Source organism: Anomaloglossus baeobatrachus, chromosome 2 (assembly GCF_048569485.1).
Source record: "Anomaloglossus baeobatrachus isolate aAnoBae1 chromosome 2, aAnoBae1.hap1, whole genome shotgun sequence".
Lineage (NCBI taxonomy): Eukaryota > Metazoa > Chordata > Amphibia > Anura > Aromobatidae > Anomaloglossus > Anomaloglossus baeobatrachus.
In genome coordinates this window covers 27,020,078-27,164,256 of record NC_134354.1, presented here as the reverse complement: position 1 = coordinate 27,164,256, position 144,179 = coordinate 27,020,078, and the positions used below count along the sequence as shown (strand labels likewise).

The 144,179-nt window shown below is 47.5% G+C and overlaps 1 protein-coding gene across 1 annotated transcript; it reads left to right on the top strand.

Annotated features, from left to right (window-relative positions):
* The first annotated feature begins 53,844 nt into the window (after positions 1-53,844).
* On the top strand, positions 53,845-132,195 carry TMPRSS3 (transmembrane serine protease 3). The gene is made up of 10 exons (XM_075333290.1): positions 53,845-53,929; positions 58,196-58,312; positions 59,071-59,194; positions 62,025-62,153; positions 63,303-63,346; positions 67,862-68,033; positions 73,490-73,662; positions 76,948-77,043; positions 129,361-129,503; positions 132,034-132,195. The coding sequence occupies exons 1-10, from the start codon at positions 53,860-53,862 to the stop codon at positions 132,193-132,195; spliced, it is 1,230 nt and encodes a 409-aa protein (XP_075189405.1). The 5' UTR covers positions 53,845-53,859.
* Positions 132,196-144,179: the final 11,984 nt, after the last annotated feature.

Here is a 144,179-nt window from a genome sequence, read left to right as displayed (position 1 = left end):
AAAACCGGTCCCAAGCCTATGTGGTCCAAGGTCTGTGCAATTGACTGCCAGGAGACTCTATCGAAAGCCTTCTCAGCGTCCAAAGATAGCAACATCATCGGCAGTTGTTTAGTATGTGCGTGTTGAATTAAATCCAAGGTTTTTATGGTGTTGTCCCTTGCCTCTCTACCCGGGACAAACCCGACCTGGTCCAAATGGATCAGGTCAGGAAGCAAAGGACCAAGTCTATTTGCCAAAAGCTTGGCATAAATTTTTAAATCTACATTAAGAAGTGATATTGGTCTAAAACTACCACACACCGTGGGGTCCTTTCCAGCCTTACTGAGTAATGAGATGTGTGCTGTGGTGGAATGGGGTGGAAAGTGGACAGAGTCCGAAATCGAATTAAAGGAAAGGAGCATTAGGGGTGCTAACTGATCCGAAAAGGATTTATAAAATTTGGCGGGGAATCCGTCGGGGCCAGGGCTCTTGTTTCCAGGTGTGTCGCGAATCACTGCCAGCAAGTCCTCCAGTGTAAATGGACTTTCCAAGTTGTCAATTATAGAGCTATCGAGACGTCCAAAAGGTGAGGGCACTAGAGGGCTCTCATCACTCGACCTGGGGGTCTCAACCGGTAAATTATATAACTTGGAATAATAGTCGTGAAAAGTATTCGAGATTTCTGGGGTGGCATAGAGTATTTCGTCGCGTGGGTTCTTGATGCAAGGTATGAGGGTATGAGCTCTGTCTTCTCTCAGCGCGTTGGCCAACAATCTGCCGGGTTTATCCCCAAACTCGTAAAACCTCCCCCTTCCCACCTGTATTAGACGCTGGTATGAGGAATCGAGCAGTTTTTTAACCTGGAACCTAGCTTGTAAAAGGGCTTGTAGATTTGTGGCCGATAAGGCTCGCTTGTGGATGAGCTCCAGTTCAGAGACCTTCTGGAGAGCTTTTACTATGCTTTGGGCCTTTTCTTTCTTGATTCGGGACCCGTGTTTAATAAAAATACCTCGTAGGACACATTTCAGTGCTTCCCACTTATATGTGGGGGCTGTGTCATCTACTGAGTGGTCCTCCATGAACCTAGTAATAGAGGTCTGAATGTCAGTGACACAAAGCTCATCCAGTAGCAACGACTCATTCAGCCGCCACGACCCCCTAGGAGCCGAAAGAGAGGGGATCTCTATTGTGCAATACACCGGCGCGTGGTCTGACCACAATATATTATCCATTCCCGTATGTTGGATCCATGGGAGAGCGCTATGTTGAATTAATATGTAGTCAAGACGACTATAAGAGTCCTGAGTGTGTGAATAAAAACTATAGTCTCTGTCCGAGGGATGCTGTATTCTCCAAGCATCAAACAATTGAATGCGCAGTAGAGCTTTTTTGATACGTTTAATGGTGGTGTATGCAATACTAGATTTTCCTTTGGAATTATCTAATGTGGGGTCGAGGGTGACATTTAGGTCGCCACATAAAATCACCGTGCCCTGCAGCAAGGGGATCGCGACGTCAATCAGACGGGAAACAAAGCTGTCCTGTTTTTGATTTGGGGCGTAAGCATTAATTATTGTGAAAATGTGGGTTCCCACCCTCAGTGAGAGTATAATATATCTTCCAAGACTATCTGTCGTGCACTTTAAGATTTGATGTGGGAGGGATTTATGGATGGCTATTGCCACGCCTTTAGAACGGGAGTCCGGGTTGTCTGAGGAAACCCATGTCTGGTAATACTTATTTTTAAGAATAGGGGCATGTCCTTGTTTGAAGTGTGTCTCCTGGAGGCACGCTATTCTCACCTTCCGTTTATGAAGATGATACAGTATCTGTGTCCTTTTCTCCGGAACATTGAGGCCCCTCGCATTGAAAGAAGCAATGGTTAGATCCGCCATCTATAAAAGAGTAGTACATTAGAGATATATAAGAGAGGGTAACGAACCCTATCAGCCCGGCCGCTGAGAATAGAAAGAAGGGAAGACTGGAGGTAGGTAGGATATAGTGGGGAGAAGAGGAAAAGAGCAACGAAAACAGGGAGAACAGCAGGCAAAAAAAACCTTGCACAGTAAACTAAATCCGAACAATTGTTCCTAGGGAACATATCCGCCTGATCTAGGCAGGACAGAGGATCCCGGCCTATTTGGGGAAAAAGGATGTCAGACATAACCAAGCCGAGCTCCGTGCATGCAAGAAAAACATTAAAGATAACCACAGGAACCGGCAACAATATCAAATATTCATGTAGTACGGGCGATGAATAAACTTAAAGGCAGCATACATTCCGCCACTGAGCACATCTATATCGGTCACCGAGGACGACCCGTCCCCCGACCCCGCCTTTCTCTCGGGGGCAGCCCCCTGCCGGACACAGGAGGTGTAGACCGTCCAGAAGAGGCCTGCCGTCCCCTAGGTACCCACTGCTGGAGTAGGGTAATCGGCCAGGTTGCAATAGTGATTGTAGGTAAATCCAGGCTCTTAGTAAAGGCCGGGAGGTCTTCTGGGGATCGCAAGACCATCCATCGGGAGTCCTTCCGCACCGACAGGGAGAATGGAAATCCCCATCGAAACGGTAGACCCCTCTCCTTCAAGGCATCAAGGAGGGGCTTAAGGGTCGCACGTTGGGCCAGGGTGTGGCGTGAGAGATCCGGCATTATGCGTATGGTAGAGCCATTAAACGACAAGTGTTGTTTCCCCCTGGCTGCTTGTAGGATGGCCTCTTTGACAGCAAAAAAATGCACTCTGCACACGATATCCCTCGGGCGGGGGTCCTCTGGATCCGGGGGACGTAGGGCTCTATGGGCTCTATCGAGCTCGAGGGGGGCCCCTGGTGGCCTCTTTAGCAGATTGTTGAAGCTAGAACGGAGAGCAGTAGGTATATCAGGAGCGGCAATAGATTCCGGGATACCTCTAATACGTAAATTGTTCCTTCTATTTCTATTCTCTAAGTCGTCTACATGTTGTTGAAGGGCAAATAGTTGCTTGGATTGGTTTTCTACAGTCTCTTGAATAGATTGAATAGACGTCTGAGAATTTGATTGTTTCTCTGTCAGGGAATCGACTCTGTGAGTAAAGGTCCAGTCACACTAAGCAACTTACCAGCGATCCCAACAACGATAGGGATCGCTGGTAAGTTGCTAGGAGGTTGCTGGTGAGCTGTCACACTGCGACGCTCCAGCGATCCCACCAGCAACCTGACCTGGCAGGGATCGCTGGAGCGTGGCTACACGAGTTGCTGGTGAGCTCACCAGCAACCAGTGACCAGCCCCCAGTCTCCTAGTTACAGCACACATCAGGTTAATTAACCCGATGTGTGCTGCAGCTAAATGTGCACAGAGCAGGGAGCAGCGCACACTGAGCGCTGGCTCCTTGCTCTCCTAGTTACAGCACACATCGGGTTAATTGCCTGATGTGTGCTGCAGCTATCTGTGCACAGAGCAGGAGCCGGCAGCACAGGCAGTGAGAGCGGAGGAGGCTGGTATCAAAGGTAAATATCGGGTAACCAAGGACAGGGCTTCTTGGTTACCCGATGTTTACATTAGTTACCAGCCTCAGCAGAAGCTGGCTCCCTGCTCACTGCACATTAGTTGTTGCTGTCTCGCTGTCACACACAGCGATCTGTGCTTCACAGCAGGACAGCAACAACTAAAAAATGGCCCAGGACATTCAGCAACAACCAACGACCTCACAGCAGGGGCCAGGTTGTTGCTGGATGTCACACACAGCAACATCGCTAGCAACGTCACAAAAGTTGTTCGTTACCAGCGATGTTGCTAGCGATGTTGCTTAGTGTGACGGGGCCTTAAGTGAGGAGAGATCTTGCCGTAGTTGGATAAACTCTTGTTTACATTCCGCCACCACTTGATTAGCCAGTGCTGCAATGTCGTTCTTGGTGGGGATCGCTTGCAACAGTGACCGTAGGTCTGCCAGGGAGGCCGGGCGGTCCTCGCCCATCGAGGTGACAGCGTGAGACGTATTGGGGTATGAATAGAAAGAGTCCTGTATAGCTGGACCGTATATTAGTGTTTGCGTTTGCGTGCTTTGGGGGTTTTTCATATCGTCCCATATTAGTGGCATGGACATATGGCGCATTGGGGGTGTTCCCACTGCTCTTGGCCCTCCATCTCTGGGAATCAAGATGCCCTTTTCTCTGACCGAGACTGTCGGGCTCTCAGCCCATGAAGAGCCAGTGGACCATCGATCTGGAGAGGGAGGGGTTGCTTCCCTCTGAGGTGTCCCCCAGGATTTGTTGGCTGCTACCCAGGATTCAGATGGCTCCCCTGCATTTCCAGCTTCCCCTGCATGTCTTTTAACCCCTGGTGCATACGCCTGGCTGGTTACTTCACCTCCCTCTCTGGTTGGAGTCCCGCTCCCCAGGCCTTCCCGCGGTCCCCGTACCTGTGTCCTTTCTCCCAGCAGACCTTCTGGGCAAATCGCTGCTCCCTCCTTTCCTCTGGCTGCCGGGCCATTGTATGCAGACAGGGGCAGTAGTGCCTGCAGCGCGGCTTCCCCGTGCAGCGCCTGCTTCCCCCGTGCCCGGGCCTGCCGCGGTGATGCTTCTTCTGGGCCCAGGCACACGTGCACTCCGTGCACGCACGCCGCATTACTCTCCGCTCCCCTGATGCCGGCCGCCGGTGAGTCATCCGGATTACCCGGCTCCAGCAGAGGTGTCGCGGGACGTGAGGCAGGTAGGACGCCTGCTGCGGCCGACCCATCTTCCTTTCCCAGTCTGCTGGATGGCGTCTCCGTGGCGCGGCCGCCATCTTGGAATGGCGCCGCAGATGATGCCGCTTCCTCCACCGCAGGGGGTCCACTGATTCCCGCCGTCCCCGGGTGTTCTTTGGGGGGTCCGTCCTCGTCATGTGAGGGCCCTGCCGCCTCACCCCTTCTCTGGGTCTTCGGGCCCATCGCCCCAGCGGACACCGGTGCAGGGGCCCCTTCAGGCTGTAGTTCTCTCCCAGGCTGAGAGGCAGTCCCAGGCTCCCGGGAACGGGTGAGGTACACCCCAATCGTGCCCTGAGATGCAGAAAGTTGCCCTGATGTGTTGGGCTTGTTTTTCTTGGTGGATTTGCCCATTATATATATAGTAAACCGGCCCTTTGGAAGGATATTTAGAGGAGCTCTAACAAGCAGCTTCCTCACTCGGCCATGTCCAGCTCCGCCCCCCTAGGATTTTAGTTTTGACCTTGTGTGTACCTGCAGGGAATGTGGGGTGCGTGTGGTGTTGTGACCTGTGACCCCTGGCTTGCCCAGGGCGTCACATCTCTACCCGTCCGGACATTGGTAGAGGGTTGTGGAGGCTTAATTCCAGTCTCCTGGATGATGTTTATGTCCAGAGTCGTATCCACTCCCTTATGGAGCTTCATCTAGACAGGGCTGACTTCTATGACAACATGACCGACTGGTGGGAGGACGTCAAGGAGGATATCAGATCCCTCTTGCAGAGACTGTCAGTTAATAAAGGGAGGAATAAGTACAGCCAGTACCTAAGACTGCGTAAAGAATTGGAGTCATTGTATTCGGCGGGTGGGGATGACAGAGTAAGGATTAACCGGCTGAAATCTGAGATAAGGCAGTATCAGTACAGTAGGTATACCTCCCTGGTTCTTGAACGAGATTATGGGTCCTTAGGGGCCCCTGATCCGTTTGAGAATTGCAGGGAGAGGGTGGCCAAGAAAATGGTCACAGGTCTCACTGATTCCCAGGGTGTATTGCAGGATTCACGGGAGGGTATCCTGGGGGTGGTGAGATCTTACTATGCTGACTTGTTTCAGAGGAAGGTTTTGGATAGAGGTAAAATGGCTCAATTCTTGGAGGCAACTCCAGTGCCTGATACTTATGATCTGGACTTTTCTCCTTTGACAGTGGAATTGACGGTGGAGGAAGTTAAGGAGGCTATTGATAAATTATGTCTGAAGAAGGCACCAGGTCCAGATGGCATTACAGCAGAGTTTTATAAGAAATTTAGAGACCTCCTGGCTCCAATCCTTGTGGATGTGTATAGAAATTGTCTAGAAACTCACCTGATGCCTCCATCCATGAGAGTCTCCTCGTTAGTTCTGCTGTCTAAAGATAAAGAGCTGAGCGACATCAAGAACTGGAGGCCGATTGTCCTCTTGAATGTGGACAGGAAGATTCTGGCAAAGATCCTCTTTTCTAGATTAGTCTGTTTGTCTCCGGCACTGTTGGCAGGCTCTCAGTTTGGCACAGTAAAAGGGCGGAACATCTCTGGAGCAGTCATCTTGATACGGGAGATGTTCGAGAGATGTAAAGCTCAGCGGTGTGGGAGATATGTTGTGAGTCTGGACCAGGCTAAAGCCTTTGACAGGGTTGATCATGACTATCTGTGGGCGACTTTGTCAAAGTACGGTATTCCAGGAAAATTTGTGGATTGGCTGAAGACACTGTACAGAGAGGCGGTGAGCTTTCCTCTGATTAATGGTTGGCAGGGTGACACTTTTGGAGTTGAGGCAGGGGTGAGACAGGTCTGCCCATTGAGTCCACTCCTGTATGTTTTTGCCCTGGACCCGTTTCTGAGGTCACTGCAGGAGTGCGATTTTCAGGGGTGTCGGTCCCCCACTGCTTGCCTCTGAATGTTGTTGCCTATGCGGATGATGTGACGTTGGTGATCTCCAATCCTCGTGAGGTGCAGATGTTATCTGCGTCCATCAGAAGCTACTCAGAGGCCTCCGGGTCTCTGGTCAACCTTGAGAAGAGTCAAGCTCTGTGGACATTAGACACTGATCCCGGCTTTGATCTGCCGCAGTTTGCCAATGCCTCCACCCATATTAAGATCCTAGGGGTTAAATTCGGGAGGGATGATAATGCCAGGCTGAATTGGGAGGAGAAATTGGAAACCGGAAATGTGAAGGTTCAGCGATGGAAGAACTGGAGGCTGACCTACAGAGAAAGGGTCACTATGTTGAAGACTTACCTGGTCCCCGTGTTTTTGTATGTCTCTGTCATTTTCCCTTTGCCAGAGCCTTTCTCAGCGAGGCTCTTCAGCCTGTTCTTCCAGCTCTTGTGGGGGAATAGGCTGAACCTAGTAAAGAGGGGAGTAACGTACTTACAGCGGAGAGAGGGGGGGTTGGATATGTTGAATCCAAGGGTTTTCTTTGACTCCTTGTTTCTGAAGGTGAATTTTGGGAACATGGACTCAAACAGTAGCTCCCTGTGGGTGAATGGATATTGCCTTTTGCAGAGTCTTGGGTGCGAGGCGGCAGTCTCAAGAGGAGGAGATGGACAGGTGACCACCTCCCCCAGTATCTGGACTATGGTCTGAAGTGTGTCAGGAAGTGGGGACTGGAGAGGTCTTACATTGAGAGCAACACGAGAAGAGACCTGTATGCTCGGATATGTGGGACTTTCTTCCATTCTCCACTGGCCCTGAGGGACTGTGTCACGACCACCCTTCAGGACAGCCTCAGGTTCCTAAACGGGAGACGACTTCCTTCCAAACTATTCGATATTACTTGGCTTTCGCTCCATAGTCGGCTCTTTGTCAGGGGGAATCTGAAGTTTCTGAGCGTCTCTGATCGGACCTGTCCCCTTGGTTGTCGGCAGGAGGAGACTATGGATCACTTTATATGTGATTGCTGGGGAGGAAGGAAGATCCGGGGGGAAGTGTCCGATCGTCTCCACATCCCCAGACTGCGGACCCTAAAGTATCCTGACATAGTGTACGGTGTCCCCTCTAATGTCAGTAATATCGACAGAGAGACCATGTATATTATAATTAGTGTCATCAAATACTACCACTGGCACATGAGGACCCGGGTATCGCTGCACAATGAGCCATTTGATCACACCGCTGCAGCCGATCAGGTTATGTCGGAGCTCAGGTGGATAAAAGCCATAGAAATTGGAAGGAGTCAGAGGAACGCCACATTATGGAGGAATGTGAGATTTAGGAGAGATGATGTTTTTTGTTTTTTTTTTGTTTGTTTTCTCTCCCTCTCTCTCTGCTAACGGTGGACTTCATCATTTATTTATGCATGTAATGTGATTATTTAGTGCTTTTGTATATGTGACTGCAGAATGCAGTGATTTGTGTTTTCTTCGGGCAATTTTGTGTTTTTATAATTGTATTTGTTTGTTTTATAATAAAAATTGCCCCTATAAACAAGAATATAACTACAATAATACTGCCCTCTATGGACAAGAATATAACTACTATAATACTGCCCCCTATATACAAGAATATAACTATTATAATACTGTCCCCTATATACAAGAATATAACTACTATAATACTGCTCCCTATATACAAAAATATAACTACTATAATACTGCCCCTATGTACAAGAATATAACTACTATAATACTGCCCTCTATGGACAAGAATATAACTACTATAATACTGCCCCCTATATACAAGAATATAACTATTATAATACTGTCCCCTATATACAAGAATATAACTACTATAATACTGCCCCTATGTACAAGAATATAACTACTATAATACTGCCTCTATGTACAAGAATATAACTACTATAATACTGCCCCCTATATACAAGAATATAACTACTATAATACTGCCCCTATGTACAAGAATATAACTACTATAATACTGCCTCTATGTACAAGAATATAACTACTATAATACTGCCCCCTATATACAAGAATATAACTACTATAATACTGCTCCCTATATACAAAAATATAACTACTATAATACTGCCCCTATGTACAAGAATATAACTACTATAATACTGCCCCTATATACAAGAATATAACTACTATAATACTGCCCCTATATACAAGAATACAACTACTATAATACTGCCCCCTACGTACAAGAATATAACTACTATAATACTGCCCCCTATGTACAAGAATATAAGTACTATAATACTGCCCCTATGTACAAGAATATAACTACTATAATACTGCCTCTATGTACAAGAATATAACTACTATAATACTGCCCCCTATATACAAGAATATAAGTACTATAATACTGCTCCCTATGTACAAGAATATAACTACTATAATACTGCCCCCTATGTACAAGAATATAACTACTATAATACTGCCCCCTATGTACAAGAATATAACTACTATAATACTGCCTCTATGTACAAGAATATAACTACTATAAATACTGCCCCTATATACAAGAATATAACTACTATAATACTGCCCCTATATACATGAATACAACTACTATAATACTGCCCCCTATGTACAAGAATATAACTACTATAATACTGCCCCTATATACAAGAATATAACTACTATAATACTGTCCCTATGTACAAGAATATAACTACTATAATACTGGGCTCCCTATGTATAAGAATATAACTGCTATAATACTGCCCCTATGTACAAGAATATAATTACTATAATACTGCCCCTATGTACAAGAATATAACTACTATAATACTGCCCACTATGTACAAGAATATAACTACTATAATACTGCCCCTATGTACAAGAATATAACTACTATAATACTGCCCACTATGTACAAGACTGTAACTACTATAATACTGGGCTCCCTATGTACAAGAATATAACTACTATAATACTGCCCCTATATACAAGAATATAACTACTATAATACTGCCCCTATATACATGAATACAACTACTATAATACTGCCCCCTATGTACAAGAATATAACTACTATAATACTGCCCCTATATACAAGAATATAACTACTATAATACTGTCCCTATGTACAAGAATATAACTACTATAATACTGGGCTCCCTATGTATAAGAATATAACTGCTATAATACTGCCCCTATGTACAAGAATATAATTACTATAATACTGCCCCTATGTACAAGAATATAACTACTATAATACTGCCCACTATGTACAAGAATATAACTACTATAATACTGCCCCTATGTACAAGAATATAACTACTATAATACTGCCCCCTATGTACAAGACTGTAACTACTATAATACTGGGCTCCCTATGTACAAGAATATAACTACTATAATACTGCCCCTATGTACAAGAATATAACTACTATAATACTGCCGATATGTACAAGAATACAACTACTATAATACTGCCCCCTATGTACAAGAATATAACTACTATAATACTGCCCCCTATGTACAAGAATATAACTACTATAATACTGCCTCTGTACAAGAATATAACTACTATAAATACTGCCCCTATATACAAGAATATAACTACTATAATACTGTCCCTATATACAAGAATATAACTACTATAATACTGCCCCTATGTATAAGAATATAACTGCTATAATACTGCCTCCTATGTACAAGAATATAACTACTATAATACTGCTCCTATGTACAAGAATATAACTACTATAATACTGCCTATATGTACAAGAATATAACTACTATAATACTGCCTCTATGTACAAGAATATAACTACTATAATACTGCCTCTATGTACAAGAATATAACTACTATAATACTGCCCCTATGTACAAGAATATAACTACTATAATACTGCCCCTATGTACAAGAATATAACTACTATAGTACTGCCTCCTATGTACAAGAATATAACTACTATAATACTGCCCCCTATGTACAAGAATATAACTACTATAATACTGCCCCTATGTACAAGAATATAACTACTATAATACTGGGCTCCCTATGTACAAGAATATAACTACTATAATACTGCCCCTATGTACAAGAATATAACTACTATAATACTGCCGATATGTACAAGAATACAACTACTATAATACTGCCCCTATGTACAAGAATATAACTACTATAATACTGCCCCCTATGTACAAGAATATAACTACTATAATACTGCCCCCTATGTACAAGAATATAACTACTATAATACTGCCCCCTATGTACAAGAATATAACTACTATAATACTGCCTCTGTACAAGAATATAACTACTATAAATACTGCCCCTATATACAAGACTATAGCTACTATAATACTGTCCCTATATACAAGAATATAACTACTATAATACTGCCTATATGTACAAGAATATAACTACTATAATACTGCCTCTATGTACAAAAATATAACTACTATAATACTGCCCCTATGTACAAGAATATAACTACTATAGTACTGCCTCCTATGTACAAGAATATAACTACTATAATACTGCCCCCTATGTACAAGAATATAACTACTATAATACTGCCCCTATGTACAAGAATATAACTACTATAATACTGGGCTCCCTATGTACAAGAATATAACTACTATAATACTGCCCCTATGTACAAGAATATAACTACTATAATACTGCCGATATGTACAAGAATACAACTACTATAATACTGCCCCTATGTACAAGAATATAACTACTATAATACTGCCCCCTATGTACAAGAATATAACTACTATAATACTGCCCCCTATGTACAAGAATATAACTACTATAATACTGCCTCTGTACAAGAATATAACTACTATAAATACTGCCCCTATATACAAGACTATAGCTACTATAATACTGTCCCTATATACAAGAATATAACTACTATAATACTGCCTATATGTACAAGAATATAACTACTATAATACTGCCTCTATGTACAAAAATATAACTACTATAATACTGCCCCTATGTACAAGAATATAACTACTATAGTACTGCCTCCTATGTACAAGAATATAACTACTATAATACTGCCCCCTATGTACAAGAATATAACTACTATAATACTGCCCCCTATGTACAAGAATATAACTACTATAATACTGCCCCCTATGTACAAGAATATAACTACTATAATACTGCCCCTATGTACAAGAATATAACTACTATAGTACTGCCTCCTATGTACAAGAATATAACTACAAAAAAACTGTCCTCTATATACAAGAATATAACTACTATAATACTGCTCCCTATGTACAAGAATATAACTACTATAATACTGCCTCTATGTACAAAAATATAACTACTATAATACTGCCCCTATGTACAAGAATATAACTACTATAATACTGCCCCCTATGTACAAGAATATAACTACTATAATACTGCTCCTATGTACAAGAATATAACTACTATAATACTGCCCCTATGTACAAGAATATAACTACTATAATACTGCCCCCTATGTACAAGAATATAACTACTATAATACTGCCAAATAGGTATAACGTTGAACATTCTATATATGAAAGATATCAGTTTTTATTACAGAGAAGGAGATTGAGTTTATATCTTCCTTCTGTGTTTGGTTTTCCGCTCACACTTCAATAAGACACAATGATAGGGGGTTTAGATTGTGAGCTCTGGGGACAACAAATGACGCCAATATCTGTAATAACGGTGTTGTGTTAGGAGCATAATAAATAATACATTTCAAGGAAAAACACGCATCTCCATTGGTGGCATTACATCTGAGTTTGGCTGTAGCCACCATTCTTGATATCCACGTTCCTTCTTCAGGCCCTGGCACTGCGGCCAGCAGATGGCAGCAGAGCTGCATAAATGAAACCTTCACCTTCATTGTTATGTTACTGCTCGTAGAAAATATTTGTCTTCGTGTTACACATAACAGAAGCTGACATTACAGAACATCGATTCACTGGTTGAAAGATCACATTTGTCAAGATACAAAATGCCACCTAAGATATCAAAATTATATTATCTCCATTGCTGGGAGAAAGAAAAATAAAAGTTTTGATAAAGTTCTGATAAAGCAAAAGTTTGAAAATTGCTCGTTACTTCATTATATCCTTAGATATTACTTCAAGATTATGTAAGACTCCATGGTGAAAGAAACGACACAGGAACAGTGCAAAAGATGTGAGTGTGGCCATTGTGCTCCATCCACTGAAAAGATACCTTCTTTAAGACCACCCTTGAGGAGCAACAATAGAGGCAATAAGAGGCAGGTGAAGGATTGTGTCCTTTTTATGCAAGAAAAAGGAAAACAAATGCCACAAAAAAACATTATTGTCTTAAAATTAATAAGATAAGATACCTGGTGCCCTCAAAGTCTCTGGAGCAGGTTCCTCAGGGTTTGTAGTAAGTCATAAATCCTCCTGACCGGTTTAGTCCCATGTGGAGGGTTTCTAAGTTTGTGATAACTTTACCATAGTCACCACCATGGATCTGGAAACTTTAGTAGCCACATGAAGATGAACTAGCCGCCTGCCAGATGTATCTTGAAGCAAATGGGATTCCTCCTAAGTCTGTATTACAACTTACCAGATTTATCCTTCTGCATATTTCTTCTCTCATATATACAAATAGTGAAATAAGTATTGAACTCGTCATCGGTTCTCTAAGTAAATATATTTCTATAGGTGCTATTGACATGAATTTCTCACCAGATGTCGATAACAACCCATCCAATACACACAGGCAAAACTCAAACCATAGATGTTCATAAATTAACTTATATCTAGTAATTAGAAATGGCACAGAGAAAAGTATTGCACAAATAAAGAAAGACAGGTGCAAAAGCCCTGGAAAGTCAGGACACCAATGATTAGAAAGCAATCCTGCCACTTAGTGATATGAGCTGGTTCAACTGTTGCACTATAAAAAGGTGTCTCATTACCAAGGTGCCACACAAGAAACATCTTATGATGGGTAAAACTAGTGAGCTGTCTATAGACCTTTGCAACCTTATTGTTGCAAAACATATTAATGGGATTGGTTACAGAAGAGTTTATAAACTACTGAAGGTTCCAGTGAGTCCAGAGGAAAGAATATAATTTCACCATAAACTGGCTTCAACCAGGTGCTCCCTGCAAGATTTCAGACAAAGGAGTGAAAAGAATTATCAGAAGAGTTGTCCAAGAGCCAAGAACCTCCTGTGGACAGGAAGATCTGGAATCAACAAGTCCAACTGTTTCAAAGGAAACAATAAGTAATGCACTCTCCCTTCATGGCCTGTACGCACGCTCCTGTACTCACGCTCCTGTATGCACGCTCCTGTATGCATGCTCCTGTACGCACGCTCCTGTACGCACGCTCCTGTACGCACGCTCCTGTACGCACGCTCCTGTATGCACCCTCCTGTATGCACGCTCCTGTATGCACGCTCCTGTATGCACGCTCCTGTATGCACGCTCCTGTATGCACGCTCATGTACGCACGCTCCTGTACGCACGCTCCTGTACGCACGCTCCTGTACGCACGCTCCTGTATGCACCCTCCTGTATGCACGCTCCTGTATGCACGCTCCTGTATGCACGCTCCTGTATGCACGCTCCTGTATGCACGCTCCTGTACGCACGCTCCTGTACGCACGCTCCTGTACGCACGCTCCTGTACGCACGCTCCTGTACGCACCCTCCTGTATGCACCCTCCTGTATGCACGCTCCTGTATGCACGCTCCTATATGCACGCTCCTGTATGCACGCTCCTGTACGCACGCTCCTGTATGCACGCTCACCATGCAAGACTCCACTGCTGAACAAAAAGTGCATTTAAAGTTTGCTCAACAACATTTAGACAAGACATGAAATACTGGGAGAATATAGTCTGTACAGAGCGATGTAGCAGAGCTGACAGTGAGGGGATGATTGCACTTGCGTCTCGCATTGCATCACCCCGCACCTGACGCTCTCAGGACAGGAGCGCCTCAGCTACATGGAAATACATGGAACTGACCCGCTGCTGTCGGGAGATTGTGCGCTATGATGCGATGCAATACTTGCTCACACAGTGACAATGAGAGTTCAGTTACCAGGACCTTTCATGATATCATAGTCATGTGACCAGTCTTTAGCCAATGAGGTAATACAACACTCACACCTGACTGGTCACATAGCTATGACATCACGGAAGGTCCTTTTAGTCAGAGGTGCTTACCAGGGGGCACAGCAATGATCGGATGGACGCGGAAGCAGAAGCGGCCGGGAGACAGAGTCCGCAGGACGCGTCACGTAATGTTTTCTAATAAGGTGCTGGGTTTTTTTTACAGCCCCTGGACCCGATCTGTAACACAAGCTTCCCAGGAAAGCTCGTGATCGGGATCATGTACATGATCACTATGTGATCGGTACGATCCCCGATCTTTACAAATCGGGATTGCCCATCACTATGCAGTAATAACAGGAACTGTACTGCATGACTGCTGGGTAAAATCCTTGAGGGTTTCCTAACAGATTCCATCTTGGAGTATCTCAAGAAGAATAACCTCATGACCCAGTATCAACATGAGTTTATGAGGGATCGGTCCTGTCAAACTAATTTGACTAGCTTCTATGAAGAGGTATGCTCCAGACTGGAACTGTGAAATGCAGTGGATATTGTCTATATGGATTTTTCAAAGGCGTTTGATGCAGTGCCACGCAAAAGGTTAATACATAAAATAAGATTAACGGGAATATAGGAAAATATGTGTATCTGGGTATAAGAATTCGCTCAGTGGTTATTAATGGAATACACTCTGACTGGGTCACAGTTAACAGAGGGGTACCACAGGGGTCAGTATTGGGCCCTCTTCTTTTTAATATATTTAGTATTGACCTTTTAGGGGGCCTTGCTAGTACAATTTCAATATTCACAGATGATACTAAACTATGCAAGGTAATGAATACAGAGGAGGATAATTTTAGATTACAGAGGGATTTGTATAGTCTGGGGGCGTGGGCTGAGAAACGGCAATTGCAGTTTAATATGGATAAATATAAGTTCATGCACTTAGGCAGAGGAAATAAAATGCATAACTATGTACTCAATTGTGAAATACTGGGCAACACTGTCAATGAAACGACTTGGGTGTATGGATGGACGGCAAACTCAACTTATGAAATGTTTATAATTTTACTTCAGCATCCATAGAAACATCTGTTTTAAAGATTCAAAAACACTGTAGTAGCCAAATGTGAAAATGAAAATTTGCCCAAGAGAATTTCTGTACAAGTTTGTGTAAGGTCACATTGTCATGACGTGCAACATAAACTTATACCTACATGAGCTGAAGCTTCCTAGACCTCATCAGATCCGGAAGAAAAGAAGATGCGATGATGACCAAGGAAGATTGATCTTGTGCAACCTAGATAGGTCCACCAGGGTCTTCTCCTCTGTTATCTTAATAGTATCAAGCTATCCTCTTCACCTTGTTCCTTCTATTCTTCCGGCCGTGATTTCCTTCCCCAGTGATTTCTCTCTTTGTATGATGTGTCCAAAGTAGGCAAGTCATAGCTTGGTGATCCTTGCTTCGAGTGACATGTCTGGCTTGAATTGTTCCGATATGTTTATTCTTCTTGCCATCCATGGTATTGATAACATCCTTCTCCAGCACCACATTTTAAAGGCATTGATTCTTCTTCGGTCTTGTTTCTTCATCGTTTAGGTTTCACATCCATATGTTACTACAGAAAAGACCAAACTATGTAGGAGTCGTGTCTTTGTCACCAGTGAAATGTTCCTCGATTTGAGGACCTTGTCCAATGACTTCATTGTTGAGTTGCCCATAGCTATTCTCCTTTTGACTTCCGGTGTTGTCGCTGCATCTTGAGTGATCATTGATCGGAGTAGGTTTCCAGTTTGTCAGCGTCCATCTCAATTGTGTCACGGTCATACCTATCTTTGTCTTCTTCGTATTGAGTAGGTGTCCCATGTTTGACCTTTCGATCTTGACACTCCTTAATAAGTTCTTCATGACTAATTTTAGACTAAACTCCTTGTAAAAAGTTATTATGGTGTCCTCTTTTTGAGTAGACAATTTTTTTTTATAGTATTCTGTACTTTTCATGAAAAAATTGTCTATTAGAACTAATAAGGTTTTACCCTAACCATCGCACCGTATGGAATTAAATTGATGGTATGTCTCAAGTTTCGGATACTCGCTTCCAAAATGGACTGGTTTATGGAAGATAGTGTGGAGATCTTAATGCATGTAATGCCCTCCCCCCCAATTACACATCCAAAAATGATATCCTGACTGTTGGCACAGAGTTGGCTAATTTTAAGTTCAAGTCATTACTATTGATGTAATTAAGGAAGCCTGGTACGGCCGCCACATCTCCACATCAATGAAGCAGTCGTAACAGACCACCGGTTCCAAAAATGGGCTAGATTAAAAATATAGGTACAGTTTCCATCAATTCGATTTAAAAGCCAGCCAATGAAAGGGAGATGTCACGCAGTGACTACCGGGGTTCCACCAGATACACAGGAACCCCCAGCACCGCAACACACAGGGTACATGATACAACAGTGGGCCCTGGCACTAGGGAAAGGGGAGCAGGGTCACCTCCTAATCTCACCTGAGGCTGAATTCTGCACTCCCTAATGACCTTATTCGGGTTCTTTCACCCCATCGCTGATCATGTGCCTGTCCCTGTCTTTCCCTGGACTCAGCCCTGTATAGTGAGCAGGGCAGCGGGAATGCTAGTCCTGCTTTAGGTTACACACAGAGAGGACTATACAGACAAGGGTAAAATAAACAGCAATCATACAAATCACTCCCAGCAATTAGAGATAATAATGAGGCACGGACCAGAGAGGAAAAACAAAAAGGACCAAGGAAGGGAAAACTCAGCACAGCTTTTACACAGCAAATGTTCTCTGAATGCCTCCCTGGTCCACAGGACAAAACAATCACTGATCTCAGGGAGACCAGCCAGAGAAAACACTGCCGGCAGCCAACAAAGGCGCTCAAAACAGTGAAATCCTAGGTGCATTGCCCCCTGGGAATTATGCAAATCAAAAAAGGTCTACTAGGCATTGCTCACACCTAGCCAGAATCCTACTCCACACTGATGAGGGGCAAGACCCCGAAACAGATGCCTGTGAATGGATTCCTGGCCTTGGTAATTCCCTTGTCATATCTTTAAACTCGTCAAAGAGTTGGATATTGACTAAAAGGGCCACTTAATATGGTGGTTATGGTGGTTTCCTAAAAAGAGCCACTCCTTGGCTAGGTCCTTCCTGGAGGGATATCTGGCTATTCTCTGTGTCGATACTCCTAACAGAGGCTCCACAGACCTTTTTTGATTTTCATACTTCCCAGGAGGCAATGCACCTAGGATTTCACTGTGTTGAGCGCCCTCGCTGGCTGCTGGCAGTGTTTTCTCTGGCTGGTCTCCCCGAGATCAGTGATTGTTTTGTCTTGTTAGTCTATTAGGCATTGCTCCCACCTGGCCAGAATCCTACTCCACCCTGAAACAGCTGTCTGTGGATTGATACCTGGCCTTGGTATTTCCCTTGTCATATCTTTAAGCTTGTCAAAGATATGTCCTTCCCAGAGGGATATCTGGCTATTTTCTGTGTTGAAACTCCTAACAGAGGCTTCACAGACCTTTTTTGATTTCCCTGGTCCACAGGTTCGTTCAAGCAAAGCAGAAACTATCACTGGTAATTACCTCGGCTTTGAGAGAAGTCTTCATAGGAGAGCTAATTAGTAATGGAGAACAGCTGGCTATATCTTTTATTCAGAGTTCAGGAGACCAGAGGATCTACTTAACCCTAGCAGCACTGGATAAAGGAGAATCTGCACAGCCAGCAGTATTAACCTGAGCAAGTGTGTATGACGCCTTGTGTTGTTATGTGACACCTGAAATAGGAGGGACCATTCTCTGTCGTGGTAGCCTTGTGATAGGAGAATTGAGACCCAATGCGAGTACACCTTGTTTTGTAAACAAATAAAAGTCATGAAACATTAAAAGAATGAATTCTTTAATTACTGGCGTTCTAACTTATAAGTGCTATATATGGCAAGGTGGTGCTCAACCGTCTTAAGTGCCAGATGACATGAGATGCCTGAAAACAAATTGATAACATCATATGAGAAAATGCTGTATTCTTTGTCCAGGAAAATGTATCAAAGGCAGAATATGTGAACAGTCCCTAAGACAATCCAGGACTCTACGGGGTGGAGGTCGTAAATTACCAACCGCCTGAGCCCTGAGCCTCGTCTCACTCTTCACTTCTTCTACCAAAGAGGATTTCTTTAAATTTTAAAATGTATCTGATTTCTTTTTGTCTTTTACTTCTACCTACATAGGAAAGGTTTTGTGCCTTGAAAGTAAGAGCTTTACCCTCCTGCGCCACATTAATGAAAAAAACATTTAATGAAGTTCACTTCCCGGTACTGCAGAGTTCATTGTGTCTGATAACAGATCATATTCCCCATGATTCACACTGTGCACCATGTTGGAATCGTCTCCCGACTATAAACTCTATTAATATTTTAACAGGATCTTCATCTGTGATCCTGCAACTTTATTTCTCAATGACATTTACTCTACAGAGAAGATCATTATCTTCACTCTCATTCCTGACCGGACGTCTAATGATACAGTGCGCAGCGAGGAGTGTAAATGTGACTGCAAGAATATAACTACTATAATACTGCCCTCTATATACAAGAATATAACTACTATAATACTGCCCTCTATATACAAGAATATAACTACTATAATACTGCCCTCTATATACAAGAATATAACTACTATAATACTGCCCCTATGTACAAGAATATAACTACTATAATACTGCCCTCTATATACAAGAATATAACTACTATAATACTGCCCCTATGTACAAGAATATAACTACTATAATACTGCCTCTATGTACAAGAATATAACTACTATAATACTGTCTCCTATGTACAAGAAAATACCTACTATAATACTGCCCCTATGTACAAGAATATAACTACTATAATACTGCCCCTATGTACAAGAATATCACTACTATAATACTGATCCTATATACAAGAATAAAACTACTATAATACTGCCCCCTATGTACAAGAATATAACTACTATAATACTGTCTCCTATGTATAAGAATATAACTACTATAATACTGCCCCCTATGTACAAGAATATAACTGCTATAATACTGCTCCTATGTACAAGAATATAACTACTATAATACTGCCCCCTATATACAAGAATATAACTACTATAATACTGCTCCTATGTACAAGAATATAATACTGCCCCTATGTACAAGAATATAACTACTATAATACTGCCCCTATGTACAAGAATATAACAACTATAATACTGCTCCCTATGTACAAAAATATAACTACTATAATACTGCTCCTATGTACAAGAATATAACTACTATAATACTGCCCTCTATATACAAGAATATAACTACTATAATACTGCCCTCTATATACAAGAATATAACTACTATAATACTGCCCCTATGTACAAGAATATAACTACTATAATACTGCCTCTATGTACAAGAATATAACTACTATAATACTGTCTCCTATGTACAAGAAAATACCTACTATAATACTGCCCCTATGTACAAGAATATAACTACTATAATACTGCCCCTATGTACAAGAATATCACTACTATAATACTGATCCTATATACAAGAATAAAACTACTATAATACTGCCCCCTATGTACAAGAATATAACTACTATAATACTGTCTCCTATGTATAAGAATATAACTACTATAATACTGCCCCCTATGTACAAGAATATAACTGCTATAATACTGCTCCTATGTACAAGAATATAACTACTATAATACTGCCCCCTATATACAAGAATATAACTACTATAATACTGCTCCTATGTACAAGAATATAATACTGCCCCTATGTACAAGAATATAACTACTATAATACTGCCCCTATGTACAAGAATATAACAACTATAATACTGCTCCCTATGTACAAAAATATAACTACTATAATACTGCTCCTATGTACAAGAATATAACTACTATAATACTACTCCCTATGTATAAGAATATAACTACTATAATACTGCCCCTATGTACAAGACTATAACTACTATAATACTGTCCCTATGTACAAGAATATAACTACTATAATACTGCCTCTATGTACAAGAATATAACTACTATAATACTGCCCCTATGTACAAGAATATAACTACTATAATACTGCTCCTACCTATATACAAGAATATAACTACTATAATACTGCTCCTATGTACAAGAATATAACTACTATAATACTGCCCCCTATGTACAAGAATATAACTACTATAATACTGCCCCCATGTAGAAGAATATAACTACTATAATACTGCTCCTATGTACAAGAATATAACTACTATAATACTGCCCCCTATGTACAAGAATATAACTACTATAATACTGCTCCTATGTACAAGAATATAACTACTATAATACTGCCCCCTATGTACAAGAATATAACTACTATAATACTGCCCCCTATGTACAAGAATATAACTACTATAATACTGCTCCTATGTACAAGAATATAACTACTATAATACTGCCCCTATGTACAAGAATATAACTACTATAATACTGCCCCCTATGTACAAGAATATAACTACTATAATACTGCCCCCTATGTAGAAGAATATAACTACTGTCACGCTCCCCGGGACCCCTGCCTCGCTCCCCGGCTCCCCTGCCACGCTCTCCGGCTCCCCTGCCACGCTCCCCGGCTTCCCTGCCTCGCTCCCCGGCTCCTCTGTCAGGCGTCCCCCGCTCCACAGCCTCCAGGCCCCATCACCTGCGGTCCCCTGGCGGCCCGGTCCCCGCTCCCGGCGCCCGTCGGCAGCTTTGCTCCAGCCCGGATCTCCTGCCTCCTGTTCACCGCTCCCTGCCCTGGCTTCTGGCACCCGGGCCTCGCGCATGCGCATTAGGGCGCGCGCGCGGTCATTGACCCTTTCTTAAAGGGCCAGTGTCCTCCAACAGGATATTGAAGGATCAGGTACTGGGTATATAGGGGGATCCTTTCCAAGTGGGCGGGGCCTGTTCTTCGTGTTTTCTAAGCTAGGAGTCAGGTCTCCTTGTGTCTTGTGATATACTCACCTATCTCTCACGTAGAGCCGCTCCTGCCTCGCCAACCGGTCCTGACGATAACCGAACCCCGAACGGTGACGGCCTGCCATCCCGTCAGTTCCTACCATCTCCGATCCCTGTGGTGACCCGCCTTCTCGCTCCATTAGTTCCGGACTCTGCCTGACGTCATCTCGGCCTCCGAACCTGAGCTCCGTCACCCGGACTACCATCAGAGACCCCGTGGTCCCAGGGACTTCTTCACTCCACTCCTCTGAACGGACTGTCCTGCTAGTGCTCCGGCTACCGGGCACCTTGCCCTCGGTGAGGTGTTAAGCCCAGTGGATCCACCTCCTGGGTCTGCCCGTCCACCTGGCCCTAACAGTAAGAACAGGCCATGGATCCCGCCGAAGCACTAGCGGCCCAGCTGGGCACCCTGCAGCAGGAACTCGTACGACAGCGCGAGACCCAGACCCGCATGCTGGCCTTCATGTCCTCTGTGGATACCCGCCTGCACACGCTGCAAGCATCTGCCACGTCCCTGGCATCTCAGGTTGCTACTGCACAGTCCACGGCCACGGTTCCTGTGGCGGCTACCTCGGAAGTTTCTAAACTCCGCTTGGCCTCTCCACCCCGATATGCCGGAGATCCCAAGACCTGCAGAGGATTCTTAAACCAGTGCTCCCTCCATTTCAAGCTGCTTCCGCACTTGTTTGCCTCCGACCAAGCCAAGGTGGCGTTTGTGATGTCCCATCTAGAGGGCGAGGCACTGGCCTGGATGAACCCCTTGTGGGAAAAGGAGGACCCTGTGACCACTAACATCCAGGACTTCCTGCAGGCATTTAGAAACACCTTTGACGAACCCGGACGTGCCGCTGCATCCGCCTCATCACTCCTCAGGCTACGTCAGGGGACCATGACGGTAGGGCAGTATGCCATCCGCTTCCGCACTTTGGCCTCAGAATTGGGATGGAACAATGAAGCCCTCACCGCCGCCTTCTGGGAAGTACTCTCCAGCCGTATTAAGGACGAGCTGGCAGGCCGCGATGTTCCTTCCACCCTGGATGCCCTGATCGCACTAGCCACCCGCGTGGACCTCAGATTCCAGGAACGATCCAAAGAAGTGTCCTGTGAGAGACGTCCGATACGGCATTCCTCTCCTCCGCAGAAGCCCGCCGTACTTCAGTCAGCGTCGTCTGGTGTCTCTGTCCACGAGCCCATGCAGATCGACCGTTTGCGGCAGTCCGAACAACGCCGAGCAGAACGGCTCGCCAAGGGCCTCTGCTTCTACTGCGGAGAGGGCACACACCTTCTACGCTCCTGTCCAGAGAGGCCAGGAAACTCCAAAGCCTAGGGTTGGTAGGAGAGGCCACCCTAGGTGCTGGGACTCTCTCAGACCCGGTTACGTGGACTGTTCAAGTGACAACAGGAGAGACGCGGTTCACGGCCGAGGCGTACCTCGATTCCGGGGCAGCAGGCAATTTCATCCAGCAGGCCACAGTGGACAAGTACCAGGTGCCTGTTACTCCACTCGACAAACCCCTCGTGATTGCCTCTGTAGATGGGAGACCCCTCTCTGACACCATCTCGTGGATCACCAAGCCGGTGGAACTACGTATCGGTGCCCTGCACACCGAGAACATCACTCTCTACGTCCTCCCACACATGTCCCATCAAATCCTGCTGGGACTCACCTGGTTACGGACACACGAACCGTCAGTCAGCTGGTGTACTGGTGAAATCACCCGATGGGGCTCCTCTTGCCACGAGAACTGTCTGAAGACTATACAGCCCATCCGACGACCTCCGGTTCCGGAGTCCCTACCGGGACTGCCCTCGGCCTATTGGTCCTTCGCGGACGTCTTTGATAAAAAGGAGTCAGAGGTACTTCCGCCACATCGTCCTTATGACTGTGCCATCGACCTACTCCCGGGAACTACACCACCTCGAGGACGGATATATCCGCTGTCTCCTGCTGAAACAAGGGCCATGTCTGCCTACATCACGGAGAACCTGGCAAGGGGATTCATTCGGAGATCCTCCTCTCCTGCGGGAGCAGGCTTCTTCTTCGTTAAGAAGAAAGAGGGCGACCTACGCCCATGCATTGACTACCGGGGATTGAACGAGATCACCGTGAAAATAAATACCCCCTGCCGCTCATCCCCGAATTGTTTGATCGGCTTAGAGGAGCTCGTGTGTTTACCAAGTTGGATCTTCGGGGTGCCTATAATCTGGTCCGCATCCGCTCTGGGGACGAATGGAAGACCGCATTCAATACTCGCGATGGGCACTATGAATACTGTGTGATACCCTTCGGCCTCTGTAACGCACCAGCAGTGTTCCAGGAATTGGTGAACGACGTGTTCCGGGACCTTCTCTACGTCTGTGTGGTGGTGTATCTGGATGATATCCTGGTCTTCTCTCCGGACCTCCAGACCCACAGAGAGAACGTGCAGCTGGTACTACAAAGACTGAGAGAGAATCGTCTGTACGCCAAGTACGAGAAGTGTGTCTTCGAGCAGTCTTCTCTTCCCTTCCTGGGTTACGTAATCTCCGATACCGGTCTGCAGATGGACCCGGAGAAGGTCTCTTCCATTCTCCACTGGCCCCCTCCTTCCGGATTGAAGGCAATCCAACTCTTTCTGGGATTCGCAAACTATTACCGTCAGTTCATCCCTCACTTCTCTGCTCTGACTGCACCTCTCTCCGCCTTGACCAAGAAGGGGGCTAATTCAAAGGACTGGTCACCTGCGGCCGACGTCGCGTTTGGCTCCCTGAAACAGGCATTTGCTTCTTCCCCTGTGCTCCACTGTCCTGAGTTAAACCGACAGTTCACCTTGGAGGTGGATGCCTCCTCCTCGGGAGCCGGAGCAGTGCTCATGATGAAGTCCTCCTCCGGGAAGATGGTTACTTGCGGTTTCTTCTCCAAGAGCTTCTCAGCGCCTGAACGCAACTACACCATCGGTGACCGAGAGCTATTGGCAGTCAAACTGGCTCTGGAGGAATGGCGCTACCTTCTGGAGGGAGCAGTGTACCCCGTGATCATTTACACGGACCACAAGAACCTGGAATACCTGCGGTCCGCTCAGCGACTGAACCCACGGCAAGCCAGGTGGTCCTTGTTCTTTGCCAGGTTCAATTTTCAGCTCCATTTTCGACCCGCGGACAAGAATGTACGAGCAGATGCCTTGTCCAGGTCATTCATGCCCATGGAGCAGGAGGAGGAGACATCCCAGCCCATCATCTGCCCTAGTAAGATCATTCCGGTGGCTCCTGTCACCCTGGCCCAGATACCGCCCGGGAAGACCTACGTCTCTGAGACTGACAGGCAAAAATTGTTGCACTGGGGCCATGCCTCGAAAATAGCCGGCCATGCTGGTCAGAAGAAAACATGGGGCACAATTGTACGTCACTACTGGTGGCCATCCCTTCGCACGGACGTCGCTTCTTTTGTCTCAGCCTGCTCCTCTTGTGCCAGGAACAAGACGCCCAAACACCTGCCATATGGTCGTCTTCTGCCTCTGCCTATACCCTCCGTTCCGTGGCAATGTCGCGGGCGGGGAGGAGGGTGTCAGCACACCGCGCTCACCCCCTCTGCTCGGGTCCGGCAGCTGCCCGGTGGTGGCTCGAGCTGTGGGCCGGATCCCAGGGTTTCTCGAGCGACACCCCTCGCCCGTGAGTGAAAGGGGATAGTGGTTGGGTGTGGGGGAATTGTTATAGTTCGTGACGCCACCCACGGTTGTGGTGATTTCACCACCGCTGCTCAATTCGAGGGTCCCGGGGATGGTGATGCGGAGCAGCCAGGTGTTGTGTTGCCCCTCCGTGGGTAGGGGTTGGTGATCCCGGGGCCCGGTGGTGGAGAAGGAGGTGCGGGGCCTGGTGGGCGCAGGGACGCGGGGGCAGCGCTGTGCCTTGCGGCACTGTGGTACTCACTCAGCCTGAGACTCGGACACAGTTTGTACGGTAAACCAAACGGCTGGTAGGACGGTCCCACAGACGGCTGCACCTGCACTCCCGGTAGGTGACGGTGATGTCCCTCCGGTTACCCGCTCCCCGACTACAATCTGGGCCGGAGGAGCTCTACACTTTGCCCGCAGGCGCTGGCCCTGAGAAACTGGTGCCTTGGCGGTGGCGGTGTCTCTCTGCTTCAGGTTGGGCTGTTGCCGTCAATCGGGACTTGGTTGTTGGGGGATCTACGTCCCCTTCACTGACGGATTCGGCAAATTTGGCGACTCCTAGCCTTGCCGGGGTCCGAGAGGCCCCTGCCCTGGTGCTGACTGTCCTTCGGAACACTGCTCCAGACCACCGGGCACACAGCCAACGGGGTCCTTCCAGGAACTTCCAAACGGTCCCCCTCCAGACAGTCACCGCCGTTGCTGACCTTGCTGTTCTGGCCCTACACAAAGCTGGACCTTTCAGGCTTTCCTTCCTTCTTGTCACCTCACTTGCTTTCCTCCTTTTCCACTTTTCTACTTTCACTGCTTGTTTACTCCTTTCTAGCCCTCAGCTAGACTTCACTCTTGCCCTGCCTGGGCTTAACTCTCCACTCATCTGCCTGGTACTTCCTGCCTCCAGAGCTGTGATCTCCTTGGTGGGCGGAGCCAACCGCCTGGCCCACCCCCTGGTGTGAATCATCAGCCTCTGGAGGAAGGCAACAAGGATTTGTAGTTTAGCTGTGATGTGCCTACCTGGAGTGTGGGGTGTGGTGGTGTTGTGACCTGTGTCCCCTGGCTTGCCCAGGGCGACACATTCCCCCTTAGCAAAATGCAGACCGTCCGCGGGCTGCCGTCCTACACCGGTTTTATTTTTCTGAAAAAGGGGTAACAAGGTTAAGCAAACATGAATAACATTTTTAATAACTTCTTCCCAAGACGGGAGGCACATTTACTTTTAACGTTGCAACGGTTTACGGTTACGGTTTCCGCTCTCTCCCACCCAAGCAACCTGGCCCTGATGCTGCCCCTAAAACCCAGGCAGCACCCCTTGACCCACAGTCCAGCACACGGTACCCGAGCGGGATCTGTCCTGCCCTCCAGAGGGTAGCCACCGGTTCCTTTGGTGGCTGGGCCCCAGCCTGCTCTGCTGAGGGCCCTCCCTCCAACCTGCCTCTCCGGAGGCGGCATTGCGGAAAACGGTAACGGTAACCAACATATTTACAAGCCACTAACGTCTGTGGTTGCCCTGCAAGTTCACGGGCTTGTCCATGGATAGTTCCCATGCATTTTTAAACGGTCCCCACGGGGACAACGGTGCCGGCTCCGGCCGGTTCAATCACAACAGACAATCAGGTAAACTTCGGTTAATTTTCATTTTCCTTATCATTCTTTCCAAAACTTTTAAACAACAAACTAACAACCACGCCTTCACTTTTGCGGACCCCTTTTACTCATAGAACGGTCTCCCTGTACCTAAGCGGGGGTCTACCTAGGTTGGAACGGGTGGACCTTCAGGGCCCAGTGTCAGTGTTGCTAGACAGTGGGGTAGAGGGAACAATCGGTTCCTCCTCCCTGCTATAGTGTGGGGCAGGCGGAGGTGTAGGGGGACTGGGTACAGGTTCGTCCCTGGGCACTGGCACTGGTTCTGGTTCACGGTTAACCGCTTCCACTACTTCTTCATCCACGGGTTGTGGGAACAGTATCACTGGAAGGATCACCGCGCCGTTCTGTGTAGGCCAGTCTGCTGGGAAGTCACCCATTACAGTGTGGATTACCTCTGCTGCCTTTTCCACTGGTGGAGGAACCGGTACTTCAGCTTCTGCCTTCAACGCTGGGGGGCATTTTTTTAGATGGTCCCGAGAAACGGTGGCCAGGGTACCTCCTTGGTCACGACTGATCTGGTAGGTCTTCCCATCGTCCCACTCTGTGGGTTGTATGACGTAAGGGACTTGCTCCCACTGATCATCCAGTTTGTGGACTTTCCTCTTCCGTTTCAGCACCACATCTCCTGGCTGGAAAGGACCTGCGGGTGCCTTCTGATTGAACCGGTACTCTTGCTGTTCCCGACTCCGACTGAGGTTTTTCTCCACATACTCCTGGATTTGCCGGTACTGGGCCCTCCTCCGACTTTCCCACTTTGCCGTTGAAGGGAGTGCTTCCGGGGCCTCCAAACCCATCTCCAGATCCACCGGCAGGCGGCCAGGACGAGCCCTCATCACATACTCTGGGGTGCACTTCGTCGAGCTGGACGGGATATTATTGTACATGTCGACCAAGTCGGGTAACTTTTCTGGCCACATGTTCCGTTCTTCCAGCGGTAGCGTCTTGAGGAGCCCCAGGACCAAATGGTTCATTTTCTCGCACATGCCGTTGGTCTGGGCGTGGTACGGAGTGGTCCGGATCTTCTTGCAGCCGTACAACTGGCAGAATTCGTGAAACACTTCTGCTTCAAAAGCCGGGCCTTGGTCAGTCAGCACCTTCTCGGGGTACCCATGGGGTCGGCAAAAATAGGCCTGGAACGCTCGCGCAGCGGTTCGACCAGTCAAGTCCTTAACGGGGACTACCACCATAAATCTTGAGTAGTGGTCTACCATGGTCAAGGCGTAGGTGTATCCACTTCGGCTAGGGGTGAGTTTGACATGGTCTAGGGCGACCAGCTCCAGCGGCTGATGGGTGACTATGGGATGTAACGGTGCCCTCTGGCTAGTCTCGTCCTTTCTTCTCAGCGTACAAAGACCGCACTCTCGGCACCAGGCTTCCACCGATTCACGCATCCCACTCCAATAGAACCGTTCCCTCAACAGCATCTCCAGCTTCTTCCACCCAAAGTGGCCAGCCCCATCATGGTATGCCTGTAGGACAGTGGCGACATCAGCTTGAGGAACGATTAACTGGCATATTTTCTCATGGGTCTTCGGGTTGATCAGCTCACGGTACAGCCTCCCTTGGTGTAGGTAAAGCCGTTTCCGTTCTCTCCACAAGCGTTGGGCTTCGGCTGGAGCGGCAGGGTCTATTCCCATAGCACCTTGTTCCACCAGGGTCTTGACAAGGCGGACAGCCGGCGCTTGGTCCTGGGCATCCTGCCACTCTTGACTGGGCCACGGGTCCAGATCCACCCTTTGCTGACATACTTGTACCCTCTCAGTAGGCGGCTGGTGAAACGCAGGCAACTCAATCTCCTCGAGGTCGTCATCCTCGCACCCCTCTTCTGACAAATGGGGCATCCGGGAGAGTGCATCTGCATTGATGTTGACACGACCAGCTCGGTACTTTATGGTGAAATCATAGTTGGCTAACCGGGCTACCCACCGCTGCTCCAGCGCGCCCAACTTGGCCGTGTTCAGGTGAGTCAGCGGATTGTTGTCCGTGAATGCGGTGAATTTTGCTGCCGCCAAATAGTGACGGAACCGCTCCGTGATAGCCCACACCAACGCCAGTAGCTCGAGCTTGAAGGAGCTATAGTTCTCAGGGTTCCTTTCGGTCGGCCGGAGTTTTCGGCTGGCGTAGGCGATCACCTTCTCCTTTCCATCCTGGACCTGGGATAGGACCGCTCCTAGCCCCACGTTACTGGCGTCCGTGTGGAGGATGAATGGGCGCCCATAGTCAGGGTACGCCAGGACCTCTTCTCCAGTCAGGGCCGCCTTCAACTGGCAAAAGGACTCCTCATGCTTGTCCTCCCACGACAGTGGGGCTCCGATGGGTTTACCACCTTTGGTCTGTCCCACGAGGAGATCTTGCATGGGGGCAGCCATCTTCGTGTACCCCTTTATAAAGCGCCGATAGTACCCCACCAGACCCAGAAACTGCCTTACCTCCCTCACGGTAGTTGGTCTCGGCCAGCTTTGGATGGCAGTGATCTTCTCAGGGTCGGGGGCGACACCATCCGCACTCACCACATGCCCTAGATACTGCACCCGGGGTTTCAGCAGGTGGCATTTTGAGGGCTTCAACTTCATCCCGTACTTGGCAAGGGACGCGAACACCTCGGCCAGGTGCTCCAGATGGGCTTCATACGTCTGGGAATAAACAATCACGTCATCCAAATACAGCAGGACGGTCTCGAAGTTTAAATGTCCCAGACAGCACTCCATCAACCGTTGGAAGGTCCCAGGGGCATTGCACAGCCCAAACGGCATGCTATTGAATTCGCAGAGCCCCATCGGGGTGGTGAAGGCGGTCTTCTCCCGGTCCTCTGGAGCCACGGCCACTTGCCAGTACCCGCTGGTGAGGTCAAGGGTCGAGAAGTAGTTTGCAGTCCTCAGTGCGGCCAAAGACTCTTCAATACGCGGTAATGGATAGGCATCTTTATGGGTTATCTGGTTGATCTTCCGGTAGTCCACACACATCCGCATGGTACCGTCCTTCTTCTTAACCAGTACCAACGGAGCGGCCCAGGGACTACAGCTGTCCCGAATAACCCCCGCCTCCTTCATATTCCTCAACATATCCTTGGCACACTGGTAATGTGCAGGGGGAATAGGTCTGTACCTCTCTTTGACAGGGGGATGCTCACCTGTGGGAATGTGGTGTTGGACCCCCTTGATCTGCCCGAAGTCTAGGGGGTGCTTACTGAAAACCTGTTCGTACTCCTGCACCACCCTGTGTACCCCTGCCCTGTGATGTGTAGGGGTATCATCAGTGCCTACATGTAGCTGTTGGTGCCACTCTTTTGTGTCCCCCTGGGGTGGGGGAGTGTTGGTGGCAGGTTGGAGTGTGGATGGACTGGCTTACTGGATAGTGTGAGGGTCCAGGGTAAGCAGCTTGGCAATGGTGGCATACCGGGGAAGCCTGACTTCTTCCTCCCCACAGTTCAACACTCTCACAGGCACTCTCCCTTTCTTCACATCCACCACCCCTCGGGCGGCCATTACAGTGGGCCAGTGCTCGGAAGGCATGGGCTCCATCATTGCGGGGTAGTCACGCCCCTGAGGCCCTACTGCTGCCCTACACCAGATCATCATCTCACTCCTAGGGGGCACAGTCAATGGAGCAACATCCATCACTCTCACTCCACCAATCTCCCCTCCTGTTGAGCTTACATGCTGGCGGTACATCAGGGCACGGATTTCACGCTGCACAGCCCTCTGCCGGCTCCCCGCCGCGGTGGCGGCTAGCTGTTGCAATAGGGTCAACACATCAGCCATGCAGTGTTCCATCACATTGGTTCCCAGCACTATCTTCGGGTTATGATCACTGGGTTCATTCATGATCACAATCATACCCTGGTGTTGTAGTTCAGCTTGCCCCACTGTCATAGCCACTTGTTTATACCCCACCTGGGTCAATGGAAGTCCATTAGCGGCTATCAACGTTATGCTATTGTCTAGGGGCGCCAGCTCGTCTACGGCCCAATACCGCTGGTACAACTTGTACGGTATAGTAGTTACCTGTGATCCAGTGTCCAAGAGGGCCATCACTGGTATGCCGTCCACAGCCACGGGGATGATAGGGCGGGCCCCGATATATCGGTCTCGCCAGTCCGGGGGGCCACGATGTTCTACTCCTGAGGATTGGCCCAGGGCCCCAGGGGTTGCTCGTTTAACGGGCACTGTCGATAGTAATGGCCCGGCTTACGGCACTTGTAGCAGATTGGAGGTCTGCTCCGCAGGTTGTTAGCACTTCTCTGCTGCATCCAGGGGACATCCTCAGGACTGTCAGCAAGCTGTATCTGCGCTGGAGGCTGAGATCTGGTCAATGGTTGCAGTGCAGCAAGGATTTTGGCAAGGTCTCCGTCCATGCGACGGACCTGGGCTGCCAACTGTTCGACTGTGCTGCTTGGGGCTGCAGGCATTACAGAAGTTGGTTTGGCTGAGGCCGCCACAACAGGAGCTGTCTCGACGGGCCACGGGACGGGTTCCAGAACTTCGGCAGCTGGGGGCTGGAGTGGTTTGATAGCCCGCTCTTTTAACACAGCAAAGTCCACATCAGGGTGTTCCAGAGCCCACAGCCGGAGTTGTTTACGATCCTCAGGGGACCTCATCCCCTGCGCAAATTGCTCCACCAGCATCTTGTTGCTATCCGCCTCATTAATAGAGTTCACCCGCTTCAGCGTGCGGAGGGCGGTCTGCAGACGTAGAGCATAGTCCCGAATGCTATCCCCGGCTCGTTGCCGGCACTGGTAAAACTGCATCCTCAGTTCAGCTTCAGTCCGGGTCTCGAAGGCAGTCTGTAGCTTCTCAAAGATGGTGGCTACAGAGAGCCGGTCCCCCTCGGCCCAGGTCTCCGCTTCCTGCTCCGCCGCACCGGTTAGCTGGCCTAGCACTATCGCCGCTCGTTGCTTATCAGTCAGGGGGTACAGCTCCAGCAACGGGTTAAGCTTTTTCCGGAAGGCCTGTAGGGCATCCGGTTTCCCATCATACTGCGGTAGCCAGACAGCTCCGGGCGCATAGGGCAAGGAAAACGGCATGACCTGAGCGAGCGCGGGGGCCGCGGCACCTCCCGCCGGTACAACCGGGACTTGGGCAGGCCCATTCCCATCCGCGGGTGCCGCTGCGGCTGCGACCACCGCTCCTCCAGCGGCTCCGTCGGGCGCAGACATCTTGTTTTCGTCCCCCTTAGCTCTTTCCGGCCCCTCCTCTCTCGGGGCGGGGTTTTGGCCTTCGCGCCTCTACTGCTCGAGAAGACGCTCGAGCGGGAACTCTTCGCGCCAAAGATGGCGGCTTCTGAAATTTTTCTGCCGGATACCTCCGGCGGTAACAAGGCGCACCTCTACCAGACGGCAGAGCGGTAAGATCCTGTTCGTGACGCCAAGTTGTCGCGGGCGGGGAGGAGGGTGTCAGCACACCGCGCTCACCCCCTCTGCTCGGGTCCGGCAGCTGCCCGGTGGTGGCTCGAGCTGTGGGCCGGATCCCAGGGTTTCTCGAGCGACACCCCTCGCCCGTGAGTGAAAGGGGATAGTGGTTGGGTGTGGGGGAATTGTTATAGTTCGTGACACCACCCACGGTTGTGGTGATTTCACCACCGCTGCTCAATTCGAGGGTCCCGGGGATGGTGATGCGGAGCAGCCAGGTGTTGTGTTGCCCCTCCGTGGGTAGGGGTTGGTGATCCCGGGGCCCGGTGGTGGAGAAGGAGGTGCGGGGCCTGGTGGGCGCAGGGACGCGGGGGCAGCGCTGTGCCTTGCGGCACTGTGGTACTCACTCAGCCTGAGACTCGGACACAGTTTGTACGGTAAACCAAACGGCTGGTAGGACGGTCCCACAGACGGCTGCACCTGCACTCCCGGTAGGTGACGGTGATGTCCCTCCGGTTACCCGCTCCCCGACTACAATCTGGGCCGGAGGAGCTCTACACTTTGCCCGCAGGCGCTGGCCCTGAGAAACTGGTGCCTTGGCGGTGGCGGTGTCTCTCTGCTTCAGGTTGGGCTGTTGCCGTCAATCGGGACTTGGTTGTTGGGGGATCTACGTCCCCTTCACTGACGGATTCGGCAAATTTGGCGACTCCTAGCCTTGCCGGGGTCCGAGAGGCCCCTGCCCTGGTGCTGACTGTCCTTCGGAACACTGCTCCAGACCACCGGGCACACAGCCAACGGGGTCCTTCCAGGAACTTCCAAACGGTCCCCCTCCAGACAGTCACCGCCGTTGCTGACCTTGCTGTTCTGGCCCTACACAAAGCTGGACCTTTCAGGCTTTCCTTCCTTCTTGTCACCTCACTTGCTTTCCTCCTTTTCCACTTTTCTACTTTCACTGCTTGTTTACTCCTTTCTAGCCCTCAGCTAGACTTCACTCTTGCCCTGCCTGGGCTTAACTCTCCACTCATCTGCCTGGTACTTCCTGCCTCCAGAGCTGTGATCTCCTTGGTGGGCGGAGCCAACCGCCTGGCCCACCCCCTGGTGTGAATTATCAGCCTCTGGAGGAAGGCAACAAGGATTTGTAGTTTAGCTGTGATGTGCCTACCTGGAGTGTGGGGTGTGGTGGTGTTGTGACCTGTGTCCCCTGGCTTGCCCAGGGCGACACAGCAACACATTGCAATGGACTTTATTACGGACTTGCCCCTGTCCTCCGGACACACAGTCATATGGGTCGTGGTGGATCGGTTCTCCAAAATGGCTCATTTCGTCCCTATGGCTGGACTGCCCTCTGCCCAGGAACTCGCTGACGATTACATACAGCACATCTTCCGGTTGCATGGCTTTCCATCTCACATTGTGTCCGACAGAGGAACTCAGTTTACCTCCCGCTTCTGGAGGGCCCTCTGCAAACATCTGGGAGTGACTCTGGACTTTTCTTCAGCCTACCATCCTCAGTCGAATGGCCAAGTGGAACGAGTCAATCAGATCTTGACCTCCTTCTTACGTCACTACGTCAACGCCCATCACGACGACTGGTCCACGCTTCTTCCTTGGGCTGAATTCTCCCATAACCACCACGTCAGTGAGTCCTCCTCCAGCTCTCCCTTCCATGTCATTTACGGACTTCAACCTTCCGTCCCATTACCTGTATCCTCTTCCTCGGATGTCCCTGCTGCTGATGCTGTAGTCCGTGACTTTTCTACAATTTGGGACTCTGTCAAGGCGTCCCTTGGACGTGCTTCCCTGCGGATGAAGAGACACGCAGACAAAAGGCGTCTGGATCCTCCGTGTTTCTCCCCAGGAGATCTGGTCTGGCTTGCTTCCAAGTACGTCCGATTGAAGCTACCATCATACAAGCTGGGTCCTCGCTACATCGGGCCGTTTAAAGTCCTCAGCAAAATAAATGAGGTCTCCTACAAGCTGCAGCTCCCGGCCACGATGAGGATACCCAACTCCTTCCACGTCTCCCTGCTCAAGCCAGTTGTCCTTGGTCCCTTCTCCGCTGCTGCCAGTTCTGCTCCTCCTCCTATTGCTGATGATGACATCTATGCGGTAAGGGATATCGTGGCCATGAAAACAGCGCGGGGCCGACAGTTCTTCCTGGTGGACTGGGCAGGGTATGGTCCTGAGGATAGGTCCTGGGAACCCCGGGAGAATGTGGGTACTCCTCTGATACGTGCCTTCCTGTCCCGGTTGCGGGGAGGGGGGCGTGGGGGAGGGGGTACTGTCACGCTCCCCGGGTCCCCTGCCTCTCTCCCCGGCTCCCCTGCCACGCTCTCCGGCTCCCCTGCCACGCTCCCCGGCTTCCCTGCCTCGCTCCCCGGCTCCTCTGTCAGGCGTCCCCCGCTCCACAGCCTCCAGGCCCCATCACCTGCGGTCCCCAGGCGGCCCGGTCCACGCTCCCGGCGCCCGTCGGCAGCTTTGCTCCAGCCCGGCTCTCCTGCCTCCTGTTCACCGCTCCCTGCCCTGGCTTCTGCCACCCGGGCCTTGCGCATGCGCATTAGGGCGCGCGCGCGGTCATTGACCCTTTCTTAAAGGGCCAGTGTCCTCCAACAGGATATTGAAGGATCAGGTACTGGGTATATAGGGGGATCCTTTCCAAGTGGGCGGGGCCTGTTCTTCGTGTTTTCTAAGCTAGGAGTCAGGTCTCCTTGTGTCTTGTGATATACTCACCTATCTCTCTCGTAGAGCCGCTCCTGCCTCGCCAACCGGTCCTGACGATACCCGAACCCCGAACGGTGACGGCCTGCCATCCCGTCAGTTCCTACCATCTCCGATCCCTGTGGTGACCCGCCTTCTCGCTCCATTGGTTCCGGACTCTGCCTGACGTCATCTCGGCCTCCGAACCTGAGCTCCGTCACCCGGACTACCATCAGAGACCCCGTGGTCCCAGGGACTTCTTCACTCCACTCCTCTGAACGGACTGTCCTGCTAGTGCTCCGGCTACCGGGCACCTTGCCCTCGGTGAGGTGTTCAGCCCAGTGGATCCACCTCCTGGGTCTGCCCGTCCACCTGGCCCTAACAACTACTATAATACTGCTCCTATGTACAAGAATATAACTACTATAATACTGCCCCCTATGTACAAGAATATGACTACTATAATACTGCTCCTATGTACAAGAATATAACTACTATATCATCCATATGTTGAGGCATCAGGAGTGGATGATGCTTATCTTACTTCAGTACTGTAATCTGATGGATGTAACTTGTGATTTTGGGCTTCTTGGTCTCTATAGTGACTCCCCGGACTATCAGGTGTCAGTGCCGGGGCTCGGTTACACGGTATCGCTTGCACTGTCGTCCATGGAAAGCCACTTCCAATACTTTGCAGTGTGGAGGAGGCAGAACGGCTGCCATATGTTATAATGAGAGGAGAAAGTAGAAACAGCCGCCATGAGCACTGAGAAGGTAAGTGTCTGCTATGGGGATGAATTGATGTAGCAGAGCCGAATAGGTCATATCGCTTTCTGGATCCACATAGTCTCTGTATCTGAGCGGAGATAATATGTGATGCCTCCCTGAGCTCTGCTACATCCATACACCGGACTCTGAGCCACAATGACAGAGCATTGTAGCATCAAAATCCATCGACATAAAATAAAGCTTGATGGAGGCGAAACAAACTCTGACACTTCCATCAATCCCCATCAAAGAGCTGATATTGTTTGGGAGCAGAAATTGTCATTTTTCATCTTGGATCTATAAAAATGCAACATTTCTGTGTTTTTCTTTTTACAATTCTGTTGCTCTTTTTTAATTTCAATCTTTCGGGATTGTTTTTTGGCCTTAACTCCCAAAGTGAAATTCTACCTCCAGTGTAACATGTATGTGTAGAATTTGTTTTTTGTTTTCTGTGTATGTAATACAATTTATTTTTTTGTACTTTTTGTTGTGAAGGCTTATTTTTTATTGCTTTTTTTTAACATTTTTTTACATTTTTTGCTGATGGTTTTGCTTTACACTTACCTTACTCTCTCTGTATACCGTGTGCAGAATTATTAGGCAAATGAGTATTTTGATTCCATGATACTTTTTATACATGTCGTCCTACTCCAAGCTGTATAGGCTGAGAGCCAACTACCAAGTAAGTAACTCAGGTGATGTGCCTCTCTGTAATGAGGAGGGGTGCGTTGTAATGACATCAACACCCTATATAAGGGATGCGATATTATTAGGCAACTTCCTTTCCTTTGGCAAAATGGGTCAGAAGAGAGATTTGACGGGCTCTGAAAAGTCCAGAATTGTGAGATGTCTTGCAGAGGGATGCAGCAGACTTGAAATTGCCACACTTTTGAAGCGTGATCACCGTACAATCAAGCGTTTCATGACAAATAGCCAACAGGGTCACAAGAAGCGCGTTGGGCAAAAAATCGCAGAATAACTGCCCATGAATTGAGGAAAATGAAGCGTGAAGCTGCCAAGATGCCATTTGCCACCAGTTTGTCCATATTTCAGAGCTGCAACATTACTGGAGTATCAAAAAGCACAAGGTGTGCCATACTCAGGGACATGGCCAAGGTAAGGAAGGCTGAAAAACCACCACCTCTGACCAAGAAACATAAGATAAAACGTCAAGACTGGGCCAAGAAATATCTTAAGACTGATTTTTCAAAGGTTTTATGGACTGATGAAATGAGAGTGACTCTTGATGGGCCAGATGGATGGGCCAGAGGCTGGATCAGTAAAGGGCAGAGAGCTCCACTCCGACTCAGACGCCAGCAAGGTGGAGGTGGGGTACTGGTATGGGCTGGTATCATCAAAGATCAACTTGTGGGGCCTTTTCGGGTTGAGTATGGAGTGAAGCTCAACTCCCAGACCTACTGCAAGTCTCTGGAAGACAACTTCTTCAAGCAGTGGTACAGGAAGAAATCGGTATTGTTCAAGAAAAACATGATTTTCATGCAGGACAATGCTCCATCACATGCATCCAACTACTCCACAGCGTGGCTGGCCAGTAAAGGTCTAAAAGATGACAAAATAATGACATGACTCCCTTGTTCACCTGATCTGAACCCCATAGAGAACCTGTGTTCCCTCATAAAATGTGAGATCTACAGGGAGGGAAAAGAGTGCACCTCTCGGAGCAGTGTCTGGAGGCTGTGGTGGCTGCTGCACGCAATGTTGATCGTAAACAGATCAAGCAATGACAGAATCTATGGATGGTCGGCTGCTGAGTGTCATCAGAAAGAAAGGTGGCTATATTGGGCACTCATTTTTTGGGGTTTTGGTTTTGCATGTCAGAAATGTTTATTTCTAAATTTTGTGCAGTTATATTGGTTTACCTGGTGACAATAAACAAGTGAGATGGGAATATATTTGGTTTTTATTAAGTTGCCTAATAATACTGCACAGTAATAGTTACCCGCACAAACAGATATCCTCCTAAGATAGCCAAATCTAAAAAAAAACCCTCCAACTGCCAAAAATATTAAGCTGTGATATTTATGAGTCTTTTGGGTTGATTGAGAACATAGTTGTTGATCAATAATAAAAAAAATCCTCAAAAATACAACTTGCCTAATAATTCTGCACATGGTGTATATATACAGTGTCTTGAAAAAGTATTCATACCCCGTGAACATTATTTTCGCATTACACCCAGAAACTTAAATGTATTTTATTGGGACTTTATGTGATACTAACAGTAAATACAAGGATTTGTGAACTGTTAGGAAAATGGTACCTGATTTTCTAAATGTTTTAAAAATATAACGGTGAAAATTGTGACATATATCGGTTTTCTGCCCCCTGTGGTCTCATACCCCTTAAATAATATCTTGAGTGACCAATCGCCTCCAGACATAACATAATTAGTACATTGAGTCCGGTGTCTAATTTTTTCTCTGTATAACTACAGCTGTTCTGTGACGGCCTCAGAGGTTTGTGTGAGATTATTAATGATCAAACAGCATCATGAAAACCAAGGAACACACCGGACAGGTCAGGGATAGTGATGGGGGGACCCGGACTGTAATAGTCCGGATCCACGCAGTTTCAAAGGTACCCGAGTACCGGGCACGGGCTCGGGTGTTTGTTCTGGACCCAGCACTCGGGAAATTAAAAAAAAAATAAAGGAAAAATAAAGAAAATAAGATTGAAGCTAACGCTAGCGCTTCATACTTACCGAGGCTCCATCGCGGCTGTACACTGCTCCTGCGTGGCTGTCACACTGTTCCCTTGTGGCTGTCACAATGCTCCAGCGGCCTCTCCTTCACTATCTGGGCAGGTCATCATTGCTCATTCGTATGCACTGCTTTCCCTGCCCACCAGCCACTCTGGGTTCTTTAATTGGTTGCAGTCAGATGCGCCCCCAGCCTGTGTGACACTATCTGACTGCTTGCAATCACAGGTGCTGTCTGCAGGTCACTATTCTATTATAAAAATAAATAAATGAAATATGTGATGAAGGGTCCCCACGTATTATGATTCCCAGCACAGATAAAGCATACAGCTAAAGGCTGCAGCCGCCAGCCATGCAGTTATTTTGGGTGTGCATCAAAATAAGAGCTGCATGTGGCTTCTTTTTTAATTATTTCAAAAAATAATTTAAAAAACAGCATCCTCCCCAATTTTGATACCCAGCAGCTGGGGGCTGCAATTCTCAGGCTGGGGAGGCCCATGCTTATTGGGCTACCCCCAGCCTAAAAATAGCAGCCTGCAGCCACCCAGGAATGGCACATCCATTAGATGCAACAATCCTGGTGCTTTACCTGGCTCTAACTGATTGCCCTGGTGTAGTGGTAATCGGGGTAGTAACGGATTAAAAACAGCCCAGAGCTGCCACTAAGCCTTAGATTAGTACTGGGACACATCAATATCATTTTTAATCCCCGGATTCTGGTCCCTATACATTTATATGAGGACTGGCATCTGGCCCAGTACCAGCTTTTTTTTAAACTGGCGTAACCCCCCGATCCCTGTTATCTGCGAGTCCACCCATCATTGGTCATGGATGAAGTTGTGCAGAAGAGTAAAGCAGGGTTAGGTTATAAAAAATGGTCCAAGCTCTGAATATTTCACAGAGCACTGTCCAATCTATCATACAAACATGGAAGGAGAATGGCACAACTGCAAAACTCCCAAGACATGGCCGTCCACCAAAACTGACATCCCAAGAAGGAGAGCACTAATTAGAGAAGCAGCCGAGAGGCCCATGGTCACTGGAGGAGCAGCAGAGATCACAGCTCAGGAGGGAGAATCTGTCTACAAACAACTATTAGCCATATATTCCACCAATCCAGTATTTATGGAAGTGTAGCAAGAAGAAAAACATTTTTAAGACGTCCCGCTTGAAGTTTGCAAAAAGCCATGCAGGAGACATAGTGAGCAGTGGAAGAAGTTGCTCTGGTCACATGAAACCCACTATTTGTGCTAAATATAAAATGCTATGTGTGGAAAAAAATCTAATGCTGCACAGCTCCCTGAAAACACCATCCCTACAGTCACACATGGTGGAGGCCACATCCTGCTGTGGGGAGACTTCTCTTCAGCAGGGGCAGGGAAGCTGGTCAGAGGTGATGGGAAGATGGATGGAGCTAAATACAGAACAATCCTGGAGGAAAACCTGTGAGAGGCTGCAGAAGACTTGAGAGTGGATTGTAGGTTCACCTTCCAGGAGGACAACAACGCTTAAAAATCCAGCCAGAGCTACAATGGAGGGATTAGATCAGAGCATATTCATGTGTGTGACCGGTCGAGTCACAGCCCAGGACGAAATCCAACGACAATACGGGAAAATTGCTGGTCACAGACATCGCCATCCAATCTCACTGAGAGAGTGTGGAAAAAAGGGGAAAACGTCACCTCTAGTTGAGCAAAGCTGGAGAGACCGACCCCAAAAGACTGCCGCAGTAATTGCAGGCAAAGGTGGTCCTACAAAGTATTGACTCAGAGGGGCTTAACAGAAATGCACATCACAAGTTTCAGATTTATTTGCTCAAAATATTTGGAAAGCCAGGTATCATTTCCCTTACACTTCACACATACTTGACACTTTGTGTTGGTATCACATAAAATCCCAATTGGTTCTTTCTTCCTTAAATTTTGTCTTTTGAACTGCAGCTTGATGGGGCTGAGATCTGGTGATGACTCGGCCATTGCAGAACTTTCCACTTCTTCGCTTTCGCAGTAGATGTGGGCCATTGTCCATCCTTGTTGTATTTGGTTGAATTTGGGTCTCGCCCCGTGCACTTCAGAATTCATCTGGCTGCTTCTGTCTTCAGTCACATCATCAATAAACACTAGTGACCCAGGGGCACTGTTAGTGTAACACCCTGAGGTCGAGGGGTTTTCACCCGACATGTCACCAAGACGGGGGGTGGGGAAGCAGATCCTCTGCGGTGTCATGGGCTGGCATGACCCAGTTTTGTGACCCCGTGACGTACAGGAGGGAGGGAAGGCGGTGGACGGGAGGAAGGACAGAAGACGGGGGTGGTAGTGACTGTGAGGAAAGTCTTTTTAGATCGTGATGCCACCTGTGGTCCGCGGCCAGGGATGGGCCACCGCTGCTGCTCTCTGGGGTTGATGGTGAAGGTCACAACCAGGATGGTGTCGCTCCCCACAGGAGGAGCGGGGTTATCCCGAGGAGGTTGACTGAGGACGGATGGGGGTGGTGGTAGTCCCCGTTGGCGCCGCAGCGCTGGGTGACGGCGTCGGTAAAGGAGAGGCAGAGGCAGGGACTGCGGTTCCAGGTCTTGTACTCACTGGTAGTTTAGGCACTGCCCCGGAGTACTGATCTCTGCCATGATGGGCTCCAGCCAATCCCGGATAGTCGGCGGTCACCGACTGTGCCCGTGAAAGTCTTTCTAGTGAAGTGTCCCTCGGTTACTATCCGGAACCCAAGCTGAGCCTCCAGCTCCAAGCCATGGGCCCCATGAAGAAAGAGAAACACTTGACTCCTGTCGTCAGTGCGAGATGTTATCCCAAGCTGTGCCCAGGAAGGTCTGCTCTAGTGGGTTGGTTGCGCCTACCTCTACCCCAAGTGGTGCCACCCGCCAGTGGTTGTTATAGCGACTGGGGAAGTCCCATGCTTTGTGATGGCTAACCACCCTGTCTGCCCTAGTCCACCCCCCTGTGGGAAAGCACCTTATTGTTTTATGTATGTGGTTTTGTGAAGGCACCGGCAGTTAACCCCCTCCTTACCCGGGATAGATATTACCCCTTAAAAGTGGTGTAATACCCTGCTTATGCATAATGGCCACATAGTACTTTCGATCCTTGTGCTGTTTATGTGCATTATGGATGACACGTGGACCAACTGAAGCCAAAGTGCTAGTGCCCAGGAGCAATTTTCTGACTGGACCAGTGGCCTGTAGGCTCTATAATATCCTGTTTTATGGCCCAGAGTAATAGGTTTTCCCACACAATATCTTTACAGCATTGTGGAATACATAGCCGCTATATAAAAATATAAAATATATAATTTTTTTTTGGGGGGGGGAACAAATTTAGTTAAGATTTTTAACCCTGTGTCCCAACTTCTCCGCTTTCTTCTAGGCTCCGGAGGAAGCGCCGGCTTCCGGTAGTCTAGAGATCGTGTCTGTTTCAGAAGAAGAATTGCCGGTTGTGGATATCGCCTTCTCTTACTTTAGATTTTTCTTAACAAAAACAAAAGTGGATCCTGGAGAAAACAAATCGGGTAAGACATGGTCCTGACCTCGTCAGAATAAAACTAATAAACGTAGTGCCTTGGGTACAGAAAATGGCTGGAACAGCAGGTAACAATAGCCATTGCGTGTCAGGAGTCCATGGAACCAACAGTTCATCATCAAGGATAGAAAAAAAGGAGTAAAAAGGGACCGAGTCATCAGCTTGTGCCATGACATTACAGATTAAATACCTGGTATGAAACATAAAGGAAGGTCAGAGGAGACCATCCAGGCATGTGGGGTTTACACCGAAAAGTGGACATGTGAATTGGTACCTTACTAGTGATGAGCAAACTTGTTCAACAGTCCTCCATACTCGATCAAGCATCGGGCTACTCGAGCGCCATACTTTAATTCCCACCCCGCATATTTAGCGGCTGATAGGCAGCCAATCAACATGCAAGGATTGCCTGCCATACACGGCAATGCTGTAGCCATGTTGGCTACTGGCACCACTGTGATTGGCCAGCCACATCACATCATTGGGTCTATATAAGACCCGGGGCATGATGCTCGGCACACTGTAGTTTAGAGAGAGTTGATGTAAGAAGGAGAGCTTAGGTTATTTTTTAGGGTTTGTACACTTGCACCATATAGTGCCTTTTATGTGGCACTAAGGGGTGTTTACCATGGTTTAACCTAATAAAAAAATAATTTAAAAAGTTGATGTGCGGTCCCACTAGTTCTAATATCCAGCCAAGATAAAGAAGACAGCTGGGGGCTGGTATTATCAGGCTGGGGAGGTCCACGGTTATTTTCCCCCTTCCCAGCCTAAAAATATTTGTCCGCAGCTGCCTCAGAAGTGGCACTCACATTAGATACCCCAATTCTGATGCTTTGCCCAGCTCTTCCCAATATCTCTGGTGAGGTGGCAATCGTTGTAATATTTTTTGGGGTTGATGTCAGCTGTGTAATGACAGCTGGCATCAAGCCCTGGTGTTAGTAATGGAGAGACGTCTATCAGACACCCCCATTACTAACCTAGTAAGCATAGAGATAATAAAACACGCACAAAAATATTATTTTTTAAAAAACACTCACAGATACTTGCCCTGGTTCACCAATTTATTAAAAAATAAAAAAAAAGCCATGGACATCCTAAATAGTCCACAAATATGACCCTGAAAAGTATAAAAAGAGAGTAAAGAAGTAAAAATAAGATACTGTCCTTCGGTCACCAATTTATTATTTTAAAAAAAATCCCCGCAAGTCTGACATAGTTCATGTCGTTCACACAACATCCACCGATTCAGTAGCCCAATCTTGGAGCCTCGTTCTGAGAATGACCCCTCATAGGTCACTCCCAGTTAGGCTGTACGTATCACAGTCTCCGGTATTGCAGAACTCAGCCTGACTGGGAGTGACATATGAAGCCCTGTTCTCAGAACAAGGCTCGAGAGGTTGTGCTACAGAATCGGTGGACATAATTTGAACACAATTGACTCAACAAGTCAGAGCTTCGAGGATTTTTTTTAATAATAAATTGTTGAACGAGGGGAAGAGTCAGGGACTGTTTTTTAAAATACAATATTTTTGTGTTTGTTTTATTATCTTTATTCGTACTGGGTTAGTAAAGGGGGTGAGTGATAGACGCCACTCTATTACTAACCCCAGGTCTTGATGCCAGCTGACATTACACATCTGCCATCAACCCTAAAAATATTACTCCGATTGCCACTGATCTAGGGCAATTAGGAAGAACCAAGGCGTAGCACCAGAATTGGATCATCTAAGGCTAAGGACACACATCCGGCTTTTCTCCCATTTGTCGGATCCGGCGAGCTCCCGTACAGTGTATACAGTACAGTGGCTGCGCTGCAACTTCCTGGTCACATGCTCCGGTCACATGACAGCACGTGACCAGAGCTTGTCGCGCAGCCACTGTACTGTATACACTGTACGGGAGCGCGCCGGATCCGACAAATGGGAGAAGAGCCGGATGTGTGTCCTTAGCCTAATGGTTGCATGTCTGGGGTGGCTGTAGGCTGCTATTTTTAGGCTGGGAAGGGCCCAATAACCATGGATCTTCCCAGTCTGATAATACCATCCCACAGCTGTCTGTTTTACCTTGGATGGCTATAAAAAAATAAGGGGGATCCAATGCCATTTTTTTTTATTAATTATTTATTTATTTAGTTCCATTAGTGACCTGCGAGTCATAGATGCATCCAAGCATCTTCCCCATGCTGTTCCCATTCTATTTGAACGCTGTTTACATCCGTTTCAGCGATTTTCCTGCCCCGCCAGCCATCCTGTTCCCTTTTGGAAAAATGTTTATTATCCCATTGACTTTCATTATATTTGTCACTTGAATCGAACCCGTTCAACCATCTGACCTTCTTGATTCGAGTATCGAGCACTCGAGCATTTTAGTTCTGACTCCTCCCTATACTTTACCAATTATTTGTACCAATATTTTTTCTGATTATGTTTTGTTGCTTATTACAATCAAAACTTAGAAATACATAAAGAAATCTCAGGAGCTCAGTCCTGCACCTCCTCCTGCACCTCCTGCAGCAGGTGCCTCCCCCCTCTCTCCTGTGTGCAGTTAACCTAAAGATTTCTAGGCACCGACCCTCTTAACTGAGGGATTGTGGCTTCAGTAGACCACCAGGTAAAGATGGACCTGATCAGAAGGAGGTCAAATCCTTTAGAATCTTGTTTTATTTAAACATTGGTTTATTGGTTCTGTGCTTCTTTGAGTGGATCGCCCTGTCTTTGGATGACAGCTCTCTTTCTTTGTGGGTTCAATAGACAGCTCTAGGAATTTTCCAGAGCCCCATTTTTAGGTCAAGAATGTCGTAAAAATACAGTGAGATTTGCAAACGCAATCAACAAAGGTCATCTCTGTGAAAAATGTAAAACTTTTGTAACATTATAGATGGAAGAAACTGGGTTTGGGGTCTCAGAACACTATAACTTAGGTTGAAAAGACATAGAAAAGCACTAATAACCGGAATACTATACCAAATTATGTCCCGTAGGCAATGTGATGCCCTGGACTAGCCAGGTAGTCACAGGTAGGCCCCTGCATAACACCCGTCCCCCTAATAAGGTAACAACAGCCAACCACACAAAACCTAGTCACCCCCTTCAGACCTTGATGGTCACACCAGGGGGCGGAGCCAGGTGGTTGGCCACGCCCACCGAGGAGTCCAGAGGGCCTGAGGCAGGAAAACAGTGTTCAGTTCCCCATGGGGAGCATAGAGTTGAGTGTCAGTGACAGGAGTAGAGTGCAGCAGACCTGTGCCCAGGTCTGCAGCGGAAAACTGACAGGTGCCAGGGTCGTAGCCCTGGTACATAGGCTAGGAGGCAGGCAGTGGCCTGGCCTGCAGGAGCCGGGAAGACGGCCAGGTGGAACCGTAAGGGACCGGGACAGGGTAGTGGCCCGCCGGTACCGAACCGGGGAACCGACTGGAAACCGGAGCCCCAAGGGAGTACTCAGACCCAGAACAAGGCCCAGAAGCCACTGGACCATGTCGAATTCACTGATTGAGGTCTGGACCTTAAGTCCTTTCCCGTCCTAAGACCTGAAAGACGGCAACAGCCCACCGAGGGGGATAGAAAGCTACCGCACAGGCAGAGAGATCCCACGGGCCAGCGCCTGCGGGCAAACGGACTCCTCCGGCACAAATATAGTCGGGGAGTGGACTCCCATTGCTGAGGCATAGGCAGTCAACACAACATAAAGAGGTGCAGGAGAAAGACCAGGACCACCAACCCGGGTGGGGGACAAGACGCAGCCGGCTGCGGGCACCAACCACCACCAATTTGGTTTACCAAAGACTTGTGTGTATCAATAATTGTGAGTACAACAGTGCCATCCGGCCGCGCACTGCCCTGCACTGCCCAGCCACTACACACTTCCCAAAGGGTCCCAGGGCCACCATCCCTACCCACGGAGGGGTTAACATCTTGCTGCATGACCATCTCCCCCGGGTGCCCCGTAACTGCAGCGGTGGTGTCTACACCTTCATCACATCCCGTGGGTGGCGTCACGAACTCAAAACACAGCTCCGGCCATACACCTACCTACCAACCCCATCGAGATCGCCAGCAATCCCTTGCAGAGCCACGTGACCCCCGGGTCCGGAGGCGCTCGAGCCACCCACCAAACGAGCCCGGATCCGAGCGGCTCGGCTGTGGCCGAGCGCGGGGCGGTACAGCAACACCTTCAGTGGGAGGGACTTAAAACAAGTCTGTAGCATGAGAGGCAGTCCCTTCTACAGCAGATATAATTTTCTGGTACAAGTAGCTTGGCATAATTAAAGTGGATTTCCCATGAAGACATTTTTAATCAACACATCTTGGAATAATAATAATTTCCACAATTGGATGTGTTTAAGAAAAATGTTCCTGTGCTGAGATAATCTTATATATGTGCCCCTGCTGTGTACTGTGTAATGGCTGTGTCTGACCATACAGGACATGGTCTGATCATACCACATCTTCTGGCTATATTAAGCCAAAACCACAAAAAAGGTTATTGACTAGTGTAGCAGACTATGCTATGCAATACAGTGGTAGTCGATAAACAAATAAATGCTACGTGGTATATATTAGTTGACAGTGGGACCCTATCAGTGACGGATCCCATGCATGGCATCTGTTTGAGGGCTCCATTTACATATACCATGATCGTAATAAGAGCATACAATTGGTGTAGAAAGGAAAAAGTTTTCAGCTCACCTGGCACCCGGAGCCGCAAAAAAATCCTTGGGATGCACGTGGTCCGCTGGCAAGTCCAAGCCAGCCGGCAGACAACACTCGGAGAAGGGAAAATGGACCCAGCACCGATTCCAAATATGTTAAAAATAAAAGTTTTTCTTTATTAATGCATAGTTAAAAATTTATGAAGACCATGATGAAAAAAAAGTAATACATAGCACTTAACGCGTTTCGGACTCCATAAAATTAAAAGCAAGAAAACTAGTCCTTAATCATAAGTCGTATGATTAAGGACTAGCTTTTTTGCTTTTAATTTTTGTATACAGGGAGCTCCCCCTAGTGGTGACTGCAGACAGGATCTTATCATGTATCTCTGTATATAGGGAGCTCCCCCTAGTGGTGGCTGCAGACAGGATCTTATCATGTATCTCTGTATACAGGGAGCTCCCCCTAGTGGTGACTGCAGACAGGATCTTATCGTGTATCTCTGTATCCAGGGGGCTCCCCCTAGTGGTGACTGCAGACAGGATCTTATCATGTATCTCTGTATACAGGGAGCTCCCCCTAGTGGTGACTGCAGACAGGATCTTATCATGTATCTCTGTATACAGGGGGCTCCCCCTAGTGGTGACTGCAGACAGGATCTTATCATGTGTCTCTGTATACAGGGAGCTCCCCCTAGTGGTGACTGCAGACAGGATCTTATCATGTATCTCTTTATACAGGGAGCTCCCCCTAGTGGTGACTGCAGACAGGATCTTATCATGTATCTCTGTATACAGGGAGCTCCCCCTAGTGGTGACTGCAGACAGGATCTTATCATGTATCTCTGTATACAGGGAGCTCCCCCTAGTGGTGACTGCAGACAGGATCTTATCATGTATCTCTGTATACAAGGAGCTGAACCTAGTGGTGGCTGCAGACAGGATCTTATCATGTATCTCTGTATACAGGGAGCTCCCCCTAGTGGTGGCTGCAGACAGGATCTTATCATGTATCTCTATATACAGGGAGCTCCCCCTAGTGGTGACTGCAGACAGGATCTTATCATGTATCTCTTTATACAGGGAGCTCCCCCTAGTGGTGGCTGCAGACAGGATATTATCATATATCTCTGTATACAGGGAGCTCCCCCTAGTGGTGGCTGCAGACAGGATCTTATCATGTATCTCTGTATACAGGGAGCTCCCCCTAGTGGTGGCTGCAGACTGGATCTTATCATGTATCTCTGTATACAGGGAGCTCCCCCTAGTGGTGACTGCAGACAGGATCTTATCATGTCTCTCTGTATACAGGGAGCTCCCCCTAGTGGTGGCTGCAGACAGGATCTTATCATGTATCTCTGTATACAGGGAGCTCCCCCTAGTGGTGACTGCAGACAGGATCTTATCATGTATCTCTGTATACAGGGAGCTCCCCCTAGTGGTGGCTGCAGACAGGATCTTATCATGTATCTCTGTATACAGGGAGCTCCCCCTAGTGGTGGCTGCAGACAGGATCTTATCATGTATCTCTGTATACAGGGAGCTCCCCCTAGTGGTGGCTGTAGACAGGATCTTATCATGTTTCTCTGTATACAGGGAGCTCCCCCTAGTGGTGGCTGCAGACAGGATCTTATCATGTATCTCTGTATACAGGGAGCTCCCCCTAGTGGTGGCTGCAGACAGGATCTTATCATGTATCTCTGTTTAAAGGGAGCTCCCCCTAGTGGTGGCTGCAGACAGGATCTTATCATGTATCTCTGTATACAGGGAGCTCCCCCTAGTGGTGGCTGCAGACAGGATCTTATCATGTATCTCTGTATACAGGGAGCTCCCCCTAGTGGTGGCTGTGGGCAGGATCTTATTTTATATCTCTGTATACAGGGAGCTCCCCCTAGTGGTGGCTGTAGACAGAATCTTATTTTATATCTCTGTATACAGGGAGCACCCCCTAGTGGTGGCTGTAGACAGAATCTTATCATGTATCTCTGCATACAGGGAGCTCCCCCTAGTGGTGGCCACAGACAGAATCTTATCATGTATCTCTGTATACAGGGAGCTGCCCCTAGTGGTGGCTGCAGACAGAATCTTATCATGTATCTCTGTATACAGGAAGTTCCCCCTAGTGGTGGCTGCAGACAGAATCTTATATTATATCTCTGTATACAGGGAGCTCCCCCTAGTGGTGGCTGCAGACAGGATCTTATCATGTATCTCTGTATACAGGGAGCTCCCCCTAGTGGTGGCTGCAGACAGAATCTTATATTATATCTCTGTATACAGGGAGCTCCCCCTAGTGGTGGCTGCAGACAGGATCTTATCATGTCTCTCTGTATACAGGGAGCTCCCCCTAGTGGTGGCTGCAGACAGGATCTTATCATGTCTCTCTGTATACAGGGAGCTCCCCCTAGTGGTGGCTGCAGACAGGATCTTATCATGTATCTCTGTATACAGGGAGCTCCCCCCAGTGGTGGCTGCAGACAGAACCTTATCATGTATCTCTGTATACAGGGAGCTCCCCGTAGTGGTGACTGCAGATAGGATCTTATCATGTATCTCTGTATACAGGGAGCTCCCCCTAGTGGTGGCTGCACACAGGATCTTATCATGTATCTCTGTATACAGGGAGCTACCCCTAGTGGTGACTGCAGACAGGATCTTATCATGTATCTCTGTATACAGGAAGCTCCCCCTAGTGGTGGCTGCAGACAGAATCTTATATTATATCTCTGTATACAGGGAGCTCCCCCTAGTGGTGGCTGCAGACAGAATCTTATATTATATCTCTGTATACAGGGAGCTCCCCCTAGTGGTGGCTGCAGACAGGATCTTATCATGTCTCTCTGTATACAGGGAGCTCCCCCTAGTGGTGGCTGCAGACAGGATCTTATCATGTCTCTCTGTATACAGGGAGCTCCCCCTAGTGGTGGCTGCAGACAGGATCTTATCATGTATCTCTGTATACAGGGAGCTCCCCCCAGTGGTGGCTGCAGACAGAACCTTATCATGTATCTCTGTATACAGGGAGCTCCCCGTAGTGGTGACTGCAGATAGGATCTTATCATGTATCTCTGTATACAGGGAGCTCCCCCTAGTGGTGGCTGCACACAGGATCTTATCATGTATCTCTGTATACAGGGAGCTACCCCTAGTGGTGACTGCAGACAGGATCTTATCATGTATCTCTGTATACAGGAAGCTCCCCCTAGTGGTGGCTGCAGACAGAATCTTATATTATATCTCTGTATACAGGGAGCTCCCCCTAGTGGTGGCTGCAGACAGAATCTTATATTATATCTCTGTATGCAGGGAGTGACTAATGTTGCAGAGGTGTTTTTTGGGCATGGGGTTTTCCTCTATGTTTGCCCTCAATTATCTGCCATAGTTGTATTTCTTCCATATAGGAATCTGCAGTTTACACCTGGTTGGAATCTACAACTTTTTATGACTTTCAGCAAAAACAGCTGAGTTGAAGAAGTTCTCCTTCCCCTTTTCCTGTGAGATAACCTGACGGCTATAAATACAGATTTTGTTTTTATTTAGGTTCGGGGAATTGTGCGCTCTGGTTAAATCGCTTCCCATTAATTTTCCAGCTGCTGCGTTTTATTGTCCTGTAATCTGGAGGGTTTGAATATGCAGATGTTCATTTGCTTAAACTTGTAATTTTGCCAGAGGGAAAGAAAAAAGCTGACTTCTTTATCCCTGCCCATCTGTCCTGCCAGCGATCCTTCCTAATTATTGGAGAAAAATGCGCCCGGAAACATAGTTACCGCTTAGCATAGCCCTCAGTCACTGACGATACAGAGGATTCTGCACGATCCAAGGCAAAATAACCATAGACAACATGTAATCACTATATACTCACACATCCATGATGTAAACTACAGGGTAACAGATTTATTATTTATTATTTATTTATTATTTTATTATTTATTATTAAGTGAACTGAAAAAATAATCACACCCCATGGAAAAAGTGGAGGACGTAATTATAAATTAAATCAGAATAAACCTTTCCCGTTTTAGGTCAATTAGGAACCAAACTTATTTATATTTGCCAAATGCCAGAATAATGAGAGAGAGAATGTCTTCAGGCATTTTTATTACTTTTTTTCAAAGTCAGAGGTTTCCTCCATGTCATTAGTATTTGGTGGCATTGCCCTTATACTGTGTGACTTGGGGGAAACGTTTTGGATCTGCTTCCACAAGCTTCTCACAATAGTTGGTGGAAGTTGGGCCGATTCCTCCTGACAGAACTGGTGTAACTGAGCCATGTTTGGAGGTCGCTGCTTGCACCAACGTTTTCAGCTTTGCCCATAAATTTCAATAGGATTGAGATCAGGGCTTTGTGATGGCCACTCCAAAACATTGACTTTGTTATTCTTAAGCCACTGTGTAACCAGTTTGGCATTAGCTTTGGGTCATTGTCCACTTGGAAGACCCATTTCTACCCAAGCTTTAAGATCCTGGCTGATGTCTTGACATGTTCTTCAGTATTGCCACATAATCTTCTCTCCTCATGATGCCATCTATTTTTTAAAGTGCACCAGTCCCTCCTGCAGGAAAACAACCCCACAACATGATGCTGCCATCCCTTGTTTCACAGTTGAGATGATGTTCTTAGACTTCATAGCTTCTCCCTTTTTCTTCCAAACGTAACAATGGTCATTATGGCCAAACAGTTCAATTTTTGTTTCGTCAGACCACAGGGCATGTCTTAAAAAATTATGGTCTATGTTCCTGTGTGCATTTGAGAACATTACTCTGGCTTTTTTATGTTTCTTCTGGAGTAATGTCTTCTTCCTGGCAGAGAGGCCTTTCAGCCCATGTTGATACAGTGCTCATTTCACTGTGGATAATGGCACAATCTTACCAGCTTCCGCCAGCATCTTCACAATGTCTTTTGCTTTTGTCCTTGGGTTGATCTGCACATGTCTGACCAAAGCACGTTCATCTCTGGTACACAGAACCGTCTCCTTCCTGAGCGGTATGATGGCTGGACATTCCCATCTTGTTTGTACTTGTGTATAATTGTTTGTACAGATGAACGAGGCATCTTCAGGTGTCAGGAAATTGCACCCGAGGATGAACCAGACTTGTGCAAGTCCACAATCCTCTTCCTGAGATCTTGGCTGATTTATTTTGACTTTCCCATGATGCTGCACAAAGAAGCAGTGTGTTTCAGGTGTGCATTATAAAACATCCACAGGTGTGTCTCTAATTAACTCAGATGTTGCCAATAAACCTATCAGAAGCTTCCAAAGGCATGACATCACATAGGCTGTCCCATATTGTTTAAAGGCATAGTTCTCTTAGTAAACTTTTGATGTTGCAGAAAGTAATAAAAATGGCTTAAAACATTCTCTCTCATTATTCTGGCATTTGGCACATATAAATAATTTTGGTTCCTAATTGACCTAAAACGGGAAATGTTTGTTCTGATTTCATGTCAGATAGTGAGAAAAATCTGCAGATGTGTCTTTATAGAGAGTGGGAGGGAAAAACCTGCAGATGTGTCTTTATAGAGAGTGGAGGGAAAAATCTGCAGATGTGTCTTTATAGAGAGCGGAGGGAAAAACCTGCGGATGTGTCTTTATAGACAGCGGAGGGAAAAACCTGCAGATGTGTCTTTATAGAGAGTGGAGGGAAAAACCCGCAGATGTGTCTTTATAGAGAGTGGAGGGAAAAATCTGCAGATGTGTCTTTATAGAGAGTGGAGGGAAACTTCTGGTTTTAATTGTATATCAGAAAGGACTCCAATGTGACTACATACATTGCTCAGGAGGCGCAGACTCCTCTATCACACCATGCGGCCTCAGCCACATTCCTTTTTCTGGTGTAGGAACTCAATCAAAACTTAAGTATCAGTGACACCTACAATCCACAGTTATCACTACAACACATGAGCGGTAAAACACCATAAGAGACCGGCTAGTTTGCCTCTTTTCTATACCCTGTTAACTACTTTGGCAGCCAAGACCTGGGCATGCAACTGAAAAAGTTTGAGCCCTTGCCTTTGGCTATGCTTAACTTTGTACTATAACTCATTTCTGCTATGACAATCCAACCAAGAGGGTTTGGACCCTTGCCTTTCTCTGGTTTGCCCATTGTTCTATAGCCTATTTCTGCAGGACACCTGACACGAAGCAGTGACTATTGTAACACTAGCAGTGGCATTTCTGCACTGCTCCACTTCCTCCACTGCTCTCACCTTCCCAGCTATGCTGTTTCCACTACATCTCCTGTCCCTACCACTGCCTTCTGCTTCTGGGACCTGCGCACAGGTCTACTGAAAGCAACCGTACCTCCTACCTCTTAAAGGTCAGGACTCCAGCCTATTGCTTGGAGATATTAGGTATTTAGGGCACCCTCCTCCTTGGGGAAGTGCCTTTTTAATAAGGTTCCTGACCCTGTAATACTTTGTGTGTAACCTATCTTTGTATCCTATCCTGTACCCTTGACCTGCATCCTGCATCTGTGTCCAGTATCCTGTGCTGATGCCCAGTATCGGTTTCCAGTATCCTGTGTTCATTTCCCATGGCTGTATCTCATGCCAGGCTGTTCAACTAGTGCCTGCACCTGTACCAAACCCAGCTTTTTCCATGACCCGGAACCAGAACCTGACTAGCCTGCACTGGTACCAGCATCCAGATCAACTCTGGCCGGTGGACCAGCTCTGTCCATCTCCCAAATCCATACCAGTGCCCCTAACCCTTTGGGGTCAGCTGATACAGTACCAAGAGGTCCCCTGGAGTGGCACTTGGCAGCTACAAGAAGGATCACCTATCCTCACCATGAGAGGCTCTAGTGAAGAACCTGGTAGTCACTTACTTATGACCCTCCAGGGTGAGCCTTGTCCATGGCGCAGGGGGTCTACACCCATGTGTGGGACAACTATTTTGAGAGTCATAAACTGGAGATCCAACTGGGAAAGTCTGAACCTGCTTGAGTGGTCTAAGGATGAAGAATGGGACTTTTGTGGTCTACTCAGTGCCAATTCAGTTGAGGTTCTACTAGCGAAATGCAAAAATTTGGGTTTTGGCATGGTGGTGTCCTTGTCGATGCCTTTATATGATGCAGAAACCTCTGAATTATTTGTGTACACTTTTCTGATTTCTTTTTTTTTAACAGAGAACCGAGAAAATGATGGATCCTCCAAGTGCCTTCCCATCATCTCTATGAAATATCTCATTATCATCCTTCTGGTTGTCCTGGCTATTGTCCTGGTGATTGCTACTGGCCTGATTGGTGAGTGCTATTCATTATTCAGTGGCATCTCCATTAAATTGTCAAGGATTAAATGTTTTACAAGCCACTTGAAAGAAAGAATAGAGACGGTTAGCGGCTTTTTTTTCATTAAGCAAAGCAAGTTGACCTTTCTCACCTTCATTGTCTGACGGTGCGATGAATGGCCGATGACTTGATAGCTTGTTTATCAGTGTATTAATGGCTTAATTGGACAGTAGACATTCATTATGTTGGATGAGTTTCATGCACTCTTCTACTTAGCGAAAATTCACTGTCTAACTGTGTCTAATGTCTGGTCCCTGTGCAATTGTAGAACGCATTAATCTTCTGCGGGTCTCCTCTGAAGTCTGCTCGGTTCACTCCAAAACAACAGCGGCCTGTCGAGTGGGCATTTCGGAAAATAGACTGTATATCGATCAGGATTTTACATGGGACGTGATGAACCTGTGTTAGATTTAGGTCTATGAAGTTCCTTTATCTAAAGAAACCTTAAAACACATAATTCCTAACGTAGAACTTCACTTCAAGCCCTCTTCCTGCCCGTAGGATACTTATTGAAGCAACATGGATTACATCTCCTGAGCTGTACCTCTCATAGAATCATAGAATGGTAGAGTTGGAAGGGACCTCAAGGGCCATCGGGTCCAACCCTCTACGAGTGCAGGCTTTCCTAAATCATCCCAGCTATATGTTTATCCAGTTTCCACTTGAAGATTTCCATTGATGGAGAGCTCACCACCTCCTGTTGTCGCCTGTTCGACTCCCTGATTGCCCTCACCACCTTCCGTGGTCGCCTGTTCCACTCCCTGACTGCCCTCACTTTCAGAAAGGTTTTCATAATGTCTAATCTGAATCTCCTTCCTTTACGTTTCATCCCATTGCTTCTTGTACTTCCTTGTGCTAATGAGAATAGGGTAGTTCCCTCTGCACTGTGACTACCTTTCAGATATTTGTAGACCGCTATTAAGTCTCCTCTCAGCATTCTCTTTTTCAAACTAAACTTCCCTAGTTCTTTTAGCCGGTCTTCACAGGACATGGTTTGCAGACCTTCTATCATCTTGGTTGCTCTTCTCTGGACTTGCTCTAATATATCAATGTCTTTCTTGAATTTGGTCACCCAAAACTGTACACAGTATTCCAGGGGGGTCTGACCCCTAGTTGCATCCATCTCTGTGCAGGCGCTGAGTGCATTCAGCGCATGCGCAGATACAGATTGCAAATTCTCCTGCATCTGTGCTCACTTGTAGTTCATTTTGTGCTTGCTGTTATGTTGATGTTAAATAAGGCAGATAGACAACTTGTTGAGTGACCCTCAGTTGCATCCATGATTCAACAGAGGCTGTATGTGTTTGGCGCATGCGCAGATACATCTCATGCATTTGTGCTTGCTTGTAGTTCATTTTGTTCTTGCTGTTATGTTGATGTTAAATAAGGCAGATAGACAACTTGTTGAGTGAACTTCAGTTGCATCCATGATTCAACAGAGGCTGTATGTGTTTGGCGCATGCGCAGATACATCTCCCGCATCACTACTTACTTGTAGTTCATTTTGTTCTTGATGTTATGTTGATGTTAAATAAGGCAGATAGACAACTTGTCGAGTGAACGCCAGCTGCATCCATAATTACACAGAGGCTGTATGTGTTCGGCGCATGCGCAGATACAAAATCTCCTATATCAGTGCTGCTTGTAGTTCCTTTTGTTCTTACTATCATGTTGATGATAAATAAGGCAGACAGCCACTTTTAATGTGAATCCAAGTTGCATTCATGACTTCAATGACTATTTAGATGCTCTGTGCATTTGGCGCATGCGCAGATACAAAAACTCCTATATTAGTACTTACTTGTAGTTCATTCTTGCTGTGATGTTGATATTAAATAAGGCAGATGGATGACTTCTAATGTGAAGCCAGGCTGTATTCATGACTTCCATGACTGCACAGATGCTGTGTGTATTCAGCGCATGCACAAATATAAAATCGTCTTCTTCTTTGCAGGCTTATAGTGCATTGTTAATATTAAATTAAGGAAGACAGACCACTTGTTCAGTAAACTCCAGCTGCACCCATGACTATGTAGACACTGTGTGCATTCGCTGCATGCGCAGATACAAAACAAGTGCTTACTTGTACTTAAGTTTATTTTTGGTGTTATTAAGACATTAAGTAAGGAAGACAGACAACTTTTCGCGTGAACCACAGCTGCATCAATGAGTACCCAGTGGTTGTGTGAATTCAGCGCATGCGCAGATACAAAATCTCCTGTATCTGTACTTGCTTGTAGTTTATTTTATTCTTGATGTTATGTTGTTAAATAACTGTCATGTTGATGTTAAATAAGGCAAAAGGACCACTTCTCCTGTGAATCCAGGTTGCATTCATGACTTCCTTGACTGCACAGATGCTGTGTGTATTTATCGCATGCACAGGTATAACATCTTCTGCTTCTGTTCCTGCTTATACTTTGTTAATTTGATGTTAAACTAAGGAAGACAGACCACTTCTTGAATAAACCCTGGCTGCATCCTTGGCTATGTAGATGCTGTGTGCATTTGGCGCATGCTCAGAAACAAAATCTTTTGTATCTGTGCTTGCTTGTAGTTAATTTTCTTCATGGTGTTATCGCTTTGTTAAATATGACAGGAAGACTGTAAGGTCGGCATCCCTGCAGGATTACCGGCTTATTCACTGTCACCGCCGGGTGCATTCTCCACTGCAGCTCCACGGCTTCCCACATACTTGTCTGCCTCCCTCTCCCAAGCACGCTGCATAGGCTTCTTGGTAATGAGTGTAGAGTGTGCATGCACACACCGGCCCTCCTCTTAGATGGACAGAGTTCCATGTCCTGGAGATGCCTCTTAGGCTATGGATGAGAAGCTCTATGTATTTAAGGCACCCTCCCATTAGGTAAAGTGCCTGTACAATGTCCTTAGTTAGTTTGGCTACCAGTCTTCTAGCTAGTTGTTAGATCCTGAGCTCCTGTCCAGTTATCCATGTGTCTGTTTTCTGTACCTGCCTTCCCATATCTATCTGTCCCTGTCATGCCTACCATACTTGTCCGTATCTGTCTGCTTGTCTGCCTTGATAATCCCACCTGTACCTGTCTGCATCTGTGTCTGTACCCAAGTCTGTCTTCTGTCCTGGGGTTCAGCTGCCACAATCTCGGTCACTGTCCTGGGAGTGTTACCTTCTGTCCGCCTCACAGTAGGAGTTTAGTTAAGCCCATTCCAGGTCCCCCCTGTGATTCAGTGGGTCCACTAATTCTGCTCACTGCCCCTACCGGCAGCGAGTGATACACAGGCCACTTTCATGTGAATCCAGGACTACGCATGCACATTCAGCGCATGCACAGATATGAAATCTCCTTCTTCTGTGCCTGTTTGTAGTTCAGTATGTTGATGCTCAATTATGGAAGACAGTCACAGACCATTTCTTCTGTGAACCCTAGCTGCATCAGTAATTTAACATGAACTGTGCGACTTCAGCGCATGCGCAGATACAAATTCTCCGGTATCTGTGCTTACTTGTAGTTCATTTTATTCTTGCTGATATGTTGATGTAGGAAACGTTCTGTGCTTGTTGAGGTCTTATGCTTTTACACAGCAGCCATTTTGAACAAAAAGACCCTCATCATAAGATTTTAGGGCAGAGTACAGCAGCTTATGGCCACACAGCAATAGATAAAATGATAGATGACAAGACCATTGTCATGGGGTTTTTTTCCGATATCACACAATCAACAGAGCGAGAGATGGGTGACAATCCAAAGAACATTTATCCCATGCCATCCAGAAGGTTCAAAAAAATAATCCACTACACAGAAAGTAAAATAGTCCAGGAACATGGATACAGTCCAGTAGGGAATAAATGCCCAGGTCTATCTGGGAAGCCTCAGCTTCTCCCACAGAGGATAAATCAGTCAGAATCCTCCAGAAGTCATTTTCCAGGGAAATCGGGGTATCTCAACAGCTCTCTGGATTGCTGCCTGTAGCTGCAAGAGGATGAATCTTCCTGTTTCTCTTGTAGTTCCCACCAAGGCTGACTAATCTCCAGGTAAAACAGAGAGTTTAGGTGGATTCCAGGTCCCCTTCCCCAGACTTAGTGACAAAAGCCCAGCAGGGGGTGATTAAACCTGCAAACAGAACAATGTACACACAAGGAATACAGAATAGACAGAGCACCATGCCCAAAATACGAACCCACACAAAACCACACACAACCCCCCCATATTCCACCATCACAACCGTATTTTATTTCTCTTCAAGTTCACTACACGTGTCCCGGGAAGATTCGCTGCCAATCCTCTTCGAAATGTATCCTAAAGTCTAAACGTTGCGATGGAGTCTACGACTGTCCAGATGGAGACGATGAACTCAGATGTGGTAATGTCAGTCTGATCTTCTCATGATTTTTCACATGAGGGTTTTTAGTATTTTTCTTATGCTGTAATTTTACACACTATTAAATATTGTACAATTAGGTTGATCTAATATTTTTTTACACGTGCTTTACTCTTAACTATTACAAGTATGAATAAACATTCTGAATACCAACATCCTTAGTATACGTAGTAGTTACAAGAGTTGCAGTGGCTACAAAAAGTTTCCGGCTATACCATTGACTGCTTCTCAGTAAAGCACAGACTTATTTAGGTTTCTCCCACTGCAGCTGACGATAACACAGTAAATCATAAATAAAAGCAAGCAAAACAAAAGAAGTTAGACAGTCAAAAAGGGTTTTAAGTTATGCGCTGAGGCTCACTGCCTACTGATGTATTGTTTCCCCGCGTAGTTTCTCCTACACCAAATGTTGGGGAAAAAGACCTCATTACTTCAGACAGTTCATAGTTCTAATAATTAATTTTGATTAAATCTTTTATTAAGTGCAAAGTGCAAGAGAGACAGAAACACTAATAGTGAGCCACAGGCTGCACTGTTGGCTATGAGATGTTTTTCTTTGAAAAAATTTGCAATAAATATTACAAAATAGCATATATCATCGTAGACATAATTAAAATGCTGCAACCATACTACAAAACAGTAAGCATATATTTTTTTTGTGGTGATTAGTAAATAAGGTAGATAAAAATGGGCACAATTGCGCTATGAGCTGATAACAGCATTTATATCATATGTTGCAGTGCGGCTGAGCGGACGGAATGGCGCTCTTCAGGCCTACGCCGCCGGATCCTGGAGAACCGTCTGTTCTGATGGGTGGAAAAGCTTGTATGGGAATTTGACATGTAAGCAATTAGGGTTTTCAAGGTAATGAGGATTCGAGTTATGTATGCCCTTGTTTCTCTTACAAAATTTTTGAGACTATCTTAAAAGTGCGTGACACTTACTAATCCGCGCCTTCCTTTCTGAGCTTTTCTCCATGTTCTCACTGGAAATATACTTGCTCTGGTGTTACCATGACATTAGAAGGGGTTGTCCACAAAATTAAAAAAAGTCTAACAGCTGGGAATATGAAATAAATAAACAATAATTACCTGTTTATTTACAGTATGTAACGTACATCAACAAGCTGTACCTCATCATAGATCACTTGTTTCCCTCTGATATTTCTCCTGAAAAATGTATAACTAAGGCTACTTTCACACTTGCGTTGGACGGCTTCCGTTGCTATCCGCAGCCTTGAGGAATTATGGTAATCGTTGCAGGAAACCGTTATATTCCTCATAGACTTCTATTAGCTACGGATAGCAACGGATGGTCTTGCATTGCATCCGCCCCGCGGCGCATCAGTTGTTTTGACGCTGACCGTCAGTGACCGTCGGGGGATGGAACGCTGCATGTAGCGTTTTTCTGCACTTGGCGGAGTGTCAAAAAAACGCAACCTGCAGGATTCCGTCGGCGTCCGTTGTTTTTATAATGGACGCCTACGGTGGCGGATTCCGTTAGAATCTGTCATTTTGACGGATTCCGTTAGCGCATCCATCTTTACACAACTGCGCATGCCCAGATGTGTAAAGTCAAGGAAAAAAAACCTATAATGGATTGCGTTATTTTGTACGATCCGTAGCATCCGTTGTGCCACTATATGCAACGCATCCGTTGCATGCGTCACACAACGCAATGCTACGGATCACGTCCAACGCAAGTGTGAAACTAGCCTAAGCTGACAACTTGGTGTCATCATTTCTCTTGTGAGAGAGCTGGGTCTCTATGCAGTTCGGTCTGTCAGCTCTGATTGGACAAAGTGCTAGGGACACACCTCTTGTAGGTAAAACCCAGTTGTCAATTTATTCAGAAATTATTAGGAATAATAACAGAAGAGCAACAAGTATATTGCACTATATATATATATATATATATATATATATATATATATATATATATATAAAAATATATATATATATATATATATATATATATATATATATATATAAAAAAAAAAATATATATATATATATATATATATATAAAAAATATATATATATATAAATATATATATATATAAATAAATATATATATATATATATATATATATATATATAAATAAATATATATATATATATATATATATATATATAAAAATAAGATAGAACTTAGTTGTCAATTTAGTCAGAATTTTAGAATTTTTTAAGAGTAATAACAGAAGAGCAGCAAATTAGAAAAAAACCCAGCTAAAACCCTGTTGTCAATTTACTTAGAATTATATAGGAGTAATAACAGAAGAGCAACAAGTTATATGAAGAAAAGATAAGACCCAGTTGTTAATTCATCCAGAGATTTTTAGAAGTAATAACAGAAGAGCAACAAGTTATAAGAAGAAAAGAATAGCTAAATCCCAGTTGTCCATTTCTTCAGAAATTTTTAGGAATAATAACAGAAAAGCAACAAGTTATAAGAAAAAAAAGAATAGCTAAAAGCCAGTGGTTAATTTATTCAGAAATATCTAGGAGTAATAACAGAAAAAGAACAAGTCATAAGAAAAAAAAGACATAAAACCCAGTTGTCACTTAATTCAGAAATTTTTAGGAGTAATAACAGAAGAGCAAAAAGTATAAGAAAAAAAGATAAAACCTAGTTCTCAATTTATTCATTCAGAAATACAGAAGAATATAAGAAGAAAAGAATAGCTAAATCCCAGTTGTCCATTTATTCAGAAATTTTTAGGAGTAATAACAGAGGAGCAACAAGTTATAAGAAAAAAAAAGGATAAAACCCAGTTGTCAATTCATTAAAAAAAAAATGTAGGAGTAATAACAGACGAACAACAAGTTATAAAAAAAATCAGCTAAAACTCAGTTGTCAATTTATTCAGAATATTCTAGGATTAATAACAGAAGAGCAACAAGTTATAAGATAAGAAAAGTAAAATCCAGTTGTCAATACATTTTGAAAATTTTAGGAGCAATACCAGAAGGGCAAAAAGTATCAGAGAAAGAAAGATTTAACCTAGTTGTCAATTTAGTCAGAAATTTCTAGACGCACTAACAAAAGAACAAAAAGTTCTAAAAAAAATAAATAAAACCTAGTTGTTAAATTTATTCAGAAATAATATTTAGGAGTAATAACAGAAGTGCAACAAGTTATAAAAAAAAATACAGTTGTCAATCTAGTCAAAAAAATTTAGGAGTAATAACAGAAGAATAAGTTATAAGAAAAAAAGAAAAAAACCCAGTTATCAATTTATTCAGTATGTTTTAGGAGTAATAAGACCACCAAGTTATAAGAAAAAAAAATATAAAACCCATTCAGCAATTTATTCAGAAAATTTTAGGAGTAATAACAGAAAAGCAATAAGTATAAGAAAAAGAGAGATTAAACCTAGTTGTCAATTAATTGAAAAAATTCTTGATGTACTAACAAAAGAACAAAAAGTTTTGAAAAAAAGATAAAACCCAGTTATCAATTTATTCAGTATGTTTTAGGAGTAATAACAGAAGAGCAACAAGTATAAGAAAAAGAGCAGCTAAAACCCAGTTGTCAGTTTATTCAGGAATGTTGAGGAGACTTACCAGACATATTACATTTTGGCTAGAAATTCGGGCAATTTTGTTTTTTTTGGGTTTTTTTTTTACTGTTTTAGCATTGTATTTTTTTTTTTTTGCAGAATTTTCATATGAGTTCAACCTTTACTTTGCAGTTTCGTGAGCACCGGTTCGGTGCCAGTGACCGCTGTGGAAGAACAATTTAGACGAGAATTTGTGTCTATAACTAAATCTTCAAATCCTGACATGCGGGAAACTCTGATCCAGCAGATAATACAGGGACAGTAAGTACTGGTGGCCATCCCACAGCGCGAGGTACCACGAATATTGGTGGTAACACCACGGCGGAGGGAGGAAAGAATGTCTGTTATATAGAGCATCTCTGCCTCTGGAAGAGCAGTCCTGTCCCTCATATACAGGCAGTCATTGATGTGAATGGACATTGTGTAATACTTTATTTCTCCTGTGGGGGAGCTGCAGAGTAATTTAACGCTTTCTCACAGGTTTGTCCACAAATTACAACCGATTTTCCAATTTTCAAAAACCTTCCTAATAACTAAGAATTGTCCAGTGTGGAAAAATACAATTGCAGACATTTACTATTGTATTTGAACGCAATTTTGGTAGTTTTTTTTGTAAATATCAATGTTTTATATCATTTAATACACCAGCCACCATTCACCAAGCAATTTTTTAAAGTGAACAACGTCACAAAATGTGACAAATTTCATAAAAGCCTTGGAATAATGAAAAAATGGGCAAAATTTTCCATTTTTGCTCCTAGCTTACACAAAGTTGAACAAAGTGGTAGTGGAGCACCAGTAGGAAGGAGGGACCAATAACTTTAAAGAGTAACTAAACTTTTGTCCGGCATAGAAAACCCCGGCTTTTCCCCAGTCTATTTGCCTTCAGCTGCATTGATATCAGAATTGGAGTACAGATGATGGCAGTGATCGATCAGATCAGCAGCTGTGTCTCACTAACTCTGGGGAGAAACTGCTGCACGATATTGTTGTAATGAGCACAAGACTCAGAAGAGGAAACAGACGCTGACCCATCACTCCATCACTGCCATCATCTGTACTCCAAATGAGTACGTTCCAATATCAATGCAGCTGAAGGACGGGAAATAAACTGTGGAATAGCAGAAGCGTGGAATACACTTACGAGCCATTTTTTTTTACAGGAATGAAAACCACCTCCCTAAAAAGACAGAAAATGTTGCAAATTTTTTAAACAAACGGGAACTAGAACACGTAGATTTCACTTTCTGACTTTAAGACCAACCAAAACTTATTTATTGGGCACTTTCAATAAATTTGGCCCGAGGTACTAAATTTTTCGTAAATGTGGACCAAAATAGTTTATAAATTAAAATACATCAACATTCACCCCCTTTCCCCTCTTTTTCCCTTTTTTTTTTTCCTTTTTAGAGAATTCTGCTCCTCGGGAAACGTCACCACAATAAAGTGTGTGGGTGAGTATTACGTATTGGCGCGAGGGGCGTAGGAGATATTTTGAAATGCAGATGAGCTGCTTGATAATTACGTCACTGATTAAAAACAATCTGTTTACCAATGCAGGCAGAGATGGTGAGAGGCATGCTGTGATTTTTGTCAGGATTTGTACTTTGTCAATAAAGTTTCAATTAGCTTTATTGACACTGTCATATTTTTTCATCACATACTGATTAATAATCAGATTTTTGTAAAGAAAAAAATAGTTTGGTGGCTTTAATGAAAATGATTTTTTTTTAAAATCTATTTTGGAGGTTTAAATAGGTATTTAATATATTACTTATTATTGTAAAATTAGAGATTTAACCCTTATCTCTTTTTCTTTGTTTTTACCTGGGCCCATAATAGTAAATTGTATGGGGACTGAATGGAAATGAATGATTGAATCCGTCGAAGTTCAAATTTGGCAAAGAAATTTGATTGAAAGTTCCTTATTATGCTTTGGGATCTCTCCGGACTCCAGAATGTAATATTGATAGGATGAAAAAAATATTACTTAGGCCGGTGTCCCACTTGCGATTGCCTCGCGTGTATCTTGCGTGAGTCTCGCGTGAGTCTCGCGTGAGTCTCGCGTGTATCTCGCGTGTATCTCGCGTGAGTCTCGCGTGTATCTCGCGTGTATCTCGCGTGAGTCTCGCGTTGCATCACCTGGCACGGCCTCACACACACTGTCCTCACAGGAGCGGGTCTTTTGCATGTATCTCTATGGAACCGACCCGCTCCTGTTAGGAGAGTTAGTCAGTGTTGGGTGATGCAACGCGAAACCCGCGAGAGATACACACGAGGCGTTCGCCAGTGGGACCCCGTCTTACCATGAGGCTCATCGGTCACGTCATTGACTCCCTCAGTAAAGTCCTGCTCATTCGTTAGGTGATTGCCGACATGTTTACACCTACGAGCGCTTGTCAACGCTGCCAGTATTTGTAAATGTGGATGCAACACATCATATAACACACAGTGTATGTTACATATACAGTATATCAGTATATAAAGTATATACACATACATACACATGTGTACAGATCACAGGTGACAGACATATACATATATACACAGCACATACATACACACATCCATGTATTCATAGAGCAAGTATATACACAGAGCACACATATGCACTGAGCATGTACATACACATAGATGTATACACACAGCACATATGTTCACACATATACACAGATCACTTACATACACACATACCAGATACACATGTATATACGGGGCAACTATATAAACAGAGCCCACATGTGTATGCACAGAGCAGTGTGACGTCCTGGCCTATCAGGTCGTCACAGGTTATTGTGCAATCTGCCCTTCTGCACGGTATCCAAATCCTCCTTGGTTACGGATCCCTGGCCTTCGGTGTTGCTAAGAGCAGAGCCAGTCAAAACCCTAGGAACACTTTGCACCACACCCACCAGACACACCATTGGGGGGCCTGAAGGGAATAGGGCCACCCACTTGGGGGATTGGTAGGGGAGAGTCAGAGGTGTTAGGAGCAGGAGAGTGAGTGGTGACTTGAGAGAGGTCAGGAGCTGGGCTCCCTGTAAATACTAGGTGCAGACTTTGGTCTGGGCCTGGTAGGAGCTGGAACCCCGGTTGCAGGGGATCGTTTCAAGGGGCATGGATCAGCCAAGGAGGGCAGCCGGCGGTCTTGAGCCATCTCTGGGCAGGGGCCAGGGCACGACGGGGTACGTGGACCCTAGGCCGGGAAGTAGCTTCACGCATCCTGGTAATTTACCTGACAAGGGTGAAGTCTTCAAGATTCATCCTCCACCCGCTCTAAAATTGGGGTACTAGCGCAACGAGGGTATAGGACTTTCCCAATACATAGTCCAGAAAATCCCAAGCGTGAACCCTGAGAGCAAGCTCACCCTGTTAGCCATACGGGTGAGCAGGACCCGACTAGTTCCACATTACAGGGTCCAAATAGTGAAGAAGGTGCCATGGAAAAGGTCACAGGCCAACAAGCAACACCAAGGAGAACGGATCCACGCGTGCTCCCTCCTTGCTGCAGCGGTGCTCAGAATTCTGGTTTACAAGTTGTCGGTGTCAGTATTCTTGGACTGAGTGAGTACGCAGAAAAACCTTTCCTCCCCAATGGCACCCCTTTACTACCATCACCGGGCCCCGGGGCAAACCCTCTACCCACGGAGGGGTTAGACACCTTGCTGCCATACCACCGCCACCAGGCGCTCCCAACAGCAGCAGTGGTACTCCAGCTTACCACGCACCGTGGGTGGCGTCACTAACTTCTAACCCCACTGTACATATCCTGCCTTTTAAATTCGAGTGTCCACATACATACACACGCACACATACCACATACACATATGTATAAAAAGAGCAAATACACACATATGTACAGAGAGCACATACACATAAGTACAGTCAAATGAAAAAGTTTGGGCACCCCTATTAATGTTAACCTTTTTTCTTTATAACAATTTGGGTTTTTGCTATTTCCGTTTCATATATATAATAACTGATGGACTGAGTAATATTTCTGGATTGAAATGAGGTTTATTGTACTAACAGAAAATGTGCAATCCGCATTTAAGCAAAATTTGACCGGTGCAAAAGTATGGGCACCTTTATCAATTTCTTGATTTGAACACTCCTAACTACTTTTTACTGACTTACTGAAGCACTAAATTGGTTTTGTAACCTCATTGAGCTTTGCACTTCATAGGCAGGTGTATCCAATCATGAGAAAAGGTATTTAAGGTGGCCACTTGCAAGTTGCTCTCCTATTTGAATCTCCTATGAAGAGTGGCATCATGGGCTCCTCAAAACAACTCTCAAATGATCTGAAAACAAAGATTATTCAACATAGTTGTTCAGGGGAAGGTACAAAAAATTGTCTCAGAGATTTAAACTGTCAGTTTCCACTGTGAGGAACATAGTAAGGAAATGGAAGAACACAGGTACAGTTCTTGTTAAGCCCAGAAGTGGCAGGCCAAGAAAAATATCAGAAAGGAAGAGAAGAAGAATGGTGAGAACAGTCAAGGGCAATCCACAGACCACCTCCAAAGACCTGCAGCATCATCTTGCTGCAGATGGTGTCAATGTGCATCGGTCAACAATACAGCGCACGTTGCACAAGGAGAAGCTGTATGGGAGAGTGATGTGAAAGAAGCCGTTTCTGCAAGCACGCCACAAACAGAGTCGCCTGAGGTATGCAAAAGCACATTTGGACAAGTCAGTTACATTTTGGAAGAAGGTCCTGTGGACTGATGAAACAAAGATTGAGTTGTTTGGTCATACAAAAAGGCGTTATGCATGGAGGCAAAAAAACATGACATTCCAAGAAAAGCACTTGCTACCCACAGTAAAATTTGGTGGAGGTTCCATCATGCTTTGGGGCTGTGTGGCCAATGCCGGCACCGGGAATCTTGTTAAAGTTGAGGGTCGCATGGATTCAACTCAGCATCAGCAGATTCTTGACAATAATGTGCAAGAATCAGTGACGAAGTTGAAGTTACGCAGGGGATGGATATTTCAGCAAGACAATGATCCAAAACACTGCTCCAAATCTACTCAGGCATTCATGCAGAGCAACAATTACAATGTTCTGGAATGGCCATCCCAGTCCCCAGACCTGAATATCATTGAACATCTGTGGGATAATTTGAAGCGGCTGTCCATGCTCGGCGACCATCAAACTTAACTGAACTGGAATTGTTTTGTAAACAGGAATGGTCAAATCTACCTTCATCCAGGATCCAGGAACTCATTAAAAGCTACAGGAAGCGACTAGAGGCTGTGATTTCTGCAAAAGGAGGATCTACAAAATATTAATGTCACTTTTATGTTGAGGTGCCCATACTATTGCACCGGTCAAATTTTGTTTAAATGCGGATTGCACATTTTCTGTTAGTACAATAAACCTCATTTCAATCCAGAAATATTACTCAGTCCATCAGTTATTAGATATATGAAACTGAAATAGTTGCAAAAACCCAAATTGTTATAAAGAAAAAAGGTTAACATTAATAGGGGTGCACAAACTTTTTCATATGACTGTATATGCCGAGCACACACACACACACACACTACAAAGGGATTACCAGCCTGCCCACTGCTGTTCAGCATTTCTAGACTCCCGCAGAGTACAGGACCTTTGGTCATATCATGATCACATTATCATGATGTCACCAAAGGTCCTTCGACGCTTTTAAAAACAGAAGTTTCACTGATAGCACCGGTACTGTATTATCAGTGGAGTTTGTAAATGATAGTGGCCCTTAAAGGGATGGGGGCACTGGGAAATTGCCCAGCATGCTCCACCCCCCCAACGCTGACCCTGCAGAACAATTAATTCTATATAGTTTTCATCATCTCATGTAAAAGGTCCTTTCAGTTTGCGCAGTATATAGTGTCAGAGGATGGGAGGATCATCTCTACCTGCCCGGTTGCATGCATGCTTCGCACTACCGTCTCATCATGTCACTAATCCCTCTATTTACTTGCAGTTTGTGGAAATCGGCCCAGTTATTCCTCATCCACCCGCATTGTGGGAGGGAACATTTCTGCAGAGGGACAGTGGCCGTGGCAAGCCAGTCTGACCTTCCAGGGCATTCACCTGTGCGGTGGCTCCCTCATCAGTCCCAAATGGATCGTTACAGCTGCGCACTGCGTCTACGAGTAAGTGCTATACAGAGTCTAGTCACCTACGTCACTGACCCAGTGATTTAAAGGGGTAGTCTAATAACAAAAGATGGCGCCCCCTAGTGTTACATATTTGTGATGACTCCCCGTGAAGTTACCTTTTTGTTATGATGTTCCCTGATATTACACATTTATTTTGGCGCCCCCCTGGAGTTTCATACTGGTTATAGTGTCCCCCTGGTGTTCCATATTTATTATGGCGCTCCCTGGAGCTACATAATTGTTATGGCACCCCCTGGTGTTACATACTTGTTATGGCACCCCCTAGTGTTACATACTTGTTATGGCACCCCCTGGTGTTACACACTTGTTATGGCGCCCCCTGGTGTTACATACTTGTTATGGCACCCCCTGATGTTACATACTTGTTATGGCGCCCCCTGGTGTTACATACTTGTTATGGCACCCCCTGGTGTTACATACTTGTTATGGGACCCCCTGGTGTTACATACTTGTTATGGCGCCCCCTGGTGTTACACACTTGTTATGGCGCCCCCTGGTGTTACACACTTGTTATGGAGCCCCCTGGTGTTACATACTTGTTATGGCGCCCCCTGGTGTTACATACTTGTTATGGCACCACCTGGTGTTACATACTTGTTATGGCGCCCCCTGGTATTATATACTTGTTATGGTGCCCCCTGGTGTTACATACTTGTTATAGAGCCCCCTGGTGTTACATACTTGTTATGGAGCCCCCTGGTGTTACATACTTGTTATGGCACCCCCTGGTGTTACATACTTGTTATAGTGCCCCCTGGTGTTATATACTTGTTATGGCGCCCCCTGGTGTTACATACTTGTTATGGCACCCCCTGGTGTTACATATTTGTTATGGCGCCCCCTGGTGTTACATACTTGTTATAGAGCCCCCTGGTGTTACATATTTGTAATGGCACCCCCTGGTGTTACATACTTGTAATGGCACCCCCTGGTGTTACATACTTGTTATGGCGCCCCGTGGTGTTACATCCTTGTTATGGTGCCCCCTGGTGTTACATACTTGTTATAGAGCCCCCTGGTGTTACATACTTGTTATGGCACCCCCTGGTGTTACATACTTGTTATAGTGCCCCCTGGTGTTACATACTTGTTATGGCGCCCCCTGGTGTTACATACTTGTTATGGCGTCCCCTGGTGTTACATACTTGTTATGGCGCCCCCTGGTGTTACATACTTGTTATGGCGCCCCCTGGTGTTACATACTTGTTATGGCGCCCCCTGGTGTTACATACTTGTTATGGCACCCCCTGGTGTTACATACTTGTAATGGCACCCCCTGGTGTTACATACTTGTAATGGCACCCCCTGGTGTTACATACTTGTTATGGCATCCCCTGGTGTTACATACCTGTTATGGCGCCCCCTGGTGTTACATAATTGTTATGGCGCCGCCTGGTGTTACATTCTTGTTATGGCGCCCCCTGGTGTTATATACTTGTTATAGTGCCCCCTGGTGTTACATACTTGTTATGGCACCCCCTGGTGTTACATACTTGCAATGGCACCCCCTGGTGTTACATACTTGTTATGGCATCCCCTGGTGTTACATACCTGTTATGGCTCCGCCTGGTGTTACATTCTTGTTATGGCGCCCCCTGGTGTTACATACTTGTTATGGCGCCCCCTGGTGTTATATACTTGTTATGGTGCCCCCTGGTGTTACATACTTGTTATAGAGCCCCCTGGTGTTACATACTTGTAATGGCACCCCCTGGTGTTACATACTTGTTATGGTGCCCCCTGGTGTTACATACTTGTTATAGCGCCCCCTGGTGTTACATACTTGTTATGGCACCCCCTGGTGTTACATACTTGTTATAGTGCCCCCTGGTGTTATATACTTGTTATGGCGCCCCCTGGTGTTACATACTTGTTATAGTGCCCCCTGGTGTTACATACTTGTTATGGCGCCCCCTGGTGTTATATACTTGTTATGGTGCCCCCTGGTGTTACATACTTGTTATGGCGCCCCCTGGTGTTATATTCTTGTTATGGTGCCCCCTGGTGTTACATACTTGTTATGGCGCCCCCTAGTATCACAGTGGATATCAACAGAACATCAGAGAGCAGAATAACTATCATGTGACACCCGGCACTTTATAATCAGAGGTTTTCATTCCAAATATTCTTTAATATCAGTAATCCAGTTATTTATGACCTTTTCTCTGCTTTCTGTGAGGTATAAAGCTTTCTGCAATGTTTTAGATGTATCTCCTTTTTAGAAGGGACAAAGGCAGATGTTGAAAATGGTGCAGACATGAACCACTGAGACTATTTAGTCTTCCCCTTGTAAATTGGAGATGCGTCACCTCCTATACGACAAGGGGAATGGCAATACCCAGTGACACTTCCAGGAAGCATCATGTAGGGATTTACAGGAGGATTAACAGAGGTGCAATGCAGAAGAGAAGCCTAAGAAAAGATGCTCCAGTTATTTTAATGGAGAAGCAAGTATTTACCAGAACCGTCATCTCCAGAGAAGGAGAATGTGTAACACCTAATCTCGCCCCCGTCACCAGTTCCCCTCCCCCCGCTCCTCTCCCAAAGCTCCGGATATACAGATTATAGCTAGAAAACTTTAATAAGAATCCTTTGCTTTAATTGAAATGTCATCGGAGGCTTATCTGAGACGACCGAGACGACTGCGCGGAGGACTCTCATGTCTCTCGGTATCTTACACTTCCAGCCGCCGCTCATTGAAAGCTCCTTGTTCTATAAAGGGCAGAATTAATATTTATGTCACCGTTGTTGTAATGCGCTGCGAGTTTACTGACGATCACTGGATCCACCGTGATGGAGGACGCCCCCCAAACGCAAAGCATCTACTAATGCATGCAGTAATAGATCTAAGAAAATGGGGGAAATAAGCCTCTTATTGCAGACAAGTCATTCTGATTGAAGTACATCATCGTAAAGCTAAAACCGCCAGCACGAAGGCTGCAAGATCCTGTCTTGTACACACAGGGTTAATTTCTGCCTGATTCATTCCATTCATATCTGACAGGTGAAATATAGTCTAAGGGTAGAGTTTAGTATTTCCGGTCTCCAATTACATATAGAGCAGTTGAAAAGGGTAACTGCTGCAGCTGGTTGCCTTACCGCCAGACTGAAAGAAGCAAAGGGGTTAATGATATCAATAATGTTTCGTAATTACTACATTTTCAACAAATCTGAGTAGAGAATTTTTATAAAATTGTCATGAACCAAATCTTAAAATTGATAGATCGGAAGATGAGGGCCAAAACCACCCATGTATGACGTAATCCACAAGAGGTCCCATGACGATTCAAGCTGTTATGTCTGAAGGCAAAGCCATAGACTAACCACCCTCTGTGAGCTTCAGGCAGAGACTGAGCTGCGCGATGAGCGGTGACGTCATACAGGTTACGTGTGGTCACAGCTGGAGGTTCCCACGGTGCTTCACCTGTGATCGCAGGTAACCTCATTGAACTCAGTGACCTCACCTGAGGTGAGGTCACTGAGTTTATAGACCTGCATCTCCTAACAGAAAACTACTTACATTTTTACTCCATATTCCTGCACCCAGTCTACACCTCCTGGCAAAAAAAATTGCATCACTACTGCATCATACCGGATCGGAGAACTTCGGGCTTGGGTTCGGCACCAGGATACTTTTGAAACTGCGTGGATCCGAACTTTTACAGTCCAGATCCGGCCATCACTAATTGTAATTATAAGTTTGGCACTGTATAAAGCATGCTCTAAAACTGATTGATCAGTGGAGGAGAACTACTGCTGCAGTCAGTTGCCTTACAGCCAGGCTAAAGTTAGCAAAAAAGTGAGCTGGTTAATTTTCTGGACACATATAGGAGAAATAAACAAATGTCATGCCTTTTTCATTAATATGTTGTAATTACAAATTCAACACTGGTACATTTGTTTATGGAATATAATTTAAAATCATTATCAACCACATTTTAAAACTAATAGATCAGATGAGGTGGAATACTGCTGCAGCCAGTTGCCTTACAGCCAGAAAAAGTAGGCAAAAAAGTGTTACATACATAAATCATGATTTTTTTTCCCCTATGTATAGAACTGTATCAATAATAGTTTGTAATTACATAATTGGCAATGCTAAATCTGACACATATTATCACAGTAGTGTAAACCATATTTAAAATCTGCTGCAGCTAGTTGCCTTAGAGCCAGAATAAAGTTAGCAAAAAAGTGAGCTAGTTAATTATCTGGACACATATAGGAGGAATAAACATATATGTCACACCTTTTTGATTAATATGTTGTAATTCCAAATTTAGCATTGATACATTAGGGTATGGAATATTATAATAATCATCAGAAACCACATTTTAAAAAATACTAAAACTGCAGCTAGTTGCCTTACAGCCAGACAGTATTCCAAAAAAGTGTTAATTTTCTGGGATACATAAAGAAAAAAAAGTAGTTACACACAGAAATCATGATTGTTTTTCTTTGTATGGAATTATATGAATAATATTTTATAATTTCATAATTCGCACTGCTAAATGTTACAAAAATCTTAACAATAGCGTAAACGATATTCTAAATCTGCTGCAGCCAGTTGCCTAACAGCCAGACTAAAGTTATCAAAAAAAGTAAGCTGGTTAATTATCTGAACACATATAGGAGAAAAATGCATGTATGTCATGCCTTTTTGATTAATATGTTGTAATTACAAGTTCAGCATTGATACATTTGTTTATGGAATATTATTAAAATCATTATCAACCACATTTTAAGACTAATACATCAGAGGAGGTAGAATACTGCTGCAGACAGTTGTCTTACAGCCAGACAAATTTTGCAAAAAACTGTTGGTTAATTTTATGGGATACATAAAGAAAAAGAAGTTCTTACATAAATCATGATTATCTTTCTCTATTCATAGAATTTTAGAAATAATATTTTGCAATTTCAAAATTGGCTAAATCTGACACATTAGTACAATAGTGTAAACCATATTCTAAATCTCCTAGTGGATAGGGCTACTGCTGCAGCCAGTTTCCCAACAGCAAGAATTAAGGTTTTTTTTTTCTGGGACACATATAGAACAGAAAATATGATTTTTTTTTCTATATCTTAGCACTTTATCAATATTTGGCAGAGCTAGGTATGGAATATTGTAAAAATCATTACCACATTGTACAATGAATAGATCAGAGGAGGAGGAGGGTTACTTCTTCAGCTAGTTGCCTTACAGCCAGACAAGATTTGCAGGAAAGTGTGTTGGTTACTTATCTGGAACACATATATAAAATCTGCATATATAGATCATTACTTTATCTATATGTAATAGTACAACAATAATATTCTTTAAACAGAAAGTACTGCTACATCTATATAGGGAATATTATATATAAAAAAGCAATAAAACACAACATTATTATCACATTGCTTTATTGAGCCTTCTTTCCCTTGATTTGCAGCTTATATTTTCCAGACTCATGGAGCGTGCAGGTCGGGCTGGTGAATCAACCTCTGGAGCTTCCGACTAATTCAGTTCTGGTGGAAAAGATCATTTATCACAGCAAATACAAATCAAGCTCCATGTCCAATGATATCGCCCTCCTTAAACTGGCTACACCCTACACTTTTAATGGTAAGTGGGGTACCTGGTGCTTCTTGCGGAGATCCAATTGCTATAGGAAGCAATGCTCCGTGGGGGTTGGACATTGACTTGCCAATAGGTGGCAGCAAAGAGGTAGTTTTCTTCCCTCAGGAGCAGAGCTAATTTGCATAATAGTATTATGGCATTCTCTGCTGGATGGAATGGTTGGATGGCAGAAAGATAAAAAAAAACACTTAATGCATAGGAGACTGTGCGGCTCACAGAGTCAGTTTCCACTATTCCTCAGTATTTAAAAAAAAAAAAAAAAAATAATAATAATATTTTTTATATATATTTTTTAAATAGTAAGTTTAGATCCCTTTCCCCTAAATGTACATAGCGAAATGTATAAAAAAAAAAAATAAAAAAAATGTATATATATATATATATATATATTTAATAAACTTATAAATATGTAAAAATATTTATTCATATGGTGAACTTCAAAATTTAAAAAAATATGTTTTCGGACTGCAATCTTTCCCAAAAAAATGCAAAAAAAAAACCCCAATCAAAGTCATATGTAATCCAAGGTATCAATAAAAACAGCTTGCCAAAAAAACAAGCCCATCAAAGGAAAAATGAAAAAGTTCCGAGTCTCAAGCAATGGCGACACAACAATTTTATTAACCTATAAAATATAAAAAAATATACATGTTTGGTCTCGCTGTAATGGTACCGACCTGGAGAATCATACTGCCGGGTCATTTTTACTGCACAATTGAAACCATAAAAAAACAAAAAAAAAAACAACAAAAAAAACCCTGTGAAATTGTTTTTTTTTTTTCTTCACCAATTCCCAGCAATTAGAATACGATAAAATTATTCTTTTAAATTTGTTATATTATATTATGCGATAAAATAAAAGGTGTCCTTCAAAAGTACAACTTGTTCTGCTAAAACAAACCTTCATACATCTATTTTGTGGCTAAAAACAAGTTGTACATCTTGGAAAAAGGGAAAGAAAAAAAGAATGAAAGCGAAAAAATGAACAAAGGGGGTATAGTGCATCCTCAGGAAAACAGATCATGTCCACTTTTTTTTTTAATTCCAGAAGACTTGATATATCCATGCTTTAGGCAAAAGAGAGAAATTCTTAAAAAAAAAAGGAAAAAAAACCCAAACTCATAAACTGTGTAATGCTTAGCTTGTCCTGTGGGGGCGCTGTAGAAAAATTGAACACCTGGTGCCAAAAGCTTACCTATAGATTATGGCTGATCTCCTGGGGTGCTGGAGACATTATAATTAGATTAGATTATATTATCATGTTGATCTTTCTAAGAAAAAAATAATAATCCTACAAATAATAATAACACTGAAAATAATCCTGGAAAAAATAATCCTGCTAATAATAATAATAATAATAATTAATAATAATAATGATCCTGCAAATAATAATAATAATGCCACAAATAATAGCGCAAATAATACTACAAATAAGAATATTAATATTGGTGATAATTCTAATAATAATGCTGTGAATAATAATAATGGAAATAATAATAATAATACAATAATAATAACAACAAAATAATAATACTGCAAAATAATATTACTAGTAAAAATGCTAGAAACAAATAATAATAATGTGAAAAGTAATCCTGAAAAATAATAATAATCCTGCAAATAATAATAATGCACATAATAACGCGAATAATGGAAACACTACTACTACTACTACTACTACTACTACTAGTATTACTACTACTAACAATGATAATTCTAATAATTCTGCAAATAGCAATAATAATAATAATAATAATAATAAATGATAATACAAAAAGCAAATACTATTATTAATAATAAGATAATATTATTAATAATACTGAAAATAATTCTGTAAATAATAATAATCCTGCAAAGAATATTAATAATGGAAAAAACACTACAGCTAATAATGATAATAAATAATACTGATAATAATAATAATAACAACAACAATAAATAATGTGAAAGGTAATTTTGAAAAATAATAATAATCCTGCAAATAATAATAATGCAAATAACGCAAATAATGGAAATACTACTGCTACTACTACTACTAACAATGATAATTTTAATAATGCTGCAAATAATAATAATAATAATATTGATAATAACAAAAAAATAACAATTATTAATAATAATAATACAAATAGCAAATATTATTATTATTAATATAAGCAAATAGTGTTATTAATAATAATACTGAAAATAATTCTATAAATAATAATAATCCTGCAAAGAATATTAATAATGGAAATAACACTACAGCTAATAATGCTAATAAATAATACTGATAATATTATTATTATTATTTTTATTAACAGCAGCTATTATCATTGTTATCATTCTTCATAAATAATAATAATAATGATAAATATTAATAATGGAAATAATACTACAACTAATAATGGTAATAAGTAATACTACTAATAAGAATAGCAGATAATATTATCATTATAATAATAATAATAATAGTGAATAAAATCCTGCAAATAATAATAATAATAATAATAATAATAATAATGCAAATACAAATGGAAATAATAATTAATAATAATAATTAATAATAATGATAATACAAACAATAATAATGCAAATAATAAAATACAAATGATAATATTGAAAATAACATTAATAAAAATGCAAGTAACAATTATAATACTGCAGATAAATTGAAAATAACAATAATATTAACACCACTACTACTAACAATAATAACACTAATAATTAATAATATCAATATGTGACTGATCTTGGTGTGTAGTTTTAGTGTCAGATGTCTTATAACACGAATCCTCCGTTAGGAGCCATGACCGCTGCATCTCTTAATGGTAGAAAGCTCAGTGTAACTTGGGGTTAACAAACTAATTAAAGGGGTTGTCCAGAATTAGAATAGATGTGCGCTTTCTGTCTACAGGTTGTGTGTGGTTATATGGCTCAGTCCCATTCACTTCATAGGTTAATTTTTTCTGCTATTTTTTAACATTTATTCTTCAGTTTTCCTATAGATACAATTGAACAAAAAAATTAAAGTAATAGGCAGTGGGTATAATAGCGGCAGATCTTCATGGATACACAGCGCCAATGATATACACAGCTCTGATAATGATCCAATAAAACTGTAAATCTTAACATGGCAGAGATAGATCTCGAGAATCGCAGGCAACATCCACATAGTGCAGATAAATAACACCGTACACTGAAGACTCCTGTCATTCTGTCACACATCGCCATCTAGTGGCCTCTACATATAATTACAGCTTCTCACATAACTTGTGTTCCTCTTATCAGGCCTTATACAACCAATCTGCCTTCCAAATTATGGAGAGGATTTTCCAGAGGGTAAGATCTGCTGGATATCAGGATGGGGAGCCACGGAGGAAGGAGGTACGTGACCATATAAGCATGGTAAAACATACCGCTAATCAGTGTCTCATTTAAAGAGGTTGTAAGGAATGAAAAAAAACAAAAAACAAAAAAAAACATGACTCTGACAAAACAGCGCCACAGACGTCCACAGGTCGTGTGCGGTATTGCAGTGTAGCCTCATTGATTTTTTTTCTTAGAGCTGAGCTGCAACACCAGAAACAAATTATAGACAGGAATTATTTATTTAGTAGTCATGTCATAGTGTGGCGGCATTATTTGGGCTTGTATAGTAGAATTATTTTTAATATTACTGTTCATAAACTAATATTTTCACTAACACCATAGTTATATTATATAGGCACTATCCAGGGTTATTGGTATAATGCTCATGATGTGGCGGTATTATTTGCGTCTTGTGGAGTGGTATCATTATTAATATTGGTCTTTGTGAGGTGGTTTTTATTCAGTAACAGTATGGCTGTATTATTGCCTCACTCTCGTGGTAATGTAATACTCAGAGTATAGCGGTATTATTTGCGACTTGTATAATTAAAATCACTGTTAATATTGGTGGTTGTATAGTGATTTATTCAGTGATAATATGGACACATGATTGCGTCACTACAGTGGTAATGATAGTTGTCATGGTGTGGCGGCATTATTTGGGCTTTATACAGTGGTATTATTTGTATGAATTTTTTTATGGGTGACTTGGAGTCCATCTGTGCAGTAAAATCCAGCTCCATGGCCCCTCGTTCTTAGAATCGGGGAGGGCTCAGACCCCACAGATCACATAGTAATGGCATAACTTAGTGATAAACTATAATTTTCTGTAATAAACCTTTAAAGAATCGCTGCTGAGAACACGGAGAATTAGGTGCATTACCCGAAGTACAAGTAGAAATATACTATGTGGATAAATACAGCTAAGAATTCATATCCCAATAATTACTGTGCATTCCCTCCTACATAAAATGCTGCCACTATGTATATATGGGATATTAGTAATCCAGTAGTGATCCTGAGTTACCTCCTGTATTATACTCCAGAGCTGCACTCACTATTCTGCTCGTGCAGTTGTCGCGGGCAGAGGGGCCGCGCTCGCTACGCTCAGGTCCGGGGCTGCTGCTACTGCTGCTCGGTGGCTCGAGCGGTGGGCCGGACCCGGGGACTCGAGCAGCGCTCCTCGCCCACGAGTGAAAAGGGGTGGTTTGTTTTGGGAGATAGTTCGTGACGCCACCCACGGGTCGTGGTGATAATGGGCACCACCGCAGCTGGTGACGGGGATCCCGGGAGCGATGGTAGGGAGCAGCTAGATGTTGTCCCCTCCGTGTGCAGGGGTTGGTGATCCCGGGGCCCGGTGGCAGTACGGGGAGGCAGGATGGCCGGGGTGCAGGGTTCCAGGGGCAGCGCGGCGCGATGCCGGATGGCACTGTTGTACTCACTCGGACACAGATGCACAGAGTCTCTGGTAAACCAAACGGCCGGATGGACGGGTCCCGCAGCTGGCTGCAGTGTTGTGCTCTCCCCGGACAGGTTGATGGTGGCTGTCTTTCCCTGCACCTTGTTAGAATGTTCTGACTCCTGTGGTTACCCACCGGTAGTCCGCTCCCCGGCGTACATGTACCGAAGGAGCCCGTTTTGCCCGCAGGCACTGGCCCTTGGATCTCTAGCCTAAGGCGGTGGCTGTCTATCCTCACGGTGTGGGCGGTTGCCTTCTGTCGGGCCTTGGATGTTAGGAAACCCCTGGGGTTCCGGTCACTCTAGGATTTGACCGTTGTCGGCGGCTCCTAGCCTAGTCGGGTCCGATGGCCCTGCCTTGTTGTGCTTGGTACAACTCTGCTCCCCGGCTCGGTACCGGCAGGCCAACGCCCGACCCCGGTCCTACGCGGTTTTGCTAACTTGTACCACCTCCTGCAGACGGCCACCACCGTCTGCCGACCTTGCTGTTTGTGTCTGGGCCCCTACCCAGACACCGACAGTTTTCTCCTCCTCACACTTCCACTGTCTACTCAAATCTGTACTGAACTCAAAACTCACTGCTTTCTCCCGCCTCCAGGCCTGTGAACTCCTCGGTGGGTGGGGCCAACCGCCTGGCTCCACCCCACCTGGTGTGGACATCAGACCCTGGAGGGAGGCAACAAGGGTTTTGTTTGACTGGTGTTACTATCCAGGGAAGGGGGTGTGTGTGGTGTTATGTCTGTGACTACCTGGCTAGTCCAGGGCTTCACATTCCCCCTTGGTGAAATGCAGACCGTCCGCGGGCTGCCCGTCCATCACCGGTTTTATTTTTCTGTAAAAGATAAATAACAAAGAACAGTATGCATTTTCAAATCTTCCCTTACGGGAGGCATGTCACTTAAACGTTGCAAACATTAGTATAAACACTTTTAATAATAACGGACGGGTTCATGTTCCTCCGCTTCCCCACCCAAGCAACCTAAACCTTGATGCTGCCCCTAAGAAATGGGCAGCACCCCTCTTCCCCAGTCCGGAAGCAGGAACTCGGTTCCAGGTCACCCAAGCGGGAATTTGTACGGTGTCTCGCACCCGGCTGTCACTTCAGGGGGCCCCATGTCCAGGGTGACCCCTGCCTCCCGGAGGATGGTTACCGGTCCTGGTGGTGACCGGACCCCAGCCTGCTCTGCTGCGGGTCCTTCCTCCAATCTGCCTCTCCGGAGGCGGCAACGGAACACAGCCCACAAATTATTTACAAGACCACAAGTTCGTGGTTGGCCTGCAAGTTCTCGGCCTTGTCTCTGAAAGGGCTAGTGGAAACACATAAAGTCCCTACGGGGACAACTTATTTGCAACTGATGGTAAAATCAACTTGTTGAAAATCAGGTTACAAACTCGGATGATTAATATTCATTCATTCAGAAACTTGAAAACAGGAACAAAGTACTGAGGGTCCCAACGGGGACAACTGGATTGAAACGGAGGACCGCTGCCATTATTTGAGGTCGCCCTCCTCATACGCCTCCTCCAACTCGACATCCGGACGGCACGGTAGGGGAGGGGACCGGGACCGCATCTGGACACCGCGGCCTTCCCTCTGCTTCACGTCTAGGTCAAACCAGCCCCTCTCCCCGCAATGTCGGGTGTAGGTCACGACCAGGGTGGCACGTTGGCAAATGGGAGTCCACATTCCGGCGAGCCACAAATATCTCGGCCTCCAGGCCAGGTTCATAGACGAAGCCATATCTCTGCTGAGGGTCAAACCGCCTGACCTGGCCCTCGTGGATCGGGCCCCGCACCCGGAAAGTGGCATTGCGCAGATTGTCCTTTTCTCTTATGGTGCGAGCCAGCACTTCGGACCTCTGCTGCTCTCGGGCGGCAATCTCGCGGCCCAGCGGGTTCGGCTGCCTGTCCCAGTAGGGGGCGTTTGCGTGCCCCTGCGCACGGGTCAGGCCCCGCTGGACCTCTCCCACGCCGGCCACGACCGGTACTCTCTTTGCGGGGTCCTGCGGTGACGCGGCCTGGGGTGCTGCTTTGCAGCGGTGACCCGGCGCAGCCTCAGCCGAGGTGTGGGGTTTGGGGACAGCAGGCCTCACCCGCTGGGCCTTCTTGCTCACAGCTTCCACCTCTTCCGTAGCCGGACGGACTGCCGTAGCTGGGACTGTCTTGGGTGCGGCCACTTCCGGGGCCGAAGGCTTCTTTTCGCGGATGGGCACCTCCCGCGGGATCTTCCATGGCAGCGGGAGCGGTGCGGGTGTCGCGGGCGGGGAGGAGGGTGTCAGCACACCGCGCTCACCCCTTCTGCTCGGGTCCGGCAGTTGCTCCTGGTGGCTCAAGCCGTGGGCCGGATCCCGGGGTGTCTCGAGCGACACTCCTCGCCCGTGAGTGAAAGGGGGTGTTTGTTGGGTGTGGGGATTGCTATAGTTCGTGACGCCACCCACGGTTGTGGTGATTGCACCACCGCTGCTCAGTGTGGGGGTCCCGGGGATGGTGATGCGGAGCAGCCAGGTGTTGTGTTGCCCCTCCGTGTGTAGGGGTTGGTGATCCCGGGGCCCGGTGATGAGATGTGAAGTGTAGGGCCTGGAGGGCGCAGGGACGCGGGGGCAGCGCTGTGCCTTGCGGCACTATGGTACTCACTCAGCCTGACACACGGACACAGTTTGTACGGTAAACCAACGGCTGGTAGGACGGTCCCACAGACGGCTGCACCTGCACTCCCGGTAGGTAACGGTGACGTTGTCTGATGGTAGCGGTGGATTCCCTCCGGTTACCCGCTCCCCGACTGCAATCTGGGCCGGAGGAGCTCTACACTTTGCCCGCAGGCGCTGGCCCTGGGGAAACTTGTGCCTTGGCGGTGGCGGTGTCTCCCCGGTAATGGTCGGGCTGTTGCCGTCAATCGGGACTTGGTTGCTGGGGGATCTGCGTCCCCGTCACTGACGGATTTGGCAAATCTGGCGGCTCCTAGCCTTGCCGGGGTCCGAGAGGCCCCTGCCCTGGTGCTGACTGTCCTTCGGAACACTGCTCCAGACCACCGGGCACACAGCCAACGGGGTCCTTCCAGGAACTTCCAAACTGTCCCCCTCCAAACAGTCACCGCCGTCGCTGACCTTGCTGTTCTGGCCCTACACAAAGCGGGGCTCTCAGGCTTTCTTTCCTTCTGTCACTTTGCTTACTCTTCTCCTTTGCTACTTTCCTTACTTTCACCACTTTCACTTCTCTGTTTACTCTAGCCCCTGCCTGGGCTATTCCTCACTCCTTCCACTTCCTCCTCCCTCACTCGACTCTCCCTGGACTCTAACTGCCTGGTTACTTCCTGCCTCCAGAGTTGTGAGCTCCTTGGTGGGCGGAGCCAACCGCCTGGCCCACCCCCTGGTGTGCATCAACCGACTCCTGGAGCAAGGCAACAAGGATTTCTGGTTAGCAGGTGTGCCTACCTGGAGTGTGGGGTGTGGTGGTGTTGTGACCTGTGTCCCCTGGCTTGCCCAGGGCGACACATTCCCCCTTAGCAAAATGCAGACCGTCCGCGGGCTGCCGTCCTACACCGGTTTTATTTTTCTGTAAAAGGGGATAACAAGGGTTAATCAAACATCAATAACATTTTTAATCATAAACTCTTCCCAAGACGGGAGGCACATTTACTTAAACGTTGCAACGGTATACGGTCACGGTTTCCGCTCTCTCCCACCCAAGCAACCTGGCCCTGATGCTGCCCCTAAAACCCAGGCAGCACCCCTTGACCCACAGTCCAGCACAAGTCACCCGAGCGGGATCTGTCCTTCCCCTCCAGAGGGTGGCCACCGGTTCCTTTGGTGGCTGGGCCCTGGCCTGCTCTGCTCAGGGCCCTCCCTCCAACCTGCCTCTCCGGAGGCGGTATTGCGGAAACGGTAACGGTACCCAACATATTTACAAGCCACTTAACGTTTGTGGTGCCCTGCTAGTTCACGGGCTTGTCCATGGATAGTTCCCATGCCTTTTTAAACGGTCTCCACGGGGACAACGGTGCCGGCTCCGGCCGGTTCAATCACAGAGCAAATCAGGTAAATCTTCGGTTATTTTCATTTTCTTATCATTTTCAACTTTTCAAACTTTTAAACACACTGACTTCTGGTCCCAACGGGGACAACTTTTAGGCGGAGGGCCGCCGGCTTAGCAGTCCATCCTCAATCGTGGGGCTCTAGTGCCACCTTCACATGGTGCACCGCTCTGGACCCCAATGGTAGCTCGCTGCAGGCGATCTTCTTCCATATTCATGCGGGCATGCACATCCGCTCTACACCCCTCTCGGGCGTCGATCTCCCTGCGCAGCTGCTGTTGCCGTCGCTCCCAGCCGGGAGCACTCTCTGTTTGCTCCGGTTCAGCGTGTGCGGGGGACGGGCCCAGCCAGAGTCCCTCCGTGTCGGCTACGACCAGCACCTTCAGTAATAAGGGACCCCGCTGTGACATGGCCTGCTCTGCCTCCTGGCAGCTGCATCCCCGCCGTGCCTCCGGTGCATCTTTGCTGACGGCCTCAGCCTCCGGCTCCTTCCATTGAAGCGGATCAGGGTGGTCACGATCTTCTGCTGCAGGTCTGTCCGCCTGGGCGGATTGGCAGGGTACCGCTACCGGTGGTGGTGGTAGCGGGCCTAGTGGCGGGGCAGCAGCAGCCAACACGGGTAGCGGGGGAGGTAGCAGGGCGAGCGGGTATGGACCGGGTCCCTCAGCCGCGATGACCGACCCACTAGGGGCACAGGGGCGTGGGTCACTTACCCTCCCTTCCAAGACTCCCTCCGTCTCGCGTCTCCGTATGGCCGCCACCACTTCCACCATGTCGGCCTCCCACTCCTCCATGAGGAGCTGCATGCGGACCTGCAGACGGCTGCTTAGCTGGACGGTCCGGACTTCCACCCGCGCTGCAATGCCAGGCGCGGGGACCACGGTGTTGCTGGTCGGACTCAGCATCTTTAGCAGCGGCCTCTTCCAGGAACCAGTCAATGGCCGCAGGGTCCTGGCGTCCCTGCTTCCATAGCCGCGCTTACATGCGGCCAGCCGCCATCGCGTCCCCCTTAGCTCTTTCCGGCCCCTCCTCTCTCGGGGCGGGGTTTTGGCCTTCGCGCCTCTACTGCTCGAGAAGACGCTCGAGCGGGAACTTTTCGCGCCAAAGATGGCGGCTTCTGAAATTTTTCTGCCGGATACCTCCGGGGGTAACAAGGCGCACCTCTACCAGACGGCAGAGCGGTAAGATCCTGTTCGTGACGCCAAGTTGTCGCGGGCGGGGAGGAGGGTGTCAGCACACCGCGCTCACCCCTTCTGCTCGGGTCCGGCAGTTGCTCCTGGTGGCTCGAGCCGTGGGCCGGATCCCGGGGTGTCTCGAGCGACACTCCTCGCCCGTGAGTGAAAGGGGGTGTTTGTTGGGTGTGGGGATTGCTATAGTTCGTGACGCCACCCACGGTTGTGGTGATTGCACCACCGCTGCTCAGTGTGGGGGTCCCGGGGATGGTGATGCGGAGCAGCCAGGTGTTGTGTTGCCCCTCCGTGGGTAGGGGTTGGTGATCCCGGGGCCCGGTGATGAGATGTGAAGTGTAGGGCCTGGAGGGCGCAGGGACGCGGGGGCAGCGCTGTGCCTTGCGGCACTATGGTACTCACTCAGCCTGACACACGGACACAGTTTGTACGGTAAACCAACGGCTGGTAGGACGGTCCCACAGACGGCTGCACCTGCACTCCCGGTAGGTAACGGTGACGTTTCTCTTCCTTGCACCTATGTTGTCTGATGGTAGCGGTGGATTCCCTCCGGTTACCCGCTCCCCGACTGCAATCTGGGCCGGAGGAGCTCTACACTTTGCCCGCAGGCGCTGGCCCTGGGGAAACTTGTGCCTTGGCGGTGGCAGTATCTCCCCGGTAATGGTCGGGCTGTTGCCGTCAATCGGGACTTGGTTGCTGGGGGATCTGCGTCCCCGTCACTGACGGATTTGGCAAATCTGGCGGCTCCTAGCCTTGCCGGGGTCCGAGAGGCCCCTGCCCTGGTGCTGACTGTCCTTCGGAACACTGCTCCAGACCACCGGGCACACAGCCAACGGGGTCCTTCCAGGAACTTCCAAACTGTCCCCCTCCAAACAGTCACCGCCGTCGCTGACCTTGCTGTTCTGGCCCTACACAAAGCGGGGCTCTCAGGCTTTCTTTCCTTCTGTCACTTTGCTTACTCTTCTCCTTTGCTACTTTCCTTACTTTCACCACTTTCACTTCTCTGTTTACTCTAGCCCCTGCCTGGGCTATTCCTCACTCCTTCCACTTCCTCCTCCCTCACTCGACTCTCCCTGGACTCTAACTGCCTGGTTACTTCCTGCCTCCAGAGTTGTGAGCTCCTTGGTGGGCGGAGCCAACCGCCTGGCCCACCCCCTGGTGTGCATCAACCGACTCCTGGAGCAAGGCAACAAGGATTTCTGGTTAGCAGGTGTGCCTACCTGGAGTGTGGGGTGTGGTGGTGTTGTGACCTGTGTCCCCTGGCTTGCCCAGGGCGACACACGGGTCGTTCACGGACAACGCCAACAGGCTGGTCCTCCAGGGCGGACGGGCTGAACTCCGCTACCGATGTTGGGGGCAGCGGGCCTAGTGGCGGGGCAGCAATAACCGGTGCAGATGGCGGGGGAGGCAGCAGGGTTAACGGACGCAGACTGGGTGCCTCGGCTGCAGCAACCGGTCCTTCAAGGACACAGGGGCGTGGGTCTCTTACCCGCTCCTCCAGCACTGTCTCCACCTCGCGTCTCCGCACGGCTGCCGCTACTTCCTCCATTTCAGCCACCCATCTCTCCATTAGGAATCGGACTTGAGCCTGCAGGCGGCAGCACATTTGCGCGGTCCGGGCCTCCACCCACACCGCTGTTCCTGGCGTGGGCTCCGGGATTTCAGCCTTGCCGGACGGGACGCACATACTGGCGCTTGTGCTTCCAGGAACCAGATATGTAGCAGAGTCCTAGTGTCCCTGCTCTTTATACCTTCGGTTACATCAGGTACACCTGCACTCGCCCCCCCTTGGTTCTTTCCAGCACTTCCTTCTGCTGGGGGCGGGGCTTCACTTTCGCGCCTTCCCTGCTCGGGGAAGACGCTCAGCGGGAAATCTTCGCGCCAAAGATGGCGGAACTTCAAATTTTTTGGCCGGACGCTGCCGGCGGGGACTGCAAGGCGCACTTCTACCGGTAGGTAGATCGGTTCTATCCTGTTCACAGCGCCAAGTTGTCGCGGGCGGAGGGGCCGCGCCCGCTACGCTCGGGTCCGGGGCTGCTGCTGCTGCTGCTCGGTGGCTCGAGCGGTGGGCCGGACCCGGGGACTCGAGCAGCGCTCCTCGCCCACGAGTGAAAAGGGGGTGGTTTGTTTTGGGAGATAGTTTGTGACGCCACCCACGGGTCATGGTGATTATGGGGCACCACCGCTGCTGGTGACGGGGATCCCGGGAGCGATGGTAGGGAGCAGCTAGGATGTTGTCCCCTCTATCGGCAGGGGTTGGTGATCCCGGGGCCCGGTGGCGGTACGGGGAGGCAGGATGGCCGGGGTGCAGGGTTGCAGGGGCAGCGCGGCGTGATGCCAGATGGCACTGTTGTACTCACTCAGACACAGATGCATAGAGTCTCTGGTAAACTAAACGGCCGGATGGACGGGTCCCGCAGCCGGCTGCAGTGTCTTTGCTCTCCCCGGACAGGTTGATGGTGGCTGTCTTTCCCTGCACCTTGTTAGAATGTTCTGACTCCTGCACCAGTAGTCCGCTCCCCGGCGTACATGTACCGAAGGAGCCCGTTTTGCCTGCAGGCGCTGGCCCTTGGATCTCTAGCCTGTGGCGGTGGCTGTCTATCCTCACGGTGTGGGCGGTTGCCTTCTGTCGGGTCTTGGTTGTTAGGAAACCCCTGGAGTTCCGGTCACTCTCGGATTTGACCGTTGTCGGCTGCTCCTAGCCTAGTCGGATCCGATGGCCCTGCCTTGTTGTGCTTGGTACAACTCTGCTCCCCGGCTCGGTACCGGCGGGCCAACGCCTAACCCCGGTCCTACGGTTTTGCTGACTTGTACCACCTCCTGCAGACGGCCACCAACGTCTGCCGACCTTGCTGTTTGTGTCTGGGCTCCGACCCAGACACCAACAGTTTTCTCCTCTTCACACTTCCACTGTCTACTCAAATCTGTACTGAACTCAAAACTGACTTTCTCCCGCCTCCAGACCTGTGAACTCCTCGGTGGGTGGGGTCAACTGCCTGGCTCCGCCCCACCTGGTGTGGACATCAGACCCTGGAGGGAGGCAACAAAGGTTTTGTTTGACTTGTGTTACTATCCAGGGAAGGGGGTGTGTATGGTGTTATGTCTGTGACTACCTGGCTAGTCCAGGGCGTCACACAGTCACTGTGTACATACATTACATTACTGATCCTGAGTTACCTCCTGTATTATACTCCAGAGCTGTACTCACTATTCTGCTGGTGCAGTCACTGTGTACATACATTACATTACTGATCCTGTTCTGATCCTGAGTTATATCCTCTATTATACTCCAGAGCTGCACTCACTATTCTGCTGGTGTAGTCACTTTGTACATACATTACTTATCTTGTACTGCTCCTGAGTTACCTCCTGTATTATACTCCAGAGCTGCACTCACTATTCTGCTGGCGCAGTCACTGTGTACATATACATTACTGATCCTGAGTTACCTCCTGTATTATACTTCAGAGCTGCACTCACTATACTGCTGGTGGACTTGTCGCCCGTGAGTGAAAGGGGTTTGGTTGTTGGGATAGTTTATTGTCCGTGACGCCACCCACGGTTGTGGTGATTGAGTGTACACCACCGCTGCTCTGGCTGGGGAACCCGGGAGTGATGGTATGGAGCAGCCAGTTGTTGTTTTGCCCCTCCGTAGGTAGGGGTTAGTGATCCCGGGGCCCAGTGATGTGGTGTTGGATGGTGGACAGGCGGGTATGGGGCCTGTGGAGGTGCAGGGGCGCAGTGGCAGCGCGGTGCCGCACGGCACGGAGGTACCCACCCAGCCAGTAAACACGACACAGTTCTCGGTAAACAAACGGCTGGTTGGACGGGTCCCTCGGACGGTTACGGTGCTGATTTCCCCTGCAGTTGACGGTGACGGTCTCTTCCCTGCACCTATGTGTAGTTGTTTGGTAGCGATGCGTTCCCACCGGTAACCTGCTCCCCAGCTTGGATATGAACCGGAGGAGCTCCACTCTTGCCCGCAGGCGCTGGCCCTGGGAAACTGGTGCCTTGGCGGTGGCGGTGTCTCCCCTTAATGGTTGGACTGTTGCCTTCAAACGGGACTTGGTTGTTGGGAGACAGTCGTCCCCTTCACTGACGGATTTGGCAAATTATGGCGACTCCTAGCCTTGTCGGGATCCGAAAGGCCCCTGCCCTGGTGCTGACTAATCTTCGTATACCGCTCCGGTACCGCCGGGTCACCACCCGTCCACGGTCCTTTCGGCAACCTCCAATCAGTCTCGCCTGCAGACGGTCACCGCCGTCTGCCAACCTTGCTGTCTCAGTCCGGGGCACACACCCGGACTAACTTCAGGCTTCTTTCTGTCACTTTCAACTCTCCTCTTACTCTCACTGTTTACTCCTTCACCTCCTAAACTGAACTGCCTGGTTTTCCCGCCTCCAGAGCTGTGAACTCCTCGGTGGGCGGAGCCAACCGCCTGGCCCACCCCCTGGTGTGGACATCAGCTCCTGGAGGAAGGCAACAAGGATTTTAGTTTTGACCTTGTGTGTACCTGCAGGGAATGTGGGGTGCGTGTGGTGTTATGACCTGTGACCCCTGGCTTGCCCAGGGCGTCACATTCCCCCTTAGCAAAACGCAGACTGTCCTCGGGCTGCCCGTCCAACACCGGTTTTATTTTCCTTTTGTTTTTCTGAAAAATATGTAAAAAGGTAAACATAATACAACTTATGACATCATCTCACATCGGGAGGTTCGGTACTTAAACGTTGCAAACATTTTAACAGTTGCGGCTCCGCTCTCTCCCACCCAAGTAACCTGGCCCTGATGATGCCCCTAAAACCCAGGCAGCACCCCTTGACCCCAGTCCAGCACAAGTTACCCGAGCGGGATCTGTCCTTCCCCTCCAGAGGGTAGCCACCGGTTCCTGTGGTGGCTGGGCCCCAGCCTGCTCTACTGCGGGCCCTCCCTCCAACCTGACTCTCCGGAGGCGGTAACGGTAGCTGCAACAACAGATTTTTATTTACAACCCACTTAACGTTTGTGGTTGCCCTGCAAGTTCACGGGCTTGTCCATAAGGAGTCCCTTATGCAACTTTTTAAACGGTCCCCACGGGGACAACGGTGCCGGCAACGGCCGGTTTTCCCAATCACGGTGCAAATCAGGTGACTGTCGGTTCTATTTACTTATCATCATTTTTCAAACAAACACAGTGGTGGTCCCAACGGGGACTGGACAACGGTGCTCCGCTGCCCTACTCCAAGTCGTCGGCTTCATCTGAGGGAGGGGGTGCAGAACTCACACGGCTCTCCTGGCTGCCCCTCAGCTTCGCATCTAGGGCGAACCACCCCCTCTCTCCACAGTGCCGGGTATACTTCACGATGTCACCCGGCATCAGGTTACGGCCAGGGTGCTCCTCGGGCAGGTGGGCATTCACGTCCCGCCGGGCTATAAACACTTCGGCCTCCAGGCCCGGTTCATAGATAAACCCATAGCCCCGGTGGACATCAAACCGCCTCACCTGTCCTTCATACAACGGGCCCCGGACACGGAACGTCGCCTTGCGGAGGTTCTCCTTCTCCCGGATTGCACGGGCCACCAATTCCGCTTTCTTATTTTCCCTCTCACCGATCTCCGGGCCCAGCGGTACCGGCTCCCTGTCACAATACGGTGCTGCTGCGAGCTCCGGCGCACGGGTCGGGCCCCGCGGGACATTCTGGACGCTGCCCACTGTCAGGGATCTGGGCGGCAGGTCCCGCGGCGTCTTGGCCTTGGGCGCCGCCTTGCAGCGACAACCCAGCGCAACCTCAGCCGAGGTGTGGGGGATGGGCACAGGGGCTTTCCGCGGCTGGGCCTTCGGCTCGGAATGGGTCATCAGCTCCGGCTCGGGGGACTTCTCAGGGGCTGCCTCCGGTGCAGATTTCGGGGCCTTCCATGGCAGCACCTCCGACTTGTTACGGGCTCCGGCTACAGGTCGGCCCGCCGGGGCGGGCATGCTGGGTATCGCTACCGGTTGCGGTGGCAGCGGGCCTAGTGGTGGGGTCACAGCTTCCGAGACGGGTGGCGAGGGAGGTAACAGGGCGAGAGGGTTTGGACCGGGTCCCGCAGCCGCGATGACCGGCCCTTCAAGGGCATCGGGGCGTGGGTCACTCACCCTCCCTTCCTCAGCTTCCTCCTCGCGTCTCCGCACGGTCGCTATCACGTCCGCCATGTCGGCCTCCCACTCCTCCATGAGGAGCTGCATTTTGACCTGCAGCCTTTGATAGAGCTGCGCGGTCCGGATTTCCACCCACGCCGTGGTTCCCGGCGTGGGGGCTACGGTGCTTCGGGACGGCATCCACATTCTGCTGGCAACTCCTTCCAGGAACAGGGTGACTGCAGAGTCCTGGCGTCCCTGCTTTTATAGCTGCGTTCACATGCAGCCAGCCGCCATCGCGTCCCCCTTAGCTTCTTTCCGGCCCCTCCTCTATCGGGGCGGGGTTTTGGCCTTCGCGCCTCTGCTACTCGAGAAGACGCTCGAGCGGGAACTCTTCGCGCCAAAGATGGCGGCTTCTGAAATTTTTCGGCCGGACACCTCCGGCGGTCACAAGGCGCACCTCTACCAGACGGCAGAGCGGTAAGATCCTGTTCGTGACGCCAAGTTGTCGCGGGCAGAGGAGGGGACGCCGCGCTCTCCCACTGCTCGGGTCCGGCTGCCGCTGCTGCCGCGGCCTGCTGCTGCTCGGTGGCTCGAGCGATGGGCAGGATCCCGGGGACTCTAGCAGCGCTCCTCGCCCGTGAGTGAAAGGGGTTTGGTTGTTGGGATAGTTTATTGTCCGTGACGCCACCCACGGTTGTGGTGATTGAGTGTACACCACCGCTGCTCTGGCTGGGGAACCCGGGAGTGATGGTATGGAGCAGCCAGTTGTTGTTTTGCCCCTCCGTGTGTAGGGGTTGGTGATCCCGGGGCCCAGTGATGTGGTGTTGGATGGTGGACAGGCGGGTATGGGGCCTGTGGAGGTGCAGGGGCGCAGTGGCAGCGCTGTGCCGCACGGCACGGAGGTACCCACCCAGCCAGTAAACACGACACAGTTCTCGGTAAACAAACGGCTGGTTGGACGGGTCCCTCGGACGGTTACGGTGCTGATTTCCCCTGCAGTTGACGGTGACGGTCTCTTCCCTGCACCTATGTGTAGTTGTTTGGTAGCGATGCGTTCCCACCGGTAACCCGCTCCCCAGCTTGGATATGAGCCGGAGGAGCTCCACTCTTGTCCGCAGGCGCTGGCCCTGGGAAACTGGTGCCTTGGCGGTGGCGGTGTCTCCCCTTAATGGTTGGACTGTTGCCTTCAAACGGGACTTGGTTGTTGGGAGACAGTCGTCCCCTTCACTGACGGATTTGGCAAATTATGGCGACTCCTAGCCTTGCCGGGATCCGAAAGGCCCCTGCCCTGGTGCTGACTAATCTTCGTATACCGCTCCGGTACCGCCGGGTCACCACCCGTCCACGGTCCTTTCGGCAACCTCCAATCAGTCTCGCCTGCAGACGGTCACCGCCGTCTGCCAACCTTGCTGTCTCAGTCCGGGGCACACACCCGGACTAACTTCAGGCTTCTTTCTGTCACTTTCAACTCTCCTCTTACTCTCACTGTTTACTCCTTCACCTCCTAAACTGAACTGCCTGGTTTTCCCGCCTCCAGAGCTGTAAACTCCTCGGTGGGCGGAGCCAACCGCCTGGCCCACCCCCTGGTGTGGACACCAGCTCCTGGAGGAAGGCAACAAGGATTTTAGTTTTGACCTTGTGTGTACCTGCAGGGAATGTGGGGTGCGTGTGGTGTTATGACCTGTGACCCCTGGCTTGCCCAGGGCGTCACAGACTCACTGTGTACATACATTACATTACTGATCCTGAGTTACCTCCTGTATTATACTTCAGAGCTGCACTCACTATTCTGCTGATGCAGTCACTGTGTACACATACATTACATTACTGATCCTGAGTTACCTCCTGTATTATACTCCAGAGCTGCACTCACTATTCTGCTGGTGCAGTCACTGTGTACATACATTACATTACTGATCCTGAGTTACATCCTGTATTATACTCCAGAGCTGCACTCACTATTCTGCTTTTGGAGTCAAGCAGAATCGGAATAAGAGCAGAACAATTATACATATAGTGTTTCCCCAAAGATAACACTGCAGTCAGACTCTTTTCTAGCACGCTCATTAAACCACATGAATATTCACTGTTCCCCTCGCCTGCCTTCTGTGCCAGCATCTGTGATTGGTTGAAGACTGCCAAACACGCCCCCCTCTGTGTCGGTGTCTGTGATTGGTTGCAGACCAGTTTGCTGTATTGTATTCTAAAAAGAAAGAAGGAAATCATTTTAAAGAATGTTATGGGCTTCCACTCTATTTGTGATAACCTGCGAGTGTAAAACAGCTACGGGCTGCACCCCCCTTCAAGCTGTCAGCTTTCCTTTGGGTGGTTATCAAATATAGAAGGGATCCTATTCCGTTTTTTTTTTATTTTAACTAATTAAATAATTAAAAAATAATTTAATAAAACTGTGTGGTGTTCCTCCTATTTTTTATAACCATACAAAGTAAAGTTGACAGCTGAGGACTGGCATTGTCAGGGTGGGAAGAACCATGGTTATTGGCCCTTCCTAGTCTAAAAGTATTAGTCCTCAGCTGTGCCAGAATTAGCGCATCTATTAAATGCGGCAATTCTGGTGCTTTACCTGGTTCATCCCGATTGCCCTGGTACAGTGGCAATCAGGGTAATATATGGGTTGAGGATAGCTGTAATTCGTCAAAAATCACAGGTACCATCAAGCCCTAGGTTAGTAATGGGAAGGGTTCTATGAGACACCACCATTACTAACTTTGTAAGTCAAAAGAAATAAAACGAGGGCGTGTCCAGGATGCTGAGCTGAGTGGACGTGGGGAAGAGGAGCTCCTGTTGACCCTCAGCTAAATCAGCACTTATCATAAGCACAAACCTACTCACCGGCTCTCAGGATTGGACCACGGAGGATTAAACCATCGCAGCAGGCATCGGTGGCCCCCCCGCTGCACACCACGGCGCTGGATACTTTCTTGGGCCTGGAACAGGGTCCAGGGGAGGCCCGGACGCCATCTTTCCAGGAGCATGGAGGGGAAATGGAGGCACTGGCCCGGCCTGCTAAGCAGCAAGAGAAGGAGGAGTGGGTGAGCGGGGACACAGGGGAAAGTGGAGGAGTCTCTGCAGCAGATCCAACAGGGGATGCCTTGGCTCAGCAGCCCTGCACTGCATCGGATCCTCAGGCACAGCAGCAGCAGGCCCAGGAGCACATAGTGGCTGTGGGAGATAAGGTGGAGGTCGGGGGGCAGCCCTCCCCACTGCCGGGAGAAGGGACTGCAGCCACAGCTGGTAATATCAGGGAACAGAGCAGCCTGCTTCCCCCCTCTGGGCCTCGGTGTGGAGATCAACCTCCCCAGCTTCCCCAGCACCAGACTAAAACTCCAGCGTCTATTACTGCAGGTGCTCACCTTAAAGGGCCAGACACCTTCTATAAGGACATGCATGATTTCATAAGTAAACTTCCTTCTAAAGAGGACTTTCAATGCCTCATACGTGAGGTTAAAGCAACTTGCAGGTCAGAAATAGCTGAAGTGAGGAGAGATTTGCAGCAATTGTCTAGCAGAATTGAATCCCTGGAGGAAGAGCATGACATCACCAGATCCCATGTATCAGAATTACACAAACTGGCAACATCGCAACAAAAAATAATGGAGGATATGCAGTCTCACATAGAGGATCTCGACAACAGAGGACGCCGTTGCAATGTCCGTGTGAGGGGGGTCCCAGAGTCAGATGGGCCCGAGGACACAAACTCCATACTACAATCCATCTTTAATGAAGTGTTGGACGCTCCCCCTTCTAACATCATCAAGCTGGACAGGGCACACAGGGCTTTACAGCCGAAGAATTTATCCACCCAACCCCGGGACATCATTTGTTGCATTCACGACTTCTCCACCAAAGAACTGATCATGGCTAAGGCTAGAATGAGGCGCACGGCACCTGTGTTCAATGGCAAGGAAATCCAGCTTTTCCCGGATCTTTCTCGCATCACACTCCAGAAAAGGCGGCACCTCAAACCCCTCCTCACGAGCCTGAAGGAGCACCAGGTTCCATACCGCTGGGGTTACCCGTTTGCACTAACAGCGCGCAGAGGGGGTAAATCGGCGACCCTTCGCACTCCAGCAGATACCACTCTGTTCTGTGAAGCACTGGACATTCCAGCGGTCTGTATCCCAGATTGGGACTTGCAAAGGTTGGAAGGGCCGCCCCCTCCCGTGTGGTCCAAGGTGAGGGGTGGAGGGCGTGGGGCTTTGGGGGGGAGAGGAGGTAGGGGCCGCGGGTCGCCCCCCTCCCCGGCTCACCGTTGAGGACACTTCTTAACCTGGTTGGTGCCTATTTCTTATACCCTCTGAGTTCCAGTGGCTGAGCATGCTTTGTGATACTGTGACTCTCTCTACAGCAAGCCTCTGACTGTCCATTGTGTCATCTGCGGCCCTCTGGGTCTGTTGAGCTGCATAAGGGGGGGAAATGTAGCCACAATGATGCCGTGGGTGGTAGGGGGGTTGGCGGGAGCCCGGTCCCCTTACTTGGAGTTAGTGGTTGAGGTTTTTTGTTTTGTTTTTTTTCCCCTTGTTTCCTTTTGGCACGGGCCCGTGCCCACTGGACTGACCCCCGTGGGAGGGCTACTGGGGAGTGAGGTGGGTGGCTCTCTTAGCTCAGACGGGTTGGGGAACCTCCCTCTAGGTCTCTCCCTTCCGGGTTGACCCCCCGGGAATCTATGCCTAAGGTTTATGCATTTTGGTTAATGTTCTTAATTCATGTTCATTTCTATGTTTGTCCTTGTCTTCCCCCCTCCCCGATGTTTTTTCCTTATGTGTCCTTTCAGGTACCACCCCTTCTAGAGTCCCTGGGAGCTGCGGCCCTTTGTCGTATGGACCATCTCCTCTGGCCGGCTTCACAGGGGAAGTCATGCCCCCGACGGTATAGGTGTGCCATTAGCTTTTTCTTACTTCTAAGTTTTAGATATGACCCGCATTATCTCTCTTAACGTAAAAGGTCTGAATTCACCCCGTAAGAGGAAATTGCTGCTACAGGAACTGAAAACATCAGGTGCAGACATAGCCTTTATCCAAGAAACACATTTTGTGGAATCAAACACTTTCAAATTTGCGTCCCACCGCTTTCCCATCCATTACTCGGCTTACTCGGGCTCCAAGAGGGGGGGAGTTGCTATTTTAATATCCTCCAGTTGTCCTCTACAAATTACGGGTTCTCACTGCGATCCAGAGGGTAGATATGTGATTCTGGAGGGCCAACTGGGGGGATCCCCGCACATAATGGCCAACATTTATGCACCTAATGAAGGGCAGATACGCTTTCTTAAGAAAATACTCGATCTGATAGGCGGACTGGCACCGGCCTCTACGGTGTTGGGGGGAGACTTTAACATCCCTTTTTCGGAGGTGGCCGACAGACTCTCTGTGGGTGGACACCCTCCATCGGGTGCTTTGAAAAATTTGTCCCGGGACTTTCGTAGGCTCATTAGATCAGGGGCTTTATACGACGCTTGGAGGGTGGACCACCCGGGAGAGAAGGCCTTTTCCTTCTACTCGCATCCGCATCAGACGCACACCAGAATAGACTATTTTTTCATTGACTCACAGCTGCTGGGGCGTCTTGAGAGGGTGGAAATGGGATCCATTACGTGGTCAGACCATTCCCCACTCATAATGGACTTCAAGAAAGATGGTCCTCGACCTAGGCCTCAGCATTGGCGCCTTAATGAATCTCTGATCAAAAATCCCGACACTAGGGCCTTTTTAAATAAGCAACTGGTCGAATTCTTTCAGTTGAACACGGGCACGGTCACGTCGCCGGCAACACTCTGGGAAGCTCACAAGGCAGTGATGAGGGGACTATGCATTAGAGAGGGCGCCAGGGATAAAAAGAATGCCACAAGCCAGCGGGACTCTATAACGGCCCATCTTAAGCTACAGGAGGGGAGACTGGCGGCTGCCCCATCACTGACTATTCTTAGGAGAGTCATCAGCCTTAGGGAAAAGTTGAGAGACTTGGCAATTGGCAGAGCAGAAAAATTGCTAACCTTTTCCAAACAAAGATACTATGAAAGGAGTAATAAGGCTCATACCTTACTCGCCAGGCAGCTTAAGGAGCGCGCTACATCCTCATGCCCTCAGGCTCTGCGCGACGAAAAGGGCACTATCCACTATCACCCCGCTTCAATAGCTGACATTTTTTTCAATTACTACAACAAGCTTTATAACCTTCCGGTTCCCCCGGGCATGGCTTCGCGCGGGGCTGGGGCACTTGGGGACTATTTTTCGGCCCTTGAGCTCCCTTCACTGCCTTGCGGAGCAGCCGCGGCTTTGAATGAAGAGATTACTACAGAGGAACTGGAGCAAGTTCTGGAAGCCCTGCCTGGCGGGAAGTCACCGGGCCCGGACGGCTTTACTTATTTTTATTACAAGGTGTTTGCGGCGGAGCTCCTCCCACACATGGCCGCCTTGTTTAACTCTTTCCTTCAGGGTGACCCTATCCCTCCATCCATGCTACACTCCCATTTAATCCTCCTGCCCAAGCCACCCAGGGACCCATTGGACTGTGCTAATTATAGACCAATAGCCCTTTTGAACTCCGATTTGAAGATGTTCACCAAGCTCTTGGCGGCCAGGCTTAATCGATGGTTGCCCCAACTCGTGTATAAAGACCAGGTGGGTTTTGTCCCTTGCCGTCAGGGGGGGGACAACACCAGGAAGGTCATAGACCTGGTGGATGTGGCAAATCGGACGAAGCAACAGGCGTTGGTGTTGAGTCTAGATGCAGAGAAGGCTTTTGACCGCCTTGCGTGGCCTTTTCTCTTCAAGACAATGGAGGTCTTTGGGATCTCGGGTGGCTTTATGCGGGCCTTGAAGTCCCTGTATAGCGCTCCTACGGCCTCTATCAAACTCCCCCTCCACATCTCTAAGCCTTTTCTCATCTCCAATGGCACCAGGCAGGGGTGCCCCCTGTCCCCCCTCCTTTTTGCACTATGCATAGAGCCCCTCGCGGCCTCGGTCAGGAGCAACCCAGACATCTCGGGGGTCCTGGTCAGGAATAAACCGTTTAAAATCTCACTTTTTGCCGACGATGTGCTCATTACACTTACTAACATCCATGTGTCCCTTCCAATTTTAATGTGCACCTTGGGTAGGTACGGGAGCCTTTCGGGGTATAAGATCAACTCTAGCAAAACGGAGGCAATGCCCTTGAATCTCGACCCGGTGGCCCTGGATTACCTGCGTTTGAATTTTAAGTTTCGTTGGAAGACAGATGCGGTCAAGTACCTGGGGGTTAACCTCACATCTACTTATGATTCCCTCTATAACCTTAACTTCCCCCCCCTTTTCCGAGAGCTGAGAACTCTTTTGAGCAAGTGGTTGCCCCTCCCTCTTTCGTGGATGGGGCGCATTGCGGCGGTTAAAATGAGCTTGCTCCCAAAATTATTATATTTCTTTGAAACCCTCCCAGTTAAGGTACCAATAAAGGAGCTGAAGTCCCTTCAGGCGGCTATCCTTAGATTTATTTGGTGTAACAAACGTCATAGGGTGGCCAGGGAGGTGTTGATGGCTCGGAGAAACAGGGGGGGGCTTTCTGTCCCAGACATCCTAAAATACTATTGGGCGGCCCATCTTAGGAGGATCCCCTGTTGGGTGTCCCTTTGGGCATACAACAGGTGGACTGAGATTGAAAAACTTTGGCTGGCGCCTATACATCCAAACGCGCTCCTGTGGCCCCCGGCCCAGTGTGATTCGCCCCCCCCTCTTCTTGGACCGATGCAGTTCACTAGGGACCTCTGGGCATTTTACATTAGAAGATTTCCTTTGGCATCCCCCTGCTCCCCTCTGGTGTCCTTCATATACCAACCCTTGCTCCCAAGCAGTCTGGAGTCGGACATGGTGCACCCCTGGCTCAAGGCAGGTCTATTCAGATTTGCAGACATTATAGATGGAAGTACAATGCAGATCCATTCCTTTGAGTACCTTAGAGATAAATTCTCTCTCTCTAATCGAGAGTTTTTCCAATATCTGCAGATCAGAGACTTGGCTGGCTCCTTGTTTGGCAGGGCAGGGGCCTCGATTCCCACAGATTTTGAGAAAATTTGCAGAAGGGGCACTGATACTAAGGGGCTGATTTCGGAAATTTACATTTTGCTTTCTGATTCACGGGAGGGGCCCGAGGGGTCTTTTCCATACATGCGGAAATGGGAGTCTCTATTGGGAAGGCGGATACTTCCTCAGGAATGGGCAGCAATCTGGGGAAACGCCGCCAAGACGTCAATATGCACACTATATAAGGAAAATATCTATAAAATTTTGCTATTTTGGTACCACACTCCAGATTTCCTTCATGGCATAGACCCCTCCATACCGGCTTGTTGCTGGAGATGCGGGGGAGGCAGGGGCACCATTCTGCACATATTCTGGTCCTGTCCAGGGATAGTCCCCTTCTGGGAGCGGGTTAGAGGGTTGATCCATAAAGTACTATATATAGAGGTTGATCTTGATCCCCTGATCTATGTTCTGGGTCTTGGGAATGGGGGATTGGGAAAAACGGCCTCTAAGCTTTTGTCCCACATCCTTACGGCGGCCAGATGCTTAATTGCAAAGAATTGGAGGCAGCCAGGGACACCCTCACTCCAGAGCCTCAAGTATAGATTACTGGACGTTAGACGCATGGAACATCTCACGGCACTATTGCATGACACAGTTGACCGCTTCCAGGCCGTGTGGGCACCATGGGACTACTTTGCGGGACAGGAGGATCTGTGAGACTGAGGCCTATGGGTCCTATGGAAGGAGCATGGACTCTTGAAACCCTTCCCTCTTCCCTCCTATTTCTCCTCTCCCCTCCTAACCCTCCTCACCTATCCTGTCATTGTTTGTCTAGGTTCGATAAGAATTGTGAATTTTATGTTTTATTTTATGTATGAAAAACGTAAATTGAAAATCTCAATAAAAATTCAAAGTTTAAAAAAAAAAAGAAATAAAACACACACAACACGTCCTTTATTTGAAATAAAAAACACTCATACCATCTTTCACCGCTTTATTAACTCCCAAAACATCCTTGTAGGTCTGCTATAATCCACATGACATCCAATGACGATCCTCAGCTCTGCTGCATCCAGAGGCTACAGTCACAGAAAATATGACCGGTCACTGCAATCTCCAAGACACACCGAGGGCTGTAAGAAGTGACATTACTCAGGTCACTGGAGGTCACAGCTGGAAAGCAGAGGGGAACGTCTACTTATTCACGGACCTGAGGTCCTTGTCTCCTCTGGATGCCGCCTCTTCTCACCGACGGACTCGCTGACCTCAGGACCTCCCCAATCCGGTACTGGCTTGGCGGAGATCAAGGATCTGTCTTGGCCTGGCTCTCAAAGTCTCTCGCAGCCTAGTACCGTACCAGTCTCCTAAGGAGACCCTACTTCTCCTGTTCCAGCCCCAAGCTCTTCTCCCACTCTTTTTTCAGCTTTGCGCACATTTTGGGCAGAATTAGTCAAACTGCACAGTTCAGATGGGAGCACCGACTCTGCCGGCTAGCCCACAAAGCACAGAACACAGGAGAACACTGTTTCTTAAAGGCATAGTGTGATTAAACTGTTCGTAGGGGCAACACCCCTATATACCTCCACTTTCAACGATGGCCGTTCTTGGCGAAAAATGGTGTCAGAACTTTAAGGAGCAAACCAATGTCCTTACTTCCAGGCCCTGAAGAAAGGCTTTTCTTGTCCAGGAGACACTTCAGTTCTCCGGTGCTTAAGCTGTCTCTCCCAGCAACTAATTCAGGGGAACTGCAAGCTTTGCAACGTTCTTAATGAATTGACGGTAATAGCCAGCAAGTCCGAGGTGGCAAGCTCCCTTTGAGTTTGGGGCACCGGCCATCGCTATATAGTGTCAACTGTGCCGTGAGATGGTAAGACTCTGTCTTGTGACACCGTATGACCTAGATACTCGATCCCTCTTTTGAAGAGGTTTCACATCTTTGGTATCACCTTCAAGTTGTGGGCCCTCAGTCGCTCAAGTACCTGTCCAAGTTGGTCAAGATGTTCTTGGAACTAACTGGAGTATACGATTATGTAATCCAGGTAGATCAGCGTAGCTTTGAAGTTCAGGTCACCTAAACACTTTTCCATCAGCCACTGAAACATGCCTGGTGTGTTGTACAACCCAAACGACATCTTATTGAACTTGAATAGTCCCATAGGGAGAATGAAAGCTATCTCTACTTTATCACTCGCTGCCACCGGTGCCTGCAAGTATCCACTTGCTAGATCTAATGTGGAAAAGTATTTGGCCTTCCCAGCAATTTCAAGGATTCTACTATTCTACAATTCTTGGACAGTACATGCATTTAGTTTTTAGTAGTCTACACAGAACCGGATGGTCCCATCCTTCTTTTTCATGAGTACCACTGGAGCCACCCAGACGCTCTGAGAACCCTGCAATACTCCAGAATCCAGCATCTGTCTCAGCAAGGTCTTCAGTTTTTGATAAAGCTTGGAAGAATCTTCCGATACCATTCCCAAACCCGGCGCACATGACTTGTTGGTATCTCATGGGTGATGCCTGCATTACAGCCAAAGTGGTCAACATGGTGGACGAACGCGGCCTGGTTCTTCCACAGTATAGCTTCTATCACATGCACATGCTCAGAGCCAAGGGCCTTCACACCCACTTCCATTTGTTTTAGGATGGCTCTTCCATTCCATTCCGTAGTAGGATTGTCTTTTGTCCCAGCCGTAACTGCCAGAGTTCACACTGCATCCTCCACCGGAGCCAGGGTCACTTCCTTCTGATTGATCACTTCACTTCTATGCAGCTATACACAGGCCAGTTCTGTCCGCAGCAGCAAGGAGACATCTCTGGGTCCCACATTCACAGCTCTAATGGGCACTCATCCTTGCTGGACCACAGCCAGTGTGCATGTGACGCCCTGGACTAGCCAGGTAGTCACAGTTAGATACCGCACAACACCTGTCCCCTAAAAAGGTGTCATCAGCCAACCATTAAAACCTAGTCACCCCCCTCAGGGCTTTATGGACACACCAGGGGGCGGAGCCAGGCAGTTGGCCCGCCCACCGAGGAGACCAGAGAGCCTGAGGCGGGAAAAGTAGTCTGTTAGTGGAGGTGAAGTAGAGTGAAAGCAGGCCTGTGCCCAGGTCTGCAGCAGTCTGACAGGTGCCAGGGTTGGAGTCCGGGCACCTTTGGCTAGGAGGCATACGGTGGCCTCAGCCTGCAGGAGTCGGGAAGACGGCTCGGTGGAACCGTGGTGGACCGGGACAGGGTAGTGGCCCGCCGGTACCAACCCGGGGAACTGTGGCGCCCTGGACAAGCCAGGGGCCACAGGTAATTACACCACCACACCCTACACCCCGGTTAGGCACAGCTAAGCCAGACACAAAACCCTTGTTGCCTTCCTTCAGGGGCTGATGTCCACACCAGGGGGTGGAGCCAGGCGGTTGGTCTCCACCCACCAAGGAGTTCACAGTCCTGGAGAAAGGAACGACAGTCAGATTAGTTGTGGAGGAGCAAGTGTGAGGAGCAAAGTGGTAGTTGAGTGATCTGAAGTTAGTCCGGGTGTGTGGCCCGGATGGAGCAGCAAGGTTGGCAGACGGTGGTGACCGTCTACAGGAGTGGCCTATCGGCGTTTACCGTAAGGACCATGGACGGGCGGTGGCCCGGCGGTACCGGACCGGTACACAAGGAGAAGCCAGCACCATTGGCAGGGGCTTTTCGGACCCCGGTAAGGCTAGGAGTTGCCGTGAATTTGCCGAATCCGTTAGTGAAGGGGACCTCCTGGGTTTCCAAACAGTCAAGTCCCGACAGAAGGCAACAGTCCGACCCAGTGGGAGAGACTCCGCCACCGCCAAGGCAACCGTTTCTCAGGGCCAGCGCCTGCGGGCAAAAGGGGCTCCTCCGGCCCATATCCAAGCCGGGGAGCGGGTTACCGGTGGGAACCCATTGGAACCGTTTACCGTACTTAGGTGCAGGGAAAGGCAGTCACCGTCAACCTGCCGGGGAAAAGCAACAGCAGCCGTCCGTGGGACCCGTCTTTCCAGCCATGTGTTTTACCGAGAACTGTGTCATCGTCTCAGGCTGAGTGAGTACCACCGTGCCGTGCGGCACAGCGCTGCCCCTGCGACCCTGCACCTCACCAGGCCCCGCAACCCGCCTGCCATCATCCATTCCTACCCCATCACCGGGTCCCGGGACAACACAACCCCCTACCCACGGAGGGGAGAACTAACAACTCAGCTGCTCCCTGTCACCGCTCCCGGGATCCCCGTCCAGAGCAGCGGTGGTGTCACCTAAATCACCACAACCGTGGGTGGCGTCACGGACAATAAATCCCCACAATTCACCCCCCTTTTCACTCACGGGCGAGGAGCGCCGCTAGAGTCCCCGGGATCCGGCCCACCGCTTGAGCCACCACCGAGCAGCAGTAGCCGTGCCGGACCCGAGCAGTGGGAGAGCGCAGCGTCCCCTCCTCCGCCCGCGACAGAACCGACTCGGAAACCGGAGCACAAAGGGGGGTACTCAGACTCTGAAACGAGGTCCAGAAGCGACTGGACTGAGTTAATTAACTAATTGCGGTCTGGACTATAGGTCCTTTCCCACCCAAAGTCCCGACTGAAGACAACAGCCCAACGAGGGGGATAGAAAGCCACCGCACAGGCAGAGAGATCCCACGGGCCAGCGTCTGCAGCAAAAGGGCTCTCCCGATATCCACAAAGCCGGGGAGCGGACTTCTGACACTGAAACGCAGGTAGCTCACAAATACACAACACGGTGCAGGAGAAAGGCACAGACCACCAACCGGGTGGGGGACCAGACGCAGCCGGCTGCGGGCACCGACCACCATCAACTTGGTTTACCAGAGACTCGTGTACGTTACTAACTGTGAGTACAACAGTGCCCTCCATCTGCGCACCTCCCTGCACCGCCCAACTACCTCACAAACGGGTCCCGGGGCCACCATCCCTGCCCACGGAGGGGTTTACAACTTGCTGCATAACATCTCCCCCGGGTGCCCCCGTAACTGCAGCGGTGGCGACACGAACTCAAACACGGCTCCGGCCGTACACCTACGTCCCCCTAAAAGCACCAGCCCCCCTTTCAGATCGAAGTGGACCACGGGGCCCCCAGGTCCGGAGACGCTCGAGCCACCCACCAGCGAGCCCGAATCCGAGCGGCTCGGTTGCCGCCGAGCACGGGGCGGTACATGCAGACTATCATAAAATCTTGGCAATTCCTCCCGGAAATTCTGGCTCAACAAGCACTTCCAACCCTTCAAGGTTGCGGCAGGTCCCCACTAGCAAATGTAGTACACTCTCCTTTCCAGGGTGCAAGACCACAGGCCCCCCTTCCCGGGACCCTGACAATCCCCACAGACTGGTGGAACAGATTGGTCTTCTACTTCCTGCAGTCACAAATCAACTGCTGAAAGACTTGTGTGGCGCATTTCCTGTAGCCGGGTTCTTACTTAGTGAACATGATCTGGTCCAGTTTTCGTAGAATATTCATCCCCATTATCCCATGGACATCTTCTTTGGCAGGCTTTGGAACTAGTAGGATCCTTTTTCTTTCTACTTCTTGCTCGCAGATCCAAACATTCATCCACACGACCCCTGTGACTGGGATTGGTTGTTGATTGGCAGCGGTCACCCGGATCAATGTTTCTCTTTCTGGCTTTGCCTGAATGTGTAGCTTGAAGTATACCTTGGACATCGTCGGTACTTGCGACCCGTTGACAGTCCACAAGAATGCCTTCAAATTCGGTACGCAGGATGGGACACCTGGCGATCAGATGTTCAGTACTCTAGGGAGCGGCCTCTCTCTTCACCTGCCCCACAGTGTCCTGTACTATTCCAAATGTTGGGAGTAGAACGACAGCTCCTGGTGACCTTGATGGTCATTCTGGCACCCTCTTGCATGGTGTCCTCTGTTGGTATATACAACAGTTGAAGGACTTCTTTATTTGTGTGAAGGAGGACTTTGTGCTGATCTGGCAGTAGATGGCGATGTTGTGCTGTTTCCTTGTTTACCGTATTGTAGGAAGTCTCTTGTTGTTTTTCTTTCTAGTTTCGTTTTCTCTTCTGATGCAATGCTGTAAGATTGTACATACTTTTACCTAATACTTCCAGAAGTAAAGAGCTTGTGTTATCCCATCTAAGGCCGGTTTTACACTTGCGTTGTTTTCACGGGAGCGGATTCCGTCACAAATGTAGTACAGTTCATTTATTTACAGTGGAAGCGCGACACCATGTGGACACATGCGGGTAGTGTATGAAGCACACAATAGCATAGTGACGCGCTTAGACTGTAAATAAATGAACTGTACTACATTTGTGACGGAATCCTTTCCCATCAAAACAACGCAAGAGGGCCACTACTCGACTGACTAAATCCCTCCCACCAGTCTGCCAGACCCCCAGGCGGGTGGCCCTTTTCCAGCTAGACCTATGTTTATATATATATATATATAATATATATATATATATATTAGATTTATACAGTGCCTACAAGTAGTCTTCAACCCCCTGCAGATTTAGCAGGTTTGATAAGATGCAAATAAGTTAGAGCCTGCAAACTTCAAACAAGAGCAGGATTTATTAACAGATGCATAAATCTTACAAACCAACAAGTTATGTTGCTCAGTTAAATTTTAATAAATTTTCAACACAAAAGTTTGGGTCAATTATTATTCAACCCCTAGGTTTAATATTTTGTGGAATATCCCTTGTTTGCAATTACAGCTAATAATCGTCTTTTATAAGACCTGATCAGGCCGGCACAGGTCTCTGGAGTTAGCTTGGCCCACTCCTCCATGCAGATCTTCTCCAAGTTATCTAGGTTTTTTGGGTGTCTCATGTGGACTTTAATCTTGAGCTCCTTCCACAAGTTTTCAATTGGGTTAAGGTCAGGAGACTGACTAGGCCACTGCAACACCTTGATTTTTTCCCTCTTGAACCAGGCCTTGGTTTTCTTGGCTGTGTCCTTTGGGTCGTTGTCTTGTTGGAAGATGAAATGACAACCCATCTTAAGATCCTTGATGGAGGAGCGGAGGTTCTTGGCCAAAATCTCCAGGTAGGCCGTGCTATCCATCTTCCCATGGATGCGGACCAGATGGCCAGGCCCCTTGGCTGAGAAACAGCCCCACAGCATGATGCTGCCACCACCATGCTTGACTGTAGGGATGGTATTCTTGGGGTCGTATGCAGTGCCATCCAGTCTCCAAACGTCACGTGTGTGGTTGGGACCAAAGATCTCGATCTTGGTCTCATCAGACCAGAGAACCTTGAACCAGTCTGTCTCAGAGTCCTCCAAGTGATCATGAGCAAACTGTAGACGAACCTTGACATGACGCTTTGAAAGTAAAGGTACCTTACGGGCTCGTCTGGAACGGAGACCATTGCGGTGGAGTACGTTACTTATGGTATTGACTGAAACCAATGTCCCCACTGCCATGAGATCTTCCCGGAGCTCCTTCCTTGTTGTCCTTGGGTTAGCCTTGACTCTTCGGACAAGCCTGGCCTCGGCATGGGTGGAAACATTCAAAGGCTGTCCTGGCCGTGGAAGGCTAACAGTAGTTCTATAAGCCTTCCACTTCCGGATGATGCTCCCAACAGTGGAGACGGGTAGGCCCAACTCCTTGGAAAGGGTTTTGTACCCCTTGCCAGCCTTGTGACCCTCCACGATCTTGTCTCTGATGGCCTTGGAATGCTCCTTTGTCTTTCCCATGTTGACCAAGTATGAGTGCTGTTCACAAGTTTGGGGAGGGTCTTAATTAGTCAGAAAAGGCTGGAAAAAGAGATAATTAATCCAAACATGTGAAGCTCATTGTTCTTTGTGCCTGAAATACTTCTTAATACTTTAGGGAACCAAACAGAATTCTGGTGGTTTGAGGGGTTGAATAATAAATGACCCTCTGAATAAACTTTTCACAATTTAAAAAAAAAAAAAAAAAAAAAAGAAATAAAATTCTTTTTTGCTGCATTTCACACTTCCAGGCTGATCTACAGTCCAAATGTCACAATGCCAAGTTAATTCCGAATGTGTAAACCTGCTAAATCTGCAGGGGGTTGAATACTACTTGTAGGCACTGTATATATATATATATATATATATATATATATATATATATATATATACACATATATATATATATATATATATATATATACACACGAGGGGAGATCCAAAAGTAATGATAATCAATAATAAACACAATGAATATATTCAAATAAAAAAATTTCTACATAGTCTCCTAACAAGTCTATACATTTAGTCCATCTCTTTTCTAAACTTAGAATTCCCTTCGAAAAAAAATCTTGATCTTGACCCTCATAAAAATCCCCAACAGCGGTTATCACATCGCTATTGTCGTCAAATTTCTTGCCCCGGAGGTGTTCCTTGAGGCGAGGAAAGAGAAAAAAGTAACTGGGGGCTAGATCTGGCAAATCGGGGGGGTGTTCCACCAGTTCAAAGCCCTCTTCTTGAATGGTTGCCATGGCAACTGCAGCTTTGAGCCGGTGCGTTATCTTGGTGAAACAGCACTCCAGCCCGCAGTTTGCCGCGCCTTTTCTCCTTGATAGCCTCCCGCAATCTTCTTATTTGTTCTGCGTAGTAGGAGCCCGTAATAGTGGCTCCCTTCTCCAAATAGTCCACCATAATAATTCCTTCAGCGTCCCAAAAAACGGACGCCATAACCTTCCCTGCTGAACTTGACACTTTGAATTTCTTCGGCGTCGGCTCGTTTCCATGTCATCAATTGTTGTTTAGTTTCGGGATCAAAGTGGTGGATCCAGGTCTCGTCCATGGTCAAAAAACGTGACAAAAAATTCTCCTTGTCTCCTTGGAACTTTTCGAGATTTGCTATTGAAATGTCAACTCGTTTCTTCTTTTGCTCATCGGTTAACATTTTTGGCACCCAACGCGCGGAGACCTTTCTCATAGGCAGTTCTTTTGCAAGGATTCTTTGAATACTGCTATATGAGATCCCTGTGACATCAGCTACATGCCTGATAGTCACTCTTCCATCTGCCAATACAACTTCTTCAACTTTTTTCACGTTTTCTTCATTGAGGGACGTAGATGGGCGTCCTTCACGATGTTCATTTTCCGTCGATGTTCTTCCCAGCTTAAATTTCTTGGCCCAGCGTGCAACTGTGGAATATGGAGAAGAGTCCTCCAATGTTTCCACCAAGCCGCTGTGTATTAGAGTTGAGCGCGGTTCGCGGTTCGAGGTTCTCCAGTTCGCGGTTCGAGTGATTTTGGGGGCTGTTCTAGATCGAACTAGAACTCGAGCTTTTTGCTAAAGCTCGATAGTTCTAGATACGTTCGAGAACGGTTCTAGCAGCAAAAAGACAAGCTAATTACTAGCTGGCTTTCCGCTGTAATAGTGTAAGTCACTCTGTGACTCACACTATTATGAAATTTCAGTGTATAGTGTGCGGGAACAGCGCATTCAGATCACTGCTGTTTGGATAATGGTGATCGCCATTTTTTTTTTTCCTTGTCTTCCTTCCCTAAGCGCGCGCGTGTAGTGGGGCGGGCCAGCATGTCAGCCAATCCCAGACACACACACAGCTAAGTGGACTTTTAGCCAGAGAAGCAACGGCATGTGTGATAGGATGTCCATGTCACATGTCCCTGCATTATAAAAACGGACATTTTCCTCCAGCACGCCATTATCTGCCTTCTGCGTCTTGGTGTCAGTCACCGCTGGCGTAGCTCCTGTCTCCGATACTGCTGTGTACTCTCTATACACAGCGCTTTACAGAATAGGGATAGAAGTTTCTTTCAGCCCTTGTAAGGGCTAATACCGGCAGGGTCAGAGCCATAGGTGACAGTCAGGTCCGTGAAAACAGATTTTAACAGCTACACAAGATGACAGCGTCTGTGTAGCTAAGGTCAGGGATTTCCTCGCTGCATTTCCCCATTAGGAGGGATAGAAAGGGAGGCTTCCTTTCCTCTACCCAGACCCACAACCTTGCCACTGTACCCTGCTGCCCTTTGCACACTCAAGCTCATTGTTACTAAGCCATTATACTAGCAAACACTGAGTGAACTTAGTGGCATCCTAAAAGTGGCTGTTGGACTTCCATTAGTGTCCCACTGGTGCAAATCTATGTGCAGCACCACTGCATTGCACACTCAAACTCATTGTTACTAAGCCATTATACTAGCAAACACTGCTGCCAGTTTAAGGGGTGCTTCATACACAGCGAGCTCGCTGCTGAGATCGCTGCTGAGTCACGTTTTTTGTGACGCAGCAGTGACCTCATTAGCGATCTCGCTGTGTGTGACACTGAGCAGCGATCTGGCCCCTGCTGCGAGATCGCTGCTCGTTACACATAGCCCTGGTTCGTTTTCTTGAAAGGCGCTCTCCCGCTGTGACACACAGATCGCTGTGTGTGACAGCGAGAGAGCGACGAAATGAAGCGAGCAGGGAGCAGGAGCCGGCATCTGGCAGCTGCGGTAAGCTGTAACCAAGATAAACATCGGGTAACCAAGGTGGTTACCCGATATTTACCTTAGTTACCAGCCTCCGCAGCTCTCACGCTGCCTGTGCTGCCGGCTCCGGCTCTCTGCACATGTAGCTGCATTACACATCGGGTTAATTAACCCGATGTGTACTGTAGCTAGGAGAGCAAGGAGCCAGCGCTAAGCAGTGTGCGCGGCTCCCTGCTCTCTGCACATGTAGCTGCATTACACATCGGGTTAATTAACCCGATGTGTACTGTAGCTAGGAGAGCAAAGCTAAGCGGTGTGCGCTGGTAACTAATGTAAACATCGGGTAACCATACCCGATTTTTACCTTAGTTACCAGTGTCCGCAGCTTCCAGATGCCGGCTCCGTGCAAGCGCAGCGTCGCTTGCACGTCGCTGCTGGCTGGGGGCTGGTCACTGGTCGCTGGTGAGATCTGCCTGTTTGACAGCTCACCAGCGACCATGTAGCAATGCAGCAGCGATCCTGACCAGGTCAGATTGCTGGTCGGATCGCTGCTGCATCGCTAAAGTGTGAAGGTACCCTAAGGGCCGTAGTTGCATTGTCAGGGATAATTATTGTTGTTTATTCTGCTGTTAATAAAGATAGACCACCTCTGCAATCTACACCACCTCTCAATTTTTACTACCACATTTTCAGTGCACAATCTTGTCGCAATCAAAATGAGTGGCAAAATGACAGATGCTGGTGGAAAGGGGAAGAGGCGTGTTGGAAAAGGAAAAAAAGGGTTTGTCCGTGGGGAAGGTGGCAAAGCTCCATTAACATCTGCTGAAGTTAGACCATCTTCCAGCAAAAGTAAGATGTCTACTACTTACCGTGGACAATCTGATGTGCTCCCTTTTTTACGGACAAGAACAACTGGAACAAAGGTAGATGATGGCCAAAAAAGGAAAATGCTTGAATGGATCTCAAGTGGTCCAACAAGTGCCCTCTCCGCCACCTCAACTACCGCATCCAAAAAACACCAGTCCTCTGAGTTGTCAGCCCAATCACACTTGCATTCTCCCAGCTCTGAAGTCTCCATCCGCCCTGCACAGTATGGTGGAACTGAGATGGCTGAGTCTGCAGAGCTGTTCAGTCACACTATAGCCTGGGAATCAGACGTGTGCTCCCAAGCTACAGTGAGTACAAACCAGGAAATGGTCTGCAGTGATGCCCAGAACCTTTGTGACTCTGATTCAGGCTGTGAGGACCAAGTTTCTGAGCATAATGTTGACCCTTTTTCACAAACTGTAACACCTGTTGTTATAGACAATGAGGAACATACTGATGACGATGAGACGCAGATACCAGATTGGGATGACAACTTAAATATTCGGTCAGGGCAAGAAGAGGCTCGGTCTGAGGGTGAGGGGAGTGCAAACACAACAATTGATGAGGAAGTTCTAGATCCCACCTACTGTCAACCCACAGTCAGGCACTCGAGGAGGTCAACAGAGGCGGTGGAGGAGGATGCAACCGACGACGAAGTTACCTTGCGCCTTCCTGGACAGTCGGAGCACTGGTAGCACGTCTACAACTGCATCCTCAGCCACCACTCTGCCTCTGAGCACTAGTCGGGGGGGCTCAGCAGGTCGCATGCCCTCTAAGCCTTGCCTAGCCTGGTCCTTTTTTGACATAGCAAAAGATCGGCCAAATTATGTGATCTGTAAAATTTGTCATGATTCTGTTAGTAGAGGGCAAAACCTCAGCAGTTTGACAACTTCTTCCATGAATCGTCACATGAATAAATATCATACATCCCAGTGGGAAGCTCACCGTGCTGCAATGCGGCCTAGCGGAGCGAACCAGCCACCGCCTGCCCCTTCCAGTGCATCCGCGCGCTCTTCATGTTCTAGGACTGTGGGGACAGCTGTCACACCTGGTTTTCCACGCACAACTTCCACCACTGTAACCGCAACAGGCAGTTTGCTTGGTAGGTCGTCAGTTGGTTTGGAAGGGGAAACAAGTGCGTGTGTACAGCTCTCTCAGACATCGATAGCATCAACGTTGGATGAAGGCAACATCATGTCTACGCCTGCACTTTCCTCACAAACCTGCATTTTTCCAGCGACACCCTCTTCAACACCGTCTACACACAGCAGCCAGATCTCTGTCCCTCAGATGTGGACAAATAAAAAGCCATTTCCTGCGACCCATGACAAAGCTAAGAGGTTGACTTTATCCCTCTGTAAGCTCTTGGCTACCGAAATGCTGCCTTTCCGCCTGGTGGACACACAGGATTTTAGAGACCTTATGTCTGTCGCTGTGCCCCAGTACCAGATGCCCAGTCACCACTACTTCTGTAAGAAAGGTGTGCCCGCGCTACACCAGCATGTCGCACACAACATCACCGCTTCCTTGAGAAACTCTGTGTGTGAACGGGTGCATTTCACCACCGATACTTGGACCAGTAAGCATGGACAGGGACGTTACATGTCGCTGACTGGGCACTGGGTAACTATGGTGATAGATGGTGAAGGGTCTGCTGCACAAGTCTTGCCGTCCCCACGACTTGTGTGTCAATCCTCTGTCTGTCCAAGTTCCGCCACTGCTTCTGCCTCCTCCACCTCATCTGGGTCCTCCACCTCCGCCCCAAGCCTGCCTGGTCAGGCCACCAGCGTTCTCACTGCGCAGAAGGAATCAAGCACCCCTCATTACTATGCTGGCAGCAGAGCGCAACGGCATCAGGCGGTCTTTAGCTTGACATGCCTTGGAAATAGGAGTCACACAGCGGCTGAGTTGTGGGCAGCTCTGGAGACTGAGTTTAATAAATGGTTGTCTCCACCCAACCTGCAGCCTGGTAAGGCTGTGTGCGACAATACTGCAAACCTGGGTGCGGCCCTTCGCCTGGGCAAGGTGACACACGTGCCTTGTAAGGCTCACGTGTTGAACCTTGTTGTCCAGCAATTTTTAACACACTATCCCGGCCTAGATGGCCTTCTGACCAGGGCACGAAAACTGTCTGCTCACTTCCGCCGTTCAACCGCCGCAGCTGAGCGACTTGCATCGCTCCAGAAGTCTTTCGGCCTGCCGGTTCATCGCCTGAAATGCGATGTGGCGACACGCTGGAATTCAACTCTCCACATGTTACAGCGACTGTGGCAGCACCGCCGAGCCCTGGTGCAATACGTCATGACGTATAGCCTGGGCCAACGAGATGCAGAGGTGGGGCAGATCACCCTGATGGAGTGGTCTCAGATCAAGGACCTATGCACCCTTCTGCACAGTTTCGACATGGCAACGAATATGTTTAGCGCTGACAATGCCATTATCAGCATGACAATTCCAGTCATTTACATGCTGGAGCACACGCTAAACACTATTCGGAGTCAGGGGGTGGGACAACAGGAAGGGGAGGAACTACAGGAGGATTCATATGCGCAAGACACAACAACATCACCAAGGTCCAGACGTTCATCATCACCAACGCGGCAGGCATGGGGGACAGGGATCAACAAGGGCGCATGGTAGCAGGTGAAATGTTGAGGAAGGTGCAGGAGAACATGAAGAAATGGAGGACGAACTGTCCATGGACATGGAAGACTCAGCGGATGAGGGAGACCTTGGTCAAATTTCTGTTGAAAGAGGTTGGGGGGAGATGTCAGAGGAAGAAAGAACGATTAGCACCTCTATACCACAAACACAGCGTGGACTTGGTCCGCATGGCTGCGCAAGACACATGAGTGCCTTCTTGTTGCACTACCTCCAACATGACCCTCGTATTGTCAAAATTAGAAGTGATGATGACTACTGGATTGCCACACTATTAGATCCCCGGTACAAGTCCAAATTTTGTGACATAATTCCAGCCATAGAAAGGGACGCACGTATGCAGGAGTATCAGCAGAAGCTGTTACTCGATCTTAGCTCGGCTTTTCCACCAAACAACCGTGCAGGTGCAGGGAGTGAATCTCCCAGTTGTAACTTGACAAACATGGGACGGTCTCGTCATCTTCAACAGTCTACCCGTACCAGTAGGACCGTATCTGTTGCTGGTAACAGCAATTTTATGGAATCTTTTCATAATTTTTTTAGACCCTCCTTTGCAAGGCCAACAGAGACAACAAGTCTGACACATAGTCAACGGCTGGAGAGGATGATACAGGAGTATCTCCAAATGAACATCGAAGCCATGACTTTGCAACTGGAGCCTTGCTCATTTTGGGCTTCAAATCTTGAAAAATGGCCAGAGCTCTCAACTTACGCCTTGGAGATTTTGTCGTGTCCAGCTGCCAGCGTTGTCTCTGAACGTGTCTTCAGTGCTGCTGGGTGTGTGCTGACAGATAAGCGCACGCGTCTGTCCAGTGACAATGTCAGACTGACGTTCATCAAAATGAACAAGTCATGGATCCACCAGGAATTTACTACCCCTGTGTCATCCTGGGGAGAGTAAATGCTTGTGGATTTGGAATGTGCTTGATGCAAATCAAAACATCCTGTTTGCAACTAGGGCACAAGTGCTGCCACTGAATGGGTGGGTGTGTGTGGGGCACAATTTTTGGAAAAAAGGGAGACTCCGCTTGGAGTAACCCTTGCTTACATTGTTTTTAAAAATGATCCAAGATGAACAGAGCTGGGATCAGGAAAGACTTTGCTACCTACCCCGGTGTCATCCTGGGGACGGTTAAGTATGGCGTATTTTTGATTGTGCTTGCTGCAAATCTAGCTGTGAAGTGTACAACTGGGGCACAAGTGCTGCCACTGAAGGGGTGTGTGTATGGCCCAATTTTTGGAAAAAAGGGAGACTCTGCTTGGAGTAACCCTTACTTACATTGTTTTTAAAAATGATCCAAGATGAACAGAGCTGGGATCAGGAAAGACTTTGCTACCTACCCCGGGGTCATCCTGGGGACGGTTAATTATGGCGTATTTTTGATTGTGCTTGCTGCAAATCTAGCTGTGAAGTGTACAACTGGGGCACAAGTGCTGCCACTGAATGGGTGGGTGTGTGTGGGGCACAATTTTTGGAAAAAAGGGAGAACTCCGCTTGGAGTCACCTTGCGGTGTTTTACATGATTTTAGAAGGGCGTGCCATGCCTATATCTGTGTCTCCTCCTCTTTTTCCTTGTCCAGCTCTTTTGTTTTCGCGTGAGTATATGTCCTTGTCACTTTCCCATGTGGTTGTGTTGTGAGTTGTTTGTCACCTTTTGGACACCTTTGAGGGTGTTTTCTAGGTGTTTTTATGTGTTTGTGATTGCCTGCCATTGTTTCCTATGCGGTTCGAGTTCGGTTCGTCCAACGTTCGACGAACCGAACTCGAGCCGAACCACGGCCGGTTCGCTCATCTCTACTGTGTATGTCTTTGGTAGTCATTTTTTTTCAAGCAGAGGTATTTGATGACAGCTCTGAGCTCGTATTTTTCCATTTTGATGTTCACTCCTCGGCAGTTCATATTCAAATGAATGTAGCTCCTGGGGATCATGGCCTATATGGGTGGCACGGTGGCTCAGTGGCTTAGTGGTTAGCACTGCAGTTTTGCAGCGCTGGGGTCCTGGGTTCAAATCCCACCAAGGACAACCTCTGCAAGGAGTTTGTATGTTCTCCCCGTGTTTGCGTGGGTTTTCTCCGGGTTCTCCGGTTTCCTCCCACACTCGAAAGACATACAGATAGGGACTCTAGATTGTGAGCCCCAATGGGGACAGTGTTGCCAATGTATGTAAAGCCCTGTGGAATTAATAGCGCTATATAAATGAATAAAATTATTATTATTTAAGTCATTTTTTTTTTCCTGGACTAGTGGGTGCCTAAGAGAGAAGAAAACATTTTATTTTAATTTCTGTGTGCAATAGAAATAATCGATTATCATTACTTTTGGATCGCCTCGTATACACACACTGTGTGCAGAATTATTAGGCAGGTTGTATTTTAGAGGATTTTTTTTATTGATCAACAACTATGTTCTCAATCAACCCAAAAGACTCATAAATATCAAAGCTTAATATTTTTGGCAGTTGGAGGGGTTTTTAGATTTGACTTTCTTAGGAGGATTCTGTTTGTGCAGGTAACTATTACTGTGCAGAATTATTAGATAACTTAATAAAAAACAAATAAATTCCCATCTCACTTGTTTATTTTCACCAGGTAAACCAATATAAGTGCACAAAATTTAGAAATAAACATTTCTGACATGCAAAAACAAAACCCCAAAAAATGAGTGCCCAATATAGCCCCCTTTCTTTCTGATGACACTCAGCAGCCGACCATCCATAGATTCTGTCATTGCTTGATCTGTTTACGATCCACATTGCGTGCAGCAGCCACCACAGCCTCCAGACACTGCTCCGAGAGGTGGACTGTTTATCCTCCCTTTAGTTCTCACATTTTATGAGGGACCACAGGTTCTCTATGGGGTTCAGATCAGGTGAACAAGGGGGCCATGTCATTATTTTTTCATCTTTTAGACCTTTACTGGCCAGCCATGCTGTGGAGTAGTTGGATGCATGTGATGGAGCATTGTTCTGCATGAAAATCATGTTTTTCTTGAACGATACTGACTTCTTCCTTACCACTGCTTGAAGAAGTTGTCTTCCAGAAACTGGCAGTAGGTCTGGGAGTTGAGCTTCACTCCATCCTCAACCCGAAAAGGTCCCACAAGTTCATCTATGATGATGCCAGCCCATACCAGTGCCCACCTCTACCTTGCTGGCGTCTGAGTGGTAGTGGAGCTCCCTGCCCTTTACTGATCCAGCCTCTGGCCCATCCATCTGCCCATCAAGAGTCACTCTCATTTCATCAGTCCATAAAACCTTTACAAAATCAGTCTTAAGATATTTCTTGGCCCAGTCTTGACGTTTTATCTCATGTTTCTTGTTCAGAGGTGGTGGTTTTCAGCCTTCCTTACCTTGGCCATGTCCCTGAATATGGTACACAGGGCCAGTTCCAGGTTTTTGTGGGCCCTGGGCGAAAGAGTCTCAGTGGACCCCATCCACACATAGGCTATGTGCGCACGTTGCGTCGTGTCCCTGCAGAAATTTCTGCAGGGATTTGATAGCACGTGTGCGCTTCAAATCGCTACAGAAATACTGCATAAGGCCCGTTTCACAAGTCAGTGAAAAACTCAGACGTTCTTCTTTGACGTGTAAAACATGCACATGTCCCTGCGTGTTCCGTGATTCACGGCACACGTGGGTTTTCCATGTGCAATCCGTGATCCGTGATTGCAAATGGATATTACTCACCTGCCTTCACTGCTGCTGTCCATGGTGCTGAACTCCTCGAGTCTCCAGCGTCCGCCCACCGCTCTCAGCACCTACTTCCTGGTTGGGTTTTCCTGCTCTCATGAATATTCATGAGCCAGCCAGGAGCTGCTGAGAGCAGAGGCTGCACAGCAAATCACAGGCAAAGTAAGTTGAAAATATTTAATATTTAATATGTCCATGATTTTCTGGTACGTGTTTCACTGATCACACACGGATCACACCATAGTGTGGTCCGTGGGTCATCAGTGATGGCAGAAAAAAACTGACTTGTCTCAGTGCATAAACACGGCCACGGGTGTACGCTGCACGGAGACACGTTCAGTTAAAAATCACTGATGTGTGAGCAGATCCATTGATTATAATTGGTCTGCGTATGTCAGTGATTCTGGTACGTAGAAAAAAAAGCACAAACGTACCAGAATCACTGACGTGTGAAACAGGCCTAATGGATGCAGTGTTTCTGCAGAAAAAAAGCCGATTTCATGCGCTCTGGATGCAGCCTCTCCATTAGACAGAGCGGGACCTGCATCCAAAGCGCATGGAATAATTGACATGCTGCTTTTTAGAACGCAGCGATTTGGAACAAAATTTTGGCATCCAAATCGCTGTGCTCTCAAACTCAATGTGCGCATGGATTATGCACAATCTTCATAGATTGTGCAGGGGATGCAGGAAACATGTGTGATGCCCTGGACTAGTCAGGTCGTCCCAGGTAGTCACACACACATCACACCCCCCCCCTTCCTGAGTAGGTGACAGCAGCCAACCAAGAAACCCCTGTCACCACCCTCCAGGTTTGATGTCCACAACAGGGGGGCGGAGCCAGGTGGTTGGCTCCGCCCACCGAGGAGTTCACAGGCCTGGAGGTGGAAAAGACACTAGTTCAGAGAGAAGTTTTAAAGCAGTGTGTGGAGTAGCCTTGACAGTGAAAGAGGGAGGACGAGTTCAAGGGCAGACCTGTGACCAGGCCTGCCAAGAGTCTACTCAGGTGGCTTGGTCAGAGCCCAGTCACCTCTGGCAAGGAGGCAGACGGTGGTGGCCGTCTGCAGGAGCTGGGATTACAACCGGTGGAACCGTAGGGACCCGGGACGGGCGGTGGCCCGCCGGTACCGAACCGGGGAGCCGATTGGAAACCGGAGCACCAGGAGGGGTACTCAGACCAAGTACGAGGCCCAGAAACAACCGGGCTGAGTCAAATCAACTGATTGAGGACTGGACTTTAGGACCTTTCCCACATAAGACCCGACTGAAGACAACAGCCCAACCATAGGGGTAAAGTCAGCGCCCAGGCATAGAGACCCGAGGGGTCAGCGTCTGCGGGCAAAGAGGGCTCTCCCGACACATAACAATCCGGGAAGTGGACTACCGTTGCTCAGGCATAGAAGTCGTGACTTTTACACAAGAGAGGTGCAGGAGAAAGGCGAAAACCACCAACCTGTTAATGGGAAACTGCAGCCGGCTGCGGGCCCCGTTCACCATCTTGATGGTTTACCAGAGACTCCAGCGTGTTGTGTCATAGTGAGTACACCAGTGCCTTCAGGCCGCGCACCGCGCCGCACCTCACCGACACCCCAGCACGTATCTATCCCCGCGCATCAGCACCCCCCTCAGGCCCCCGGGACCATCATCCATGTACCCACAGAGGGGGTTAACACCAAGCTGCGCAACACCATCCCCGGGAGCCTAGTCAACGGCAGCGGTGGTGTCCATCCTTTCACCACAACCCGTGGGTGGCGTCACGAACTTAAATCCCCTACAAACCACTGCGGCTCCGGCCGTGGACCTCCCCACCGAAGTCCCTACGTGTAGCGCCAACCCCCTTTCAGAGCGACGTGACCCCCGGGTCCGTGGAGAGCTCGAGCCACCCACCGACGAGTAAACGAGTACGGATCCGAGCGGCTCGGCAGCCGGCCGAGCCCCGGGGCGGTACACATCCATATTATTTTCTTCTCTATTTTTTTATATCTTATGGCCAGTGTGAACAGGAGCTTACAAGTTACATGTATACCAACTCATACTCTGGCTCACTTTCTTGTTTTTTTGTAGCCTCTTATACTCAGTACAAATAGGGTGCAGCCTCAGTGAGCCGGGCATTTCATCTAGTGCTTCCCATGGCTGTGTCTCCAGTTGGGACCCGTCCACTGCTCTTATTCAGATTCATGTCTGTTGACACATGGTGAGGTTTTAATATTAGAGAATGTAGATACTTTCCTGGTTGGGTACACCTTGTTGCGGTGGGATGGCTTTACACTTTTTTGATCAAAAATAGTGTTTACTAAGTCCCCTATGTTTATTTATATGAATTATGCTTTTATTTAGTTACAGCAGGGTATATGTTCATATTATTTTCTTCTTTAGTTTTTTAAGCCTCCCAGAATTGTTACATACATTAGATGTGTCAATCTCCGAATGTTACCCAGCTCATCCCGATTGCCCTGGTGCGGTGGCATTCAAGGGTAATACGTTGTTAATGACAGCTCACAGCTGCCATTATGCCCTAAATTAGTAATGGGGAGGGTCTATGAGACCCCCCATTACTAATCTGTAAGTGAAAAGAAAAACACCAAAAAAACTTTTAATTTGGAATAAAATACAAAAAACACCCTCTTTAACCCCTTTATTAACACCAAACATACAGTTCCGACGTAATCCACATGTGGCCCCACGACGATTCCAGCTCTGCTACATACATATTACTGAAGTCACAGCAAGACAAGCGGGCAGAGAACATATCCATAGGTTGTGGGCTTAAGGCAGAGAATGACTGAGCCGCAGCAATGAGCGGTGACTTCACTCAGTTTATTTGTGGTCATAGCTGAAGTTTCCCATGGTACCCCACTTGTGACCACAGGTAAACTCTCCTCAGTTGACTTCATTAAGCTCAGTGACCTCACCTCAGGTGAGGTCACAGACCTGTGTCTCTGGGCAGGAAACCACGTTTTTTTTGCCACGAGATACAGATTTGGTACTGAAATTTATAGACCATATTCCTGCACCGAATCTGCATCTTCTGGCAAAAAAAAAGCATCAAAACATGTGGTTTTGATGTGATAGTGATACGATTTTTTTGCCAGGAGATTGAGATTTGCTGTAGGAATATGATGTACAATTTCAGCACCAAATATGTTTCTTTTGGCAAAAAATGTACAGAAACAGTTTTGACACCGTTTCAGTCAGGTTTTCTGCCAGGAGATGCAAAATTGGTGCTGAAATGTCGGCACCAGATTTCGGCACCAAATTTGCACCTCCAGGCAGAAAACCGCACAGAAACAGTCAAAACTGTTTTTGTGCATTTTTTTGCCAAGAGAGGAATATTTGGTGCTGAAATTTATACACCATATTCCTGCACCAAATCTGCATATCCTGGCAAAAACTTGCATCAAAACCAGAAGATGCAGATTTGGTGCATGAATATGGTGTATAAATTTCAGCACCGAATATGCATCTTTTGGCAAAAAAAATGGTATTTTTGCAGATCTATGAACTCAGAGACCTCACCTGAGGTAAAGTCACTAAGCTTAATGAGGTCAACTGAGGACAGGTTATCTGCAGTCACAAGTGGGGTACAGTGAGAACCTCCAGCTATGACTGCAGATAAACTGAGGGACATCACTGCTCATCCCTGCGACTCAGTCATTCTCTGCCTGAAGCCCACAGTGTACGGACATGTTCTGTCACTTCAGTATGTAGCAGAGCTGGAATTGTCATGGGACCTCGTGTGGATTACATCAGACCTGGGTGTTTGAGGTTAATAAAAGGGTGAAAGTTGAGTTTTTTGTATTTTATTTCAAATGAAGAATTTTCTTCTGTGTTTTATTTAATTTCACTTACAGTTTTTAGTAGTCTGCCATTCCTAATCTAGGGCTTAGTGGCAGCTATATATAGCTAGGGCAAAAATTAAGAGACCGCTGCAAAATTGTCAGTTTTTCTGATTTTTCTCTTTATATTTTTGAGTAAAATGTAAATTGTTCTTTTATTCTATAAACTACTGACAACGTCTCCGAATTTCCAAGCAATACATTTTGTATTTATTTTCTGAAAATTAGAAATGGTGACAATAACAAAACAATGCACAGAATGCACAGCGCTTTCACACCTCAAATAATGCAAAGAAAACAAGTTCGTAATCATTTAGAAACAACAATACTAATAATGTTTTACCTCAGGAAGAGTCAAAAATCAATATTTTCTGGAATAACCATGATTAATATCCCAGCTTTCATGTGTCTTGGCTGCTTTCCTCCAGTCTATCACACTGCTTTTGGGTGACCTTATGCCACTTCTGGCGCAAAAATATATGCAATTCTTCTTTGTTTGATGGCTTGTGACGATCCATCTTCCTCTTGATTACATTCCAGAGGTTTTCAATGGGGTTCAGGTCTGGAGATTGGGCTGGCCATGACAGGGATTTGATGTGGTGGTCCTTCATCCACACATTGATTGACCTAGCTGTGTGGTATTGTCCTACTGGAAAAACCAGTCCTCAGAGTTGGGGAACATTGCCTGAGCAGAAGGAAGCAACTGTTTTTCCAGGATAACCTTGTATGCGGCTTTATTCATACGTCCTTCGAAACGTTTAATCTGCCCAATTTCTAGAGTAAGGTAATCTTCTCTAATAAGTCTAATTTTCAGCTTTGCCCAACACCTGGTCGTCTAATGGTTAGACGGAGACCTGGAGAGGCGTACAAGCCACAGTGTCTTCCACCCACTGTGAAATTTGGTGGCGGATCGGTGATGATCTGGGGATGCTTCAGCAAGGCTTCAACTGTACATTACATTACTTATCCTGTTCTGATCCTGAGTTATATCATCTATAATACTGCAGAGCTGCACTCACTATTCTGCAAGCAAAGTGTGGAAGCAAAGCCCAAAGTGTGGAAGCAAAGCCCAAAGTGTGGAAGCAAAGCCAAAGCCTCTGATGGACATTATTTATCCTATATACAGTGCAGTCACATATTCCCAAATCCAGTGAAGTCACAGGATTTCCATACACATTGCAGTTTGATTTCACTTTTGTTCAGTGCAGTCATTTCTCCCAGACACGGTGCAGTTGCATTTCCCCATATATAGTACATTGCATTTGCACCTTGTATATTGTAGTCACATGTCCCCCATATTGGTGTTTTATATTTCTTTATTTATTCCTGTTATTTAAATCAACTCTCAATTCACTGATGTCCTTTAGAATAACCAATGAGAAAAGGAAAGATGCAGTGTAAAGCACAGGGGAAGCCTCTAGCAGCATTAGTCTAAGCCTCTGATGGTGGATTTCAGACCTTACACCCCAATAAACAATGCAGCAGGTCTGAGGTCAACAAGTTTATTTCTAACCTTTTCATCTTTCACTCTCAATTCCATGGTAAAATAATTACTGAGATAAGAGATGGCAGTTGGTGTTTTTAAAATTCTATGGAGGATTGAGGAGCTAGAGTCCAACATAGGCATTCTCCTGCAAGTTCTCCTGAAGGGAGGAGCTAGAGGCCATCACACACATTCTGCGGCAAGTTCTCCTGAAGGGAGGAGCTAGAGACCATCACACACGTTCTGCTGCAAGTTCTCCTGAAGGGAGGAGCTAGAGGCCATCACACACGTTCTGCGGCAAGTTCTCCTGAAGGGAGGAGCTAGAGGCCATCACACACATTCTGTGGCAAGTTCTCCTGAAGGGAGGAGCTAGAGGCCATCACACACATTCTGCGGCAAGTTCTCCTGAGGGGAGGAGCTAGAGGCCATCACACACGTTCTGCTGCAAGTTCTCCTGAAGGGAGGAGCTAGAGGCCATCACACACATTCTGCGGCAAGTTCTCCTGAAGGGAGGAGCTAGAGGCCATCACACACATTCTGCGGCAAGTTCTCCTGAAGGGAGCAGCTAGAGGCCATCACACACGTTCTGCTGCAAGTTCTCCTGAAGGGAGGATCTAGAGGCCATCACACACATTCTGCGGCAAGTTCTCCTGAAGGGAGGAGCTAGAGGCCATCACACACATTCTGCGGCAAGTTCTCCTGAAGGGAGGAGCTGGAGGCCATCATACACATTCTGCGGCAAGTTATCCTGAGGGGGAGGAGCCATAGGTTGCTACAGACATTTTGCTGCAAGTTCTCTTAAGGGGGAGGAGCAAGAGACCGACACAGACATTCTGCTGCAAGTTGTTCTAGGGGGGAGAAGCTAGAGGCCAATGCAGATATCCTACTGCAAGTTATCCTGAGTGGAAGGAGCGAGAGGCAGACAGAGACATTCTGCTGCAAGTTCTCCTGATGGGGAGGAGCTAAAGGCCAAAACAGAAATTCTGCTGCAAGCTGTTGAGGGGGAGGAGCTCCAGGCTGACAGATATTCTGCTGCAATTTCTCCTCAGGGCAAAGAGTTAGCGGACGACACATACAGTGCATTGCGAAAGTATTTGGCCCCCTTGAATTTTTAAACCTTTTCAACATTTGAGGCTTCAAACATAAAGATAAAAATGTTAATGTTCTGGTGAAGAATCAACAAGCGGACACAATTGTGAAGGTGAACGAAATGTATTGCTTATTTTAAAAATAATAAACTGAAAATTGGGTCGTGCAATATTATTCATCCCCTGTAAGTTAATACTTTGTAGCGCCCCCTTTTGCTGGGATTACAGCTGCAGTCTCTTGGGGAATGTGTCTATCAGTTTTGCACATGGAGAGGCTGAAATTCTTGCCCATTCTTCCTTTGTAAACAGCTGGAGCTGAGTGAGGTTGGATGGAGGTGTTTGTGAACAGCAGTTTTCAGCTCTTTCCACAGATTCTCGAATGGGTTCAGGTCTGGACTGTGACTTGGCCATTCTAACACCTGAATGTGTTTATTTGTGAACCATTCCATTGTAGATTTTGCTTTATGTTTGAGATCATTGTCTTGTTGGAAGACAAATCTCCGTCCCAGTCTCAGGTCTTTTACAGACTCCAACAGGTTTTCTTCAAGAATGGTCCTGTATTTGGCTCTATCCATCTTCCCATCAATTTTAACCATCATCCCTGTCCTGGCTGAAAAAAAGCAGGCCCAAACCATGATGCTGCCACCACCATGTTTGACAGTGGGGATGGTGTGTTCAGGGTGATGAGCTGTGTTGCTTTTACGCCAAACATATCGTTTGGTATTGGGCCCAAAAAGTTCAGTTTTGCTTTCTTCTGACCAGAGCACCTTCTTCCACATGTTTGGTGTCTCCAGGTGGCTTGTGGCAAACTTTAAACGACACATTTTATGGATATCTTTGAGAAATGGCTTTCTGCTTGTCACTCTTCCATAAAGGCCAGATATGTGCAGTGTACGACTGATTGTTGTCCTATGGCCAGACTCTCCCACCTCAGCTGTAGATCTCTGCAGATCATCCAGAGGGATCATGGGCCTCTTGGCTGCATCTCTGATCAGTCTTCTCCTTGTGTGAGATGATAGTTTGGATGGACGGCCGGGTCTTGGTAGATTTGCAGTGGTATGATGCTCCTTCCAGTTCAATATGATCGCTTGCACAGTGCTCCTTGGGATGTTTAAACTTGTGGAAATCTTTTTGTAACCAAATCCAGCTTTAAACTTCTCCACAACAGTATCACGGACCTGCCTGTTGTGTTCCTTGGTCTTCATGATGCTATCTGCGCTTTACACAGAACACTGAGACTATCACAGACCAGGGGCATTTATACGGAGACTTGATTACACACAGGGGCTTATATTTATCATCATCAGTCATTTAGGACAACATTGGATCATTCAGAGATCCTCAATGAACGTCTGGAGTGAGTTTGCTGCACTGAAAGTAAAGCCCGCTACACACGCTTCAATATATCTCACAATCCGTCGTTGGGGTCAAGTTGTAAGTGACGCACATCCGGCATCGTTTGTGAGGTGTCTGCGTGTGACATCTACGTGCGATCAGGATTGAACGCAAAACCGTTAATCGCAAACACATCGTATCTTTCCCTAGAATTGAGCGTTTTGTTGCAGGAACCTAGTCAATTGTAACGTGTGACATCCCTCATACGATTTTGGTGTCTGATGCTATGTGCGCAGGTGTGCGCTCTGCACCGCAGCTTAAAAAAGGTCCGCTTCAGAGCGCAGCTGAAAAGCTGCGTTCTGAAGCGCCTCACAATGTCTGTCATTCACTAATCTCTGTCAGTCGGTCACTATCTCTGTCCCTCACTCTCTGTCCATGTCAGTCTATCCCCCTCTCTCATATACTCACCGATCCCCGATCCCCGGCGCTGCACGGCGTTCACACTGCTCCGGCGGCTTTTACTGTTTTGAAAAAGCCGGCCGCCCATTAAACAATCTCGTATTCCCTGCTTTCCCCGCCCACCGGCGCCTATGATTGGTTACAGTGAGACACGCCCCCCACGCTGAGTGACAGGTGTCACACTGCACCCAATCACAGCAGCCGGTGGGCGTGTCTATACTGTGTAGTGAAATAAATAATTAAATAATTAAAAAAACCGGCGTGCGGTCCCCCCAATTTTAAAACCAGCCAGATAAAGCCATACGGCTGAAGGCTGGTATTCTCAGGATGGGGAGCTCCACGTTATGGGGAGCCCCCCACCCTAACAATATCAGCCAACAGCCGCCCAGAATTGCCGCATACATTATATGCGACAGTTCTGGGACTGTACCCGGCTCTTCCCGATTTACCCTGGTGCGTTGGCAAATCGGGGTAATAAGGAGTTATTGGCAGCCCATAGCTGTCAATAAGTCCTAGATTAATCATGTCAGGCGTCTATGAGACACCCTCCATGATTAATCTGTAAATTACAGTAATAAACACACACACCAGAAAAAATCCTTTATTAGAAATAAAAAACACAAACATATACCCTGGTTCACCACTTTAATCAGCCCCAAAAAGCCCTCCATGTCCGGCGTAATCCAGGATGCTCCAGCGTCGCTTCCAGCTCTGCTGCATGGAGGTGACAGGAGCTGCAGAATACACAGCCGCTCCGGTCCGGAAAGCAGGGAATACGAGATTGTTTAATGGGCGGCCGGCTTTTTCAAAACAGTAAAAGCCGCCGGAGCAGTGTGAACGCCGTGCAGCGCCGGGGATCGGGGATTGGTGAGTATGAGAGAGGGCTGCTAACTTCAGTCACTTAGGAGATTAGCGGTCACCGGTGAGTCCTTCACTGGTGACCGCTAATCAGGACGCGACAGAGACAGAGCCGCGGCATGACCATGAAGTCGGGTGAAGTTCACCCGAGTTCATTCTGACAGTGCGGCTCTGTCTGTGTCTGCTGTCATCTGCCATTCAGCTCTGCTACATGGCTGTCTTTGTCTGCTGTTAGCGGCCATGTAGCAGAGCTGAATGGCAGATGACATAGTAAAAACGCATCCCTACACATTACATACGCTTGGCAAGTCAATAAATAAAAAAATAAAAAAAGGTGCCCAATGCATACGTCACAGTACACATGATCTAAAGGATCGCACACAAAATTGATCAATTTAACATAGACTACTAACGCACGTGTGACAGCAAATGAACGACCTACGTGCAATCTCATTAGATCACATATGCAACCTGGGCGTGTCACATCGCAAATGCGATTGTACAACTAATTGCAACGTGTAAAGTGGGTTTTAGGCTATGTGCCCACAGGATATTGTACCTGCGGATAAATCCGCAGGTTTGTCCGCAGGTTTCCCGCAGCTGAAATCCGCAGCTATGCATTGCTGCGGGATTCCAGCTAAATAGCTGCGGTAAACCTGCGGACATTCATGCAACTTACCTGCGAAAGTCCCGGCCTCTTTCTCCATAGTGGAGAGGCAGGATTTCCGCAAGTATTTCCGCAGGAATAATTGACATGCAGTTACGTGCGGCTGTGGGACATCTGCAGCATATTCCGCAGCCGCAGCATGGACACAGCACTCCCCATGTCCCATAGGATAACATGGGGAGTGTCTGTACTTGCTAAAACCGGTTGATTTATCTAGAAAATCCAGATAAATCTGAAGGTTTTCCGTGGCAAAATCATCGGGTACATAGTCTAAAGGGGATGAATAATATTGCACGCCCCAATTTTCAGTTATTTATTTGATATAAAAGTTTAAAATAAGTAACAAATTTTGTTCAACCTCACAATTGTGTCACTTGTTGTTGGTTCTTCACCAGAACATTAACATTTCTATCTTTATGTTTGAAGCCTGAAATGTGGGAAAAGGTTGAAAAATTCAAGGGGACGAATACTTTCGCAAGACACTGTAAATTCTGCTGCAAGTTTTCCTGAGGGGAAGGAGGAGGAAATTGACAGCCCTTTCTGCTGCAATTTCTCCTGGGTGGAGGAGCTAGAGGCTAATGCAGATATTCTGCTGCAAGTTCTGAGGGGGAGGAGCTAGAGGCCAAAAAAGACAGTCTGCTGCAAGTTCTCCTGAAGGGGAGGAGCTTCAGGCCGATACTGACATTCTGCTGCAAGTTCTCCTGAAGGGGAGGAGCTTCAGGCTGATACTGACATTCTGCTGCAAGTTCTCCTGAAGGGGAGGAGCTTCAGGCTGATACTGACATTCTGCTGCAAGTTCTCCTGAGGGGGAGGAGCTTCAGGCTGATACTGACATTCTGCTGCAAGTTCTCCTGAAGGGGAGGAGCTTCAGGCTGATACTGACATTCTGCTGCAAGTTCTCCTGGAACAATAGTTACCATTCTCCATAGAATGTTATTGAAGTCCCATTTTAAACTGAGGATTTTGAGAATAAATGATCCGTCCAGGAAGAGAAAGAAGCAGATTTGTCTGATAAGATATATTATTACAAAGCTTCTTATTTCACAAAATAAATATTAAACCGCTGGTGACACTTAACCCTTAAAGGGATATTCCCTGGAAACCGATACGGTTTTAAACACAAATCTGTAGGGGGGCATACTCAATGTCTCAGACCCTGCACTGGGCACACCGCTCTACGCCAGTTTCTGGAGAGTGTTCCTTTAAATTTACCGACCACTCTTTCTTAAAGGGGACACGCACTAAAAAAAAAAAAATAATCTGGAAGAATCATTCAAAATGAGACGTGTTTTCTTCGCTGCCTGTTTACCCTTTTTACTGGTCATATCCCCATGTTCTATATTTCACCCTTTGCTTGAATATTCGTTTTTCCATGTCACCGCTATATCCGTTGTCATTGTCTATATTCTGTATCAGGAGCCTTTGAGATAAACTTAATCATAGTTTCTTCCATTGTACAAGGACGGCTGAGTCCTCGGAATCCGTGTACTTATTTTTCTGTTGTTTTTATTTTTTTCCAGTTTTTTGGGGGGTTTTTTGCCTTTTTTTATGGAAATGGTCGATCTGCTCAGCAATTTTTTTTTTTGTGTGAAAGATATTTAAATGAGGGATTTGGAAGCCGCTTATTCTTCTCCTTAAAGCCTGCTGCCGAATTCATTGCCGCACGAACGGTTGCCATGGCGACGGCTGTATTATTACCGATTCAGCGCAGCAATGGGATCGCAGCAGGTGGCAAGTCAGCAAGACGGGCGAGAAGGGTTCACGATTCAAGACAAAAAGCCGAAGAAAAGAAGAAAATAACACGTGAAGAACAAGTGTGCGGCTCCCTCCATCTCCTCCCGCCGCCGCGAACACGGGGCAGCTACAGAAAGGACTAATGCAGGAGCTTTTATGTGTAATTAATGACATATAAGGAAAGAAGCTAATTATGAGGAATCAAGAGAGAAAAGTAGATTGCTCAGGATCTGGCTACAGTGATCCACAGATCCCCCATAATAGAGCGTCATCCACAGATCCCCCATAACAGAGCATCATCCACAGATCCCCCATAACAGAGCGTCCTCCACAGATCCCCCATAACAGAGCGTCCTCCACAGATCCCCCATAACAGAGCGTTATCCACAGATCCCCCATAACAGAGCGTCATCCACAGATCCCCCATAACAGAGCATCATCCACAGATCCCCCATAACAGAGCATCATCCACAGATCCCCATAACAGAGCATCATCCACAGATCCCCCATAACAGAGCGTTATCCACAGATCCCCCATAACAGAGCGACATCCACAGATCCCCCATAACAGTGCGGCATCCACAGATCCCCCATAACAGAGCGTCCTCCACAGATCCCCCATAACAGAGCGTCATCCACAGATTCCCCATAACAGAGCGTTATCCACAGATCCCCCATAACAGAGCGACATCCACAGATCCCCCATAACAGAGCATCATCCACAGATCCCCCATAACAGAGCGTCCTCCACAGATCCCCCATAACAGAGCGTCCTCCACAGATCCCCCATAACAGAGCGTTATCCACAGATCCCCCATAACAGAGCGTCATCCACAGATCCCCCATAACAGAGCATCATCCACAGATCCCCCATAACAGAGCATCATCCACAGATCCCCCATAACAGAGCGTCATCCACAGAACCTCCATAACAGAGCGACATCCACAGATCCCCCATAACAGAGCGACATCCACAGATCCCCCATAACAGTACATCATCCACAGAACCTCCATAACAGAGCGTTATCCACAGATCCCCCATAACAGAGCGACATCCACAGATCCCCCATAACAGAGCGTCATCCACAGATCCCCCATAACAGAGCGTCATCCACAGAACCTCCATAACAGAGCGTTATCCACAGATCCCCCATAACAGAGAGTCATCCACAGATCCCCCATAACAGAGCGTCATCCACAGATCCCCCATAACAGAGCGTCATCCACAGATCCCCCATAACAGAGCGTCATCCACAGATCCCCCATAACAGAGCGACATCCACAGATCCCCCATAACAGAGCGACATCCACAGATCCCCCATAACAGTGCATCATCCACAGAACCTCCATAACAGAGCGACATCCACAGATCCCCCAAAACAGTGCATCATCCACAGAACCTCCATAACAGAGCGTTATCCACAGATCCCCCATAACAGAGCATCATCCACAGATCACCCATAACAGAGCGTCATCCACAGATCCCCCATAACAGAGCGACATCCACAGATCCCCCATAACAGTGCATCATCCACAGAACCTCCATAACAGAGCGTTATCCACAGATCCCCCATAACAGAGCGTCATCCACAGAACCTCCATAACAGAGCGTTATCCACAGATCCCCCATAACAGAGCATCATCCACAGATCCCCCATAACAGAGCCTCATCCACAGATCCCCCATAACAGAGCGTCATCCACAGATCCTCCATAACAGAGCGTCATCCACAGATCCCCCATAACAGAGCGTCCTCCACAGATCCCCCATAACAGAGCGTCCTCCACAGATCCCCCATAACAGAGCGTCATCCACAGATCCCCCATAACAGAGCGTCATCCACAGATCCTCCATAACAGAGCGTCCTCCACAGATCCCCCATAACAGAGCGTCATCCACAGATCCCCCATAACAGAGCGTCCTCCACAGATCCTCCATAACAGAGCGTCATCCACAGATCCCCCATAACAGAGCGTCATCCACAGATCCCCCATAATAGAGCATCCTCCACAGATCCCCCATAACAGAGCGTCATCCACAGATCCTCCATAACAGAGCGTCATCCACAGATCCTCCATAACAGAGCGTCATCCACAGATCCCCCATAACAGAGCGTCATCCACAGATCCCCCATAACAGAGCGTCATCCACAGATCCCCCATGACAGAGCATCATCCACAGATCCCCCATAACAGAGCATCATCCACAGATCCCCCATAACAGAGCATCATCCACAGATCCCCCATAACAGAGCGTCATTCACAGATCCCCCATAACAGAGCGTCATCCACAGATCCCCCATAACAGAGCGTCCTCCACAGATCCTCCATAACAGAGCGTCATCCACAGATCCCCCATAACATTGCGTCACCTACAGATCCCCCATAACAGTAACACGTAAAAGTGTGCATCCTTTTATTCATGATGACTTGTCTTTACATTATTGTACAGGGGACACATCGCAGACAATGGACTTTGCCGGCGTTCCTCTCATATCAAACAGAGTCTGTAATACGAAGTATATTTATGGAGGAGTGATAAAGCCGTCCATGCTCTGCGCCGGCTTCCTGGAGGGTGGAGTGGATACCTGTCAGGTGCGGCAGGAGCTGGAACTAATTACATATAAAATGCTTGAAAAACAAAAGTCTGATACAGAAAATAACCAGATCCTCCCTGATTATCACAATCACATCACCACTAGGCGTGCGCCACCGTCATCAACCAGTCACTTCACAACTGGAATCTCTCAGATTTTTATCCTCTACACGTGTGCAAGTAACTATCATATCACTGCCACCTATGTGAAAAGCCATAACTACTATAATACTGCCCCTGTGTAAAAGAACATAATTACTATAATACTGTCCCCTATGTACAAGAATATAACTACTATAATACTGCCCCCTATGTACAAGAATATAACTACTATAATACTGCCCCCTATGTACAAGAATATAACTACTATAATACTGCCCCCTATGTACAAGAATATAACTACTATAATACTGCCCCCTATGTACAAGAATATAACTACTATAATACTGCCCCCTATGTACAAGAATATAACTACTATAATACTGCCCCTATGTATAAGAATATAACTACTATAATACTGCCCCTATGTACAAGAATATAACTACTATAATACTGTCCCCTATGTACAAGAATATAACTACTATAATACTGCCCCCTATGTACAAGAATATAACTACTATAATACTGCCCCTATGTATAAGAATATAACTACTATAATACTGCCCCTATGTACAAGAATATAACTACTATAATACTGCCCCCTATGTACAAGAATATAACTACTATAATACTGCCCCATGTACAAGAATATAACTACTATAATACTGCCCCCTATGTACAAGAATATAACTACTATAATACTGCCCCTATGTACAAGAATATAACTACTATAATACTGCCCCCAATGTACAGGAATATAACTACTATAATACTGCCTCCTATGTACAAGAATATAACTACTATAATACTGCCCCTATGTACAAGAATATAACTACTATAATACTGCCCCCTATATACAAGAATATAACTACTATAATACTGCCCCCTATGTACAAGAATATAACTACTATAATACTGCCCCCTATGTACAAGAATATAACTACTATAATACTGCCCCTATGTACAAGAATATAACTACTATAATACTGCCCCCTATATACAAGAATATAACTACTATAATACTGCCCCCTATGTACAAGAATATAACTACTATAATACTGCCCCTATGTACAAGAATATAACTACTATAATACTGCCCCCTATGTACAAGAATATAACTACTATAATACTGCCCCTATGTACAAGAATATAACTACTATAATACTGCCCCCTATATACAAGAATATAACTACTATAATACTGCCCCCTATGTACAAGAATATAACTACTATAATACTGCCCCTATGTATAAGAATATAACTACTATAATACTGCCCCCTATGTACAAGAATATAACTACTATAATACTGCCCCTATGTACAAGAATATAACTACTATAATACTGCCCCTATGTATAAGAATATAACTACTATAATACTGCCCCTATGTACAAGAATATAACTACTATAATACTGCCCCCTATGTACAAGAATATAACTACTATAATACTGCCCCTATGTACAAGAATATAACTACTATAATACTGCCCCCTATATACAAGAATATAACTACTATAATACTGCCCCCTATGTACAAGAATATAACTACTATAATACTGCCCCTATGTACAAGAATATAACTACTATAATACTGCCCCTATGTATAAGAATATAACTACTATAATACTGCCCCTATGTACAAGAATATAACTACTATAATACTGCCCCCTATATACAAGAATATAACTACTATAACACTGCCCCTATGTACAAGAATATAACTACTATAATACTGCCCCTATGTACAAGAATATAACTACTATAATACTGCCCCCTATGTACAAGAATATAACTACTATAATACTGCCCCTATGTATAAGAATATAACTACTATAATACTGCCCCTATGTACAAGAATATAACTACTATAATACTGCCCCCTATATACAAGAATATAACTACTATAATACTGCCCCCTATGTACAAGAATATAACTACTATAATACTGCCCCTATGTACAAGAATATAACTACTATAATACTGCTCCTATGTACAAGAATATAACTACTATAATACTGCCCCTATGTACAAGAATATAACTACTATAATACTGCCCCCTATGTACAAGAATATAACTACTATAATACTGCCCCCTATATACAAGAATATAACTACTATAATACTGCCCCTATGTACAAGAATATAACTACTATAATACTGCCCCTATGTACAAGAATATAACTACTATAACACTGCCCCTATGTACAAGAATATAACTACTATAATACTGCCCCCTATATACAAGAATATAACTACTATAATACTGCCCCCATGTACAAGAATATAACTACTATAATACTGCTCCTATGTACAAGAATATAACTACGTTGGTATAGATAGTGATATATCTCTATATACATTATCGTGGATCATTGTTTGTATAATCTGCTCTTTTGTAATATCTTAAATATGTTTTTATGTGTTGTTGTAGGGGGACAGTGGGGGTCCTTTAGCCTGTGAAGATAGGAAAGTGTGGAAATTGATGGGGACTACCAGTTGGGGTGTTGGCTGTGCTCTGAGGTACAAGCCCGGAGTCTACACTCGGATAACGTCTTTCCTGGACTGGATTCACTTGCAGATGGAGGTAACCTAGTTCTTACCCCTATACCAATGTGCGGATGTGTGAGGACCACAGGGGGCCTATAACAACACTTAAGAAGGGCCTTTCTGGTGTTTCTAGCTCATGTCATCATTGGGATAGCAGGTTCCCATAGTTTCTTCGGTCCCCCTGCCAGTCTGCTTCAGGATTGGGTGACCCTGTTTGGGATATCACACATAAAATATGGCTGTGTATATGTGTCGCCCAGGAAATGGGGTACTCGGTCCCGGGCGGTTTACTACTGGGGAATGTCACTTTGGTGGCCGTTGCCCGGTCCCGTGCCCTTGGTGCTTTTTAATGGGGAGTATTTACAGGGGAGATTAAAGTCGTTAGAGTGACGCCACCTGTGGGTTGCTGTTAGCATGGTGTAACCGCCACTGCTGAATGTGGGTACTCCCAGGGCTGGTAATGATGGCAGCTATGTTCTTAGGTCCTCCGCAGGTAGGGCTGAGCCAGGGGATTTGTGTAATGGAGACTTTCGCCGTTAATAAAGGAGGCCACACCGTGGTTGTAGTTAACAGTCTCTACTCACTCTTGACTCTCGGACGGCCGGTTCAGGTCTCTGTAGATCCAGTGCCAGTTTGATGATTCGGTTGCTCTGTCCCTGGCACCCTCAGTGTGGTTGGGTCCCCGTAGCTTGAAGTGGTTTGGGGCCCCGACTGTCCCTTGTTGTGGCAGTCTCCTTGTCCGTACGGCGGGCAGTGTGAACCCTGTAGGGCTTGGCTGTGTCTCGAACCCTGATCCTTGCTTTACTGCTGGTGCCCCTGGATCTGTGGGTCAGTGAGGTCCATGAAGGTCCCCTCACTGTGCAGGTATTTTACAGGCCATATGAAACTGACGCCTGAACTAGGGCCCTGTGCCCTGTCGGTGCTCTGGTCCCAGCAGTACTCAGGTGTACTTGCCCTGGCGACCACTCTCCTGTGCCCCCGGGTCACCGTTACACTCCCACCAGGTTGTCTAGTCCCCTGGTCTGGCTCCGCCCTCTAGGTGGCCATCCCCTTGCGTCCGACTAGCCAATTACCCCTGGTGTGGAGTGGAAACTGGGATTTTGGTGTGTTTAGGTGTTACTGCCACTGGTGTTCCAAGGTCCCTGGGGGTAGGCCCTGCATCCTGGTGAGGATGCAGTACCTAGTAGTGCCCTGAGTGGTTCAGGGGCGCTACATTCCCCTTGGTGAAGCACAGCACGTCCTCGAGCTGTAAAGAGAATAAAGTTTTTAATTTTTTTTTATTAAAACATTATTATGAATAACGGTCTTCCCCCGTAGGAGAGGCATTACTTGAACGTTTCAAAACATTTGGTCCCTTCCATCCTTCCACCACCCAAGGCGAGTCCAGAACCTTGTAAGGAGGCAGGTCACCAGTCCCTTTGGTGACCAGGTCCGGACCATTGCTGTCCCGGACCTTTCCTCCAACCTTTCTCTCCTTGGTGGCGGTATCAATGTCCTGATGGCAAGGTTTACTCTGGGAGGCACACTGGGTGCAACATATTTACACTGCGAGAGTTGCAGTAACTGTAGTGCCCTGAGTAGCTCAGGGGCGCTACATATGCTGCCAGCAGTGCCCCCATTCTGACATCCACAGAGCCCTCAGTGCCTACTGCCGTGCCTCAGGAATGAATGAGTCCCAGTATGGCGTTTACAGAAAGGATCATGTCATACTAGGAATCATCCATTCCTGAAGCACTGCTGCTTACAATGGGGCCACTGGCTATTAGTGTGGTGGGCACACTTGGAGGCACTAAGGGCACTGCAGGGACTACTATGTGGGCACTGCTGAAGGCACTGGGGGCATTGTAAGTGTTTGTCTGTGGGGCGTAGCTGCAAGTACTAGGGTGGTTGTGGTTATTAGCGTGGGGACACTAATGAAGTCAAATCGGGGCACTGTGGGTGTTAGTATAAGGGTACTTCTGTATGCACTGTAGAAGCCTTCAGTTTCTCTACAGCGCCCCCCACAGGGGGAATAAAGTATTACAGGGTGCCCATTCAATCAATAGGCTTAAGGGGGCTTTACACGCTGCGATATCAGTAACGATATATCGTCGGGGTCATGTCGTTAGTGACGCACATCCGGCGCCGTCACCGATATCGCAGCGTGTGACACAAATGAGCGACGATCAACGAGCACAAAAACGTGAAAAAACGTTGCTCGTTGACACGTCGCTCATTTCCTTAATATCGTTGCTGCTACGACGGAACGATGTTGTTCGGCGTTCCTGTGGCACCACACATCGCTGTGTGTGACGCCGCAGGAACATCTCCTTACCTGCCTCCACCTGCAATGTGGAAGGAAGGAGGTGGGCGGGTTGTTACGTCCCGCTCATCTCCGCCCCTCCGCTTCCTTTGGCCGGCGGCTTAGTGACGCTGCAGTGACGTCGCTATGACGCCAAACGCACCTCCCCCTTGTGGGAGGGATTGTTCGGCCGTAACAGTCCGTAACTGACCAGGTATCTGCGTGTGACGCTGCCGTAGCGATAATGTTCGCTACGGCAGCGATCACCACATATTGTGCCACCGACAGGGGCAGGTGCTATTGCACGCGACCTTGCTAGCAATCGCTAGCGATGTCGCAACGTGTAAAGCACCCTTTAGACCTGCTGTTACTCTAGGGAGACGCCATTGCTGCCGTTCTCTTTCAAACTTCTTGGAAGGCACAAGATACGTGTGGTGTCCACAATCCTATCCAACTAAAGTCAAAGATATGTCATCTGGGTGAGCGGAGGAAGGGTGTGAGGACAATGAGACATTGTTTACCTGCAGAGGCCGGGCCCAGAGAAGCTGTTATCGCCCTGTGTGCTCACGCTGGGGAGATATGGCGGCTGCACACCTACATTATCTTGTGTAGTTTCTTCTGGCTCAGGTGGATCAGATTGATGGTGTTTGGATTGTGGGGATGGTGAGGGTTATCTCTCAGGTTAGTCACCATCATGTGGAAAAAAATTCAGCCCAAAGTCCTGGAAGTAAATTATTTCCTAAAATATACAGTATATACATTTATACTAGTCTTTGAAAGTCTGGCTCCTCACAAAAAATGTATACAGTATATTATACAATTATGAAGTGAAACCAGTTAAGTGCTAAGGCCACGTGCATACACTGAGTGTTTGGTGACTTTTTTACCTCAGTATTAAGGCCACGTTCACACGCTGAGTATTTGGTGAGTTTTTACCTCAGTATGAAGGCCTCGTGCATACACTGAGTATTTGGTGAAGTTTTACCTCAGTATAAGGCCCCTTTCACACGTCAGTGATTCTGGTACGTTTGTGCTTTTTTTTAAACGTACCAGAATCACTGACATACGCAGACCCATTATAATGAATGGTCTGCTCACACGTAAGTGATTTTTCACTGCACGTGTCTCCGTGCGGCGTACCCGCGTGTGCGTGTTTGCCGCACGGAGACATGTCCATTTTTTTCTGGCATCACTGATGTCCCACGGACCACGCAGTGGTGTGGTCCGTGAAACACGTGCCAGAAAAAAACATGCTTTTAAAATAAAAAACATTTTAACTCACCCGGTGTCCAGCGATGTCCTCTGCAGCCCGTTCTCCCTGCTGCTTCAAAGCCGGCTGATTACTGTCGCGCATATTCATTATGCGCGACACAGCCGACCCGGAAGCAGCTGCTGCAGGGGTCAGCGCCGGCCGGATGCTGCACCGCGGGAGGATTCAGCACCATGGACAGCGGGAGCGGGCGCAGGTGAGTTGATTTCTAAGTGCAATCACGGGCCACGGAGAACGGAGCCCGGATTGCACTTAGACAACCCACGTGTGCCGAGATTCACGGCACACGCAGGGACATGTGCGTGTTTTACACGCCAGTGAAAAACGTCAGTGTTTTTCACTGACGTGTGAAACGGGCCTAAAGGCCACGTGCATACACTGAGTATTTGGTGAGATTTTACCTCAGTATTAAGGCCTCGTGCATACACTGAGTACTTGGTGAGTTTTTACCTCAGTATAAAGGCCACGTGCATACGCTGAGTATTTGGTGAAGTTTTACCTCAGTATTAAGGCCACGTGCATACACTGAGTATTTGGTGAGTTTTTTACCTCAGTATTAAGGCCTCGTGCATACACTGAGTATTTGGTGAGTTTTTACCTCAGTATAAGGCTGGAAACACATCTATGCGAGTAAAATCGGTCCGACTGGGCTGAAAAAAACTCGGCTGATTTTAGTTCACGTTAGGTCCGAGTGCAACGCAAGTGCGATGCTTTTTCTGAATAAATTAATGATTTTACTAGCGTCTGTAATGCGTGTGTAATGCATATTTTTTACTATGTCATCTGCCATTCAGCTCTGCTACATGGCCGCTGACAGCAGACACAGACAGCCATGTAGCAGAGCTTAATGGCAGATGACAGCAGACACAGACAGAGCCGCACAATCAGAATGAACTTGGGTGAACTTCACCCGACTTCATTGTCATGCTGCGGCTCTGTCTGTGCCGCGTCCTGATTAGCGGTCACCCGTGAAGGGCTCACCGGTGACCGCTTTCTCACTGCTGCGGCGGCTTTTACTATTTTGAAAAAGCCGGCCGGTCATTAAACAATCTCGTATTCCCTGCTTTCCCCGCCCACAGGCGCCTATGATTGGTTGCAGTGAGACACGCCTCCATGCTGAGTGACAGGTGTCTCACTGCAACCAATCACAGCAGCCGGTGGGCGGGTCTATACTATGCAGTGAAATAAATAAATAAATAATTAAAAAAAATGGCGTGCGGTCCCCCCCAATTTTAATACCAGCCAGATAAAGCCATACGGCTGAAGGCTGGTATTCTCAGCATGGGGAGCTCCACGTTATGGGGAGCCCCCCAGCCTAACAATATCAGTCAGCAGCCGCCCAGAATTGCCGCATACATTAGATGCGACAGTTCTGGGACTGTACCTGGCTCTTCCCGATTTACCCTGGTGCGTTGGCAAATCGGGGTAATAAGGAGTTAATGGCAGCCCATAGCTGCCAATAAGTCCTAGATTAATCATGTCAGGCGTCTATGAGACACCCTCCATGATTAATCTGTAAGTTACAGTAAATAAACACACACATGAAAAAATCATTTATTAGAAATAAAAAACACAAACAAATTCCCTCATTACCAATTTAATAAGCCCCAAAAAGCCCTCCATGTCCGGCGTAATCCACGGACCTCCAGCGTTGCTTCCAGCATGAAGGTGACAGGAGCTGCAGCAGACACCGCCGCTCCTGTCACCTCCACGCAGCAACTGAGGTGAGTATCGCGATCAGCTGAGCTGTCACTGAGATTACCCGCTGTCACTGGATCCAGCGGTGGCCGCGATTAACCTCAGTGACACCTCAGCAGATCGCGCTACTCACCTTAGTTGCTGCTTGGAGGTGACAGGAGCGGCGGTGTCTGCTGCAGCTCCGGTCACCTCCATGCAGCAAAGCTGGAAGCGACGCTGGAGGTCCGTGGATTACGCCGGACATGGAGGGCTTTTTGGGGCTTATTAAATTGGTAATGAGGGAATTTGTTTGTGTTTTTTATTTCTAATAAATGATTTTTTCATGTGTGTGTGTTTATTTACTGTAACTTACAGATTAATCATGGAGGGTGTCTCATAGACGCCTGACATGATTAATCTAGGACTTATTGGCAGCTATCGGCTGCCATTAACTCCTTATTACCCCGATTTGCCAACGCACCAGGGTAAATCGGGAAGAGCCGGGTACAGTCCCAGAACTGTCGCATCTAATGTATGCGGCAATTCTGGGCGGCTGCTGACTGATGTTGTTAGGCTGGGGGGCTCCCCATAACGTGGAGCTCCCCATCCTGAGAATACCAGCCTTCAGCCGTATGGCTTTATCTGGCTGGTATTAAAATTGGGGGGGACCGCACGCCATTTTTTTTAAATTATTTATTTATTTCACTGCACAGTATAGACCCGGCCACCGGCTGCTGTGATTGGGTGCAGTGAGACACCTGTCACTCAGCGTGGAGGCGTGTCTCACTGCAACCAATGATAGGCGCCTGTGGGCGGGGAAAGCAGGGAATACGAGATTGTTTAATGAGCGGCCGGCTTTTTCACAATAGTAAAAGCCGCTGCAGCAGTGAGAAAGCCGTGCAGCGCCGCGCCGGGGATCGGGGAACGGTGAGTATGAGAGAGGAGGGGAAAATGACCGACAGACTGTGAGAGAGGGACAGAGATAGTGACCGACCGACAGACCGACCGACAGAGAGAGAATAGAGACCGAGAGGGAGAAACCGACTGACAGAGAATAGTGATTGACAGACATTGGGAGACATCGCTCGTTTCCAGTGTTTTAGGAAACATGCGAGAAATGTATTTAGAAAATCGCATGTTGCTAGGATGGTGTGAGTGCCGTCCCGTGACATCCGATTTTTTACACGCTCCCATAGACTTGCATTGGAGAGACTCGCAGTAGAAACTCGCAAAAAAGCAGCATGCTGCGATTTTTTTCTCAGTCCGATTTGGACTGAGAAAAAAAATCGCAGATGAGCGCTGAATCATTCACTAACGTGTCCGATTCCAATGCGAGATTTTCTCACATTGCTCTACTGCGAGAAACTCGCAAGTGAGAAGCAGCCCTAAAGGCCACATGCACACGCTGAGTGTTTGGTGAGTTTTTACCTCAGTATTAAGGCCACGTGCACACGCTGAGTATTTGGTGAGTTTTTAACTCAGTATAAAGGCCTCGTGCATACACTGAGTATTTGGTGAGTTTTTTACCTCAGTATTAAGGCCACGTGCACACGCTGAGTATTTGGTGAAGTTTTTACCTCAGTATTAAGGCCACGTGCACACGCTGAATATTTGGTGAAGTTTTTACCTCAGTATTAAGGCCACGTGCACACGGTGAGTGTTTGGTGAGTTTTTACCTCAGTATAAAGGCCACGTGCACACGCTGAGTATTTGGTGAAGTTTTTACCTCAGTATAAAGGCCATGTGCATACAGTCATGGCCAAAAGTTTTGAGAATAACATCAAAATTTTATTTTCACATGATCTGTTGCACTCTGGCTTTTAATTGTGTTTGTCTGATGTTTACATCACATACAGAAATATAATTGCAATCATATTATGAGACCAAAAGGTTCTATTGACAGTTAGAATGAGTTAATGCAGCAAGTCAATATTTGCAGTGTTGCCCCTTCTTCTTCAGGACCTCTGCAGTTCTCCCGGGCATGCTCTCAATCAACTTCTGGAGCAAATCCTGACTGATAGCTGTCCATTCTTGCATAAGCAATGCTTGCATTTTGCCAGAATTTGTTGGTTTTTGTTTGTCCACCCGTCTCTTGATGATTGCCCACAAATTCTCAATGGTATTAAGATCTGGGGAGTTTCCAGGCCATGTGTAACGGGGGCAGGGGGTGCCTTGGGGGGTGCTGTCATGGCCGCTTTATGCATCAGGCTGACCCCCGGCCCGGCCGTCACTATTAAAGGATGGGTTCCGTTTGTGGGGCAGAGTGTGGATGGCAGGGGCTCTTCAGGCTCAGTAAAACGCCGCAGACATTCAGTTGGTAAACCAAAAGACACTTTATTGAACATCTTGCTGTACAGTTTCGGCACACCAACCCTTCAGGTTCAAAGTACAATTCTTGCCTGGGGGACTACTATAATTTTCTCTTCTGCGGGCGTTACCCGTCTACTTCTGTCTCTTCAGTTATACACGTACTCCACTACTATGGGCTTTACCCACACACTTCTGTTTCTCTCTGTCTACGCTCGTACGGGTCTTACCCGAGTATTTCTGTCTCTGCGTGTTCGAGGCACTTTCTCTTCCTTTGGCTATCTGCCATGTGTCGCTCCCACACTCTGCCCCGTTGCTTCTCTCTGTCTCTACACACACTTCTGCACTAGCTACTACTCTCACTCTGCTACAGAGCCCTCTATCCCTCCCCCTAGGCTGTCCTGCCCCTTTCTTCCCTGTCACTGTTCCCATGGGGACCACTGTTCCACCCTGACACCTAGTGGGGACACCAGTTACTACTACAAACACAAATAACATCACATAGCATCACTTGCTACCCCAGCGTGGGGCATCTTCAGGGGGGAAAACTGCTTCTTCGTCGCCAGGGGTCCGTCCACCCCTTACATTCCTCCCCTCTTTAACCTCAGCCTCCCGGCAAGGTTTGGACCTGTAAGACAACATCTGGCCAAAAGAACACATACACACGGTTGTAAAGCAATCTTCTCACTTTATCGCATAAAACTTTAAAACCAAACTATAAAGCACAGTCTTCAAAGCACATCGAAAGGCACCCAAGTTCAGTGCCCGGAGTCTCTCCAAGGGAGCTCCCGGTCTTAGTAGCATCTTTGCCCGGAAGCCCTCCGCAGGCGCTCTCGGTCTTAGCTGATCTTCTGCCCGGAGACTATCCCAGCACTCCCGGTCTTACGTGGGCAGGAAACAACAAGCAATAAGATTTTCTTAACAGTCACGGAGGGAGTCTCTGCACAGTCCGGCATCAGGCTCCTCCCGGGCTCAGAACCTTAAACATTGCTGCAACTGAAAACATTCACCGGCTTTCAACAGTACCGGTTCTCAAGAACATCCATGTCCGTCACCTCTGGTTACTGTTATCTCACGCGGTGTGGTAGGCGCGCAGCCATTCAGCCCGCTGGGCCCTCACATACTCGGAGAGGGATTGGCCTGGTAAGCGGCGCAGCCTTTGAAACGGTTCGTAATTTGGCTGCAGCTCTGTTTCTCAGGCCTCCGGTTTTGGCCCCTCAGCCCCCCGGCGGGGGTGATGGGGTAGCTGGACGGGACGGCTGTGGGCTGCCAACAACAACCACCGGATGCGACACCATGCTCTGGCGAATCGCCAAGATCGCCGGTGCTTCCTTCACCTGATCCCCTTCTGCCGGCTTGGCTACCGGTCCAGCAATTGCTTCTGGCGATGCCGCCGGAGTGCTTCTTGGCCGACAAACTTCAGCGGTCACCGGTCTCTGCTGCGTACGCCTCCTGTACTGGCAATCCTCCCACTCTATCTCCTGCTGCCACTGCGCGGCCTCCTGGACAGTGGGCATCCGGGTCACTCCCACTGCGAACAGGCCCCGGCAACCCACTTCTCTTCTGAATTTTACCTTCTCACCCGGATACAGGGTATGGAGACGCTGTGGTAACCCCTCAGTGTCCAAATTGACTCGATTATAAAAGAAATGTTCTCCGGTCTCATCATCTTCTATAAACCCGTATCCCTCGGCCTGGTTAAACTTGACCACGGTGCCAATACTACACTGCCGGTCAAATTCTTCACTGCGAGACCCGGCCATCATTTCCCTTGCCATGGTCTCGGCCAGGAGCCTCTCCTACACCGGATCTATTTCGGGCGGTGGGGACTGTCGCCAGGGTAGGGGCGCCGGCTTCACTGGCTCCCAGATAAACCCCCACTCATCTTCCTCAAACTCTGGGATGTTTTGCCAGCCCGGGGCCTGGACTTCTGTGGGGGGCGGAGGCCCTACCTTGACCGACGCAGCCGCCTCCAGACTCTGGAGGGATGCTCCGAGTGTCCCGCCTCCCAGCGTCAGTTGGGTCGTGTAGGTGGCCCGGACTTCTGTGGTCGTCTCCCCGGTAACAGCATCCCACGAGGTGACCCACGTGACCTTTGCGGGCCTCTCCGGTCCTCCGGTCACAGCCGATAACTTTATGGTAGGTGCCTCCTCCACTAAGCTTTGCCTCGGGCGTCCTCTTCCTAGACCTGTTGTCACCAGCACACCTGCTTCAGCTCGTTTGTTTGTCTGTGTCTCCATTTTGCTTAGCGCAGGCCGCTGAGTCGGTGTCTCCTGTTGCTCTAGCTGTAATGGCGCCGGGGAAGGTGGAGACGGTCCTTCTTTTCCCGCTCTTGCATGCACTCCACCCCCAGCCTCACCCACCAAGTCGACCCAGCGTCGGCGACGCCTCTTCTTTCCTGCAACGCCGCCCACGTCTCTAGTCTTCCGCAGCATCTTGGGGCAAGTACCTCCCCTCTTTGGGCGGCACACTCTGCACTTATTCTTCCTCACCGGCCAGCTCAGTGTTTTTCGTTTGGCGCCAATTTTCCGCGCCTCCACTGTGTCTATGAAGACGGCGGCCATCTTACCGCCATCTTGTGACCGGTGCAACGCCTTAGGCACCACTTGGTCTTCCTCACATTTTTGGGTCGGGGTTCCTTGCAGCCAGGCTTCACCCTGCTCGCAGCGCCACTTTGTAACGGGGGCAGGGGGTGCCTTGGGGGTGCTGTCATGGCCGCTTTATGCATCAGGCTGACCCCCGGCCCGGCCGTCACTATTAAAGGATGGGTTCCGTTTGTGTGGCAGAGTGTGGATGGCAGGGGCTCTTCTTCAGGCTCAGTAAAACGCCGCAGACATTCAGTTGGTAAACCAAAAGACACTTTATTGAACATCTTGCTGTACAGTTTCGGCACACCAACCCTTCAGGTTCAAAGTACAATTCTTGCCTGGGGGACTACTATCCTTTTCTCTTCTGCGGGCGTTACCCGTCTACTTCTGTCTCTTCAGTTATACACGTACTCCACTACTATGGGCTTTACCCACACACTTCTGTTTCTCTCTGTCTACGCTCGTACGGGTCTTACCCGAGTATTTCTGTCTCTGCGTGTTCGAGGCACTTTCTCTTCCTTTGGCTATCTGCCACGTGTCGCTCCCACACTCTTCCCCGTTGCTTCTCTCTGTCTCTACACACACTTCTGCACTAGCTACTACTCTCGCTCTGCTACAGAGCCCTCTATCCCTCCCCCTAGGCTGTCCTGCCCCTTTCTTTCCTTTCACTGTTCCCATGGGGACCACTGTTCCACCCTGACACCTAGTGGGGACACCAGTTACTATTACAAACACAAATAACATCACATAACATCACTTGCTACCCCAGCGTGGGGCATCTTCAGGGGGGAAAACTGCTTCTTCGTCGCCAGGGGTCCGTCCACCCCTTACACATGGACCCAAAATCTCTATGTTTTGTTCCATGAGCCATTTAGTGATCGCCTTTGCTTTATGGCAAAGTGCTCCATCATGCTGGAAAAGGCATTGTTAGGCGCCAAACTGCTCTTGGACAGTTGGGAGAAGTTGCTCTTGGAGGACATTCTGGTACCATTCTTTATTCATGGCTGTGTTTTTAGGCAAGACTGTGAGTGGTGCGATTCCCTTGGCTGAGAAGTAACCCCACACATGAATGGTTTCAGGATGCTTAACAGTTGGCATGAGACAAGACTGGTGGCAGCGCTCACCTCTTCTTCTCCTAAGAAGCTGTTTTCCAGATGTCCCAAACAATTGAAAAGGGGATTCATCTGAGAAAATGACTTTACCCAAGTCCTCAGCAGTCTACTCCCCTGTACCTTTTGCAGAATATCAGTCGGTCCCTGATGTTTTTTCTGGAGAGAAGTGGCTTCTTTGCTGCCCTCCTTGAAACGAGGCCTTGCTCAAGCAGTCTCCGCCTCACAGTGCGTGCAGAAACACTCACACCAGCCTGCTGCCATTGCTGCGCTAGCTCGGCACTGCTGGTAGTCCCATCCCACAGCTGAAACAGTTTTAAGATACGGTCCTGGCATTTGCTGGTCCTTCTTGGGCGCCCTGGAGCCTTTTTGGCAACAATGGAAGCTCTCTCTATGAAGTTCTTGATGATGCGATAGATTGTTGACTGAGGTGCAATCTTTGTAGCTGCGATACTCTTCCCGGTTAGGCCATTTTTGTGCAGAGCAATGAAGACTGCACGTGTTTCTTTAGAGATAACCATGGTTAACGGAAGAGAAACAATGATACCAAGCACCAGCCTCCTTTTAAAGTGTCCAGTGGTGTCATTCTTACTTAATCATGACTGATTGATTGCCAGCCCTGTCCTCATCAACACCCACACCTGTGTTAATGGAACAACCACTAAAACAATGTTAGCTGCTCCTTTTAAGGCAGGAATGCAATGCTGTTGAAATGTGTTTTGGGGGTTAAAGTTCATTTTCTTAGCCAATATTGACTTTGCAAGTAATTGCTGTTAAGCTGATCACTCTTTATGACAT

What these genes read in the sequence shown, in the direction of transcription:
- TMPRSS3 (XM_075333290.1), top strand. Translation starts at nt 53,860, where the DNA reads ATGAAATATCTCATTATCATCCTTCTGGTTGTCCTGGCTATTGTCCTG. An exon ending in CAGCAGATAATACAGGGACA is followed by an intron (nt 62,154 to 63,302) that starts GTAAGTACTGGT and finishes TTTCCTTTTTAG; the next exon opens with AGAATTCTGCTCCTCGGGAA. An exon ending in GTGGAGTGGATACCTGTCAG is followed by an intron (nt 129,504 to 132,033) that starts GTGCGGCAGGAG and finishes GTGTTGTTGTAG; the next exon opens with GGGGACAGTGGGGGTCCTTT.